At 46.1% G+C, this 144,179-nt stretch overlaps 1 protein-coding gene across 2 annotated transcripts; it reads left to right on the top strand.

The window, feature by feature from the left end:
- Nucleotides 1-74,097: 74,097 nt before the first annotated feature.
- LOC125547812 (indole-2-monooxygenase-like) lies at nucleotides 74,098-124,801 on the top strand. 2 transcript variants are annotated; one of them, XM_087516553.1, is made up of 5 exons: nucleotides 74,098-74,589; nucleotides 74,873-75,325; nucleotides 81,999-82,016; nucleotides 112,878-112,896; nucleotides 124,158-124,801. In XM_087516553.1, exons 1-5 carry the CDS (start codon nucleotides 74,098-74,100, stop codon nucleotides 124,799-124,801), a joined length of 1,626 nt encoding a protein of 541 aa, XP_087372679.1. The 2 variants fall into 2 exon arrangements, with proteins under 2 accessions (XP_087372679.1, XP_087372680.1); XM_087516554.1 differs by lacking the exons at nucleotides 81,999-82,016; nucleotides 112,878-112,896 and having other exon boundaries at nucleotides 74,873-75,301; nucleotides 124,178-124,801.
- The last annotated feature ends 19,378 nt before the right edge of the window (nucleotides 124,802-144,179 follow it).

The following is a 144,179-nucleotide window of genomic DNA, read 5'->3' as shown; positions in this document are numbered from 1 at the left end:
GATAATGGGTTCATTAACACAAATCTCATAAATGCAACTGAGGTTAAATTTCATGCCGAATATACCGAGGCCAACTTGCTACGATCGTTCGTAATAAATGAAAAGAAAGATATAATACTCTTGCCTTACAACTTCAAGTGAGTGTTACCGTCTTGTGCATATTCCGTTTCCCTTATATATTAGTCCAGGTTATAGTAATGTAATTGATGAGTTATGCATGCGTGCGCAGTTACCACTATATTCTCCTAGAGATTAAGCTTGAGCAGGGACTAGTAACCGTCTTAGACTCGAGATGAAAAGATCCCTAGGAGTATGCGGACATGACTCAAATGCTCAAGAAGTAAGTTAAATCGATCATTATCCACCATATCAGCATCAGCAACTTTGTTCATTTTCTGATGTCGAGTAATTGTTTTCTTTGTCTGACAGGGTTTGGAGAAAATTCACCAAAAAAGCTCCGGGACGACCGAAGAAGCTGCAATTTAGACACCCGAAAGTAAGTACTATAGTAGCATGTACCGCGCATCTCCTAGTGATTCAAGCGCTAGTTTCATCAATACCATTTGGCATGCTTGCTTATTAGTTTGATTGACCTCTGTTTCTTGTAAAGTGGTTGTCGCAGGATCAAGGGAATGATTTCTGTGGATACTACGTTTGCGAGTCCATCCGCCACACGACCTGTGAACGGGGGTACTCTGACGAACAATATGAAGTGCGTAAGCAATAATATCATATCATTCATCTTGTCACCGGCATGACACCATGATCTCCATCATGATGATCTCCATCATTGTGTCTCCATGAAGTTGCTCGCCAACTATTACTTCTACTACTATGGCTAACGCGTTTAGCAATAAAGTAAAGTAATTTACATGGCGTTTCTCAATGACATGCAGGTCATACAAAAATAAAGACAACTCCTATGGCTCCTGCCGGTTGTCATACTCATCGACATGCAAGTCGTGATTCCTATTACAATAGCATGAACATCTCATACATCACATATATGTCATTCATCATTCATCACAACTTTGGCCATATCATATCACAAAGCACTTGCTGCAAAAACAAGTTAGACGTCCTCTAATTGTTGTTGCAAGTTTTACGTGGCTGAAGTAGGGTTCTAGCAAGAACGTTTTCTTACCTACGTGAAAGCCACAACGCGATTTGTCAACTTCTATTTAACCTTCATAAGGACCCTTTTCATCGAATCCTCTCCAACTAAAGTCGGAGAGACAGACACCCGCCAGTCACCTTATGCAACTTGTGCATGTTAGTCGGTGGAACCGGTCTCACGTAAGCGTATGTGTAAGGTTGGTCCGGGCTGCTTCATCCCACAATACCGTTGAAGCAAGATAAGACTAGTAGCGGCAAGAAAGTTGACAACATCAACGCCCACAACAAATTGTGTTCTACTAGTGCAAGAGAACTACGCATAGACCTAGCTCATGATGCCACTGTTGGGGAACGTTGCAGAAAACAACAATTTTCCTACGGTTTCACCAAGATCCATCTAGGAGTTCATCTAGCAACGAGTGATTGGATTGCATCTACATACCTTTGTAGATCACGCGCGGAAGCGTTCAAAGAACGGGGATGAGGAAGGCGTACTCGACGTGATCCAAATCATCGGAGATCCTAGCACCGAACGGACGGCACCTCCGCGCTCAACACACGTACGGTCAGCATAACGTCTCCTTCTTCTTGATCCAACAAGGGGAAAGGAGAGGTTGAGGAAGATGGCTCCAACAGCAGCACGATGGCGTGGTGGTGATGGAGCTGCAGTACTCCGGCAGGGCTTCGCCAAGCACTATGGAGGAGGAGGAGGTGTTGGAGAGGGAGAGGGAGGCACCAAAGGCAAAAGGTAAGAAGTCCTCCATCTCCCCACTATATATAGCAGGGCCAACGGGTGGGGGGGGGGGCGCCGGCCCTAGGAGATCTAATCTCCTAGGGGGGTGCGGCCAAGGGGAGGAATCCCTCCTCCCCAAGGCACCTAGGAGGTGCCTTCCCCTCCTAGGACTCTTCCTCCCTTGAAACCCTAGGCGCATGGGCATCTTGGGGCTGGTGCCCTTGGCCCATGTAGGCCAAGGCGCACCCCCTACAGCCCATGTGGCCCCCCGGGACAGGTGGCCCCACCCGGTGGACCCCCGGGACCCCTCCGGTGGTCCCGGTACAATACCGGTGACCCCAAAACTTGTCCCGATGCCCGAAATAGCACTTCCTATATATAATTCTTTACCTCCGGACCATTCCAGAACTCCTCATGACGTCCGGGATCTCATCCGAGACTCCGAACAACATTCAGGTTACTGCATATACACATCCCTACAACCCTAGCGTCACCGAACCTTAAGTGTGTAGACCCTACGGGTTCGGGAGACATGTAGACATGAGCGGGATCGCTCTCCGGTCAATAACCAACAGCGGGATCTGGATACCCATGTTGGCTCCCACATGCTCCTCGATGATCTCATCGGATGAACCACGATGTCGAGGATTCAAGCAACCCCGTATAGAATTTCCTTTGTCAATCGGTATGTTACTTGCCCGAGATTCGATCGTCGGTATCCCAATACCTCGTTCAATCTCGTTACCGGCAAGTCACTTTACTCGTACCGTAATGCATGATCCCGTGACCAGACACTTGGTCACTTTGAGCTCATTTTGATGATGCATTACTGAGTGGGCCCAGTGATACCTCTCCGTCATACGGAGTGACAAATCCCAGTCTTGATCCGTGTCAACCCAACAGACACTTTCGGAGATACCCGTAGTATACCTTTATAGTCACCCAGTTACGTTGTGACGTTTGGCACACCCAAAGCACTCCTACGGTATCCAGGAGTTACACGATCTCATGGTCTAAGGAAAAGATACTTGACATTGGAAAACTCTAGCAAACGAACTATACGATCTTGTGCTATGTTTAGGATTGGGTCTTGTCCATCACATCATTCTCCTAATGATGTGATCTCGTTATCAATGACATCCAATGTCCATAGTCAGGAAACCATGACTATCTGTTGATCAACAAGCTAGTCAACTAGAGGCTTACTAGGGACATGTTGGTGTCTATTATTCACACATGTATTACGATTTCCGGATAACACAATTATAGCATGAATAAAGACAATTATCATGAACAAGGAAATATAATAATAATGCTTTTATTATTTCCTCTAGGGCATATTTCCAACACCGACAACCTAGTTGTTTATCCTTGGTAGCCTCTCTTATGGGGAAATTTAGTCTTGTGCTTCCATGAGCCATAGTAGTCCGCTACAGCTCAGTTCACTGGAGTCCTGCTAGCCCAGCACTACTGCTCAGGAACACTTGACTAGCCGGCATGTGATTCACTTCGTTCCTATGTCTGTCCCTTCGGGGAAGTGTCACGCGGTGACATCTGGAGACCTGCCTAGCCTGCTACAGCCCGGGTTCCCGGAGTCCTGTTAGCCCAGTGCTACAACGCGGATTCACACGCTGCTGACCGACATGCTAGCGACACTTTGGGTTCACGACTAGTCATGTCGGCCCGGGTTCTCTGTCATATGGGTTCACGACTAGTCATGTCGGCCCGGGTTCTCTGTATGCCTGTTCCCGTAAGTTAGTGCCACTTTGGGTTCACGACTAGTCATGTCGGCCCGGGTTCTCTGTCATATGGATGCTAGCGACACTATCATATACCTGAGCCAAAAGGCGCAAACGGTCCCCGGCCATGGTAAGGCGACACCCGTGGGAGTACCGTGCGTGAGGCCGCAAAGTGATATGAGGTGTTACAGGCTAGATCGGTGTGACTTAGAATCGGGGTCCTGACACATACGCAGCAAAGAAGATCGTATGCCCTCTAGGATTGGAGGTGGAGAAGATACATGCATGCCCTAATGACTGCATCCTCTACCACGGTGCATACAAGGATTTGAACGCATGCCCGGTATGCGGTGCATTGCGGTATAAGATCAGACGAGATGACCCTGGTGATGTTGATGGCGAGCCCCCCAGGAAGAGGGTTCCTGCGAAGGTGATGTGGTATGCTCCTATAATACCATGGTTGAAACGTCTGTTCAGAAACGAAGAGCATGCCAAGTTGCTGCGATGGCACAGTGAGGACCGTAAGAAAGATGGGAAGTTGAGAGCACCCGCTGACGGGTCGTAGTGGAGAAAAATCGAGATATAGTACTGGGCTGAGTTTGCAAAGGACCCAAGGAACGTATGGTTTGCTTTAACCGCGGATGCCATTAATCCTTTCGGGGAGCAGAACAGCAATCACAACACCTGGCCCGTGACTCTACGTATGTATAACCTTCCTCCTTGGATGTGCATGAAGTGGAAGTTATTATGATGCCAGTTCACATCCAAGGCCCTAAGCAACCCGGCAACGACATTGATGTGTACCTAAGGCCATTAGTTGAAGAACTTTTACAGCTGTGGAATGGAAATAGTGTACGTACGTGGGATGAGCATAGACAGGAGGAGTTTAACATAAAGGCGTTGCTGTTCGTGACCATCAATGATTGGCCCGCTCTTAGTAACCTTTCAGGACAGACAAACAAAGGATACCACGCATGCACGCACTGTTTAGATGACACTGAAAGTATATACCTCGACAAATGCAGGAAGAATGTGTACCTGGGCCATCGTCGATTTCTTCCGACCAACCATCAATGTCGAAAGAAAGGCAAGCATTTGAAAGGCGAGGCAGATCACCAGAAGAAGCCCGCCATGCGTACCGGTGATCACGTACTTGCTATGGTCAATGATTTACACGTAATATTTGGAAAGGGTCCCGGCGGACTAGCTGTTCCGAATGACGTTGAGGGACACGCACCCATATGGAAGAAGAAATCTATATTTTGGGACCTACCCTACTAGAAAGACCTAAAGGTCCGCTCTTCAATCGACGTGATGCACGTGACAAAGAACCTTTGCGTGAACCTGCTAGGCTTCTTGGGCGTGTATGGGAAGACAAAAGATACACCTGAGGCACAGGAGGACCTGCAACATTTGCACGAAAAAGATGGCATGCCTCCGAAGTAGTATAAAGGTCCTGCCAGCTATGCTCTTATGAAAGAAGAGAAAGAAATCTTCTTTGAATGCCTGCTCAGTATGAAGGTCATGACTGGCTTCTCGTCGAATATAAAGGGAATAATAAATATGCCAGATAAAAAGTTTGAGAACCTAAAGTCTCATGACTGCCACGTGATTATGGCGCAACTGCTTCCGGTTGCATTGAGGGGGCTTCTACCGGAAAACATCCGATTAGCCATTGTGAAGCTATGTGCATTCCTCAATGCAATCTCTCAGAAGGTGATCGATCCAAAAATCGTACCAAGGCTAAGGACTGATGTGGCGCAATGTCTTGTCAGTTTCGAGCTGGTGTTCCCCCCATCCTTCTTCAATATCATGACGCACGTCCTAGTTCATCTAGTCGACAAGATTGTCATCCTATGGCCCGTATTTCTACACAATATGTTCCCCTTTGAGAGGTTCATGGGAGTCCTAAAGAAATATGTCTGTAACTGCGCTAGGCCAGAAGGAAGCATCTCCATTGTCCATCAAACAAAGGATGTTATCGGGTTTTGTGTTGACTTCATTCCTGGCCTTAAGAAGATAGGTCTCCCTAAATCGCGGTATGAGGAGAGACTAAATGGAAAAGGCACTCTTGGAAGTGACTCAATAATATGCAGGGACGGATATTCTTGATCTCAAGCACACTACACAGTTCTATAGAACTCTACCTTGGTGACCCCGTATGTCGATGAACACAAGAACAGTCTGCGCTCCAAACACCCGGAGCAGTGCGACGACTGGATTACATGTGAACACATCAGGACTTTCAGCAGTTGGTTGGAAACGCATCTCAGAGGTGACAACACTGTTTGTGATGAGCTGTACTTGTTGTCCAAGGGACCATCTTTGACTGTATTGACTTACAAAGGTACGAGATAAATGGGAATACATTTTACATGATCGCCCAAGATCAAAAGAGCACCAACCAAAACAGTGGTGTCCGCTTTGATGCAGCAACCGAGAGTGGAAAGGACACGCATTATGGTTACATAGTGGACATATGGGAACTTGACTACGGACATGGTTTTAAGGTCCCTTTGTTTAAGTGCAAATGGGTCAATCTGTCAGGAGGCGGGGTACAGGTAGACCCACAATACGGAATGACAACAGTGGATCTGAAAAATCTTGGGTACACTGACGAACCGTTCGTCCTAGCCAATGATGTGGCACAGGTTATCTATGTGATGGACATGTCTACCAAACCGAGAAAAAGAAAAGAGAAGGAAGCGAATACATCATACGTTGAGCCAAAGCGCCACATAGTTCTTTCAGGAAAAAGGGATATCCTGAGAGTGCAGGGCAAGACATACATGTGTGAAGATTATGAAAAGTTTCATGAAATTCCTCCCTTCAATGTCAAGGCTGACCCAAGCATCCTGATAAACGATGAAGATTATCCATGGTTACGGCGCGATAAGCAAATGACACAAGCGGAGAAAAAATGAAGACTTTCTCCCGCAACTATTATGATGATACCATGCCAACTTTGTAACACACGAGTATGCTATGCCAACTTTTTCAGAGTTCATTTGAAAGCTATGAATTTAGGTCAAATTTTCTCAATAGGTGCATCTATGTTCATTTTTTCAGTAAAGTTAATCACAAACTTATGATTCACACAAATTTCAAAGAATTCAAATCTTAACTATTCAAATTTGAAAACCAATGGCACTAACAGAAAGTTTATAATTTTTCTAAAACTAATGGCACTAACAGAAAGTTTATAATTTTGTTGACCTAAAAGCAAAAAGAAATTAAAAATAAAGCAAAAAACAAAAGAAAATAAATAATGCAGAAAACAAAACAAAAAATCTGGAAAAAAATAAAAATAGCAACAATAAGTATTTTTTTGTAAATAGAAACAAAATAAAATAAATAAAGCAACAAAGAAAACAAAAAAACTAAAAAAGTGTTTTTAAATTTGAAAACTAATGGCACTAACAAAAGTTTATAATTTTTCTAAAACTAAAAGCAAAAAGAATTAAAAAAACAAAGCAAAAAACAAAAGAAAATAAATAATACAGAAAACAAAACAAAAAAATTGGAAAAAATAGCAACGGTAAGTATTTTGTTGTAAGTAGAAAAAAATAAAATAAATAAAGCCACAAAGAAAAAAAAACAAAAAAAAGTGTTTTCAAATTTGAAAACTAATGGCACTAACAAAAAGTTTATAATTTTTCTAAAACTAAAAGCAAAAGAATTAAAAAATAAAGCAAAAAACAAAAGAAAATAAATAATGCAGAAAACAAAAAAAAATCTGGAAAAAATAGCAACAATAAGTATTTTGTTGTAAGTAGAAACAAAATAAAATAAATAAAGCAACAAAGAAAAAAACAAAAATAGTGTTTTCAAATTTGAAAACTAATGGCACTAACAGAAACTTCATAAATTTTCTAAAACTAAAAGCAAAATAGAATTAAAAATTAAAGCAAAAAACAAAAGAAAATAAATAATGCAGAAAACAAAACAAAAAATCTGGAAAAAACTATTTTTCTAGTAAAGTTAATCACAAACTTGTGATTCACATAAATTTCAAAGAATTTAAATTTTAATTATTCAAATTTGAAAACTAATGGCACTAATAGAAAGTTTATAATTTTTCTAAAACTAAAAACAAAAAGAATAAAAAAATAAAGCAAGAATCAAAAGAAAATAAATAATACAAAAAACAAAACAAATACTGGAAAAAATAAAAATGCCACCTATTGGGCCACACGGCCTGCATACGACTAGAAACCCATCTGTACATGGGCCAGGATGCAGGCCCGCAGGCCCAATAGGCCCAACAAGGCAGTGACAAGGGTAGGCAAGTACTGCGTGCGTATTAGAGAGGAGCTCAGCACCTGAGCTGCAACACAGCTTATAAACAGGTGCTGAGCTCTCTCAGCTAGCGAGGTGGGACTAAACCTCTCACCGCACCGCGCCAGGCCTTTGGCCCCGGTTGGTGGCTCCAACCGGGCCTAAAGGGGGCCATTGGTCCCGGTTCGTGGCTCCAACCGAGACCAATGCCCCCCTTTAGTCCCGGTTGGTGCCACCAACCGGGACCAAAGGCCGCCGCTTCCCGCCCTTTGGGCTGCTGAAAAGATGCCTTTGGTCCCGGTTGATGGCACCAACCGGGACTAAAGGGGGGACATTGGTCCCAGTTTGTGCCACGAACCGGGACCAAAGCCTTTCCTATATAACCAAACACTTGGGAAATTCCCCCCCACCTGCCATTCTTCTCCAACGCCGCCAGGCTGCTGCGCTGCTCCTCGACTCTGGCCCCTGCCCCGACGTCGCCGTCGCCTCCCCTAGCCAACCGAGGTCGCCGTCGCCGCCCGCTCGCTGTCGCCGCCCGCTCGCCGTTGCCCGTGCCCTCGGCTGACGCCGTCGCAGCTCGCCGCCCTGCCCCGATGTGCGTCGCGCGCCCCGGCCTGCCCGTCGTCGTCGCCCTGCCCTGCCCTTAGCCGTCACCCCTCCCCCGCCCATCGCCGTCGCCCCGCCCCGCCCGTCGCCGTCGCCCTGCCCCTCCGTTGGTCCTGCCGGCGCCCCTCCCCTGTTTTTTTCATATATTATATGCTTGTGTATATTGTGTATATTGCTTCTTTGTGTATATTATGTATATATGTCAGTATATATATTGTGTATATTGCTTCTTTTCAGATTTTTAATCATATATATGTTTGTGTTTTGTATTTTGCTTTTTTATAAAAATGTATATGTGTTTGTATGTTCTCTGTGTATATATGTTCATATATGCAAAAGTTAGATTTAAATATTTAGAAAAGGATTATCTATATATGTTCTCTAATTTAGTACATTTTAGGTTAGTTTCATTTCTAGAAAAGTTTTATATATTTAGGAGAGGAAAAAGGAAAATAAGAAGAGGAAAAAGGAGAAGAAGAGGAGAGGAAGAAAAGGAAGAGGAGAAGAAGAGGAGAGGAAGAAAATGAAGCGGAGAAGAAGAAAGGAATAGAGGAGAAGAAGAAAAAATAGAAAAAATTTCTATTTTTTCTTCTTCTCCTCTATTCCTTTCTTCTTCTCTTTTTTTCTTCTTTTTTTTCTTCAATCTTCTCCTCTATTCCTTTCTTCTTCTCCTCTTTTTATTTCTTCTTCGTATTCTTATGTTTTATCGGGTCTATCGTCGTCGATATACCCCTCCCGATAATTTCAACACGAGGGGGGGGGGTCGATATACCCCCTCCCGATAACTTCAACACGAGGGGGGTCGATATACCCCCTCCCGATAACTTCAACACGAGGGGGGGTCGATATATATACCACCTCCCGATAACTTCAACATGAGGGGGGGTCGATATACCCTAAATAGCAAGTATCGTCAGTGTGAGATACATGTGGTCGTCGGTGTCGGACACTACATCCACGTCCCACAAGTGACGCGGGCTTTGACGCCCACGTCACTTGTGGGACATGGATGTAGTGTCCGACACCGACCACCACATGTATCTCACACCCACGATACTTGCTATTTAGGGTTTCCTCTACCGCTCGGCGACCCTCGACGACCCTCGTTCCCGATAAAAAAAAGAGGAAGAGAAGAAAAAAAAGAGGAGAAGAAAGAATAGAGGAGTAAGAAAAAAAAGAGGAGAAGAAAGAATAGAGGAGTAAGAAAAAAAAGAGGAGAAGAAAGAATAGAGGAGTAAGACTCCTCTATTCTTTCTTCTCATCTTTTTTCTTCTTCTTCCTCTTCTTTTTTTATCATTGAAGCGTTGTCGAAGCCACCCCAAACCCTAGAGAAGCAGCATCGAGGCCACCCCAAACCCTAGAGAAGCAGCATCGAGGCCACTAATTAATATTAGTTCTACGTTTGCCACTAATATATCCATCTGTCATGTTTGAATGATAATTTCCATGTTGTAAATATTTGTAGAAACTATGGACACCGCCCGAGACGAAGTACAAGAAGAGTTGTTGGGGGACATAATCGCACAAGGAAGTGATGCCGTCTGCTCGTTGTTTCTCAACGACACCGATGGTCTGGAAGCAGCTGGCTATGATTATGATGGCTCCGGTGACCTAATGCCGGTGCAAGAAGGAGACCGTGAGGATGGCTCCGATAACCCAGTGCTGGTGCAAGAAGGAGACCGTGAAGACGTCTCCGGTGACCGAACCGAGTCCGGCCAGGTATATATATTAGTTAAGCTTGTGCTGACTAGCTAATTGATGCATTCATTGTTTTGGTATGTACACATATTAATTAAGTATTTGTTCTTTTTTCTAGCCCTCTGTATCGAGCACAACTTCCGTAAAGAGATGAGGCCCAAAGAGAAAGTTGAGCTTGGATGAAAGGTTTGAGATCATAGCAATCGCGCCCGACGGCCAACCGATTGAACCCCCCCGGACAAAGAGCGCATTTGTTGCTCAGTGCGGGGTTCTGGTTAGGGACAAGATCCCGATCAGCATCCAGCAATGGTTAAAGCCGGCTATAGAAGACCCTGAGGTGTCTTATGTCAATGATATGCAGAAAAATGATCTTTGGACTGAGCTGAAGTCAAATTTCACCCTACTGGCAGAGGATGATCCGGAGAAGCCAGTTAAAGAGCAATTAATCAAGTCTTTTGCTCTTAAGAGGATGGCAGTAGTATTCAGGAGGTGGAAGAAAGAGCTGAATAAGTTTGTCGAGAACAAAGAGACACCAGAATTCAAGGGCATATATGAGAAGATCAGATATCACTAGCCCGCATTTGTGGGACACAAGACATCGTAAAAGAGTAAGAAGATGTCGGCGACAAATAAGCAAAATGCTGCGAAGAAGAAGCATCACCATCGCACGGGGTCAGGTGGCTACCTCGTAGCCCGGCCTAAGTGGGCCAAGACTGAGAATTATCTGGTTGATAAAGGGATCGAACCAGAGACAATTAACTGGCCAGACCGTTGCCGGACTTGGTTCTTCGGGGCTGGCGGAAACTTGGACCCTGTATCAGGGAAGTGCATTTGGACGGACGAGCAAATGGAAATACAAGTCAAGAGGCTTAAGCACTATATCGAAGCAGCGCAGCAAGGGACATTCGTTCCAGACAGAGAGAACGACGAGCTCACAATGGCCCTCGGGAATCCTAAGCACCCTGGATAGACACGAGGCACGCCAGGCTCCATTCCATGGAAGGCTGGGTTTCCGGACGTAGGCAGTTACAAATGCCATGAGAGGAGGAAGAAAGTGGAGCAGACCCAACTGCAGGCACTGCACGCTAGGGTACAAGCGATAGAGGAACAAGAAGCAAATCGCAGCAAACAAACTGCCGAAGCTTCCCCCGAAGCTACCCTGCCATCTCAGCAGAGAATTAGCATGGCTTCCACCGAGCTACTTCAGCCGGAGCATGTCTTGACGGCTCCTGCCAGCTATCCCATGGATGCTATCACAGAGTCTCGAAATTGCCACCTTATGAGGCAATGGATTAATATGAAGGTCAAGGCGGCTGTTGGCTTTGTTTTTCCTACTGAACCCGGCGCAACTTTTCACCGCCGGCCGATTCCAGAAGGATATGCTAGGGTGATGGTGGATGAACTAACGGAGGGATTTGAGGACCTCCAGCTTGACCACCCTACTGGTGAAGGGGAGACTCGGCTGGGTTCTCCTCTAAAGACTCCATGCCTATGGTGGAAGGAGCTCATCAACCTTCCGAAATGGACGCCTCTGCCTCCTTCTCCTCCGGCGAGTCAGGGCACTCCGCCTCCTCCACCACCTCCTCCTCCGGCGCGTGACGATCAGGGCACTCGGCCGGCTCCTTCTCCGGCACGTGGCAGCACTCCGCCTCCTTCTCCGTCTGCGCCGGCGCGCCCGAGCAGCCAGCCTCTTCCTTCTCCGCGTCGTCAGCAAGGGCGGAAGAGACCTGCCGCCGCTCCGGCTGCTCCGGCGCGTCGTAGTCCTTCTCCTCCGCCTCGTAAGCAAGTAAATAAGACAGCCGCTCTGTCTGCTCTGCCAGCGTCTAGCAGTACAGCCAGAGGCGGGAGGACATACAGATTCGGTCCTTCTCTGAAGACTCCAGAGAAGTTACCATACGAGAGGACCCCGGAGGAGAACGCCGAGATCGCCCGAGAAGAAGTGAGGAACTTCTTTGAAGTGGTGAAAGCAAAGAAACATCCACCTCCGGAGGAGAAGGTAGATCCGGTGAAAGCGAAGCGCACTTTGGCTGCCCTGACAAAACCACCCAAGTCTCCGCCGAAAGGCAACTATGAGCGCATTATTGGAAATGAATTTGCCGAAGCAGAGCGGTCGGGAAGTACTGTCAGTGATCAAACGCTGAAAGAACGACGAGCTGGGAAACAAATTGCCCAGCTCGGCGAACAAGCGGAGCAATCGTGCCCCCCGCTCAAGGTGCCTAGCGACATCATCGCTAATGATCCTAGGATGGTGCCCGGTTAGAGCAATCTTGGAGATTACCTGCCCGACGATGTACATTATGATTTCATGGAGGTGCAGATACAAAGATACGAGTACGGGAAGCCTCTCGTCAAAGATGGAAGATCTCTATCAACGATGATGCGAAGATTGCATGATTGGTACTTGAAAATCTGCAGAGAGTCTGGGGGGAGGAGTACTTTGTATGTGAGAGTTAAAAAGGAGCATGACCTCGTTGGCATTGAACTGTTGGTTGTTCCATTTGAGGAGTTCTTTCAGTTTTTCAATCAATTGGCCCTCGGTAAAGCAACGGTCACCTGCTACTGTCTGTAAGTAGTACTACTTCTGTCATTAAGTCTCTCTCTATATAGCTCAGCTCTTTCATTGCATGTATTTATAATTATCCTCACTATATTATGCAGATTGAAGATCGTCGAATTGAAGAAAAGACAAATCGTTGATATTGGGTTCATTAACACAAATCTCATAGATGCAACTCAGGTTAAATTTCATGGCGCAGATACCGAGGCCAACTTGCTACGATCGTTGGTAATAAATGAAAACAAAGATATAATACTCTTTCCTTACAACTTCAAGTGAGTGTTACTGTCTTGTGCATATTTGGTTTCCCTTATATATTAGTCAAGGTTATAGTAATGTAATTGATGAGTTATGCATGCGTGTGCAGTTTCCACTATATTCTCCTAGAGATTAAGCTTGAGCAGGGACTAGTAACCGTCTAAGACTCGAGACGAAAAGAACCCCAGGACTATGCGTACATGACTCAAATGCTCGAGAAGTAAGTTAAATCGATCATTATCAACCATATCAGCAACTTTGTTCATTTCCTAATATATCGAGTAATTGTTTTCTTTGTCTGGCAGGATTTGGAGAAAATTCAGCAAAAAAGCTCCGGGACTGCCGAAGAAGCTGCAATTTAGACACCCGAACATAAGTACTATAGTAGCATGCTCCGCGCATCTCCTAGTGATTCAAGCGCTAGTTTCATCAATACCATTTGGCATTCTTGCTTATCAGTTTGATTGACCTCTATTTCTTGTAAAGTGGTGGTGGCAGGAACAAGGGAATGATTTCTGTGGATACTACATTTGCGAGTCCATCCGCCACACGACCTGTGAGCGGGGCTACTCTGAAGAACAATATGAAGTGCGTAAATAACAACATTCACAATTTTATTTTATTACAATTATTTGTGTTGAGTTCAATTCATTCATATATATATGTATTGACCCCCTTCTTCAAATTAGATGTTTCGGAAGCGGGATGAACTCCTAGCACCAGCTCGCATGCGAGCAATTCAAGAGGAATTGGCGGCATTCTTTCTTCACCACGTGATCGCGGAAGACGGAGAATACTATGTGGACCATGCGTCTGTATGTTAGGAGATTATATTTGTAAGAGATAATTATTGTATATATGTAGCCGGTAGTGTCGGATAGATATACGAGAACTTGTTGTTCGACTATTCTCTCGGAGAAGGAGAGGTGGTCGATATCACTTCTCTCTGTATGCATATATGTTCATGACAATCTTCTGTTTCCTTCGTTTGCTTACTAGCTAGCTAGCGTGTCTAGTCCTCTCTATACGTATGTATAGTGCGTAGCGTTGACCAAGCACGGACATAAGAGAGGACACTTCTCTCTATTAATTATAGCTAGCTAACACAATATATGAAACACCTAAATTAACCCCCCAAAACCCCCAAACCCCCCCCCTTCAAAAAAAAACAAAAACCCCAGCCAAAGAAATGCTGACGCGTGGATGCCTATTGGTCCCGGTTGGTGCCACCAACCAGGACCAAAGGCCCTCCAGCTTGGGCTCCGCGCACAGGCCACGTGGAGGCCCATCTATCCCGGTTCTGGATTTAACCGGGACTAAAGGGACAGGGCATTAGTACCGACCCTTTAGTCCCGGTTCAGGAACCGGGACGAAAGGCCCTTACGAACCGGGACAATAGGCCCTTTTTCTACTAGTGCTCCCATCTAGGGAGGAGGTCAAGGAAGAAGAATAAGAAGGAGGGGGGCTCTCTCCCCCTCTCTTCCGGTGGCACCGGAGTGCCACCGGGGGCCATCATCATCACCGCGATCTACACCAACACCTCCGCCATCTTCACCAACATCTCCATCACCTTCCCCCCTCTATCTACAGCGGTCCACTCTCCCGCAACCCACTGTACACTCTACTTGAACAAGGTGCTTTATGCTTCATATTATTATCCAATGATGTGTTGCCATCCTATGATGTCTGAGTAGATTTTCATTGTCCTATCGGTGGTTGATGAATTGCTATGATTGATTTAATTTGCTTGTGGTTATGTTGCTGTCCTTTGGTGCCCATCATATGATTGCGCGCGTGGATCACACCCTAGGGTTAGTTGTATGTTGATAGGACTATGTATTGGAGGGCAAGAGTGATAGAAGCTTCAACCTAGCATAGAAATTGATGCAAACGGGATTGAAGGGGGACCAATATACCATAATGCTATGGTTGGGTTTTACCTTAATGAACATTAGTAGTTGCAAATGCTTGCTAATAGTTCCAATCATAAGTGCATAGAATTCCAAGTCAGGGATGACATACTAGCAGTGGCCTCTCCCACATAATACTTGCTATCAGTCTAGTAAAGTAGTCAATTGCTTAGGGGCAATTTCGCAACTCCTACCACCACTTTTCCACACTCGCTATATTTACTTTATTGCTTCTTTACTTACAACAGCCCCTACTTTTTATTTACTTGCTCTTTATTATCTTGCAAACCTATCCAACAACACCTACAAAGTACTTCTAGTTTCATACTTGTTCTAGGTAAAGCGAACGTCAAGCGTGCGTAGAGTTGTATTGGTGGTCGATAGCACTTGAGGGAATATTTGTTCTACCTTTAGCTCCTCGTTGGGTTCGACACTCTTACTTATCGAAAACTATTGCGATCCCCTATACTTGTGGGTTATCACCGCCTGCCGCATCTCCCCGGCCGCTATCCGCCTGGCCAGCCAGACGCCTTCACCGCCATCTTGCAATATTAAGATATCCATAATGAAGGTTTGTTGGGCAGCTCGGATCATGTGATTAAAAGGAAATTTCAAAACTAGCAATGCACAAGAAGATTAATGATTAGTCAATTACCATTCCCTTTTCTCCCACAGTCTTTGCTTAATGGGATGGCTCCATGTTTGCTTGCTCTACGCCACTCTCCATGTCGTGAAGTAGCTGACCAAGACCAACAGTACAAACAAAACCACACAAGAATGAATAGACTAAAGCGTGGTGCCATGTCTTATTGCGTAGACCAGCGACTCTGCCTGAAGCGTTCTGCTCCGGTGCTCTGCCCTGGGCTGAAAGCGAGTGGGAAAAACACAAGGACGGTCCAGATGCGTCGATGGCGGTTCGTAACGAGAGGCACGATGGTCATTTCATGTGGGTATAGAGCGCGCGTAGACCAGTCGTAGAGCACTGTATGAGCCCGCACCGCCCCGTGTATTATTGTACGCCGGGCGTGTACATGTATTATACGCTGGTGGTTGCATTTCCCCGCGGTCGTGCGCGTGCACGTGTGCGTGTATAGTTTCCAAAAAAGGCCCCTAGTATAAGAGGAGGGGAACGGGCACCGGCCGCATTGCCCACCCCATTTCCCCCAAATCGCCTCCCTCTCCCTCCTCTCTGCTCTACCTCATCGTCTCCCTCACCAGCCACCCCACCTGCTCGCTCACCACCGCCGCCTCCCTCTCTTCTCCTGCTTGCTTCTGGCTCGGATGTAGCAAGGCTGTGGCGAAGCCACCGTCGCGGACAGAGATCTGTAGAAGACGGGTGCGGAGACCGTGGCAGATGCCGTGCAGACCGTCGTCGGCGGCGCGGGTGAAGGAGGTGCTGCATCCCCACGCACTGGATCGGTCACTGCGGCGGCGGATCTGGATGAGAAGAAGGTGGCCGTGGCGGACTCAGCCGTGCCAGAGCTTGGCGTGACGGCGTCAAGCGGCCCGTCTGATGGACCCGCGGAGGCTGGTGGCGAGCACGTGGACCTGCAGGTAATCCTGGCCAGCAGTCCCCTCCATTGCTAGTTACCCCGTTAAGCAGTAGATTTAGGTGTTAGGGTTTTTTGTTGTTGCTAGTTGCTGCATCCCCTTCTGATAGTTAGGGTGTTTATATGTTTGATTGATTTATAGTGAAGGTTAAGTTTGGATTCTGTGATTGAATCATCCAATAGATCTAGATGTTAGGGTTTTTTTTAATGAGATATTAAGTTGGGGATTTTTTTATATTGGATTCAATTAAAGCCACTAATATATTGTCTCTGTGATTGAATCACATCCCGTAGATGTAGTATTAGGGTTTCTTAATTAGATGTTTAGTTAGGGTTTTTTGTATTAGATTCATTTATAGCCTCTGATATGTAGAATGTGTGATTAAATCACATCCAGTAGATGTAGTAGTTTGCGTTTTTTTAATTAGATGTTTAGTTGGGGATTTTTTGTATTGGATTCAATTAGAGCCACTGATAAGTAGAATTTGTGATTGAATCACATCCAGTAGATGTGGTAGTTATGGTTTTTTAATTAGTTAATTAGTTAAGGTTTGAATCATCCAGTAGATGTAGTAGTTAGGGTTTTTAGTTGGGGATTTTTTGTATTGGATTCATTTATAGACAGTTATATATAGAATCTGTGTTTGAATCATCCAGTAGATGTAGTAGTTAGGGTTTTTAATTAGATGTTTAGTTTGGGTTTTCTTGTATTGGATTCATTTATAGCCAGTTATATGTAGGATCTATGATGGAATCATCCAGTAGATGTAGTAGTTATGGTTTTTAAATTAGTTGATTAGTTAAGGTTTATTTGTATTATTCATTTATACAGTTATATAGAATCTGTGATTGAATGATGTAGTAGATGTACTAGTTAGTGTTTCTTAAGTAGATGTTTAGTTAGGTTTCTTTTGTATTGGATTCATTTATAGGCATAGATAAATGTAATTAAATGGTGTGACTGAATGATGCAGTAGAAGTAAGAGTTATGATATTTTAATTAGATGTATGAGTTAGTGTTATTTTTACTAGATTCATTTATGTCCAATGATATATGTAAGTAAACTTAGTGATTCAGTGTTCCAGTGGATCTAGGAGTTAGTGTTTTTTAATTAGATGCTGGAGTTAGGGTATTTTAATTAGATGTAGGAGTTAGGCTTCACCATTTCACTTATTCTGACATATGAGTGCTCATTGAGAACTGCTCTGAGCTGAATATTTATTAATATTTACAAATGAAATGAAAACCTGACATGTTTGTGAAGTTATATATAAAGGTCCTATTTGCATTGTCTGTCAAAAACTGCTATTTCATTGGTTAGTAAGAGAGGAATGATATTCATTTATACCTTCATATGCATGTTCAAAAGCAAAATCTGAATTTGTATGTCCATATGAATGAACTTGTATGTTCATAACCCTATTGTTTAGTATCTATATTGCTTCATATATAGTCTATGAATTAGTTGTTGAAATGTACATACCATGTGTAACCTCTGCACCTTTTCAATATAGTTAGGAGCTTTCCATCATTATGCAAAATCAACTTGTTTGTAATGACATTATTTGAACTGCAATTCAATTCCTTGTAAATGACTAGCTTGGTTGACAATATAGCAGAAGGAGGATCTTGTTGGCAACAAGAGGAAGTGGGATGCAACTGGGTACGTTCGAACAGTGATGAAGATGAGCCGTACGAGGTAAGGCCTAGATGAAATGTTATTTGTGCATTGAGTTAATGTTGTATGTTTATAGTATTTGAATGCATAATGTATTAATGTCAGTCATTAATGTGTGCAGTATCAATCTGGAGATGATGTGGTCGAGGGGAACGTCGAGTCCTTTGAAGAGAAGGAGGTGTTGAAAATCAGGGCCCAAGGATCTGCTATGTACTACAACTGGAGGACGGACAAGTACCGCTGCCCCTACTACAGTAGGCCCAAGCCCAGGTCTGGGATGCCGGAGCATCTGATGGAACATTATCGGGCTAATTCCATCAGCAGTCATGAGTACAAGATCTGGGATCAGCATTCTGCCCTCCACAAGGTCCTGAGAAACCCTAACATGTAGTTGCCCTAGACCCAGGTTGTCGTATGATGGAGGAAGCCCCAGTTCTTTTGGTGAACTTTATGTAGTAGTCTAATGGTGGAAACTTTTAGTGGTAATGTAGTATGAACTTTATCTAAGTGTAGTACTATGATGTGTGGTCTAAACTTATCTAATATGCTAGTGGTCTGAACTTGGAGGTGTCTGCATCAGCAAGTGTGTTGTGTGGATGCTGCTATCTATGGTAGTAATATATATTGCTATCTATATTTGTGTCCCTTAAATTTGCCATTATGGTTCCTTAGATGTATGATTTGCTTCAATTTACCTGCTGCATTGATCAGAAATGCCGCATCAGTGTTGCTTCACTGATCAGGCATGCTGCAAACACTTCCCATGTTGTGGCCATGTGGAACATGCTGTGGCAATGGTGCAATAAATTCCCAAGTTGTGGCCATGTGCAACATGCTCTGCCCATAAGCAAATCGGACCAAATGTAAAACTTTGCGTTAAGTTAATTAATGTTGTTTAGTGAACTAAGTGGAAATTGTTCATCGACACATATGACATCTTTCCATAATTTGAGTAAGCCAGTTTTTGAACAAATGTGATTTTTCCTCTAGACTAACTTAAGCCAGTTTTTGAACAAATGTGATTTTTCCCACCACCTCCAAATCACCCAAACTTTCTTGCACATGGTGACCCACATGTGCCAATCATGCCTATGAAAGAAAATTTGGAAAAAGAATATTTTATAATGCCCCCCTGAGGTATAGACCGATGTTTTGACCAGTCAGTCTAGAGGGCATTATAAATTAAAAAAATTTCAAAAAATATAAAACCTTGGAAACCTAGCTGTGTTTGTGAAAGAGATCATGTGTGCCAAAGTTGAGGTCATTTGGAGGTGGTCTAAAAAATGACCGCATTCCGAAGGGGCCATTTGGTCTAACTTAAGACAGTTTTTGAACAAATGTGATTTTTCCCACCACCTCCAAATCACCCAAACTTTCTTGCACATGTGGTATAGACCGATGTTTTGACCAGTCAGTCTAGATGGCATTATAAATTAATAAAAAATTCCAAAAAATATGAAACTTGAAAACCTAGCTTTGTTTGTGCAAGAGATCATGTGTGCCAAATTTGAGTTGGTTTGGAGGTAGTCAAAAAAATCATTGCATTCCGGAGGGCCCATTTGGTCTAACTTACGCTAGTTTTAGAACAAATGTGATTTTTCCCACCACCTCAAAATCACCCAAATTTTCTTGCACATGGTGACCCACATGTGCCAAACATGCCTCTGAAAGAAAATTTGGAAAAAGAATATTTTTACAATGCCCCCCTGAGGTATAGACCGATGTTTTGACCAGTTAGTCTAGAGGGCATTATAAATTAATAAAAAAATTAAAAAAATATAAAACCTTGGAAACCTAGCTTTGTTTGTGCAAGAGATCATGTGTGCCAAAATTGAGGTGATTTGGAGGTGATCAAAAAAATGACCGCATCCGGAGGGGTCATTTGGTCTAACTTAAGCCAGTTTTTGAACAAATGTGATTTTTCCCACCACCTCCAAATCACCCAAACTTTCTTGCACATGGTGACCCACATGTGCCAATCATGCCTATGAAAGAAAATTTGGAAAAAGCATATTTTACAATGCCCCCCTGAGGTGTAGACCGATGTTTTGACCAGTCAGTCTAGAGGGCATTATAAATTAATAAAAAATTAAAAAAATATATAAAACCTTGGAAACCTAGCTTTGTTTGTGCAAGAGATCATGTGTGCCGAAGTTGAGGTCATTTGGAGGTGATCGAAAAAATGACCGCATTCCGGAGGGGCCATTTGGTCACTTAAGCCAGTTTTTGAACAAATGTGATTTCTCCCACCACCTCCAAATCACCCAAACTTTCTTGCACATGGTGACCCACATGTGCCAATCATGCCTATGAAAGAAAATTTGGAAATAGAATATTTTACAATGCCCCCCTGAGGTATAGACCGATGTTTTGACTAGTCAGTCTAGAGGGCATTATAAATTATTAAAAAAATTAAAAAATATAAAACCTTGGAAACCTAGCTTTGTTTATGCAAGAGATCATGTGTGCGAAAGTTGAGGTCATTTAGGAGGGGCTATTTAGTCTAACTTAAGCCAGTTTTTGAACAGTGCCCCGACGTGACGCAACGTGCGTCTTGTGTCCGAATTCGTGCACACCTTGCCTGGGGGCTACATTGGCCATGCTCACGTGCTCCCAAAAAGTTGGGGTCATCTCATGCATGCCTCCACATGAACCATTTACAAGCCGGACCATTCGGGTCTGCCGGAGGGCAAGTTTGAAACAGGTTTTCCTTGCCGGACCCACCAAATGATCCCAAACTTTTTGCATACCCTACCATGACCATGTCATGCATGTGGCAGGAGAATTCATACACCACGGCCTCATTTTTGTTGAAATCCCATTAATATCCATGTGTATTACATGTAAGTGAGCATGTGTAAAATTTATTAGATGACTTGAAGGTCAAAACATTAACTTGTCATATATGCAAACAAATGTGTATTGAATGCAAGTGAGCATGTGTATAATTTAGTGTGTGTTTTGAAGATCAATACACATGGCAATATGCAAAAAAATGTGCCCACCTACCAGAGCAGGATAATTCATACTCCGCAGCCTGCATACGACTAGGAACCCTGCCGTGCATGGGCCAGGATGCAAGCCCGTGGTGCAAAATATCTCTGCTGCTAGTAGGCCCCATGGGGCAGAGGGGGCGAGAGTTAGGCAATGTACTTCCTGCAATTGAAAGGAGCTTGGGAGGGGAGTCGCAGCCGGGTATATAAACCGGTGCGGCGCTCTCTCGCTTGGCGAGGTGGGACTAAACTCCCACCACCCAACGGTTGTGCGCTGCGATGTGCCCTGCGCGGCTCCGCCTTGGGCCCAATTCGGGCGGGCTGGCCCAGGGCAGCCTTACCCGCGCGCTGCTCTGTTTGATATTTTCTTTGTTTTCCACTTCTTAACTCCAAAATTTATTTTCTTGTTTATATTTCTGATATTTAAAATCAAATTTGTTTTTTTCTATATTATTTCTAACAGTGTTTACTAAAATTTAAAAAAGATGCCAAGTTCTGTTGTGTTTTATTTCATTTGTTTGTTCTCTTTTATATATTGATAATATTTATGAAATATAAACTAAAATGGTGTGTTTTGTTTCAATTATTCATTCTAATATTTCTTATCTTTATTATTATTGTAATATTTTTAGTTTCTAAGATAAAATGTTCTGTTTTATTTCACTTCTTCATTCTAATATTTGTTCTCTTCTTTATATTTGAAATATTTTGAACATGTAAGATAATATGTTATCTTTTATTTCACTTCTTCATTCTAATAGATCTTATCTTTTTTATATTTGAATTATTTTTTAAATGTAAGATAATATGTTGTCTTTTATTGCACTTATTCATTCAAACTTTTCTTCTGTTTTCTATATTCTCCTCTTTTCTTTGTTCTGGCAGTTATAAATTTAAATAATGTATGATATAATGTTGTCTTTTATTTTACTTTTCATGTTTCTCTTTCCTAATTATAAATTTTCTTTTCTGTTTCATATTTGAAATATTATTAAATCAAATCTAGTTGGGACAATCGCATGCATGCCTCCACATGCACCATGTAATAGAAGCAGGTTTATCTTCTCAGTCTCACGAATTGAGACCAAACTGTATGCACACCCTAGGATGACCATGGCAAGCATGCATGGCAAGTATCGTTCATTTCCGTCACTCGATGCATTTTCTAAGCGTTTTCCGGCGACAAAACCCTACAACACTCCCCCCACGTGACGCAACGTGCGTTTTGTGTCCGAATTCGTGCACACCTTGCCTAGGGGACCACATTGGCCAAGTCCACATGGTCCCAAAAGTTGGGGTCATCTCATGCATGCTTCCACATGCACCATGTACAAGCAGGACCATTCGGGTCTGTCGGAGGGCAGGTCTGAAAGTGGTTTTCCTCGACGGTCCCACCAAATGATCCCAAACTTTATGCATACTGTAGGATGACCATGGCATGCGTGCATGACAAGTATCGTTCATTTCTGACACTTGATGCATTTTCTAGGGTTTCTCCGGTGACATAACCCTACAACACTGCCCCCACGTGACGTAACATGCGTTTTGTGTCCGAATTCGTGCACACCTTTCCTGGGGGACCACATTGGCCATGTCCACATGGTCCCAAAAGTTGGGGTCATATCATGCATGCCTCCACATGCACCATGTACAAGCAGGACCATTCGGGTCTTCCGGAGGGCAGGTCTGAAAGTGGTTTTCCTTGCCGGTCCCACCAATTAGGAAGTCATAAATAGGACAACATTTAATCATAGATATTAGAAATGAAATTGAAACCAATGAGAAGAAGTGATATGGAATTATGAAACATGAACAAAAAATATGAATAAGAAGGAGAAAACATAAAATAATAGGAAAACCAAATTAAAAGGGAAGGAGGAACAATACATTTGAATGTATAATATTGTAGAAATGGTAGACATACTATAAATATTGTTGAACATATACAAATATACAATAACTAATAGGTGTCACAACGAGTTTTTTTTAGGGAAGAACCAATGATATTTATTTTGAGGGAAGAAACAATGCAGGTAGGTGGGCCGGCCCAGACCACAAATAACTGTCGGATCCATATTGTTGGGGCCCAGAACGCTGTGCTTTCCATGCACGTCGATCACACGCACGCCCATCACGTGAGTAGTTGCCGTTCTATTACACAATTCTGGGATCGTGCTAATCCATATGTTCCTAATCCCTACAATTGAGGAGCACGTTCAGCCTCGCTTCAATGGAGGAAAATATAGATCGCGAGATTGGCCACAGGGAAGTTACGACGACCTAGGAGTCGACCTCGTATATAATCTCCTCCTCCTCGCACATGTCGTCGACTAGATCGCCTCCTGCCGGCAAGTCGTCGACAGCTCCGTCCGCCGCATCCCACATGCCACAAAAACCCCGAGAAGATCAAGGTCGTCCGCACGTGCAGGCCGACCTCGACGAACTACGTCGACGACGCATTGCCAACTTATTTCATCTTCGTCGACCGATCAAGTAAATTGTCCTCCTTACCCCGCACCTTCATAGCAAGCTACTTCCTCCGTCTCGTTGCTTTGATGGACTTAGGTTTAGCACATATTTTCAACTAGTGTCAACTCAACTAGATGCGTTCTGACCAGATGGCCTAGATGAAAACAATCTTTGGTTATTTCATAGCATGGTAGAATAAGATGTTGTTTCTCGAGAAGCATGATGCAAAAGATTTTTTGTCACATGATCCAATTTTATTTTTGTCACACGATCCAATTATATTGTTGTGCACACAGAACATTAAAGAGTTATTAGCATTAGATGTTGATGAACCTCAAATAGGTACCATTGCTATAGACTCTAGTTATTTACAGGTGATCAATTTGTCACCCTGTTAATAAGAACTTGATCAGATGCAAGTAAATTCAATTACCAATTGTATTTATTTTTTATAGCCTCATGTCAGCACACACTTGCCTGCATGTTGCAGTAAACATGGTGCTAGTTTTGTATTTGCATTAATGTTATTTTTGCATTAGTGTTAGCTACCGCCAAAAAGTTTAAATTTTTGCATGTCTATTGTTATTTTTGCTTTAGTGTTCGCTAATATCACGAATTTATATATTTTCTTTCAACAGGATGGACGAACTGAATGGAGAAATAGTATGCGCCGTTGAGAAATGGTGCAAGCTTGTTGCAGCTCTATCGAGCGGTCAATGTGCTAGAGTGGCTGATACAACATTGCGCAGCATGCTGCAGATACCATCTATTAAGATGCGTACCCTACTGATTAGGTATATGATTGAGAATTTTCAGGCCAGCACGGCCATATTCATTATACAAGAGCAGGTTGGGGAGGTGACTCTCGGTGTGGTCGACGTCGAGTGCATCTTTAACCTCGAGAACCAAGGACTGTCCGCTTTGGACATTCTGACTGAACAAGGCGAGGACATCAAGGAGTGGGTGCCGCCACAATTTCTCAGTAAGACATCAGAAAACATAGTGATAGATAATATCATTGAGGACATAATTAAAAGTAAAGCCAGCGACGACGATTTCCTTCGGAAAGTAGTTCTTGTCCTGTTATGAACAATTATTGCTCCCATGTCGAGCAAGATTGTGCCAAAGCAGTACTATGCTTTGGTCGATGATGTGAAATGTATTTCAAATATTAACTGGATGCCTTCACCATGCGTGTTCTCCTTGATTGCCTTCGCATAGTGAACAAAGGCAAACACCTCCGCCAATGGCCGAAAGGAAATTTGGCTCTCTCGTAGGTACACATATGAGACCTGTTGCATAATGTCAATTATCATATCATTGCAATTTTATGTGATGTATTGTACTAACTCTAAATCCTTATATATTTTTTTGTAGTACTTGTACTGGGAGAAGGTGCAACTGGTCGAAGGCGAATGCACCTATAATCCCAACTTGTCCATACAACCTCTTATGAGGAACTGGACCGAAGGTGAAGCCACTAGGAGAGATAGGTTCGACTATGACAATGGGTGCGGCCGTGGTAACGTCAGGGTATGTCATTGTGTTCATTTTTATTAAATGTTTTGTAACTTAACAATATTTATTTTTTATTCATCACATGTACTTCAATATCGCATGAAGATCGAAAATAATATCACCCAGGAGTATAGGGCTCAGGAGCCCAACATCCCAAATAATGTGCCTACCATGAAGCCAAAAACCAAGCCTGCAAATGGAAACACAAAGAAGTCGACGACAGGCCCAATGTCGGAAGATTTGATGGAGCTTCTAATGAAGCGGTGCATGGACTTCATACACTCCCAGATGAGGCAAATCCCTGATCAAGTTGCATAGGTGTCACACCCAAACTTTATAGTTTACAGTATGTTTGCTGTTTTAAACCATTCTAGCATTACTAAATTTATATTTCTATTGTAGAGGTTGTTGGAGAAGTTGAACAAATCAGGTGTCATGTATAAGCCGGCTGCTGCCGTGCCATCAGCGGACAATGATGTGGATGAAGAACTGGATTCGTTCGAGAACGGTCCATATGAAAAGAAGGAATTTGTGTACCAGGATGACATAGACTCATGCGGAGAGCCTGTCATTGACATGACGCAGCCTAATGAAGTGGTTCCCAATCATAAAACCGTACCTGAGGTACTATGTATATATATTTCCGTCTATAATTTTCTCCTTTAATTTATTTACGTGCTGAAATGTTCACATGATTTTGTTTGCCAAACAGAAAACCCCACCGAAGATGAATGGACACAAGGAAGCTTCACCTATTAGGCGTAATGATGAATATGGCGCTACACCCAAAAACCCTTGGGTCGTTGGTACTTCTACTCAAGCACCTTCATCGGGCATAGACATTTGTCCATCTTCGGTCAGCAAGTTCATGGCTAAGGCAAATGGAAAAAAGGGTGCATCAATCGATAAGGATGAGGAAGTTATGTCCGGTAAGCGCAAGAGGACCGTTCCTAAGAAATTTGAATCCCCCTACGCACTTGACAAGCCCAACAGGCGTCCCAACCGTGGTCAGAAACCCTCCGGTACTTCGACTGCTACTAGAGGTATCGTAAGTAACTTTCTTATTTTGTTATATGCTACGAATGCATATGATCTCCATTGTTGATGTTCATATTATTTCATGTAGCCCTGTTTTGTGAAAATCATGAGCTGGAGGTTGTGGCAGATGAGTTGACGTCGAAAATAATTGATGCAGCTGTTTCCTTTCTCAAGTTAGCTGCTAGCACCGAGAAGAATAAGGGGAAGAAAGTTTACTATAGGGAAGGGCGTGGCATATCTCTGATATTCTATGAAGGTAATTGATGCTTATATGGGACATTTGGAGCTGCGCGTTGGTCATGATCATTACCTCTGTCCAGCGTGGAGGTCCAAATTCCTTGTAGATCGTGCTATCGCACGAGACGATCCATTGCCGTCGAGCTGCAACATGGATAGTGCTCTGTCCAAAGCTGGAGCAGTTAATAGAGTCACGAAAGAGTATACTGTGCCTGATAAGGTATGTTATGTTTGTAATTCTTCACTACATGACATTTCATCAATTATTTCGTTTGATCCACAATGATTTTTTGCATTGTAGACGTATATCAGGTTGAATATCAACAATGCCCACTAGATGACCGTGGTCATGCACTTGATCAAGCAAGAATTCCAAGTTCTCAATTCGCTCTATCCTCTGGACCTGACAGAAAAGACCATGAAAGCACTGGTAATATAACCAACATTTGTACCATTGGTCTTACACGTTATTTATGGTTATTCTTTAACACTATCCTCTTTATAGTGAATGGCTATAGCACACGATATGCACCAAGCAAATCTTATTACACCAGGGAAATATCCGGATGTAAGTAAGTGGCCTATCAAGGAGTATGACATGCCCCAGCAAGAGGATGGGTGAGTTAATATGACATCATGCACATTCAAACAACAACACACATGTTTTTATTACCCACCGCTAATGTTTGCATATGTACCAGGAACTCTTGTGGCCTTTTTGTCACATAATGTCTAGAACATTGGGATGGGGACCGAATGACCCGCGATTTTTCACAGATATGCTGTTATTTACGTTTGTAGATCTACTACTATGGTCGTGTAGCAACTTTGGTTCATGTAACCTTTATGTCATTTTTTGCAGGCCACCGTTGACGCAAGGAGAAGACGTTTCGTCGCGGAGTTGATTATGTCACGTTTGAACACGATGGAGTGTGTGAAGAACAAAATTCACGAAATTGCAAGAAAAAGGCGCGCCTGAATAATTCATGCGGCATGCAAGATTGAATGTTTAGTGGTTTGGATTTACTCCGGTCGAAGGTTTCGTCGGCATTATTATCTTAGGGGTTCTACCATTTTTATGTAATAAAGAGGGCATCTCGAATATTGTGACACATACATGTGTATGCATTTGTTAGACAATTCGCTCGTATCAGATAATTCGGTCATACAATTCGCTCGGAGAAGACAATTTGGTCGTACCAATAAAGTTTTGGCTTCACTTATCAATTGTTCTTGCTTAATATTATTCTTGTGCTCCAATTTTTTATAATTGTATTTTTCACGGCTTCACTTATCAAGTGTTCTTGCTTAATATTTTTCTCGTTCTCCAATTTTTTATAATAGTCTATTTTTCTCTTCAACTGCTCTTGTAAGTTTCATATTAAAATTTTCACAATCTTTACTTTTTAGAAGTCTACCAAGCTTAGCCTTCTGCCTTAGCTATCTGCATGTCATCATCTTGTATAATCTCCTGGTAATTCCCCCTCATCACATGATTATGAAAAGTAGTCATGGTAGATAAGTAAATATATCGAGCCAAAATGTAATATTACACTGATCAAAATTAATCATGTCAGCTCGTTGGCTCTATCGCGTGTTATCAGGCATCATTTTTTTCTATTTTGTTTTACAAACCCGTAGTTTTTTATTATATGTATAATTAACTTTTTCTGAACTCACCATGATGCCAGACACGGCCCATCTAACCACATGAGGGGCCCCATAGGCGGGCTATCGTGCCGGCAGCGCTATACCAGCCCATTTTGCCAGGTTCACTTCTATCTTTCCCCTTTTCTCGTTTCCCTTTCCAAATCCCTAGCCCTCTCACTCCATTTGCGCCTCCAAATCTCGACTACGCAAGCATGACAACGAGCTAGGCGTCGGGCAGTGGCGGCTGTGGTGAGAAGAGCGGTGGCGACCGCAAGTTAGGTCGAACCCTGTGTCCTACAAGCAGGTGTGGCGGATTCAGTGCCACAGGAGGCAGCGGCGGCAGATCGAGTGGAATAGGGGACGGGGGTTTCGTGGGCGGCTGCGGGCTGGGAGAACCCACGGCCAGGGTTTCTTCAGTGCTACACTTTGGTGGCAAAAAGGTAAGTTCTTTACCGTTGTTCTTTACATCCCAGCATTATCGCCCACAATTCATCACCTGTGGCCATGACAAGTTCCAACTATGTGGTCATCAGGAAACTCCTGGTGGCCTTGTCTACATAAATGCAGACAATTTTGGCAGCGCACTCGGGGGATGTGTGTTTGAGGTTAGTCTACTAAGCATGATCTTCAAACTAGTACTGCTATTGTGGTCAAGCTGCAAAAATGTCTAGTGTTTAACAGTTGCAATGACAAGTTCATTTATAAAATGACTTGAATTGCTCATGATTTATTTAGGATGATATCACTTCTGAGTATGTTGAATGGGTTGATGGGGAGTGGGATAGCAAAGCAAAGGCAGTCATTAAGTATCTTGCCATGAAGAACAAGAAACTGGAGACTAAGATTACAGAATATGAAGCTGGAATTAAAAGGAATGAGAAAGAAAAGAGGGCAATGGTTAAGATGCACAAGGAAATATTGCTCTATAGGGACAGGATTTTAGGATTTGGATGTCTTCTGTATCTTGGCCTGCTTGCCATTATGATTGTTTTCATAGTTAGCAAGTAGATTGTTCATAAAGTTATTGACATCATTGTAATTGACATGATGAAATGCTGGTGAATTATTTGCTATTCAGTTTATGGGCAAAGTGTAACAGAGATTGCTGCATAAATAACATGGGGCCATCATGATTGGTAGACAATGCACTTTTGGCATGTTCTATATTTGGCAGACAATGCACTTTTGGCATGTTCTATATTTGGCAGACAATGCACTTTTGGCATGTTCTATATTTGGCAGACAATGCACTTTTGGCATGTTCTATATTTGGTAAGTGATGCACATGGGGACATCACCTAGCAACACTACTAATTTATGCAGCAGCCCAGTTCATTGTGTTGTTGCAACATGTAGCAGCACCTACACCTTTGATGCAACACTGAAGCAAAGCAACAATACATATTCAAAATTCTGTAATTAAACTAAACTTGAAACTTAGGGTGAGCAGTAGATATTCAGTTCTTCAGCCATAAAGAACCCGACCAAACCATACCGATTGCATAACTTATATGCTTACATATAAAAGCATACCTAACCAACATCAAACCCAAAATAATGTTAACTTATATGATGAAACATATAACAACATAACTAACATAAGATAACCAGCAGCTTCCTCCACCTTCAGCAACTATGCCCATCTTCACTTCTTCAGAAATTTGAGGCGGGGTGAGTGGTGCACCACACACGGAGAAGCCTTCTTCTTGACCACCGTCCTGTTCGACAGCTGCGCCACCTGATCCTAAGCCACCTCCTCTTCTTCAACCTTCACTATGTCAGGGAGGAGGGGTAGGAGCTCGACATCGATGGGCATTGTCTTGCCACCCTCGACGCCGACCGGCGCTACCATCTGCACGGCGTCCTCCTCGCCCTCATCATGGTCATTAGGGATGATCAGTACCTCCTCCACGTCGTCAGAGCCCAACGGCAGGACTGGATTCGGCACGTGGCAGACCTGGTAGTCCGGGCTGATGGGCGCAGGGAGAGCGTGCTAGAACTGGCCGCAGCGTCATGGTGGTGGAGCGGTACATCCACAACCTTGCGTGCTGAACAGGGGAGTCGCTCAGCGTGGCCTCTCGCATTGCCCACACGAGGAGGAGAGCCGGTGGGACGCCACGGCCGTAGGGGAAGGCGCACTTCTTCTCGGCGTCGGTGAGGACTTTGACGAGGCCACGCGCGTGGTTGACCAACATCTCCGTGCTGGGGAACCAGCCACGCACCTCCGTCAACTGCGCGCGCCACCCCTCATCATCGCCGGCGAGCTCCACCATAGCTCTCTGCCAGCCGAGGCTTCTCTCCATGGAGGCGGCTGCAGCGGTCGCCGGCGAGGGTTTTCTCGATCTACTTTAGGTGGGGATAAGAGGGGAGTTCGAACCGACGCCCGTGGGAGGTGGTTGAGTGCATGGTGGGGAGGAGAGTGGTACAGTTACTTATATAATGGCATTTAGGACGTGGCGAGGGGAAATGTACAATATTCTTTCTACCTCCCGCCCCGGTCATAATACAGTAAAGAATCTTTTTGATTTTTGTTTTGAGGGAAACATCTTACTTTATTTAAACAAAGTCTGGGATCTCGTCTACTAATACACTAAGGATACAATCAGGGGGCGAAAGCCTCCAAACCAAAGAAACAGAATCCCCTACAGCTACCTTAGCATGAGCCGCCCAATTAACACAGTAAATAATTGAAGCAAGTGTTCTAGTCTTCTTCCTTCTCCACTTTTCTGCACATGATAAAAGACAAGGTAAGTTAATGAATGATAAAAAAATTAATATTCCACAATGCATACAAACACTTACTTCTGATTTAGTTTGCATTTCTTGCTACGTCTAGTCTGTCCTAGCAATTTGCAAGCGCCGCACCGGGTTTTCAACTCATCAAAAGAGAGCGGTCTACCATTTTTCGAGACAGGGCGGCTTTCATCTACCTTTGTTGCACCTTTGCTTGACACTTTCATAGGATCTTTAACCGCAATCATGTTTCCTTCACCATTGTCCACATATTCAACTGCACACTTACTGATGTCATTTGTTTGCTTGATCAAATTTTCCTATAGCAGATCATACTCATGACTCTTAGCTATCACACCCTTCAAACTCTCCTGTAACTGATCCCACAAAGAAGGGTGTTTGCATGCCGCATGCATAGCTTCTGACGCTAACACACTGACCTGGCTATATTTCATTCTTTCCCCGGCCCCAGTGCAACCAAATCCCAACAGATCGCTTGTGGGCCTTGCGGGCGGTCCCAACCTTGCTTCTTTCGTGAATCGAACAAGAACTAAACACTTCGGTATTTCAGATATGTTCAAGTGCTTCAGTACATGGAATATGTACTTGCAAGGTAGACCCTTTCGAATCATTCTTCTACAACTGGAACTTATAGTTTCTGCAGAATTTTCTGGTGTATACTACACCCAAAAACGGCGCTTCCGGTTATTCTTCTAGGACACGATGTACTGCTGTGATCCGTCTCCCAGCTTAATTTCTACAATATCCATGCCAGGACACATAGAAGTTTGCTGGAGTGAAGATGTGAGAAGCAGCTATCTCAAGTTCCCTTGAGCTAGTAACTGGAACCGGTAAACTCTGTGAGGCCGTGCAGTCATCTCGCGCCTCGTTTTCATGGATACGCACAACGGCCTTCTCATAGTGCAAAATCATATCCACCAGGGTCATTTCACCGTCTAGGTGGAGGTGAAGGCATGTGTTCATGCATTCACTCCGCTGGTTGCTTTTCATGCCAAGCCAAAACCCCTCTCTTAATAAGCCGCGGCCCACAGTATCCTCTTCTTATACATCCGTCTCAACCATGTTACAGTTTTTTCCAACTGGCATCTTTTGGAAAATGCGTGCCATCTCTCCTCAAACATGGTCGTGGACGTGTTGTAGTACAGAAGAGTTCGGAACTCCTTCAAGGACTTGTGACTGAGGTGAATCTTCATATTTTTCTCTATGTGACACATACATATACGGTGCCGCACGTCTGGCAAGACTACGTGAATTGCCTTGATCATCGCAATGTCGGCGTCTGTGATAACACTCTTAGGCATCTTTTGACACATGCACCTCAAAAAAGTCTGCAGAAGCCACACGTATGTCTCCTCGGTCTCGTCCGAAACTATGGCATAACCAAAAACAGTGGTCTTCTGGTGATTCTTAAGACCAACAAAAGGTATGAATGGCATACCATAGCGGTTCATCTTGTACGTGCTGTCAAATACAAGCACGTCGCCGAAGTCCTCATAGTCATGACGAGACTGGGAGTCGCACCAGAACATCCTATTCAAATGTCCTTCCTTATCTAGCTTGTACTCGAAAAAGAAGCTAGGATCCCTCTGTTTCGTACTGGCCATGATGCCTATGGTTGTGGCAGCATCACCTTTTGAAAGCAGCTTCCTCTTCTCCTTGGCGCAAAGGTTGTATATTTCACGCCTGGTAAAACCAACACCGTCGTACCATACATGTTTGCTGATGAAGCAATCCATCATGTCATGAATTCTAACCCCTGCAGCTCCCATGGACATTATCTCATGCTTCTAGTACTCTTTGATTTTTTCTGTGTGACCATGGAAAAGGTACCTCGTCCGGTCCTGCCAACATATGGCTATGCTTGTACTCAAAACTTTCAACATACCAAACCCCACGCTTTTGTTCAAGCTTGATGGTCAGGTGCGCTTTGAAAAAGCAGCGTGTCTCGGCTCTGAGCCTACGGCCGTGTCCTTCCTCGGTTCGCAACTTGCTGTCACATTTCCCTTGTGTGGAACAAACAAACCACCTATAACGCATATGACATGACTCTGTTTTGCTATACCTGACCTTATTCTTTCTAATGCTGAAACCATTATGTCTAGCATAGCTGTTGTAGAAATCATATGCAGCATCGTGAGACGTAAAGGTCATTTCTATTATCTGCATGAACATATCCCTCTTATCATCTGCACTGGCAGTATCTTGGACATTTTTTGCCCCATCATCTTGTGTCACCTACACAATCAAACCATAGCCATGAAAATAGTTTTCTTTGGTTTAACATTACTTACTTACATAGAGTATTGATTACACACATACCTCACTTATGATGACCAACGACTAGGACTCCCTAGAATCAGGTGCATCTAATGATTCGTCGTTAAGGCCTGTCTCCGCGTCGGATTCACCATAATAATCGTACACATTATGACATTCGGAAATGAATTGAAAAAACAACACAAATACAAAATTACTTATCATATAATATTCCAGAACAAATTCAATTTGCATGCCAATTTTTTTTTTCACTTACGTACCTGACTAATGTAATCTTCATTCGAGAGCTCCGAGTTGTTATCCTGATCATCATCAAGCTTATCGATCTATAAATTGTCAACACAAAGATTTAATGTTGTCGGATGCCACCAAAAAATTACAACAAGACAATGCGACTCACATTAAAATCGTCCCATTCATTCCCATTCTCTGGCCGATCTTCACGATCTGAATTTTCATCATCTGACCAATCTTCTATCCAGTCTTTCATCAGTTCTCCAAACTCCATGTCTACCATGATATCAGTTAACTCCTCGTCCGCCATTTCCTACAACCAATAATATGTATCATCACATGTGCAAACATTATCAATGATGAAATATATAACACATAGCACATGATCACGGATGTTATGTAAACAACCGCAACCGAGGTCGTTCGGATCAGCCAAACTTAGTAAGGAAGATGGCCACGGCACCCGTCGTGATCACTTTCAATCGCGAGGAACTGCACGATCTCGAAACCTAGCTTGATCTGTGATTACCTCTACCGTCGGATACCTAGGTTAGCCGCCACATCAAATAACGATACTGATGGTGCGCACAGCCGATGGCAACCGACGCTACGTGAACCCAGATCACGAGGAGCTGCACTACCGAAAAAAGATCCACGATCGCATGCGCCGCCGGGTAGCTCGGTTACCCGCCCCGCTAGGTTAACCACTACCACTGGCGGCGGCAGTTCGTTCGATGTTGCCGCAAGCGAGACTAGAGGGGGGACGCGGGATGCGGTACCTGTGCGAGCCCTGCTCCGGTGCTCGACGTTGTCGCGCCCACTGTCCGACGAGATAGCCGCCGCTGGAGATCTACTACGTGACTTATGGAGCTATGTCAATGCTCGCGAGATTGATGGAGTTGCATGAATGATTGGATTCGGCAGGTCTTACGTGGACGTGGGGTCGTGTGATGTTTTTTTCGGACCAGGGTACTGTACGTATACGGTCTGGGTTATACAGGGCTAGACAGGGCTTGGATCTGGGCTACGGCGGGCCAGGAAAAAATCAAACTCGCGGGGACAAAAATACCCCTCCGAAATTAGATTAGGGGGAAGCACCGGAGCAGGGCTCCTGCCTGAATCGGCCTAACTCTGCCTTCCGTGTGTGGGTGCAGCGCGGCCTGTGGTAGTGTAGTGCGTGGCGATCCACACCGCTAGCTACTTCAGTTATTGCCCACCCTGCTGCCTGGTGCATGGCATGCCGTCGGCAAAGGGTGTGTGAATCAAGGTCGTGATAAGGAAGCCACACATTTAGCAACTTGCACATCAACTATGAGAGTACAAATCTAGTTAGCTACAACCATAGTCCTTCAAGTGAAAATATGAAAATACACATCAAACCATTGCAATCCCAACTCCTGTCTCTGAGCATAAGGGCAAGAACTGTAAGAAGGGACCAATTTTCGGTCACTCATGTGAGGCCTTATCCCCATTAGAAGCTAAAGCATGCTCGAAAAAGGTAACCATGGTCAGATATAGGTAAGAAACAAAATTCATGCCAAGTTTTTATGATAAGCAGGATGTGGCCTTTTTTATTTTGTTCCTAGGGGGCTCCCAGTTCTGTGTCGCGGCACCCAGCAACCATGAATCATGTTTGCACGAAAAATTCCATCATGCTCACTTGTAAACAGAGTAACAAGAGCACAACTGAAGCAAAGAAGATCAAAAGATGTAACAATAGATCAGCATTATAAACAAAAAATAAGGATGAATGAATAAAAGAACTCTTTCCCCTAAATCTAACATAGCAGAGTATGTAGGTCTAGCTACTAAAATTACTACACATGTAATGTAGTTTGTTTAAGATCCAATAAGCTAATAACCATGTTTAACACAATTTCTTACAAACCCAACTAGGATTTATATTGTAATACTAAGAGAGAACGCCCAAAGAGCTACATACTGTATAGATTTACGTGAATGTCTTCCATAAATGATTAGGTTTAGTACAAAACCAACATAAGGCAAACTGCCATTGTTCTATCCTTACCAATTGTGGTGAATTAGTAAGAAAACTGAAATATATTTTGGCATCCCCAAAGAAGTTGTTTTTTTCAAAGAACGAATTATCTGGAACGAATTCTTTTGTCATCCACAAGGAGGATGCTCTGCTCACAAAAACAAACAAAAAGAAATGAAACACCGCAATAATTAACCAAACAAAGTAGAAAGAAAGTTAGAAAGTGGAGATGATTTTACCCAAACAGGGGATCAAAATATTCAGATACATCAACCTGGCAAGACATAGGAAACGGCATGATCCTGCATTTTTACTGGCATTAACAAGCAATAATTCATGGTAAACTAATAATGTTGTGAGGGCCAGGTCATCGTAGTCCTCCTCCCCACCCATCAAGCTGTCAGTTTCATACCTCGGCCGGGAAAATCAAGATGTTCAAGTAAATGCATTGAACATCATTCAGCAAGCATACAGTTCTTACTGTGTTGAATTCCATCTGAAAAGTAATTTAAATAGGATAGAGCTTGAACACTGAACTTAGTAATGCTAAAGTGACAACATGCTCGAATTTTTAAATCTTATCACTGTCGAAAAGAAGCCAACCAAGAAAACTAAATAAACATCAAGTGTTGAAGGAAAATGGTGGAGTAGCCAAGCAATCTAGAGTAGCAGGAATCCAATAACAAGACCTTACCTTCATAAAAAGAATAAGGGAAGAACACTTCCATCACAACCTTCCTACAAGTACAGAACATACTCAATTAGCATTGTTTCAGTCTCATTGTTTTGCAAATAAAGTGTAATAATTACCACCTCTTTCTTTTGCCACTAATAATTACCATATCTGACTGACCTCCGGTAGTAGATTCAGGAAAAATAAACTCATCACTTACAATATAATAGCTGCACGCTCCAAGTCAAAGTAGAACAGATCACAAGGATCCTATGACAACCAGCCATGGTCAGATCAGTTGGCTTTCAATTTCGTTCCATCTCATAATCCATTGCCCGCTCTCTCTCAATGGAATGAAACTTACAAATGTCACAAGTTTTCATTGTTGTTAACATTCAAAAAATTAAATCAAAGGAAATCTATAATCAATTCCAATGATTGCATTAAGCTGTAAGTACATGATCTGTAAATGCTGCAAATGCAGAAGTACCACACAGCTATGACACAGCCCTAAGAAATATTGTTGTGTTATCCTTCTTCAAACTCCTGAAGAATGTATATATACTATCCCCAATTTCACTCACGTGTATTCACGAGGTATGATAAGCACGAATAATAAAGTATGGCAGTAACAAAAAATGACAGCAAATACATAAACACTAGTAGAAAAAGGGTCAAACGTGAAGCACATTAGTGCCGGTTTGAATTTGAGCCGGCACTAATGTGTGCATTAGTGCCGGTTCCAACGGCTAGCTGGCCGCTCTCATTAGTACCGGTTCGTGGCGAACCTTTAGCACCAGTTCGTGCCACCAACCGGTACTAAAGTGAGTGGTGGCAGGATGTTGTCAGTCAGGGGCCCCTCCAGCACCTTTAGTACCGGGTCGTATCACGAACCAGTACTAAAGGTTGTCCTACATAGACCCTTCGTCCACCGGAGCTCGCTCTGTTCTTGCCCTTTCTCCTCTCCTCTTTGTTCTTTTCCCTCTTCCTCTCAAGCTCATCACACATTTTGCCCAAAATTTGTCAAGATTTGAAGGCCCCCATCCATTCAAATGATCACAAAGGTTAGCAACTTTGTCCTTTCATCTCTCATTGCTAGATTAGCTCATGCAATGCTTTATATAGTGATTGATTTTTGAGTTTAGTAATTTGGGAGGAATTATATATATGTGCTGGTATTTGATTTATATGCAATTTGAGGTCAAAAATAACACTTAGTTTGCATATGTAGGTGTGCTTTACTTATTACCTTCTAAATCTCTGTCGTAACCACCGTCGATCGCTCGCAACGTCCCGTCGCCGGCACCACCTTGTGGTGAGCCTCTTGTTCATGAAGTTTTATATAAAAAATTGATGTTTGTGTGATTAGGATATATAGTTACTCGTATAATTATCTTACCCATACGTTGTTTGTTATACATAGTGCCATGGTTTTGATATCCGTCCCCATGGGCCCTCGTCCGGGTTATGATTCGGATGTGGTATATTTTCTTTTAAAACTATTCATTGCATTTCGTGTTTATGACAAATTATGCCCATCAAGTTGACATAGATATTTGTATGTAGGAGGTAGTTGAACCGGAAATTCAAACCGACCCTATTGTCGAGAGGTTAAATTTAGTTGAAAGAGAAAATGAGGATTTGAAGGAAAAATTGAAAAGAATTGTGGGGGAGAAGATGGAATTGGAGTTGCATGTTGCCGATGTCGTCCATGATCACAAGATTAAGATGGAGAAAATGCGCTTGAATATTAGAAAGATTAGAAAATATGCCATTCATAGTGAGGCTTGGTATCATTATGCTATTGGATCAATTGTTACCTTAGTTGCGATCTTGATCGCATTTGTTGTTGCATTTAAATTCTTTATCTAGAGAGTTATTTGTTTGTTGCATTTAAGTGTTGTATGATCTTTATGTATGAACTTTATGTATTGTATTAATTTGGTGTTTTCGGTGCTGTGTATTGAAGATGAGCCGGAAATGGATGTACGATGACCGATTATGTCCCGAGTTCATTAATGGCGTGCGTACTTTTCTGCTTGCGGCTGAGGCAAACAAGCGGGCGGATGGTTTTATGCCTTGTCCATGTGCTGGTTGTAAGAATGGTCACAATTACTCTACGTCAAGAACCATTCACGTCCACCTGTTTGAGTCCGGTTTCATGCCCCACTATAATGTTTGGACCAAGCATGGAGAAAGAGGGGTTATGATGGAAGACAATGAAGAAGAAGAGGACAATGACAGCTATCCTGGCCATGGGTTCCCTGAATACGATGATACAACAATGAGGGAAGAAGCTGAGCCGGTAATGCGGGAAGAAGCTGAGCCGGCAATGCTGGAAGAAGTTGAAGAAGAGGCATCGGATGAGCCCGTTGATGATCTAGGTCGGGCCATTGCCGATGCAAAGAGAAACTACGCAAGTGATTTGGAGAAGAAGAAGTTGCAGCGCATGTTAGAGGATCACAAAAAATTGTTGTACCCGAATTGCGTAGGTGACAAGAAAGAGCTGGGCACCACACTGAATTGCTACAATGGAAGGCAGAGAATGATGTATCTGACAAGGGATTTGGAAAGTTGCTGGTAATGATAAAGAATATGCTTCCAAAGGAGAACGAATTGCTCGAGAGTACGTACGAAGGAAAGAAGGCTGTCTGCCCTCTAGGGTTAGAGGTGCAGAAGATACATGCATGCCCTAATGATTGCATCCTCTACCGTGGTGAGTACGAGGATTTGAACGCTTGCCCAGTATGCGGTGCATTGTGCTATAAGATCAGCCGCGATGACCCTGGTGATGTCAAGGGCGAGCGCCCCAGGAAGAAGATTCCTGCCAAGGTGATGTGGTATGCTCTTATAATACCACGATTGGAATGTTTGTTCCAAAACAAAGAGAAGGAAATCTTCTTTGAATGCCTGCTCAGTATTAAGGTACCGTCTGGCTTCTCGTCGAATATAAAGGGAATAATAAACATGGCAGAGAAGAAGTTCCAGAACCTAAAGTCTCATGACTGCCACGTGATTATGACGCAACTACTTCCGGTTGCATTGAGGGGGCTTCTACCAGAAAACGTTCGATTAGCTATTGTGAAGCTATGTGCATTCCTCAATGCAATCTCTCAGAAGGTAATCGATCCAGAAATCATACCAAGTTAGAGAATGATTTGGTGCAATGTCTTGTCAGTTTCGAGTTGGTGTTCCCACCATCCTTCTTCAACATCATGACGCACGTCCTAGTTCACCTATGTGAAGAGATTAACATTTTGGGTCATGTATTTCTACACAATATGTTCCCCTTTGAGAGGTTCATGGGAGTCTTCAAGAAATATGTTCATAACCGTGCTAGGCTAGAAGGAAGCATCTCCAAGGGCCATGAAAATGAGGAGGTCATTGAGTTTTGTATTGAATTTATTCCTGACCTTAAGCTGATTGGTGTTCCTGAATCGCGGCATAAGGGCAGACTGGATGGAAAAGGCACGCTAGGAGGGGAACAAATAATATGTATGGACGGACATTCTCTCACTGAAGCACACTACATAGTTCTACAGAATTCCGCCTTGGTGGCTCCGTATATGGATGAGCACAATAATTTGCTACGCTCGAAACACCCGTAGCGGTCTGATGACTGGATTACACGTGAACAAACCAGGAGTTTCGCCAGCTGGTTGCAGACATGTACCATGCATGACGCCTCTATTGAAGATGACCTGTACTTGCTGTCCCAGTTACCATCTTCGAATATAATGACTTTCAAAGGGTACGAGATAAATGGTAATACATTTTACACGATCACCCAAGATAAGAAGAGCACCAACCAAAACAGTGGTGTCCACTTTGATGCAGAAACCAAGACGGGAAAGGAAACATATTATGGTTATATACAGGACATATGGGAACTTGACTATCGACGTGGTTTGAAGGTCCCTTTGTTTCGGTGCAAATGGGTCAATCTGACACGAGGCGGGGTAACGGAAGACCCGTAGTACGGAATGACAACAGTGGATCTCAACAATCTTGCGTATGCAGACGAACCGTTCATCCTAGCCAATGATGTGGCACAGGTTTTCTATGTGAAGGACATGTCTACCAAGCCGAGAAAAAGAAAAGATAAGGAAGCGAATGCATCGTATGATGAGCCAAAGCGGCACATAGTTCTTTCTGGGAAGAGAAACATCATGGGAGTGGATGACAAGACAGACATGTCAGGAGATTATGAAAAGTTTGGTGAAATTGCTCCATTCACAGTGAATATTGACCTGAGCATCCAGTTAAATGATGAAGATTTTCCATGGCTACGGCGCAAAGGGACACACGCGAAGAAAAAGTTTCACACCCAAAGATCTGGGATGTGATCGGCTTCACTATCATCACTTTCTTCTGTGTTTCACACCCAGGAGGGAATCTCTGTAATAGTTAGGGTAGCTAGTTATGTGTTTTGGCATTTGAAACGCGAAGAAATTTTATGTGCAAGCAAATTCTTTCATGCATTTACTGATTTTTTCAGCTAAATGACCCTAAAATTGAAAAGCATTTCAAAATGAAATCAGAAAAGGTTGAAGGTTGGCATGGTATCATAATTTCACCCACATAGCATGTGCAAAAAGTAGAGAGGGTTACCGCAAAAACTGGATGCACTTCGTGTACAAAATAGACAATCTCTTTCGAAGTATCAGGGTTTCGGACGAAAACTCATCCGTTACATAGGCATTTCATTTTTTAAATAACCTAAGCATTACCAAATTGAATATAATGATAAAACACACTAATATTAAACATAATAAAAAAGAATCACTAAAAAATCTATTTTCAAAGTTAAGTTATTCACAAACTAGTGATTCACACAAATTACAAATAATTCAAAATTTAAACTATTCAAATTTGTAAACTACCGGTACTAACAGAAAGTTTGTCATTTTTTGTACCTAAAGCAAAAATATTCACAAACAAACTCTAAATACAGCAAAAAACAACTCTAAAATAAATAAAACAAAAATAAATAAAGCAAAAAAATAAGAAAAAAAAGCCCACCTACTGGGCCACAACGGCCTGCATACGACTAGAAACCCAAATTCTAATTGGGCCAGGATGCAGGCCCGCTAGCCCAGTAGGCCCAACAGGGCATCGCAGAAGAGGTCGGCCCAGAAGGCCTGCTTAAGAGAGGAGCTCGAGACAGCAGCGATGGCGGGGCTTATAAGCAGGTGCGAGTGCCCCTCGGCTAGCGAGGTGGGACTAAACTTTTGCGCCCCTTGCCTGGCAGCGCACACCCTTTAGTACCGGATCGTGGCTCCAACCGGTACTAAAGGGGGGGGTCTTTAGTACCGGTTGGAGCCACCACCCGGTACTAAAGGGGTACCGTTCCCACCGCTTGGCCTGGCCAAAACGGACCTTCTGGGCCTACCGTCGAGGTTGTTCTATATAAGAAAACACTTCAAAAAAAGTCAGTTTCTCATCTCTCCCTCCTTCTTTCTCCTCTGCCCCATCGCCGCCGCCCCTCGTCGCCGCCCCCGTCGCCGTTGCCGTCCCCGTCCCCGTCGCCGCGCCGCGCCCCGTCGCCACGCCCCGCCCCGTCCTCCCGTCGTCCCCGCCCGGCCCATCCTCCCGTACGTCGTCCCCGCCCGGCCTGTCCCCGTCCCCGTCGTCGCCGCCCCGTCCCCGTCGTCGCCGCCCCGTCTCCATCTCCGTCCCCGTCCCCGTCGCGCCCACCGTCGTCGCGCCTTGCCGGTGAGCTATGCCCCGGCCGCCAACCACACACACACACATACACATTGTTATAGAATTGTTAGCAATCTTTCTGTTTTTTAGTTATAGAATTATTAGAAATGTTAGTTTTAGTTATAGAAATGTTAGTTATATAGAAATGTTAGTTATATAGAAATATTAGAAATGTTTTTTAGTTATAGAAATATTAGAAATGTTAGTTTTAGTTATAGAAATATTGGAAATGTTAGTTTTAGTTATAAAATTTAGAATTTGCATATATGAAATCACAATCCATCATTTAAAAAAAATGTTACTTTACTTTTGCGGCATATAGTATTAGTTGTCGACGATGCCGGGCCCGCATCCTCGCCGTCGACCCGTTCGCGACGACGTCCTGCTTCAGAGGACCCATGTCCGGGACTGGGCTCCGCCGGACTGGCACTGGGAGGTGCTACCTTCAGGGGCGCGATGCTTGGTGACGAACCCGGCCCCGGGTCCCATCGTCGACCCTCATCTCCTTTGGTGGCGTTCGCGTGGGCCACTTTTGGTGCGGAGGGAGCCGGCCCCGCCGGAGGTGGTACGTCGCCGTGTCAGGGAGGAGGACGAGCATGTCCATCGCTACATGGCTGCTATGGACGTCAAGTTCTCCAATACCTGGCAGGTTCTTTTGGGAGATCACCCGAGCTATGATCCAGTGATGGTTCCTTCTCTTTGGGTGTCCACCGCCCGCTCCTCAGGAACCGCGAGTGCCCTAGATTACTCTATAGTATTCGATCTTTATTAGCTTGCTAGCTAGCTAGCTAGTGATGTATTCAATATTATATCTATTATTCGAGACGATGTATTTGAGATTATATCTATTATTCGAGACGATGTATTCGAGATTATATTAGATGATGCTTATTATGTACTATGATTGATTCAGTTTTTCCTTATTAATTGATTGCATTCATGCATTGTAATTTGAATACATTTCTTTTGGATTAGTTAAACAAAACCTATGGCGGACAATACCAGCAGAGAGGGAGAAGAGGCCATGTTCAATATCATACGCAATCCTCGCGGGACAGATGATGATCTGAATGAAGAAGATTATGACGGCTCCGAATATCTAAACAACACCGGGGAGGGTGATATGATATTCGATCGCAACGACCGAATTGATGAAGTCATGAACTATGAACATGACGAAGAAAATGTTGATCTTGAAACAACAAAGACCGGTGAGGTATATATATTTATATAAGAAGGCATCTGGTGATCATCACATGTTTTAAATGACTTGAAGATATATTAACGAATCAATCTTTCTTCTTTCAGCCATCCGGATCGAGCAAATCTTCAGGCAACAGGAAACGTGGCCCGAACAAAAAGTTGAAGGAGGGCGTAAAGTACAATATCGAGGCCATCATACCTAATGTCGAATCATTAGCGACTAAGAAGATTGCGGACAAGTTCATTCGTCAGTGCAGAGTTCTTGTGAAGGACCAACTCCCGATCTCCCTTCAAAAATGGAGAGAGCCAGCAAAGCCATGTCCAGGAGTTACTTTTGTGGACGACAGACAAAAACTTCTGCTTTGGGAAAAGCTCATGGAACATTTCACCCTACTATATCATTTCACAGATGCAGATGTGGAGAAAGTCAAGGACGCTGCTCTTAGGAAGATGGCGGTTGCATTCAAGAACCACAAGATTCGTGAATGGGCCAAGTACGTCAACGGAGGAAGGAAGACTCCAGTATTCGAGGGAACACTAGAGAAGCAAAGTGCTCACTGGGACGATTTCATAAAATTCAAGGATTTGGAATTATCTAAGGAACGGTCGAGAATAAACAAGGCCTATGCCGCAAAAAAGGATAAGTTCCATAAGCTGGGGCCAGGTGGCTATTCGGTGGGAATGCCTAAGTGGGATAAGTCTGAGAAAGACATGCTGGATGCAGGTGTCACTCCAGAAACATTGAGCTCGCCCCCCAGGTGCAGAACTTGGTTCTATGCGCATGGGGGGGAGTTGGACCCGAAGACAGGCAAAGTTTCGAAGAAGGCATGTCTGGACGGAGCCGAAGATAAGGTACTTGTTGCAATAGAAGAGGCTCGATCGGGATTGTTCGAGCCCAACAGAGAGAACGACGAGCTTACGCGTGCCCTGGGATATCCTGGACACCCGGGAAGAACACGAGGCATGGGTGCTATTCCGTGGTATGAGGGGTTTTCGGACTGGAACGCCGACTACAGAACCCGTGCGAGAAAGAAGATTGCGGAGGAGAAGAAGACGAAGATGGAGGAGGAGCAGAGGAAGCTAGACTATGAACGCCTTCAAGGCCTAGAATCAGCGCACGCGGACTTGGCAGTCAAATTCCAGCGGCAGCAGGAGCAGATCGACTCACTTAGCCAGCAAAGGGGGTCTCAGCAGCTAGCGGATGATCCACCATTGGATAGCACCGTCCCATCCATGCCGAGAAGCAGCGTGGGTTCCGCCCCGGGCGACGCATTGCTGGATAGCTACCCAGTGGATGACATCATGGAGAACACTAACTGCGAGCTACACTTCAAAATGAAGAACATATCCATGAAGGTGGCGGACGCCCTTGCTTTTACAAATCCCCCCGAGGCAACCTTCCATTGCAACCCGATTCTAGCGGGCTATGCTCGTGTCTTGGTTGATGAGGTGGTGGACCAATATTCAGGGCTAGAGCTTGACATTCCTAGAGGTGACGATGAGCACACACTAGGAGAGGCCAACCATCGTATCATCCTATGGAGAAAGGATTGCATCATCTTTAGAAGGCCACTGACACCGCGTCATCCGACTCCTCGTCGCAGTCCGTCACCGAGTCAGCAGACTCCCGCTCCTCCAAGTCCACCAACGCGTCAGGCCACTCCTCCTCCAAGTCCGGCACAGCTTCAGGCCACTCCTCCTCCTCCAATTCCGGCAAAGCGTCAGGCCACTCCTCCTCCAAGTCCGGCACAGCTTCAGGCCACTCCTCCTCCTCCAACTCAGCCACGTCAGCCGTCTTCGCCGCCTCAGCAATCACGGAACAGAGCCGGCTCATCTATGGTGCGTAGCGGTACAAGTCGAGGTAGTACTGGAGGTACAGGCGGAGGCAAGGGATTTCAATATGGTCCAAGCCTCGCGCCTCTTCCGCAGAGGCCTTACAACAAGTCCGAGGAGGAAAACATAGCCATATCGAAGGCCGAGGTGGAAGCCCATTTTGCACCGAAACCGCCACTGCCGCCAAGGGAGAAAGTGCCTGTGGAAAAGATTGACCACTTCATTCGTATGGCTAGAGCACCAGCTACCAAGCCTGTTGACACAGACTATGAGCACCACATCAAGAAGTTAAATCGAGCACGTCTACAGAAAGAGGCGAGCTTGAGCTCGAGCAAATCAGCTGGCAAAAGGAGCGGTAAAACCGTTCCCTAGCTGGGAGAACAGGCGGCGCAATCAATCCCCCCGCTTGTTGTGCCAACAACACATGAGAGTAGGCGCGCCCAATGTTATTGTGGGCAAACCGTTAACGTTCCCGGGGTGGGCGATGTGGTAATAACCGAGGAGCATATTGCGTAGGCTGAATCGATCGGGATCACTGTTGGACAACTCCTCGATATCGAGCCCATGTCTCCGACTAGAGAGGAGGAAATAAAACGGAAATATGCCCGGGGCCAACCTTTGGTTGAGCCAGAGGAGGTCCATAAGCTCCCAACGAGAATGTATGAATTGCATCAATGGTACATGGACATTACCAAGATTTCCAATCGAGAGTCCCTCATGGTGAATGTCAACAAGGATCATTACTACCATGAGAAAGCTGTGACCGTTGAGTATTCAAAACTATTTCAGCTATACAATCAAGACGCACTCGACAAATCTATCGTCAGTTGCTATTGTCTGTAAGTGATTTCTTTCTGTAATTTAAGTCTCAAGCTAGTGTAGTGATCATTTTGATCAATCATTACCTGTAATTATCCTCACTATATTTTTTTCTGTGGTATTATGCAGGATGAAGATTTATGAAATGAAAAAAGGTGGACGCTATGGCATTGGGTTCATTGACCCAAATACCATTAATGAATACACATGGAAAATAGATCCATATCATGAAAAAAGTGTAGAGGAAAGCATGCTACAGTTCTTCAAGGAACTCAAATACAATGAAGATATACTACTTCTTAACAACTTCCAGTGAGTCACACTGTCTTGTACTACAAATTCTGTTTTCCCTACTAACTAGCTACATGTTTTTGCTTACATATGCCTACTTAATTAAGACATGCAAATGTGTGTGCATGCAGATTTCACTGGATCTTGTTAATCATTAAAGTTGATGAAGGAACTGTTGAAGTACTAGACTCACTACTTAAGAAAGCAAGTGACTACACCATCGTGAAGGGGATAGTCAACAGGTAATTTCAATCATTATTAACTATATCTCGGCCTATTTAATTAGTTCATCATTTCCTGATAACAACTATTTAATAACCCATTTATTCATTTTCTTTGTCGGCGGGCAGGGCTTGGGCAAAGTTCATCAGGGCCACTCCAGGCCCATGGAAACAAAATCTGAAATGGTATCGACCCAAGGTAAGTAATTAAGTAGTACTAGCTAGCTGCCATATCTTTAATTATCATGCTTGATTAATTATTATCTGATCAAATTCCATTCTTGTAAAGGCCCTGAAGCAGGCGCCGGGGAATGATCTATGTGCATACTACGTTTGCGAGAACATTCGCATGATGGCATCCGAAAGGAGCAAATCTCAAAGACAGGAGTGGGTACGATATCGATTGTCAGAACACTATTCACAATTTTTACACCATTATCGATATCTAGTCACACAACTAATACACATGCATATTGATTTCCTTCTTAACAGTTCAAAGAGGTGTGGGACAAGCTCCTAGCACAGGACCGCATAGAAGCAATTCAAGAGGAAATAGCGGGATTTTTTCTCGACCAGGTCATAGATCCCAAAGGAGAATACTATTACCCGCTACCGCCCCTATGAACCACTTCCAATTGTTATCATGCTCTGAAGGCACCAATTAGCTAGGCTAATGCCACTGGCTCCGAAGGCACCAATTTGGAGAAATTGTATATATGTGTGAATTAATTAATGGTGGTTGTGAGACATTCGATGATATATATATATATATATATATATATATATATATATATTATGATCGGTTCTACTAGAAATTCTATTTATATATATGCATAACGTGTACAATATGTAGTATCGTAAAATACCAGCAAACGAAAAATAATTAAATGGAAAACACAAAATTAAATGAAAAAGTAATCATAAACCCAAAACCCCCCAACCTTTTAATACCGGTTGGTGACACTAACCGGTACTAAAGGGCTCCCTGCCCCCGAAGCTGGCTCGTGCCACGTTGTTGCCCTTTAGCACCGGTTCGTGCTGAACCGGTACTAAAGGGGGGGCTTTAGTGCCTACATTTTAGCACCGGTTACCAAACCGGCACTAAAGGGCCTTACGAACCAGTGCTATTGCCCGGTTCTGCACTAGTGAAAGTTTCAGAGCCCCCAAACTGAAAGCGTATCATAAATTAGTGAAGAATCCAAATCACCGCCATGACTCCAGAACGGACTAATTAAAGTTTTGACATACCAGTCATAAAGTGTTTCTTTCTCTTATACAAAAATTAAAATATATCTACAAATGATGTCAGAATCTGAACAATGGAAACTTGTTAGGAAATCAGTGACTAGAACATATCTCATTAGTGGCATGATTTCATAATGAAATGATCAATTTCATATGCATTATCAATATTTTAGATCATGTTCTTCATATACATAACAGTAGACTTGGAACAAAATACAGTAACCTTTTAAAATACTTCGAGTATCAATCCTAAAATTCAATAGTACTACGTAATATCCTGAACTTGTATTCAGAAGTGATATAAAAGTGTAGGAAGTAGTACCTAATAAATTCGAAGTAGTATACAAATTCAGCCTCTGTGCTAAGATTTTTTTCACCACATCGCTCCCGTTCACTTTCAGTTACACTCCAATGCTTAGGCCACCATCAACCGGCAACACCCGCATCTGCAGAATTAAACAAGTTGGTAGTCATTTCCGGTGAACCTGAAAGAATCTTCAGGACATAGTCCCTAAACTACCATATAATTTGCATCCACTTCACCATATAATTAGTATGTAAATTTCCTATGGGCTGAGACAACTCTCAAATGTGTCCATAGTAAGCTAGCAAGCAGGAACCAGAAGACGATCTTACCAAATTTTTGCAGTTTCGATGGGCTTGAACCTGAGATTTCTGCGGGAGACACCGTGGCAAATGCGTTCCTGTGCAACCACCTATCGACTTTCACATTGTTCAAATTATCACTATCCACCCTGATAAAGCCAATCTGGTCCGTAGTTAGTGCAGAAAGATTAGTAGCAAATCAACCACAGGGCCGAGGAGATCGACAGGGTGGCTGCACGGTTGGCGGAGTCGAAGAAGAAGGGGCTCAAGCAGATTAACGCGGAGGTCCCGCCGTTGATGAGGGGCCTTCCGGGCATCCTCGCTACTTGACACTCCATGCCATGGCCTAGCACATACAGAACAACACAGGAATCTCCTCCAGCGCGTGCCACGAACTTCCCACCATCCTCGCCCTGCTATAACCGCAACGGAAATCATTGAGTGACATTATGTTAAGTTGCAGTTTTTGCTAGAACTTAGTGTCATTATCCAAATGTAGTAGGATAGGAAGAAGCGGGTCAGGCGAACCTGCAGAAAACTATCCATCTTGAGCGGGGCGAGGTTCTGGCACTTAAGTGACACGAGCAAGTTGACAAGGCCTGCAGCTTGCAATGCAACCCAGAGCTCCCTCGGTGGCAGCATGGTTTATCTATGCAGCTAGAGGTCATGAAAACAGAGCGAAATTTCAGTTCTAGTAATAATGACAAAATTTAAGAAAGAAAACTTTTCACCTAAATTCAGAACATGGGATCCATACCAGAACATGAAAACTTTTCATTTAGTACAAGTGCTAGTATGAACTTGTCTATAGAATCAAGAAACTGTAGTACCGAAGATTACATGTGCAAATTCCAGCAGTGAACAATAGATGCTAATAAAACAGAGTCAGTCAAACTGGAATCCCAAGATTCTTTGTTAGGAAGTTGGTGCGCAAATCTGAATTCAACTCCTGCATTTGGCGTGAGCAACACTAAAATCTACTTGTGTCCAAGTCACGATTGTTACTTGTTCATTACTGTGCATCTATACAGAACCAGAACCAGAATTATAAAAGCATTTGAGAAATCTCCCTAAGGGGGTCACGGGTGATTCAGGCCAATCAACCCAGTGTCCCATAATTCTTCAGATCAATTGTTTATCTCAGATAGACGAGGTGTAACCAAGATCCAATAAAGTACCAAAATAAATTAAGAAAACAACTCTTGGTCATGATCAGGAGTTAGATTTCAGATCGATTAGGACTGGTGGGTGCTGGTTAGGTAGATAGGTATGCAGGTGTGTCTGAGGGAAAGGCGGGTGGAACAACGATGGTAGGTAACTGATGGTCAGGGCGGCGACAGTGGCTACAGAGCTATCGAGGTCGGGCTAGCTAGGGATTGACAAAGGGAGTCCACCAGTTCTGTCGCAATGGTAAAACCAGCGGACGGGAGGTGGGAGAGGGGACGAAAAAACCCAGCAAAAAACGGATGAAAATGGTGGGACGAAAATAAACCGTACTGTTTAACCAACTCAGACATTAGAAGTAGAGATTAGCATTGTGGAGATCTTTCCGTGCCGTGGATGGTCAAAACATGCAGAGACGTACGTGGTGTGGAGGTTGGACGTCTACTTCTCCCGCATGATTCAATTCCATGATCGGTGGGACGAGAATGCTGTTATGGCCTATTCATCGGTAGCTGTACGACTGAGCCAGTGACAACGTTAGCACACGTATGCTAATTGAACACGAAGAGCTCATCCATCTAGAAGATTATGTTAGAGTTATATTAGTGACGCCTTTTGACCTTTTGCATTTAGTCTTTTGGCATACTCCTATAGCCTTTTGGCATCCTCATGTATGTGTATATATGTTGGCTTTGGCCTCCTAATAATACAAGTTGTTGTTCCTAACATGGTATTAGAGCACTAGGTTTTTTTCCAGCACGCGCAACTCGTGCGTCCTCCGATCCATCTCACGTCCGCCGGTACTCCTGGCCGTCGCAGTCTTCTTCCCTGCCGGCAGCCACTGCTCCTTTCCCGTGGCTGTCCGTTGCTGCTTCACCGCACCCGCCCGCTGGACCTCTGCTACCCACACGCCTCCAGCCGATCCGCTCGCTGGATCTCCTCTTGTTAGAGTTGTGTCGAATATAGTGTACAAGGTAGGTTAAAGTTGGACTCTGAGTAGTATTGTGTTTAGATAGGATATGGAGTCGTGTCCTAGTAGGGCACTTGTATCCTAGGCCTTTTATATATAGCGGGGCTAGACACACGATGTAACCTATACCAACATAATAGCACCGGAACGCAGGGGAAGCCGGCGGCATGTACCGGTGTCTAGGGCGACCGGGTGCGGTATTGTGACGGTGTCAATGCGGAGGAGCGCCCATAGTCAGGCCCCGGAGATGTAGCCATATCGGTGAACCTCGTTAACAAATCTTGGTGTCGTGCTTGTGTGATTGCTTGACCTTGGATGATCAACAGTATGCCTCAAATTTATTCTAACAAGTGGTATCAGAGCAAGGTTTGAGATCCAAGGCCGGTCATGTTGATCTAGAGGAAGGTTTGATGTGTTGATCGGCATCATTTACGCGATTGAGATCGATTGTACAATACGTCAGGCGAAGGCAATTCGACGATTTGTGAAGATCGGATTCTGAGTTCGCAGCAGATGCAGGCGGCAACCAGGCGGCGTGGGCGCGCGTGGCTCTGAAGTCGAGCGGTGTAAGCTGGCCTATGGGGCTAGCTGGTGCACCTGTTCTGTTCGCGGACCAGGCATCGCGGACCAGGCGTGGAAAGTGGCGGCTAGGTGCTGCGTGTAAGGCTGCGGTGCAGATCTGATTGATACTTCACGAGGGATTTGTTTTTGGACAAAAAGAAGAGTACCGAGTCCTTGTATGATGCGAATAGAGGCGGTAGATCACCGGTAGAAAAAGGGCCTTTAGTCCCGGTTCTGGAACGGGGACTAAAGGGTCGGTACTAAAGCCTTCCCCTTTAGTCCCGGTTCTTACTGGAACCGGGACTAAAGGCCCTCCACGTGGCCGCTGCCTGGAGGTCCACCTTTAGTCCCGGTTGGTAACTCCAACCGGTACTAAAGGAAATTTTATGATTTTTTTTTTGAATTTCAAATTTCTGAATTATTTTAACCTCTAATCTCTAATCACCCCTCATCACTGCTCAATTTAACCTTTAATCTCTAATCACCCTCATCATTCCAAATCATCTAACTTCTTGAACGGTCACCCATCCTCTCACTACTCCAGCCTGAGCACGCTTAACTTCCGGGTTCTATTCTCCCTCGTTTCCAAGTCCGCACTTGTTGTTTTCCTGACAATAGTAAGATGTCAATCCTATTGACCCTCAGGAATTTAACTTGAGCATGAAGTCACACATTTCACTGTTTGAGTTTGAAACTATTGTTCTAAAAATCAATAATTATTTAGTAACGCTAATATTTCTTGAATAAGTAGTTTGACCACAGTTTGACCCTAGTTTGACCACAGTTTGACCACAATTTGACCATAGTTTGACCAGATTTAACCAAAAATTCAAAAAACTGAAATAATTATTTAGTAACACTAATATTTCTTGAATAAGTAGTTTGACCATTGTTTGACCACAGTTTGACCATAGTTTACCAAAATTCAAAAAAACTGAAATAATTATTTAGTAACACTAATATTCTTGAATAATTATTTAGTAAACACTAATACTTCTTGAATAAGTAGTTTGACCAGATTTAACAAAAATTCAAAAAAAAACTAAAACTTGAGCATAACTTTTTTTCCTTTTAGAATTTGAGGATTCTAAAAATTCAAAAGTTATAGTCGTTTCACATTTTCCCTACATTTTTTGCAAAACATGTCCAAATTTAAGTTTTTAAATTTTCCTAACTAGTAGATGTAGTAATATAACAACCTCTCGAAGGATTTTATTTTTTGAAGTTTTTATCATTTTCTTTTGATTTTTTCGAAACAAAAAAGGCGATCCACGGGGGGGGGGGGGGGGGGGGGTAGAGTTTGAAAATGGGACCGCACAAACCGCGACTAAAGGGCATTGCACCCTTTAGTCCCGGTTTGTGTCTAAAACCGGAACTAAAGGTCTAATCTTTAGTCCCGGTTTGAGACACAAACCGGGACTAAAGGGCATTGCACCCTTTAGTCCCGGTTCGTGACTCAAACCGGGACTAAAGGGCTCAGGTGAACTGGGACTAATGGCTTAGCCGCACGAACCGGGACCAATGCTTACATTAATCCCGGTTCGTGACTGAACCGGGACTAATGGGCTGACCCGGCCTGGACCTTTGCCCCATTTTCTACTAGTGGATCGATTTGGCCGAAGGAAATAAACCCATTGATTGATGTGCGTCCATTGGAAGGCAGAGGCAGGACAAAGCAAAAACTACTAATTAGCACTAGTAAGCATGTACGTGCAACGGACGTCTCCACCAATACACAGAAAATTTATGTGATTATAAATTTTAAATTTGTATTGTGAAGATTCCAAAAATAAGGCATAACCATGAAAAAAATCGATGTATACATTAAATCAAACATAAGAGGCAGAAACTGAAGTGTTGCAATACAGCCGAAGGAAGACCAAATATATTTTTTGCCCAATATATTTAAGAAGTTCTCACACAAAATAGGTTGATTTTTTAAGATTGCTCTCTTTAAACTTTGATAAGTATATCGAATACCAGCATAAATGGAAAACAAAATCGCTAAGTTTCTAGAACTGAGGGTGTGTGTGTGTTTTTAACCAATTCTGAAAACATAGTCATGGGTAAATATATAGACAAAACATGTGTCTGTCCGGCGAGCACATCATTCATCGTATTCAAGTCCATACTCTTACACCAAGTCACCAACTTAGTGCTTACTTCATCTGCATGTTCTTGGCTTGTTTTGCGTGTTGTCTGGCTTGGTTGTCGAGTGGGCCATAGTCGTAGCTGGCTGCATCGAGTCTTCTCGTTTGACAGGCCAGGGTGTTGTAGGAATGGACAATGTAGGGGCAGTTGGTCTCCTTGCTGAACTGAACCTTGGCACTGCTGTTGCCTAATTGCTTGATCAAAAAGCAATTGTTCTGTTATTCTTCTTTAGATTACACCAGGAAATTAGTAGCGCTATTTCACAATTAATTTCCATCTAGTTTCTTGGTATTTAGTTTTGTAAATGATATGTATTTTCAAATTTTAGAAAAGATATTTATTATACCATATCAAAACATAACTATATCTACTTAGGAAAGAAAAAACAGGGTTTCACCCTACCATGATAAACTGCAAACACCATGGCTACTTAGTGTCAGGTTTTCATGGGCGAAATATTTCCTTCTACAAAATTCTCAGAAGGCATTGTAAGTGTAGTTCTGCTTGAGAGCTCAACTAATTGTGCCTATGATATAATGTGAAACATATACTGATACAAAGAGAAAATTGAGAAACATTATGTCCTTCTCTTTCTTTGCACACAACTCCATAGTTCTTGTTTAGATCATAACTCCATAGGATTTTTAGATCATAGCTCCATAGTTCTCATAAAATCAGAAATACAGTTCTCATGCATAGTAGGCAGTTGAGTATTAAGATAGTAAGACTACCACTCGGTTTACCGCCAAGTCTACAGAAGGAAGCTCGAGCTGAAATAAAAAAAATACTTGGGAGTGAGACATGGGTTAGCAAAGTAGTAAATGGTTTCTGGTTGCAACAATCAACATATCTTGACATACAAATGCATGTATATTCTTCAAATTTGCGCACTGAAAGACCGAAAATAGCTTCTGTAGAAAACCTCTTCCTTGGTATTAGAAATACATAAATGGATAAAAAAATTAACCGGCACTGAAAGACAGAAAATAGCTTTTGTGAAAAAAAGACATTTGCAAGATTGTGAATGATATGATAGATTACTCTTGATTTTTCAGAAGAAGAAACAACATGGAGCAAGAAACATTAACTAACACAACTACCATATGTCAGTAGCAAACATTGATATGAAATAGATGTCTAGCACCCAAGATTGGTATATTATCAATTGATCCAAGTTCTCCATTGGCACAACAGTTTTTTCGTCATTGCAGCAACAAAAACAGAAGAATTTTAGTAAGCGGACTGAAGATGTTTTGACTACCTAGACCTAGATAACAAAATATTGGACATAATTCATATCAACTGGTTGTGTACGAAATACGTGCTGCCTAGTTAATAAAGATTGGGTATACAACAATCAATGGGTGAAGAGAATAGTACAAGGATAAAACAGTACAAGTATTGTACTTATTACCCACACACAGAAAACTCGAACTCAGTTGTAGAAACTTGGGGCCAACCATCCGTTGTGCTAAGTCATTGCGTCTGTCACCTCCATGATTTCCTACTCTGCTCCCGCCGAACTGGAGAAGAAATCGAGATAACAAAATTTTGGAGGATTTCACATGAACTCATTGTACTACCAAATACATGGTGCCTAGCCCTAGATAATAAAGATTGAGGCATTTACTAACAAGGAATACACAACAAAAAATGGTTGAAAAAAAAACAGAACAAGCTAGGATAGAACAGTACACCGTCTGTACTTAGTAGACACAGGGGCAGACGCACCAGGTAAATTTCGTGCTTATACATAGTACAGATTTTTGGGCTGGGCACCCGTAATTAATGGATCTGGACACCGGCCAGCACACCGTGCATCCACGCCTGCCTAGCAGCTATTGGTTCGATCGATTAATCGATCCCTTTTCCATGTACGTGCGCCTGTTAAAAAAACGATCGATCCATTAATCGATCACCTGTGTGGATGTACCTGCGCCTGTCCGGTTGCTCGTCCGCTCGGTTTCTCCGCCTCATTCCCTCATCTCGTCACGGCGTCCCCCACCCTTTTCCGTTGCCCCGCCAGTTGCCGGTCCGCCCAATCGCCTTGTTGGGTATGGAGAAGGGAAGGAGAGGAAGAAGGATTCCGTGGGTCGCAGGATTCGACAGTTCCTACGCCGCCCTCCATGATCTACGCAAATCCCTAGCGCTGTTGCGCGTTTGGGGAAGAGAGAGAGAGACCAGAGGTGAAACCGGGAGGGAGAGAGAGGAATTCTCGGTGTGGCAGTGGCACAATTAGCGGAGATTCGGTGGAGGTGATCAAGGTTTGGCCATCGGGCAGGACATACGGGTAGTCTGCCGGCAGAACATTCAATTTGGCGCATTGGTTTATAAGGCAGACCTCTTGATGTAATTTGGATTGTTAGATGTGATTTAGGTGGGTTGATCGGACGTTCCTGGTAATCCCGTGTACATTTATTGGTGTGGCTATGGGGTAACTTAAGTTTGCTTTTTTAGTAGTAGTGGAGATTGGGAGTTGAGCCTTGGAGCTACACCACGTGAAGCCAAAACTGTTTGGTTAAATTTCTTTCCGCACCGGAAGGTGACAACGGTTTGCTTCATGTACTATTGCATCGTGAAAAGTTCAGTTGATACAACAAGGATGCTTGAAGGTATTGCAGGAAGTCATATCAGCTAAGATGAAATTATCATGTGATGAATAGAAATTGAAGGAAGATGATTTGGGAGCCTTGAAGCGTGTCGTTGCAGTCAAACAAGTTCGGCTGGGTCGGACTGGACAGTCTGACGGATCGACACAAGTCGGTTGGTACAGAAGACGGTGGTGAGATCGGCGAAGCCTCCATAGGAGCGTGATGGTGATGGTAACCGACTTCTGGGCGTGGAAACACGTGATGCAGGCCCCGAGGGTTTGTGTGGCTTCGACAAGACTATGGCGCTGGATTGATTTAAGGTGGTGTATACATGGAGCTTGAAGTCGATGAGGCGCAGGGATGGACTGATCATCTACCATGGAGTCATGTTGAAGGTGGAGTTGAAGTCTGACGGAAGACTTCACTCTGTGTTGATTGAGGGGCTACGGCGTAAGTGCACGAGAGTCGAAGCCTATTCAGTGGCGGGAAAAGGGAGTGACACGTAGTTTGGACTAGAGCCCAGTGTTCTGATGGAAGCATGAAACTCGTCATCGGTCGGTGATGATCGGTGGTACTCTGCAGTGGGGGTTGAGTGGTGTGGGTTCGTGATCCTTGAGACTACTGGGACAACGGAGGCTTGACGCATTAATAGCGGTGAGGCGTGCGGTACGCACGAGGCAGGGAGACGGGACAGGGCTCTGGTGGTCATACATGTGGTGAGACAACTGCGAATTTTACTCGGGATGACTACAAGTAACGGTGAAATTTCTTCAAGTTTCAGACAGGCGGTCAGGAAAGGAGCGGTGATGTTGAGTTCAGGTAACTCTTACGTGTGACACCCAATATGTGAGTTATTCACTTTCGCGCGGGTCAGTGATCAGTTTGTGATGACGTTGGACTGATGCTCTGGAAGTTGGGAGCACAAACTAGAGTAATGAGGAACTTAATTTTGCTTGAGCGTTGACTGTGGTCAACAAAAGAAGGGACTACAAGTTGCAGGTGGAGTCATATGGAGTCTTTGGAGTAGCAGCGTTACTCACGATATAAGCTCAAGTCCAATGTACATGGAAGTTTGACACATGGACAAATTTAGGGTGGTGGAGAATATTCGACAAGGTGGAGTTTGTTAGAGTTGTGTCGAATATAGTGTACAACGTAGGTTACAGTTGGACTCTGAGTAGTATTGTGTTCAGATAAGATATGGAGTCGTGTCCTAGTAGGACACTTGTATCCTATGCCTCTTATATATATCAGGGGTGGACACACGATGTAACCTATGCCAACATAATAGCACCGGAGCGCAGGGGAAGCCGGCGGCATGTGCCGGTGTCCAGGGCGACCGGGTGCGGTATTGTGACGGTGTCAATGGGGAGGAGCGCCCATAGTCAGGCCTCGGAGATGTAGCCATATCGGTGAACCTCGTTAACAAATCTAGGTGTCATTCTTGTGTGATTGCTTGACCTTGGATGATCAACGGTATGCCTCGAATTTATTCTAACACCTCTGCCGCCTTCTAAGGAGCGGCTCGAGCCGCCGCCGTTCTCCTTCTCTAGATTGAGTCTGCCTTGGTCGCACGTCTGCCGGCCGCCGCCTCCTCCCAGCTCGCGGCCTCGGACTTCTCAGCCGGCCGCCGCCTCCTCGCGGCCGCGGCCCTGCGACTTCTCCACCCGCCGCCGCCATCGAACCTTTCCTCTGGATGGAGAGAAGACGAGGGGAACTGGACCCGGTCCGACGTCCAGTTCGGGACGCCCATCTCCCGATTCGGCGCTCTCGATCGGGGCGCTCTTCGTGCTCGTCCTCTAGATCGAGCGCCATTTCCGCCGCTGCTTCTTCTGGTTTCGGGCGCTGGTGCTTGCCTCGCGTGTGAGTGCCTTTTGGACTGATTGCACGCTGGGTGCACGTCTGCCTTTTGGGCTGATTCTGTTGGTTGTCCCATAGTGCAAAAAAAGAGAGAAAAACAAACAAACTGTTATGGCGTTTACGACACGCCTGCATTTCTGTCGCTGCCTACAGACTCCCGACGGTGTTCCATATATTGATCTTGTCTCGCACTTGCACCGTTGTTCGGTGCTTGGTGCTCGTCCGTGTGTGATGCTGTCCTCTATGGTATCTTCAGCAGGCTGTGATGGTCTTTACTCATCGACTCTTCTCGCTGATTTCGCCCACGAGGTTGGTGCCTGCTCTACACCGACTCCTCTCACGGTTTTCGCGCGCGGCGGTGATCACTCTATGCCGACTCCTCTCGTGGCTTCCGCGCACGCACTGCGACCGATCTACGTTGACTCCCCATGTGGCTTCCACATGTGGCTCTACGTTGACTCGCTACTCTCGGTTAACTCTACATCCGGCTTCCATGGGTGGTGGCGACTGCTCATCTTCGTCAGATGTTTGAAGTCCATCTCTTCTACCGAAGCTTCTGTCGTGTCCCTGTCTGCGCATGAGATTGCACAGTTGCGATGCCTGCTTGATGCTTGGGACTCTTCACCGACAGTTTCTGCAGGTTCTGTGACTAACTCTTCTGGCATTCAGGTATATCCCCATGGATTCTTGATACTGGAGCATCTTTTCATATGACGTATGATTCTTCCACTTTGACCTCTATTCGACCTGTCGAGTCTCCTGTTCGTGTTCTTACGGCTGATGGCACTCCCCTCCCTGTAGCTAGTCGAGGCACTCTTTGCACTTCTTCATTTCATGTTCCCTCTATCTCTCATGTTCCTCGACTTACCATGCAACTCATATCTGGTGGTCAGATTGTTGACTTTAGTTGTAGGGTCATTCTCGACTTTGATTCGTGTTCTGTTCAAGATCGCCGCACGGGTGCTCTTCTTGGTGCTGGCCCTCGACGCTCTGATGGTCTATGGGAGCTTGACTGGCTTCGTCTTCCTTCCGTTGCCAGTGCCGCCAGTCTCGCAGCCCTGTAGCTGCACCTACCAGCTCTTTTCAGCAATGGCATCATCGTCTTGGCCATTTATGTGGTTCTCGTCTCTCGTGTTTGGTTCATCGCGGTGTTCTGGGGTCTATCTCCGGTAATGCTTCGTTGGATTGTTTGGGTTGTAGACTTGGTAATCAGATTCAGCTGCCCTACCCTCATAGTGAGTTAGTGTCCGAGCGTCCTTTTGATATCATTCACTCTGATGTTTGGGGTCCGGCTCTCTTCTCTTCGAAAGGGGGTCATTGCTACTATATTATTGTGACACCCGGGTAATTAAGCTACAGTAAACCCTTGCTAATCATGCCAGGTCATCATAATTAAACTTTTGATCAACCTCACTTGTTTCAAACTGAGATCAAATTCATATTCAAATAACAAGTCAAATTATAATTTCATAAAACAATGAATTAAAAATGTTCAAAAGGTTGTAAGTATTCACTAACCAATTAACAAACATCAAGCAACATTATTGGGAATATTAATATGCCTCTACGATATTTAAAATAGGAGCAAACAACATTTAAATTAACCATTTAAAAATAAACAAATATTTATCCTTTTCAAAATGTTTTGAAACTTTGCGTGTAGCTCCATTATATGACCCAATATTTATGTGGCAAGTTTTGTATTCAAAAAAATTTATTTGATAGCTGGGACTAAATAGAAAACAGAAAGTTAAATAAATGAAAAAGAAAATACAAAACCGAAAACAAAGAAAAGTAAAAGGCAAACCCCCTCACTGGGCTTCGGCCCAGCAGGCCACCTGCCCAACTGGGCCATGACCCACCTGGCCGGCCCACCCGCAATCCTTAACCCCCACTCCCCTCCCAGTCAACCACCGACACCCCCCACTCCCACCAAAATATCTTCCCCCCTCTCCCCCGATTGGATCGGGATCGAGGGAGGAGACCGTCAACGCCGCCGCCCGGATCGCCCGTCGCCGTCCATCATCGCCGGACCTCCTCGCCGGCCTGCCTCCCCTACGCTCGGCGTCTCCGTCCTCCTCCACGACCCCCACTGCCCCGCCCCTACAACACCCCGTGAGCCCCCCTCCTTCTTTCCCCGTGTACACCGACGCGACACTCTTCGCCTTGCCTCGCTGCAACAGCTGCGGCTGCTGCCCATGGACACTGTCGAAGCCACTCGCCGTTGCTCCCATCGTGGCCACGGCCTCGCCCTACTGCTGCTCGCGCTGCCTCGCGCTCCCTTGCACGCCCCCGCACGCGCCCGTGCCGCGCCGTACGCCGTGCTTGCTGCCGCTCCTCTCCTACTCCGCTCTGCTGCTCTGCCGTGTTGCGCGCTGCCGTCACCACCGTCGCCTCGCCCGCTGCCTGCCCGCGCGCATCCGCTCCTGCTGCTGCCGTGGCCACCCCGAACCTACCCGTCCACGCCACTGGCCGCCATTGCTCCGACCAGTCAGCGCCTATTCCGGCCACGGCCAGCGCGCCGCCCAGTTCCCCATGTCGCCCGCTCGCGACCACCACCGCCCCGCGCCGTCCCGCTGCAGTTCGCTGGACCTGTCGCTTGCCTCTGCCTCGCTTCCAGTTGCCCGCTGCGGCTCCTCGCGCGCGCACGTCGCCCCGCTCACCGAATCTACTCGAGACCGCCCGCGGCGACCCCGCCGGCCACCGCGGCCATCTGCGCCGGCCTCCCGCTCCAGTTCCACACCTTCGCCGCTTCCCCTGGCCGGCGTCATGGGCGCCGACGGCCATGCCAATGGCCTCGCCCGAACCAACGCTTGGGCCTATGTCACGAGGCCCCCACGCCCCAGAATGTTTAAAAAAAAGGAGAATGTAAAAAAAAAAATTAATTAGTTAATTAAATAATTAATTAACTTAATTAATCAATTAAAGAATTAATTAAACTAATTAATCCTGATTAGATTAACCTAATCAATTAACTAAAGCCTAATTAACCTAACAGAGTATGACAGGTGGGTCCCATTGGACCCACGCGCCAGTTTGACCGAGTCAACCCTTGTTGACTGCTGACGTCAGCATGACATCATGCTGATGTCATAAATCCTATTTCGAATTAAATTAAATAATTAATTAAATTCCAGAAATTAATAAAAGCTTTAGAAAATCATATCTTTTAATCCGTAACTCGGATTAAATTATTTTCAACATGAAAGTTGCTCAGAACGACGAGACGAATCCGGATACGCAGACCATTCGTCCGCCATGCATCCCTAGCATAGCAAACACGCAACTTTCCCCCTCCGGTTTATTTATCCGAAAACGCAAAACACCGGGAATACTTTCCCGGATGTTTCCCCCCTTCACCGGTACCACCTCGTACCGCGTTAGGGCACACCTAGCATCACGCTTTGTCATGTCATGCATCGTCATGCTTTTGTTTGCATTATATTTATTGTTTCTTCCCCCTCTTCTCTCGCTAGACACCGAGACCGACGCCACTGCTACCCAGTACGACTACGGTGTTGACGACCCCTCTCTCTTGCCAGAGCAACCAGGCAAGCCCCCCCCCCTTGATCACCAGATATTGCCTACTCTTCTCTATACTGCTTGCATTAGAGTAGTGTAGCATGTTACTGCTTTCTGTTTATCCTATCCTAATGCATAGCCTGTCCTTGCTACTACTGTTGTTACCTTTACCTGCAATCCTAATGCTTAGTATAGGATGCTACTTTATCATTAGTGGCCCTACCTAGTTTTTCATCTGCCATGCTATACTATCGGGTCCTGATCACTCGGGAGGTGATCACGGGTATATACTATATACTTTATACATGATACATGTGGTGACTAAAGTCGGGTCGGCTCGTGGAGCACCCGCGAGTGATTCACGGATTGGGGGCTGAAAGGACCTTTGTCCCAACGGCCCTCTGTGTGGATCTTTGTGGCGAAGCGACAGGGCAGGTTGAGACCACCTAGGAGAGAGGTGGGCCTGGCCCTGGTCGGCATTCGCGGTTATTTCAAGATAACAGGTTTAACGAGATCTTGGTATTTGATCTGAGTCTGGCCACTGGCCTATACGCACTAACCATCTACGCGGGGACAGTTATGGGCACTTGACGTCATGGTATCAGCTGAAGCCTTCCTGACGTCAGCCACTGAGCGGCGCGCGCCGGGTTGGACCGCGTAACGCAACTTCCTTTGTAATGGAGGTTGCTAGGTCTACTCTCCGGCCGCCCACGTAACATGCAGGTGTGCAATGGGCAATGGGCCCAGACCCCTGCGCGCATAGGATTTAGACCGGCATGCTGACCCCTCTGTTGTGCCTAGGTAGGGCTGCGACGTGTTGATCTTCCAAGGCCGGGCATAACCCAGAAAAGTGTGTCCGGACAAAGGGGATCGAGCGTGTTGGGAAATGTGGTGCACCGCTGGATGGAAGTTTATCTATTCAAATAGCCGTGATCTTCGGTAACAGGACGACTTGGAGTTGTACCTTGACCTTATGACAACCAAAACCGGATACTTAATAAAACAGACCCTTCCAAGTGCCAGATACAACCGGTGATCGCTCTCTCATAGGGCGACGAGGAGAGGATCATCAGTTAGGTTTATGCTATGCGATGCTACTCGGTGAACTTACCATCTACTCTCTTCTGCTACTGCAAGATGGAGGTTACCAGAAGCGTAGTCTTCAACAGGATTAGCTATCCCCCTCTTATTCCGGTTTTCTGCAGTTCAGTCCACATATGATACCCTTATTCCATTTGATACCAATGCATACTTTTGTAGGGTAGCTCCTTGCTTGCGAGTACTTTGGATGAGTACTCACTGTTGCTTTGCTCCCTCTTTTCCCCCTTTCTATACTCGATTGCTGCGACCAGACGTTGGAGCCCAGGAGCCAGACGCCACCGTCAACGACGACTACTACTACTCGGGAGGTGCCTACTACTACGTGCAGCCCGCTGACGATGACCAGGAGTAGTTTAGGAGGATCTCAGGCAGGAGGCCTGCGCCTCTTTCGATCTGTATCCCAGTTTGTGCTAGCCTTCTTAAGGCAAACTTGTTTAACTTATGTCTGTACTTAGATAATGTTGCTTCCGCTGACTTGTCTATGATCGAGCTATTGTATTCGAGCCCTCGAGGCCCTTGGCTTGTAATATGATGCTTGTATGACTTATTTTATTTGTAGAGTTGTGTTGTGCTATCTTCCCGTGAGTCCCTGATCTTGATCGTACACGTGTGCGGGTATGATTAGTGTACGATTGAATCGGGGGCGTCACAATTATCTTTATAGATGATTTTTCTCGGTACACTTGGATCTATTTCATGGATTCTCGTAGTGAGGTCTTATCTATATACAAAAAATTTGCTGCCATGGTTCACACCCTGTTTTCCACTCCTATTCGTATTTTTCGCACAGATTCAGCTGGTGAGTATATCTCTCATGCACTACGAGGATTTCTTGCTGAGCAGGGTACTCTTACTCAGTTCTCTTGCCCTGGTGCTCATGCTTAGAATGGTGTGGCTGAGCGCAAGCATCGTCACCTTCTTGAGACGGCGCGTGCGATGATGATCGCTGCCTCTTTTCCTCCTCACTTTTGGGCTGAGGCTGTTACCACTTCCACCTATCTGATCAACATTCAGCCTTCTACAGCTCTACAAGGTGGTATTCCTCTCGAGTGTCTTTCTGGTCATCCTCCTGATACGGCGTGTACGTTTGTTTGGTTGCGTTTGCTATGTTTTGCTTGCCCCTCATGAACGCACCAAACTGACCGCTCAGTCTGTTTAGTGTGCCTTTCTAGGATATAGTGATGAGCATAAGGGCTATCGGTGTAGGGATCCTGTCGGTCGCCGGATGCGTATTTTCCGAGATGTGACTTTTGATGAGTCTCGCCCCTTCTACCCATGTCCATCCTCCTCAAGTTTTTCAGCGGAGGACATCTCTTTTCTTATGTTTCCAGATACACCTCCCTCTGTGCCCAGTATTCCTATTCCTCGTCCTGCTATTGCAGATCAAACGCCGTCCTCTCCTACGGTGTCTTCTCCTCCCTCATCGCATGACTCTCCACCTTCATCACCGATACCTTCCCCTTCTCCATCTTAATCACCGATACCTTCCACTTCTCCACCTTCATCACCGACACATTCTCGGTCTCCACCTCTAGTGATTCCTGTTGGGGAACGTTGCAGAAAACAAAAATTTTCCTACTCGTTTCACCAAGATCCATCTAGGAGTTCATCTAGCAACGAGTCATCAGATGCATCTACATACCTTTGTAGATCGCGTGCGGAAGCGTTCAAAGAACGGTGATGATGTAGTCGAACACGACGTGATCCAAATCACCGATGACCAAGCGCCGAACGGACGGCACCTCCGCGTTCAACACACGTACGGGACGGGAGACGTCTCCTCCTTCTTGATCCAGCAAGGGGGATGGAGAGGTTGATGAAGATCCAGCAGCACGACGGCGTGGTGGTGGATGCAGGGTGTCACAGTAGCAGGGCTTCGCCTATACTACGAGAGAGAGACGTAACGGGAAGAGAGGGAGGCGCCAAGGCTCAGGTATGAAGTCCTCCCCTCTCCTCAACTATATATAGGGGTGCCAAGGGGGGTGGCCGGCCCTAGGAGATGGGATCTCCTAGGGGGGCGGCGGCCAAGGGGTGGGGGGCTTGCCCCCCAAGCAAGGGGGCGCCCCCCTTAGGGTTCCCCCCCAACCCTAGGCGCATGGGCCCTTGGGGGGTTGGCGCCCCAGCCCACTTTGGGCTGGGTTCCCTCCCACTTCAGCCCATGGGGCCCCACGGGATAGGTGGCCCCACCCGGTGGACCCCCGGGACCCTTTCGGTGGTCCCGGTACAATACCGGTGACCCCGAAACTTGTCCCGATGGCCGAAACAGCACTTCCTATACATAATTCTTTACCTCCGGACCATTCCGGAACTCCTCGTGACGTCCGGGATCTCATCCGGGACTCCGAACAATATTTGGGTTACTGCATATACATATCTTCACAACCCTAGCGTCACCGAACCTTAAGTGTGTAGACCCTACGGGTTCGGGAGACAAACAGACATGACCGAGACGACTCTCCGGTCAATAACCAACAGCGGGATCTGGATACCCATGTTGGCTCCCACATGCTCCACGATGATCTCATCGGATGAACCACGATGTCGAGGATTCAATCAACCCCGTATACAATTCCCTTTGTCAATCGATATGTTACTTGCCCGAGATTCGATCGTCGGTATCCCAATACCTCGTTCAATCTCGTTACCGGCAAGTCACTTTACTCGTACCGTAATGCATGATCCCGTGACCAGACACTTGGTCACTTTGAGCTCATTATGATGATGCATTACCGAGTGGGCCCAGTGATACCTCTCTGTCATACGGAGTGACAAATCCCAGTCTTGATCCATGTCAACCCAACAGACAGTTTCGGAGATACCCGTAGTATACCTTTATAGTCACCCAGTTACGTTGTGACGTTTGGTACACCCAAAGCGCTCCTACGGTATCCGGGAGTTACACGATCTCATGGTCTAAGGAAAAGATACTTTGACATTGGAAAACTCTAGCAAACGAACTATACGATCTTGTGCTATGTTTAGGATTGGGTCTTGTCCATCACATCATTCTCCTAATGATGTGATCTCGTTATCAATGACATCCAATGTCCATAGTCAGGAAACCATGACTATCTGTTGATCAACGAGCTAGTCAACTAGAGGCTTACTAGGGACATGTTGGTGTCTGTTATTCACACATGTAATACGATTTCCGGATAACACAATTATAGCATGAATAAAGACAATTATCATGAATAAGGAAATATAATAATAATGCTTTTATTATTGCCTCTAGGGCATATTTCCAACAGTCTCCCACTTGCACTAGAGTCAATAATCTAGTTACATTGTGATGAATCGAACACCCATGGAATTCTGGTGTTGATCATGTTTTGCTCTAGGGAGAGGTTTAGTCAACGGATCTGCTACATTCAGGTCCGTATGTACTTTACAAATATCTATGTCTCCATCTTGAACATTTTCACGAATGGAGTTGAAGCGACGCTTGATGTGCCTTGTCTTCTTGTGAAACCTGGGCTCCTTGGCAAGTGCAATAGCTCTAGTCTTGTCACAGAAGAGTTTGATTGGCCCCGACGCATTGGGTATGACTCCTAGGTCGGTGATGAACTCCTTCACCCATATTGCTTCATGTGCTGCCTCCGAGGCTGCCATGTACTCCGCTTCACATGTAGATCCCGCCACGACGCTCTGCTTGCAACTGCACCAGCTTACTGCCCCACCATTCAAAATATACATGTATCCGGTTTGTGACTTAGAGTCATCCAGATCTGTGTCGAAGCTAGCGTCGACGTAACCCTTTACGACGAGCTCTTCGTCACCTCCATAAACGAGAAACATTTCCTTAGTCCTTTTCAGGTACTTCAGGATATTCTTGACCGCTGTCCAGTGTTCCTTGCCGGGATTACTTTGGTACCTTCCTACCAAACTTACGGCAAGGTTCACATCAGGTCTGGTACACAGCATGGCATACATAATAGAACCTATGGCTGATGCACAGGGGATGACGCTCATCTCTTCTATATCTTCTGCCGTGGTCGGACATTGAGCTGAGCTCAATTTCATACCTTGTAACACAGGCAAGAACCCCTTCTTAGATTGTTCCATATTGAACTTCTTCAATATCTTATCAAGGTATGTGCTTTGTGAAAGACCTATGAGGCGTCTCGATCTATCTCTATAGATTTTGATGCCTAATATATAAGCAGCTTCTCCAAGGTCCTTCATTGAAAAACTCTTATTCAAGTAGGCCTTGATGCTGTCCAAGAGTTCTATATCATTTCCCATCAATAGTATATCATCTACATATAATATGAGAAATGCTACAGAGCTCCCACTCACTTTCTTGTAAACGCAGGCTTCTCCATAAGTCTGCGTAAACCCAAACGCTTTGATCATCTCATCAAAGCGAATGGTCCAACTCCGAGATGCTTGCACCAGCCCATAAATCGAGCGTTGGAGCTTGCACACCTTGTCAGCATTCTTAGGATCGACAAAACCTTCCGGCTGCATCATATACAATTCTTCCTTAAGGAAACCATTAAGGAATGCCGTTTTGACGTCCATTTGCCATATTTCATAATCGTAGAACGCGGCAATTGCTAACATGATTCGGACGGACTTTAGCTTCGCTACCGGTGAGAAAGTCTCATCGTAGTCAACCCCTTGAACTTGTCGATAACCCTTAGCGACAAGTCGAGCTTTATAGATGGTTACATTACCATCCACGTCTGTCTTCTTCTTAAAGATCCATTTATTTTCTATGGCTCGCCGTTCAATGGGCAAGTCAGTCAAAGTCCATACTTCATTTTCATACATGGATCCTATCTCGGATTTCATGGCTTCTAGCCATTTGTCGGAATCCGGGCCCGCCATCGCTTCTTCATAGTTCGAAGGTTCACCGTTGTCTAACAACATGATTTCCAAGACAGGGTTGCCGTACCACTCTGGTGCGGAACGTGTCCTTGTGGACCTTCGAATTTCAGTAGGAGCTTGATCAGAAGTATCTTGATCATTATCATTAAGTTCCTCTCTAGTCGGTGCAGGCACCTCAGGAACATTTTCTTGAGTTGCGCCATTTTCCGGTTCAAGAGATAATACTTCATCAAGCTCTACTTTCCTCCCACTTACTTCTTTCGAGAGAAACTCTTTCTCTAGAAAGGACCCATTCTTGGCAACAAAGATCTTGCCTTCTGATCTGAGGTAGAAGGTGTACCCAATAGTTTCTTTTGGGTATCCTATGAAGATGCATTTTTCCGACTTGGGTTCGAGCTTTTCAGGTTGAAGTTTCTTGACATAAGCATCGCATCCCCAAACTTTTAGAAACGACAGCTTAGGTTTCTTCCCAAACCATAATTCATACGGTGTCGTCTCAACGGATTTCGACGGAGCCCTATTTAAAGTGAATGCGGCAGTCTCTAAAGCATAGCCCCAAAAAGATAGCGGTAAATCGGTAAGAGACATCATAGATCACACCATATCTAATAGAGTGCGATTACGACGTTCGGACACACCGTTACGCTGAGGTGTTCCAGGCGGCGTGAGTTGTGAAACTATTCCACATTTTCTTAAGTGTGTGCCAAATTCGTGACTCAAGTACTCTCCTCCACGATCTGATCGTAGAAACATGATTTTCCTGTCACGTTGATTTTCAACCTCACTCTGAAATTCCTTGAACTTTTCAAAGGTTTCAGACTTGTGTTTCATTAAGTAGATATACCCATATCTACTCAAGTCATCTGTGAGGGTGAGAACATAACGATAGCCACCGCGAGCCTCAACACTCATTGGACCGCATACATCAGTATGTATGATTTCCAATAAGTTGGTTGCTCGCTCCATTGTTCCTGAGAACGGAGTCTTGGTCATCTTACCCATGAGTCATGGTTCGCACGTGTCAAATGATTCATAATCAAGGGACTCTAAAAGTCCATCTGCATGGAGCTTCTTCATGCGTTTGACACCTATGTGACCAAGGCGGCAGTGCCACAAGTATGTGGGACTATCATTATCAACCTTACATCTTTTGGTACTCACATTATGAATATGTGTAGTATCACGTTCGAGATTCATAAAGAATAAACCATTCACCATAGGAGCATGACCATAAAACATATCTCTCATATAAATGGAACAACCATTATTCTCGGATTTAAATGAGTAGCCATCTCGAATTAAATGAGATCCCGATACAATGTTCATGCTCAAAGCTGGCACTAAATAACAATTATTAAGGTTTAAAACTAATCCCGAAGGTATATATAGAGGTAGCGTGCCGACGGTGATCACATTGACCTTGGAACCATTCCCGATGCGCATCGTCACCTCGTCCTTTGCCAGTTTCCGCTTATTCCGCAGCCCCTGCTTTGAGTTACAAATGTGAGCAACTGCACCGGTATCAAATACCCAGGAGCTACTACGGACAATAGTAAGGTACACATCAATTACATGTATATCACATATACCTTTTGTTTTGCCGGCCTTCTTGTCTGCTAAGTATTTAGGGCAGTTCCGCTTCCAGTGACCGCTTCCCTTGCAATAAAAGCACTCAGTCTCGGGCTTGGGTCCATTCTTTGGCTTCTTCCCGGCAGCTTGCTTGCCGGGCGCGGCAACCTCCTTGCCGTCCTTCTTGAAGTTCTTTTTACCCTTGCCTTTCTTGAACTTAGTGGTTTTATTGACCATCAACACTTGATGTTCCTTCTTGACTTCTACCTCCGCTGATTTCAGCATTGAGAACAACTCAGGAATGGTCTTTTGCATCCCCTGCATGTTGAAGTTCATCACAAAGATCTTGTAGCTTGGTGGAAGTGACTGGAGGATTCTGTCAATGACCGCATCATCCGGGAGATTAACTCCCAGCTGAGACAAGCGGTTATGCAACCCAGACATAGTGAGTATGTGCTCACTGACAGAACTATTTTCCTCCATCTTACATCTGAAGAACTTATCGGAGACTTCATATCTCTCGATCCGGGCATGAGCTTGGAAAACCATTTTCAGCTCTTCGAACATCTCATATGCTCCATGTCTCTCAAAACGTTTTTGGAGCCCCGGCTCTAAGCTGTAAAGCATGCCGCACTGAACGAGGGAGTAGTCGTCAACACGTGTTTGCCAAGCGTTCATAACGTCTTGGTTCTGTGGGACGGGAGCTTCACCTAGCGGTGCTTGTAGAACATAATCTTTCTTGGCAGCTATGAGGATGATCCTCAGGTTCCGGACCCAGTCCGTATAGTTGCTGCCATCGTCTTTCAGCTTGGTTTTCTCTAGGAACGCGTTGAAGTTGAGGACTACATGGGCCATTTGATCTACAAGACATATTGTAAAATATTTTAGACTAAGTTCATGATAATTAAGTTCATCTAATCAAATTATTAATGAACTCCCACTTAGATTAGACATCCCTCTAGTCATCTAAGTATTACATGATCCGAGTTAACTAGGCCATGTCCGATCATCACGTGAGACGGACTAGTCAACATCGGTGAACATCTTCATGTTGATCGTATCTTCTATACGACTCATGCTCGACCTTTCAGTCTTCTGTGTTCCGAGGCCATGTCTGTACATGCTAGGCTCGTCAAGTCAACCTAAGTGTTTGCATGTGTAAATCTGTCTTACACCCGTTGTATGTGAATGTCTGAATAAAACACCCGATCATCACGTGGTGTTTTGAAACAGCGAACTGTCGCAACGGTGCACAGTTAGGGGGAACACTTCTTGAAATTAGTATGAGGGATCATCTTATTTACTACCGTCGTTCTAAGTAAACAAGATGCAAAACATGATAAACATCACATGCAATCAAATAATAAACGTGACATGATATGGCCAATATCACATAGCTCCTTTGATCTCCATCTTGGGGCTCCATGATCATCTTGTCACCGGCTTGACACCATGATCTCCATCATCATGATCTCCATCATCGTGTCTCCATGAAGTTGCTCGCCAACTATTACTTCTACTACTATGGCTAACGCGTTTAGCAATAAAGTAAAGTAATTTACATGGTGTTTCTCAATGACACGCAGGTCATACAAAAAATAAAGACAACTCCTATGGCTCCTGCCGGTTGTCATACTCATCGACATGCAAGTCGTGATTCCTATTACAATAGCATGAACATCTCATACATCACATATAGATCATTCATCATTCATCACAACTTTGGCCATATCATATCACAAACCACTTGCTGCAAAAACAAGTTAGACGTCCTCTAATTGTTGTTGCAAGTTTTATGTGGCTGAAATAGGGTTCTAGCAAGAACTTCTTCTTACCTACGTTAAAGCCACAACGTGATTTGTCAACTTCTATTTACCCTTCATAAGGACCCTGTTCATCGAATCCGCTCCAACTAAAGTGGGAGAGACAGACACCCGCCAGCCACCTTATGCAACTAGTGCATGTTAGTCGGTGGAACCGGTCTCACGTAAGTGTACGTGTAAGGTTGGTCCGGGCCGCTTCATCCCATAATACCGCTGAAGCAAGAAAAGACTAGTAGCGGCAAGAAAGTTGACAAATCTACGCCCACAACAAATTGTGTTCTACTCGCGCAAGAAGAACTACGCATAAACCTGGCTCTGAAACCACTATTGGGGAACGTTGCAGAAAAAAAAAATTTCCTACTCGTTTCACCAAGATCCATCTAGGAGTTCATCTAGCAACGAGTCATCAGATGCATCTACATACCTTTGTAGATCGCATGCGGAAGCGTTCAAAGAACGGTGATGATGTAGTCGAACACGACGTGATCCAAATCACCGATGACCAAGCGCCGAACGGACGGCACCTCCGCGTTCAACACACGTACGGGACGGGAGACGTCTCCTCCTTCTTGATCCAGCAAGGGGGAAGGAGAGGTTGATGAAGATCCAGCAGCACGACGGCATGGTGGTGGATGCAGGGCGTCACAGTAGCAGGGCTTCGCCTATACTACGAGAGAGAGACGTAACGGGGAGAGAGGGAGGCACCAAGGCTCAGGTATGAAGTCCTCCCCTCTCCTCAACTATATATAGGGGTGCCAAGGGGGGTGGCCGGCCCTAGGATATGGGATCTCCTAGGGGGGCCGGCGGCCAAGGGGTGGGGGGCTTGCCCCCCAAGCAAGGGGGCGCCCCCCTTAGGGTTCCCCCCCAACCCTAGGCGCATGGGCCCTTGGGGGTTGGCTCCCCCGCCCACTTTGGGCTGGGTTCCCTCCCACTTCAGCCCATGGGGCCGCCTGGGATAGGTGGCCCCACCCGGTGGACCCCCGGGACCCTTCCGGTGGTCCCGGTACAATACCGGTGACCCCGAAACTTGTCCTGATGGCCGAAACAGCACTTCCTATATATAATTCTTTACCTCCGGACCATTCCGGAACTCCTCGTGACGTCCGGGATCTCATCCGGAACTCCGAACAATATTCGGGTTACTGCATATACATATCTTCACAACCCTAGCGTCACCGAACCTTAAGTGTGTAGACCCTACGGGTTCGGGAGACAAACAGACATGACCGAGACGACTCTCCGGTCAATAACCAACAGCGGGATCTGGATACCCATGTTGGCTCCCACATGCTCCACGATGATCTCATCGGATGAACCACGATGTCGAGGATTCGATCAACCCCGTATACAATTCCCTTTGTCAATCGATATGTTACTTGCCCGAGATTCGATCGTCGGTATCCCAATACCTCCTTCAATCTCGTTACCGGCAAGTCACTTTACTCGTACCATAATGCATGATCCCGTGACCAGACACTTGGTCACTTTGAGCTCATTATGATGATGCATTACCGAGTGGGCCCAGTGATACCTCTCCGTCATACGGAGTGACAAATCCCAGTCTTGATCCATGTCAATCCAACAGACACTTTCGGAGATACCCGTAGTATACCTTTATAGTCACCCAGTTACGTTGTGACGTTTGGTACACCCAAAGCGCTCCTACGGTATCCGGGAGTTACACGATCTCATGGTCTAAGGAAAAGATACTTTGACATTGGAAAACTCTAGCAAACGAACTATACGATCTTGTGCTATGTTTAGGATTGGGTCTTGTCCATCACATCATTCTCCTAATGATGTGATCTCGTTATCAATGACATCCAATGTCCATAGTCAGGAAACCATGACTATCTGTTGATCAACGAGCTAGTCAACTAGAGGCTTACTAGGGACATGTTGGTGTCTGTTATTCACACATGTAATACGATTTCCGGATAACACAATTATAGCATGAATAAAGACAATTATCATGAATAAGGAAATATAATAATAATGCTTTTATTATTGCCTCTAGGGCATATTTCCAACAATTCCACCTCTTCCCTCCTTTCCTTTCCATTATACTCGTCGTCAACGTGTTGTGGATAAATCCACTAACGTGCCATCTACTTCTGGTGCGTCGTCCTCCTCATCCTAACTGACTTATGGTCTCCGAGCTCGGCCTCGCCCTCCCCCTGACCACTATTCTCCTAGTCGATATGGTCTTTCGGCTGTACTTGAGCCTACCTCTTGTTGCCATGCTATTGTTCATCCTGAATGGCAGTTTGCGATGGCAGAGGAGCTTGCTGCTCTTGAGTGCACCGGCATGTGGGATCTTGTTTCTCTTCCTTCCCGTGTTCGTCCCATCACTTGTAAGTGGGTCTACAAAGTTAAGACTCTCTCCGATGGTTCTCTTGAGCGTTACAAAGCTCGTCTTGTGGCTCGTGGCTTTCAGCAGGAGCATGGTCGTGATTACGATGAGACTTTTGCTCCCGTGGCCCATATGACCACTATCCGCACACTTCTTGTTGTGGCCTCTATTCGCCATTGTTCTGTTTCTCAGCTTGATGTTAAGGATGCCTTTCTTAATGGTGAGTTGCGTGAGGAGGTTTATATGCAGCCACCACCCGGGTATTTTGTCCCTGATGGCATGGTATGTCGTCTTCGTCGCTGCCTTTATGGCCTTAAGCAAGCCCCTCGCGCTTGGTTTGAGCGTTTTGCCTCTGTGGTGACCGCCGCTGGTTTTTCAGCGAGTGCTCATGATCCGGCGTTGTTTGTCCACCTTTCAGCTCATGGTCGGACTCTTCTTCTTCTATATGTTGATGACATGATCATCACTGGTGATGACCCTGAGTACATTGCCTTTGTCAAGGCCCGTCTCAGTGAGCAGTTTCTTATGTCTGATCTTGGTCCTCTTCGTTACTTTCTTGGGATTGAGGTTTCCTCCACCTCTGATGGCTTTTTTATTTCCCAAGAAAAGTATATCCAGGATCTTCTTACTCGTGCGGCTCTTAGTGATGAGCGCACTGTTGAGACACCTATGGAGCTCAATCTTCACCTCCGCGCTTCTGATGGATGAGCCCTTGTCTGATCCGACATGTTATTGTCATCTTGTTGGGAGTCTTGTCTATCTCGCCGTCACTCGTCCGGATATCTCCTATCCTGTCCACATCTTGAGTGAGTTTGTTTCTTCTCCCACTTCGGTACACTATAGTCACCTTCATCGTGTTCTACGATATCTTCGTGTCACGATCTCTCATCGTCTATTTTTTCCCCGCTCCATCTCGTTACAGCTCCAGGCTTATTCAGATGCTACGTGGGCTAGTGATCCTACGGATCTCCGTTCAATTTCTGCTTATTGTGTTTTTCTTGGTGGTTCTCTCATTACCTGGAAGACGAAGAAACAGACTGCAGTTTCCCGTTTGAGTGCAGAGGCTGAGTTGCGAGCTATGTCTCTTCTGACGGCAGAGGTGACTTGGTTACGATGGTTACTGGAGGATTTTGGTGTTTCTGTTACAACACATACCACCCTCTTGTCAGACAGTACAGGTGCTATCAGTATTGCACGGGATCCCGTGAAGCATGAGCTTACCAAGCATATTGGCGTTGATGCTTTTTATGTGCGCGCTGCTGTGCAGCATCATGTTGTTGCTCTTCAGTATGTGCCTTCTGAGTTACAGCTAGCAGACTTCTTCACAAAGGTCCAGACTAGAGCGCAACATGGATTTCACCTTTCCAGACTCAGTGTTGTGGATCCACCATGAGTTTGAGGGTGATGTTAGAGTTATATTAGTGATGCCTTTTGACCTTTTGCATTCAGTCTTTTGGCATACTCCTATAGCCTTTTCGCATCCTCGTGTATGTGTATATATGTTGGCTTTGGCCTCCTAATAATACAAGTTGCTGTTCCTAACAGACTAGACCTGATTTGGACACACAAGCACTAATATTGCTCAATTTCAGTGCATTGCAGATATGAGTCGATGTATGCATATGCTTTTTCACCTTTCTACCCGGCCTGAATGCTTATAAAGCAACAGAGCTTGTGATGAAAAACCTGATAGAGCAACTGAGCTCAGCATGGCAAACCTCGTGCAGGAGCTCATGCTAGAGTCGCCCCCGCCGGCATGGTTTCTGTTCCTGCTCCCCCTCCTCCTCTTGTCTCTGCATCACTGGTTCACCAGAAAGACAGGATCGACAGGGCAGCTCCTCCCTCCTTCGCCGCCGGCGCTTCCCATCATCGGGCACCTACACCTCGTCGGTGCCCTCCCACACGTCTCCCTCCGTGACCTCGCCAGGAAGCATGGTCCGGACGTGTTGCACCTCCGGCTGGGCGCACTGCCGACCCACGTAGTGTCGTCGCCACGCGCCGCCGAGGAAGTGCTGCGCACGAAGGTCCACATCCTGGCGTCGTGGCCCCCTTCCGTCGTCCCCGACATCATCATGTATGGCTCATCTGACATCGCCTTCGCGCCGTACGGCGAGTACTGGCGGCAGGCGAGGAAGCTCGTCACCACACACATGCTCAGCGTTAAGAAGATGCAGTATTTCCGCATCGCCGCCATAGAGGAGGTACTGATTTTTAATGATGTTGCAATTTTCTCCGCTCTGACAGACTTTTCTTTCAATGACGTTGCAATCATTATTGTCACACTCATTTGGAAGACACTAGTACATCAGACAAGAAACAAAGGAAAACAAAGACTTCCATGTCTCTCGTCAAAAAGGGACTTCCATGTGTTCCATGCCTCTTGCAAAAGAAAAAAATGACTTCAATGTTTCCATCTGATAATTAACAATTACATATATGACTGTTAGCTTCTCGTAGTTTAAGACGCATGCTATCATCTCATAGGTCAGCATGGCAATGGCCAAGATCAACGAGGCAGCCACAGCTGGTAGTACAGTCGACATTAGCGAGCTGCTCAACTCATACTCGAATGACATGGCGTGCCGTATCGTGTCGGGCAAGTTCTTCCTAGAAGATGGGCGAAGCAAGTTGTTCCGGGAACTCGTCAAGGACTCCTCACGGCTTCTAGGTGGGTTCAACTTGGAGGAGTACTTCCCAGCATTGTGTAGGGTCGGAGTGCTTAAGAGGGCGGTTTGTGCCAAGGCGGAAAGAGTGAGGAACAGATGGGCCAATCTGCTGGACAAAGTGATCGATGATCGTGTGAGCAAGCGCAAATCAGCGTCTGATCACAAGAATGGTGATTTCGTAGATATTCTGTTGTCTGTTCAGCAGGAGTACAATCTCACAAGAGAGCACATGAAAGCTCTCCTCACAGTAAGTCCAGATGATACCTTTCAAATTATATACCCGTATGTCTTTCGGTATCCCATAACTGCTAGACCGTATATACGTAGCCTCTGTACATATATATTGTAACATTGTATTGTACCCCTTGGGTACATCTATATAATGATAGAGCCACACCCCGTTTAGGGTGTCATGCGGTTCCCAACATATTACGTTTTACATGGTATCAGTTTAGTTTAAGATGGCTTCCGCTGCCTCCACCGCTGCCGCCGCCGTCGTTGCGCCGACTTCTGTTGCCGCCCCTGCCGTCGCTGCGCCGGCCCTTGGGTCGCCGTTCCTGGCCTCGCCCCCCCCCCCCCCCCCCCTTGCGATGGCCCATGGCGCCCCTCCATCTCCTGGCCCCTAGATCGGATGGGGCCCTCCTGGCGATCACATCGCCCCGCCCAACATCACGGCGGGCAATCTCCTCCCGTGCGGTGCTCCTGCAACGGCCCCTGGCAGGCCGCCACCGCCGTCGCCCTGGATGGAGCCGCCGTCCGGTGCGCCTCCAGCCCCGCACTACTACGGCGTCCAGTCGCCCCATCCCTACGACTCATGGTGCTGTCGCTGTGCAACCCTACTCGCGGCCCCCGACGGATATCTACCCAGCGCCGCCCCACACCTACCCGGCTCCGTCACCGCCGCCCCATGTGGCTGCGGCTGCCTTGTAGTACGGGCCACCAACTGCGGCGTCCTACGGTGCCCCGACGGCTGGCCCTATCGGAACCTATCCGTCCTACTCGGGTCCGGCTGCACATCCGTCGATCGGTTTTTATGCACCGCCGCATGCTCACGGTGATCAGGCCGCAGCGCCGTCGCCGTTTTACTTCTCACACCTGCTACCGATGAAACTCACGCCAGACAATTACTTGTCCCCGCATGCCCAGGTGTTGCCTCTTCTGCCGAGTCGCTACCTGGAGGGCTACGTCGACGGATCCATCCCGTGTCCGCCCCATCAGCACCCTGCGTATCATGCATGGGTGGCCCAGGATCAAGCCATCCTCTCCGCCATCCAGTCCTCGCTCGCCCTGAGCGTCTCGTCACTGGTCATCTTCACCGCTACGTCACGAGAGGCGTGGGCGGCCCTTCACACCAGCTTCGCCTCTCAGTCTCAGGCGCGTGCCCACTCTATCCGCACTGAGCTAGGTGAGACCAAGCTTGGTGACCTCACCATTACAGACTACTTCAACAAGATGAGGGGCCTCGCCGACACACTGGCTTCGATTGGCCAGTCTCTGCAGGACGAGGAGTTCACCACCTTCGTGCCTAATGGGCTTGATGATGATTATGACAATCTCGTTGAGAACGTTCATGGCCGTGATGATCCACTTCCACCTCCCGAGCTTTATGCCCGACTCCTTGGCCGCGAACGGTGCATCAAGGCGCGTCGTGTCTCACCAGGCTTCACCTCCGCCAATGCCGCCACTCGTGGCAAACCTCCACGGTCATCATCTTCAGGTGGCAAGCCTGCACCATCTCCACAACCGGCCTCGCGTGGCAGTGCGCCATCCATCACGGGTGGCAACCGTCCGGTTGCTTGCTACTCCTCCTGCGGTGCCCCGCATGCCTGCCAGTTGTGTGGCCTTGAGCGCCACATCGCCTCTCGCTATCATCGTCGCTACAAGCAAGTTTTTCTGGGCCTCGGCAACAATGGTAAAGGGAACGACAAGCAGGCCGCCGCCGCCGTGATGAGTCATGATCATGGTCGCACTTCATCCTACTCCATTGATCCGACATGGTATATGGACACCAGAGCTACTAACCACCTCACCGGTGAGATGGGCAAGCTCTGTACTCAGGAGCCATATCGTGGTCATGAACAGGTTCACACTGCCAGTGGAGCAGGTATGCGCATCTCTCATGTTGGTCAGGCTTCTCTCCTTGCACACAATTTTCGCAAACTTCATCTTTCCAATGTCCTTTGTGTTCCCTCTGCTACGCGTAGTTTGTTGTCTATTCCTCAACTTACACGTGATAATAATGTCCTTACTGAGTTTCACACTTTTCGTTTCTTTATCAAGGATCGAGACACGAGGGCCGTTCTGCTTAGCGGTCGTCTTCGCCATGGCTTGTACGCACTTGATGCGCCGCGCACACCCTCCATCCAGTCTTCTCCTCAGGCGTTCAGTGGTGTCCGTGTGTCGCCCACTCACTGGAATGTGCACCTTGGTCATCCTGCAGCTCCCATAGTTCGTCATGTGTTGCATCGTTATGAGATACTAGTTGTGTCCAATAAAACTGATGAAACTGTCTGTGATGCCTGTCAGCAGGGCAAGAGTCACCAACTTCCGTTTTCAGAGTCTAGTCGTGTTGTGAAACATCCTCTTGAGCTTGTGTTCTCTGATGTCTGTGGTCATGCCCAGACATCCGTTAGTGGTCACAATTATTATGTCAGTTTTATTGATGCTTATAGTCGGTTTACTTGGCTATGTCTTATTAAACGCAAGTCTGATGTGTTTGATGTTTTTCTTTAGTTTCAAGCACACGTTGAGCGTCTGCTTAAACAGAAAATCATCCATGTTCAATCCGACTGGGGTGGTGAATACCACAACCTCAACTAGTTTTTTTTAACAAACTTGGGATTTCGTGTCGCGTGTCATGTCCTCATACACATCAGCAGAATGGGACTGCCGAACGTAAGCATCATCACCTTGTTGAAACTGGCCTAACCTTAGTACCTCATGCATCCGTTCCGTTTTGGTTCTGGAGTGATGCTTTCTCCACAGCTTGTTTTCTTATTAATAGACTTCCCTCACGACTTCTGAAAATGCGAACCCCGCTTGAACTCTTGCTCAATGAAATCCCAGACTACACGTTCTTCAAAGTGTTTGGGTGTGCATGCTGGCCTCATCTCCGTCCATATAACAAGCGTAAGCTCGAGTTTCGGTCTAAGAAGTGTGTTTTTCTCGAGTATTGTTGGGGACGTAGCTATCAGTTATGACCCGCCCAGGAGGGGCCGGGTCAGCCCCAATGGCGGGTTACACAAGAAGCCCAGTAAACATTCCAGACGATAGTTTATCAAATCTTATAGAAGGCCCAAAGGCCTGGAGGCGGCTTAAGGCCTGGTATTTTGGACCACCGTATGTAAGGAAAGACTTGTAAAGAAAGGCATGTAAAGGAAGTCACCGAGCCGGACACGATTATGAGCCGGCCGGGACTCTATAGGCCACCAGGCGTCAACCCGTGTATATAAGGGGACGACCCGGTGGCGGCTTAGGGCAAGAAACAAGAGATCGATAACCAAGCTGGCAAATTAAGCCTCTTGGTGATCGAAACCCCAGCAATACCAACACAACTAGACGTAGGCTTTTACCTTCATCGTAAGGGGCCGAACTAGTATAAAACCTCTCGTGTCCCTTGTCCCGATTAACCCCTTTACGCTTCCTAGTTGCGATGGCCGTAGGACTAAGTCCTTTCACTAGGACATCTGCCAGGACAATTCCACGACAGTTGGCGCCCACCGTGGGGCCAGCGCACGGTGGATTTGAGTTCTTGAAGGGCAACTTCAAAGGGCTCAAGGGATACGCTGTGGGTCGGATGACCAAGAGTCGTCGCGGAAAGCTCTACATCGACGACGAAGGCTGGGGCCCCGAGGTCGGCTCAGTTGAGTACGGGTACTGGGTCCCCTTCGGCGGAATTCACGTCTTCATCGGCCGGATCGGCGAGTCAGGCCCTGAGCCGGACGTCCACACCAACCTCATCGAAACGGCTCGGCATGCGAGGACCACCCGCGTTCAATCTGTCGTGAAGCATGCCTTCGTAGGCTGCGTCCACGATGGTGAATACTCTGAAGGATCGGTGGAGGGCGGTGAGACGGCCGTCTATTCTGACACTGCATCATCAACGGGCGAGACAGACTCTTTATACCAGCTGCAGGATGGCATGCTCGGGGGCTGTTCCGATGATAGTAGTATTCCGGACCCCCTTGAGCCGCCGAATTGGACCGGAGTCTTCATGGCAGGGACACAACCCGGGCAGAACTCCACAGCAGCAGCGGCAACAGCTACCGGGTCGGCCGCGGCCTGGTCAGGAGACCCCGCGCGCCCCTCGGCTCAGAATCTAATGGACCTCATGGATAAACTGATGACTCTGTTGACTGCCGTGGTAGTGCCGGCGGATAAAGCCCAGCATGACGCAGAGGTGGCATGTGTACGTGAAGAGATGGTGCAAGCTAAGGAAAGTCTGACCGCAGAGGAAGTCAGGATGGCAGCAGAGCAGGCGGCTTTGGACGTTCGTGCTCAATAGCTTCAAGCAGAGACCTTCCGGCTCTCGGTGGATCTGAACGTGTCAAATGAGGTCATGAGAAGAAGGCATAAGAAAACTCAGTCACGTCTACCTCTGACGCTTGATCCTAGGAACCTATACCATACACCCGGAGCTAGGGGAAGCGACCCGCTAGAGGCACGCCGGATCACGACACCTGGCGCACCGGTTCAGCCGCGTGCCATGGAACCACCTCGTATAATTACCGCTCCACCTCATTACGTACCAACACTGCCGGGTCACTTCTCCAACCCCTTGGAAAACGTCATTGCAGCGTCGGCTCATTTGCCGGCTCTCCTGATGGAAGGTGACTCACCGGCGGAGGGTAAGAGAACTTCTTTAGATAGCTCTGGCACAACAGGATGCGTACTCCTACAGTCGAGATAGGATCCATTCAAGTCCTCGCCCAAGCCGGAGCCCGAGCTACAATAGGCACATGGAATCCGCAGACATGTCAAGCAATGCTCAACGATGCAACCGGCCACACAGGCATGAGCCGGTGGAGGCTGCAGCCTTTAACTTTGCGGATTAGGAGAGGATTCGACAAGAGGCGGAACGAGCAGTTCAAATGGCAGCAGATCAGGCGGCTCATCAAACTTTTCCGGCTTATCCAGCAACCTCGGCCGAGGCAGGAGTGGCCACAAGAACCGGAGGCATCCCTTGCTTGGTGCCGTCCATATGTAATGAGCGTTTGCCAAAGGACTTTAAGGGGCCTCGTAAGGTGCCTAATTACACGGCTGACTTACAGCCCAAGGCTTGGATTGAGAGTTATGAGATGTCTATGGAGTTGTTGGAGGACAGCGGCGTAGCAATGGCCAAGTATTTCACTATGACGTTAGATGGAACAGCTCGTACTTGGTTGAATGGGTTGCCACCCAATTCTATCGGCTCATGGGCGGAGTTGAAGGCCCGGTTCATCCTGAACTTTAGACACGTGTAAGGAGCCTATGTCGATTGTGGACCTAACTAATTGTAAGCAAGAGGACGGTGAGTCTACAATCCATTGGGTGCGCTGGGTCAAGGAGATAATACATTCGTCTGATAAGATGGATGCCGGCTCAGCAGTCTTGATGTTGGAGAAAAATTGCCGTTTTGAACCTCTGAAGCAGAAGTTGGGGCAGCTCAAGCGTGACCGTAATGACATGGGCCAGTTGATGGCGGCTCTCGTCAAGTATGTTGATTCTGATAGTACCAAAGACCCGGTGTTTTTCAAAGAAAAGACAGCCAAGGGAAAGAAGAATGGCAACGGCGAGGGTCACCAGCATAACCCGGCAAATCAAGGAGGTAATAAGCGTAAGGCTGATGAGATTGTCGCTCACACTAATGCACAGGGCGGAAACCAATGGCGCAAGGGCAGGCAACCCCCTCGGTCGGGCGGGTTAGGTCCCACCCTTGAGCAATTATTGAATGAACCTTGTCCAAAGCACGACACCCGAGAGATGCCAGCCACCCACCTATGGAAAGATTGTACAATCATGAAGGCGCTTAAAAATTCAAACGCGTTTGATGGAGGTCACGGCCTAGGTGGCGGTTCAGGTGGATGCGGTTTCCATGGCCCGGGCGCTGGCTTGGGTGGAGGAGGATTTCATGGTCCGGGCCATCCTGGTAACCAAGGAGGATATAATCCACAACCCGGCCAAGGTAATCAGCAGCAACAGTCCGGGTATCAGAGCACCCTGAAACAACTGAATAGTGGGCAATACCATGTGTTCACAACTAGTTTATGTAAGAGGGACCAGAAGCTTCACAAGAGGGTCGTTAATGTCGTTGGGCCGGTGATTCCACGTTATTTACGTTGGTCAGAGCAGCCTATTGTGTGGAGCAGAGAGGATCACCCACCCCGGGTTGATAATCCGGGTCACTTTGCCTTGGTAGTGGCGCCTCAGGTTGGTGGATAAAAATTCACTAAGGTACTCATGGATGGAGGCAGCAGCATCAACATCCTCTACTATGAGACGTTCCGCCGGATGAGGTTGACTGATAAGGGTCTTAAACAATCCAACACTATTTTTCACGGTGTGGTACCTGGCAAGTCGGCATACCCAGTTGGTAAGATTGAACTGGAAGTAGCCATTGGAGATGAGTATGACTCCAGAGCAGAAAAATTAACCTTTGAGGTGGTTAAGATCAAAATCCCATATCATGCTATGTTTGGACGGCCGGCTTATACCAAGTTCATGGCTCGGCCGTGCTATGTATATTTGCAGCTCAAGATGCCGGGTTATAAGGGCACCATTACAGTACATGGGAGCTGGAAAATAGCTTTAGAGTGTGAAGAAGGTGATGCTGCCTATGCTGAATCTGTTTGTGCAACAGAGGAGTTAAAGTTTACAAGGATCACGTTGACCCGGCAGACATGACGTCGTTAAAGAAACCAACAACAGAGCATGAGCCGGTGTTGAAGTTCAAATCAGCTGATGACACCAAGATGGTTGACTTTGTGCCTGGCGACTCATCCAAGCAGTTCATCATCAGTGCAAACTTGGATCCAAAATAGGAAAGCGTGCTCATCCAGTTCATTCGTGAGAACCGGGACATCTTTGCATGGAAACCTTCCGACATGCCGGGTGTCCCGAGGGAACTCGCTGAGCACACTCTCAATATTGATCCAAAGTTTAAACCTGTTAGACAGTTTCTTCGATGGTTTAGTGAAGAAAGGCACAAGGCCATTGGAGAAGAGGTGGCCTGGCTCTTGGTGGCCGGGTTCATTGTAGAAGTCTTTCACCCAGAGTGGTTAGCCAACCCGGTGCTTGTACTCAAAAAGAATGGCACCTGGCGTATGTGTGTGGATTACACTGATTTAAACAAGGCTTGTCCGACTGACCCTTTTGCCCTCCCCCGTATTGATCAGATCATCGATGCTACGGCCAGTTGCACATATTTGAGTTTCTTGGATACTTATTCAGGTTATCATCAGATCAAGATGGCAGTCAGAGATCAAGAGAAGACGGCTTTTATCACTCCTTTTGGAGCTTTCTGCTATGTCTCTATGCCTTTTGGGCTTAAGAGTGCCGAGGCGACTTACCAACGGTGTGTGCAAAATTGTCTTCACAATCAAATTGGGCGTAATGTTCATGCTTATGTGGATGATATAGTGGTAAAATCCAGGAAAGAGGAAACCTTGGTCGCAGATCTGAAAGAGACCTTCGATAATCTCCGGGTCTACAAAATGATGCTTAACCCGGCCAAGTGTGTTTTTGGAGTCCCAGCCGGCAAGCTCTTGGGTTTTTTGGTGTCCAACCGAGGTATTGAAGCTAACCCGGAGAAAATCAAGGCAATTACATCCCTGGCCAAGCCAATATGCATCAATGATGTTCAATGGCTAGCGGGTCGTGTTGCTGCTTTAAGCCGGTTCATAGGCCAGTTAGGGGAGAAGGCGATGCATTTATATCAGATGATGAAGAAAACAGATGATTTTGTTCAGAGCAAGGCTGCAAACTCTGCTTTTGAAGATTTGAAGACACAGCTTGCTGAGCCGCCGGTCCTTGCTGCTCCAGTCGAGAAAGAGCCGTTGTTGTTATACGTAGCCGCCAACTCACGAGCTGTTAGTGTGGCGATTGTGGTGGAGCGCAAGGAGGTTGGCAAGGAGCATCTGGTTCAATGGCCGGTTTACTATGTCAGTGAGGTGTTAATTGAATCCAAACAGCGGTACCCACATTGGCAGAAGCTCGTATATGGGGTGTTCATGGCAAGCCGGAAGCTTAAACATTATTTTCAGGGTCACCCAATCACTATGGTTAGCTCTGCTCCTTTGGGAGACATCATTCAAAACAGAGGAGCCACTGGACGAGTCGCCAAGTGGGCCATTGAGCTTGGGTCTCATGGGTTGAAGTATGTACCACGTACTATGATCAAATCTCAAGCACTGGTTGAACTCATTAATGATTGGACAGAGATGCAGATGCAAGAAGAGAAACCAGACAACACATAGTGGACTATTCATTTTGATGGGTCGAGACAGTTGGAAGGCTCGGGGGCTGGAGTTGTTTTAACCTCCCCTCGAGGTGAAAATTTTTATTATGTGTTATGGCTGATGTTTCCTTGCACTAACAACGCAGCAGAGTATGAAGCCTTGCTCCATGGTCTTCGAGTGGCCAAAGAGATGAGTCTAAGCCGGGTCAGATGTCTTGGCGACTCAGATTTAGTGGCTCAACAAGTCTCAGATAAGTGGGATTCCACAGATCCTCACATGGCGGCTTATCGCCAGGAAGTTGATGTTGTTGCAGGGCATTTTAAAGGTTATCAGGTGGAGCACATTGACCGTAGGAAGAACGAAGCGGCTGATGCATTAAGCCGGTTGGGGTCTCGGTGTAAGCCGGTGCCACCTAATACCTTTTTGGATGTTTTGCATAACCCGTCTGTCAAGTTACCCACGGAAGAAGATCTAGCCATTCTTGACCCAGAGGCACAGTTGGTGGCGGCTCTTCATGTCATCCCAGATTGGACAGTGCCGTTCTTGGCTTACATGACCCGGGGAGAATTGCCAGTGGATGAGACCCTGGCTCGACAGATAACCCGGCGGTCTAAGTCAATGACGATTTTTGATGGAGAACTATACCATCGCAGCGTCTCTGGAGCGTTTCAATGGTGTGTTTCCCCTGAAGAAGGCCAAGAAATACTTCGTGAGATCCATGAAGGTGATTGTGGTCATCACGCCAGGTCAAAATCTCTGGTGGCCAAAGCTTTTCATCACGGTTTTTACTGGTTGACGGCTCATGCTGATGCAGAGGATCTGGACAGCAGATGTGATGGATGTCAAAAGTTCGCACGACGAGCACATGTTCCGGCTCAAGAGCTCCGGATGATTCCAATCACTTGGCCATTTGTGGTCTGGGGGCTTGACATGGTGGGGCCTTTCAAAAGTTCTAAGGATAAAAAGACACATCTTTTAGTGGCAGTTGAGAAATTCACAAAGTGGGTTGAGGCAGAGCCAGTGAGTAAGTGTGATGCGGCCACAGCGGTTCAGTTCATGAAAAAGGTGATCTTCCATTTTGGTTTTCCACACAACATTATCACTGACAATGGCACTAATATATCTCAAGGGGCTATGGAGGAGTTTTGTTAGCGTGACCATATCCGGCTTGATGTTTCTTCTGTAGCTCATCGTCAATCCAATGGTCAAGCTGAGAGAGAAAATCAGGAAATTTTAAAAGGCCTCAAACCCCGGCTTATGGTTCCCTTGCAGCGAACGCCGAGTTGTTGGGTAGAGGAATTACCCTCGGTGCTCTGGAGTATCAATACCACACATAACAGGTCTACAGGTTATACACCTTTCTTCATGGTGTATGGAGCAGAAGCAGTGTTGCCTAGTGACATCCGTCATGACTCGCCCCGTGTGGCAGCTTATGTTGAAGCTAATAATGAACAAGCCAGACAGGATGCAGTCGACTTGTTAGATGAAGAAAGAGACTTAGCAGCGGCTCGATCAGCAATTTATCAACAGGACCTGCGCCGTTATCACAGCCGCCGGGTTAAGTCCAGGACTTTTCAGGAAGGCGACCTGGTGCTCCGGCTCATCCAGGATCTGTCAGATGCACACAAGTTATCCCCACCTTGGAAAGGACCCTTTGTGGTCAGCAAGAACTTAAACAACGGGTCTTATTACCTCATTGATGTTTGAGAGCACAAAGACTCACGTAAGTTGGAGGAGGAGACCCGCCGGCCGTGGAACATTGCTCAACTTCGGCCATACTACACCTGAGCCACCGACTCTCATAATGTACATACTTTAACATTGTATATACCATGATAAGTAATAAAGCAGGACCATCGGTCTCTTTTCTTTTCAAAGATTACGCATCTTTGTTATTTCTTATTTTCAAAAGACTATTAAGGAGCTGATCATATTTGAATCAAGTCTAACCTTTTTTGGTCCGGCTTATGATCGTAATCGAATCTAGCTGCAATTATTATGGTCACATGGGGGCTTCCTGTCCAAACATAGGTCGTATTCGAACCAAAGAGAACATTGCTGTCGTAACCCTCTTGATCGGCTCAAGGCCAAACTCACTAGGGGGCTTCTTGATCGTATCCGAATCATAGCTTCACCCCTTTTGGGTCCGACTTGGATTGTATTCGAATCAGGGACGTTAAAAACCTCTCAAGGTCGTTTGGGGGCTTACTGTTCAAACATAGGTCGTATTCAGACCAAAGAGAACATAGCTGTCGGTACCCTCTTGATCGGCGCAACGCCAAAGCCACTGGGGGCTATATGGTCGTATTCGAACCTTAGCTTAACCCCTTTGGTCCGGTTTACTGATCATATTTGAATCAGAAGCCACCAACCTTTAAATATAAGGTTAAATCATACTTGTTACCTGTTATTTGTCTTCTAGTTTTTTGTTGTCTCAATTTCACAAATAATTAGCATGATCTTCTTCGCCGGCTGGACTATTTGACAACAAGGCCACCAAGGTATGATGATCATTAAGTACTCAGAAGCAATGACTTCTTAGAAAGATTGATTTATCAACTTCAATACCCGGGTTACTCAAGCCTGTGGTCTATGGATCAAAGGTACAAATATGGCTATTATTTATATGCAATTGCCTGCTGCATTAACCAAACGGTTAGTTTCAGCCTTGTCCTTTATTTATATCTGTTTCTGTTTTCTATTATGGTAAACATATTGGCTATAAGCCGGGTGTTTTAACCCGTTCGGTTCTAAGCCACCAAGCCAGTCTTTTCTCTTGTATCTACAGGAACAGAGCTAAAGTGTTGCAGAAACAATCATCAAATTTGATGCATATATTGCCATCAGGAAATACGGAGTCACACATAGTGTTTTATACATGATGGCATAGGCAAGGAATTCAGTGTTTTCACAGCTAAACTATTACAAGGCTTTTATAAGCCCATGAAGATGGTTATTGCTCCTCCCTCGCCGGTTCACCACCCCCTGTTGACTGGAAGCTAGGTTTTGACTAGTCAAAACCATTCACAGCGACAAATTCTTCTTCCTCGTCAATCAGGACGGCCGGATCAACTTCCGGGGCAAATGTGTTTTCACGAACAGGAGGGATTAAATCTGTCACTTTGTACGAGGGAGTTGCCATCTTCTTATTTTCAATATCAAAACCCGGCTGATACTTGTCGATGATGGTTTCATCTCCAAGGATAGTCGCCTGAGGTCGGACTCCGCGCACGCAAGCCATGAAGTCATCCTGCTCAAAAGGAGATCTGTCTTCCTTCACGGTGGGATATCCTCTGGCCACGTCTGACGGGTCTAGATCTGGCACCCAAGCCTTGGAGCGGCTCAGGGCAGTCAAAGCTCCGGCTCTCGCACAGGAGCGCTTCACTTCTTGAAACCTGGCGGGTAGGATTGACAGTTTCTTCAAGACGTCGCTGAGCCGGTTGGGTGCTTGATTGGTAGGTGAGATGGACGCAAGTGCCCGTTGTGTGCCAATATACAGTTGCTCCACTAAGGTCTACTCGGCCTTCAGTTTAATCACATGATCTTGGCTCAGATTCTTGCTTCGTGGGCCTTCATATATTTTATAAACGAAGTCCGCTGGCGGCTTATATTCTGGATCAGCAAAAAGTATACAAGGTCAAAGACAGACGACTTACCAAAGATGGCGGCCACCTTTCGAGACACCCGGCCCTTTAAACCATTCAGCTCTGTTGAAACCTCTTCAAGGGCTGCTTCGGCTTTCTCGGCGCGTTGTGTTAGAAGCGTTTTTTCCCTCTGCCCAGGTTTTCTTCTTGATAGTGAGGCCGGTCTTTAAATTTTCCGTCTCGGAGAGACTTATTTGCAATTTGGAGTTAGCAGACTTAATTTCTGCCTCCTGACTCGCTAACCGGGTCTTCGCATCAGTCAATTGCGAGCTCAGTTCAGATAAGGCATGCTGCAAAAATGTACCCAGAGGAGTTCAGATTTCGCTTAAGGTCCAAAAAACAAGATTCAAGTCTCAAGTACTTTACGAAAACTACTTGACACTTGGGGGCTAATGTATGCCAAAACAATTTCTATGATTCTGAAGACATACTTTAAGTCGCAAGTACTTTACAAAGTAACGGCACTTGGCACTTGGGGGTTAATGTATGCTATTCAGCAAGTTTCTTAAGGTTAAGCCGGATTATGATGTTTTTTTGAATACGGTACAAGACAATTTAAAGTACCGGCTCATTTTTAAAAATGAACCGGCCCTTGGGGACTACAGGTGAAGCTTTGCTCTATTTTATTGAACTTAAGAAAAGTTTCAAAAGTAAAAAGTCTTGGCCTAATTATAAAGTCTATAGATCATTCCAGTTCTCTCATAATCTGAAGACTTGGGGGCTGGCGGGATATAGATAAACTGGAAGAACATACCTCATATTTCAGCTGGAACTGTTTGACCATTTCGATTTCTGAGTCGCGACTGGAGTGCACATGGCTGAGATAGATGGAGAAAATATCATTGGCATTTAGATGATCATAATGTGCAACATCAAAATGCACTTTCTGCCTCTCCAATGCTTCTTGTTTGGCCGTGTGGCGAGCCAGCACGGTTGGATTCCCTAGTTCAACAAATCGGCTCCCGGTGATCAAAACATCTTGTGCAGACGGTGATGGCGGGTAGGCCGAGCTTAATGGACTAGTTGTGGAAGGGTTGACGGTGGTATCATCAACTGACGGCTCAGGCGGATTTGCTTCCGCATTGACAGGCGGGTCTTCTGGAGTTTCAATTGCTGGAGGAGAAGGTGGCCTCGCTGGTTCAGGTGCAAGGATTAGCGGGTATTCCACCGGCTTAATCACCTTGGCCTTCTTAGACTTAGCTTGGCCACTAAGTGAAATATTATTGACTGTCAGTATAAAGAGACAATTTGAGAAACACGGAAGACAAAGGATTTTCCTTACCCAGGGGCAGTCTTGAAGGCAGGAAATTGGGTCTGAGACGAGTCGCCAGACGAGCGAGACACCTCCTGCAAAGATAAAACAAAGTAAGTAATGCAAGGAAGGGGATCCATTAACAGAAATCAAAGAAAAAGAAATAAACCTCATTCTGGCATTTCTGAGGAGTTTGTTGAAGAACAACAGCCGGTTCGTCTTCGGTCCAAGCTTGACGGCGGCTCTCATGTTTCTTCTTTTTTAAAAGAAAGTGAGGGTCCAGATAAGCCAAAGGGTGTGAAAACCATACTTTCTGGGTTACGACTCGAAGTTTCTGTCTTGGCAAATGGGCTGAGTCAGAGGAAATAGAAACCTCTTCTTCCACGGCCTGACTGGCCCCAGTGTCATCCTGGTAATGATCAGTGTTAATAATAAGATTATAAAAAAATTGGCCAAGGGAGAGTCAAGGGCTACCTCCAACTCAGAAGAATCGTCAAGCTTCATCCAATCTTCGGCAGTGTTCTTCTTCTTCTTTTTTGACCTCCGGGTCGTTTTCTTGGCGTTTATGGCTGCGGCTCTTGCTTTCTTTGCAGCCTCGTGGTCATATTTAACTTTCCAAAAGTCAGAGTTGGCCTGTAGATAGGTAAAAACAAGATGAAAATTCAGGCAAGTATTAAACAATACGGCTTGGTAAAATACAAAGGAGAGAGATCAATATATCCTTACTTCTGGCACCGTGTTAAGCTTGCAGAAGGGGTTTCACCCGACAATACTGCAATCTTTGTATTTCCCGTTCACCAAAAGGGTTGACATTGAAACAATATCTTCTTCTGTTAATTGAACGGGGTTGTGACGAAGAGAGTCATCCGGGCCTCCACCATACTCATACATCAGCTTTGACCAACGGCTTAGAGGGATGACCCGCCATGAGATCCAGCAGCGGGTCAGATCAACTCCAGTTAACCCATTCCCTAACAGACACTACAAAAAAATACACTTCCGTGATGATACGTGTTTGTCACAGTAGGTCGCGTTTTTTGTCATGCATGTTCATCCATGACAAATTTATGACAGAATCAAGATAGTCATACATGTGCTCTCGTAGAAGTGTTCCATGACATTACCAAAATTATCATCACGGAAGTGTCCACTTCCATGACGATAAATCGCGCGTCACAGAAGTGATTTCATCAAGGGTGACCGACACGTGGCATCCACCGTAATGGAACGCCGTTAAGCTATAGGGTCGGGTTTTGGATCTAATAACCCGTTAACAGCCCCGACCAATGGGAAATTTCCACGTGTAAAATTCTTATTGGCGGACGAAACACGTGTCAGCTTGTCAGTGGGTCAGATAGGCGCCTATGATACGTTGACACGTGGCACGGCCCAAAATAGGCCCATTCCTTTGAAAGGGTCGGCCCGTTTGACTTGGTCAAAAGGTGGCGGGCCGGCCCATGTAAAGCCTGTTAATGACCTGTTCGCATATAGCCCATTTACAGCCCGCTAATCCAAGGCCCGTTACGCCCTATCCGAATTAGGCCCAGTAGCGTCATCTGGGCCATCCAATATGATTCCAGCCCGTTTTCACTTCTGGCCCATGTATGGCCCATGATGTCTTTCGGCCCATATGAGGCCCTATGTAACTCTTGGCCTATTAACGGCCCGTGGCGAAACTGGCCCGTAATGAACAGTGTATCACTTTACACCCATTAACGGCCCGTGGTGAAACTGGCCCGTAATGAATAGTGTATCACTTTATACCCATTAACGGCTTGTTATTCCGTTGGGCCGATTCCAGCCCATGTTATCTTTCGGCCTTCTCAGAGCCCATTTATTATTGGTCTCATTTCCAGCATTCGTTTACTTACGGCCTGTTACTGTCATTTTCTGCTTGTGGGCCGAATTCAGCCCGTGGTTACAGTCGGCCCGTTTGTGGTCCGTTAATACGTTGGGCCGTTTTCATAGCGTCAAAAAATACGGCCTATTAACGATGGCCCGTTACGGTCGGCCCGTGAATGGACGATTCCAACTCTAGCCCGTTTATGGCCATAATGCGGCCTGTTATTGACCCATGTTTGGCCAATCGATCATACAGCCCGTATAAGGCCTATTGATGATACGACCCATAGAAGGCCTACTGTTTCTACGGCCCGTAGAAGGCCCACTGTTTATACGGCCCGTAGGAGGCCCAGTGTCACTACAGTAAATATTAGCCCATAGTTATTGTGGCCTAGTTTTAAAAAATAGGTTATTGCAGCCACTAGTTAACCCCGGAAAAAGAACTGCAATGACTACAAGCAAACAAATAAACAAGACAACAAGGAAATAAATAAGCAAGCAACTAACGCTAGCCTATCACGGCTATTACACATATTACATCCACTGGGCATCAAAGTACGCCACTAGTGCAAATATAGGGAACAAAGCAGCATATCATATACACTGGCCGTCAAAATTGGCCACCAGTGCAAATAAACGTGGCAGCAAAACAAGAGCATAACTGAAACAACTTTAGAAGAGCTCAAGAAACGTTATCCTGGGTATCCACCATGCGGCAATAAGCTTAGCAAGCTGATTAGCTTTGTCCTGTTTGGCGCTAAAATCCTCCAACGCTTGTTGTTGCACCAGAAAGTATGCATCTGAATGCTCCAGGGACTTCCGCAGTCCTTCCGCTTCTTGTCGCAGCACAGTTGATCGATGTCTTTCAGCTTGTAGTTGAGACTCAAGAAACCGAACTTATTCAGACAGTGAGTTTGAATAGCTTGTGCAGGCGGTAGTGGCCAGTAACTCCAACACTAAACCATGACAGGATGTGTCACTATCCTAAACCGTATCTTCATTACTTACTTTACCGTTTCTTAATAAGGCACTCTTCCCCAATATTCTGTCAGCATTCTAAAAGAAGAAACAAGTAGACACATAACAAGTTTAGCATGTACTAGTATATGAAACTCATTTCGGTGAACCAGTTCATTAGTAAGGTGGACAGGATTAAACTACCAAGTCTTCTATTGCCAAGTACTAGTACATAATAAAAGCATCAAACAAACATATATCTATGTCCTATGGTAGCAATGGAATCTTAAATTAGAACAGTTGTTCTTCAGGTTTAGGCACTTGTTCTAGATGAACAGAGTATAGTAAGACACAAGAATATACTCCCTCCGTTCCTTTATATAAGGTGTATTACTTTTGACACGATGACCAAGCCACAAAATTATAGACATGTTAGGACAAAATTACCCTTGGCAAATTTATTTGTTCGTGGCAAGTAAATCATTTAGTCGAGGAAAGTATGAGCTATATGTAATCGACAGAGAGATAGTTTCCTTTTTTGGCTACAAGGAGAGATATAAACAATCATGAGAGAGATACTTTCCCTTTTTCTGAAGGGCTAACATGGGAATTATGAGGAATTAGAAGAAATGCACCTTACATTCTAAAATTTTATCAAAAAACAAATACACCTTATATAAAGGAATGGAGGGAGTAATACTTAAAAATAGAAAATGAGCTCATAGACCTTACCACATTCTTGGTTCGGGACCAGTACAGAACAAGGCGTTCCCAGTCATCGTCCAGTAAATGTGTCTTAGGAGAACGTAAGGTAATTTGATGAGTTTCTTTGCCGGTGAAGTACGTTTTCTTCAGGTAATTCCGATACTGCCACCAAGCATTCTTGAAGATAGCAGAGGTATTAGCACAGGTTACCTCATCCTGAGTTTCCAAGTCGGTCCTTCTCTATAGGCAAAAATGGGAAAATTTCCTGTATTATAACCATCATGGAGGTAGGATGTATGGGACGAAGCAAAGTAATTGCCATGAATAACATTACTTACACATAACTCCTGGACAAACACCTGCAACTGGTATTTTCCTTCATCTTTAGTATAATATTTCCAAGATGGGAAGATACGCACATACGATTTAACAACATCAAATGCGATAGATGCTAAACTACGACTAGCTGGTTGTGCTTCCTCCACAGGATTAGGCGTACTAACTGCTGGAGTTGGGGTTCACCGTGATAGTACTGGCCCTTTGGGCACTGGAACTGCCTTACTAACTGCTCTTGTTTGGGAGCTCTATGGTGGAGATGGTGATGTGTCAACAGGAACTGGGTTACTATCGGCTGGGGTTGGGTTAGATTGGGTGAAGCTGGTCCTCTGTCCATCGTAGTAGCGGTACAATCTGTGAGAGTTTGGGTTATGTGTGGTAGGGCTAGTTCTTGTGCATGTACAACCGGGGTGTTATCTCCACCAAGAGGTAGCACTGTTTTATTTGAAGACCGTGTTTTTAGTCTGCTAGATATTGGCATCACCCGCTCCAATTCAAATGGCTGACAAACAGGAAACATAGTTGAATGTACAACCATTGTATGAGAGACAGATGCAATAGATAGTGTGGAAAAAGGAGGGCATGAAATAGTTGACATGTATATTGTTTAACTAAAACGGATATCATGACATAATTTCACATATATGATGTCTATCTAAACTTGATAGCATAGCATAACATAATTCAAAGATATGATGAATAACTAAACAGGATCGCATGACATAATTCACCTACATGTTATCTAAGTAATCAGGATCGCATCATTTAATTCACATATGTGATTTATATGCTAAACAGAGGGCATTTGATATGATGTATGAACTAAGAACATGGTGTTGAATATTGTGTATATGATGACTAAACTATGCAATGCAAGACACCATATGCATGATATGAGCAGTATAATCGTGCCAAGTTAGAGTATACACCTCAGTGGGGGAATATGACTGGTCATCTGTCTCTGAACCCATCTCTGAGGAGCTATCAGGACCCAACAAGAGATCTGCTTCGACAGGTAGCACTGTCTACTCTGAAGGCCTTGTTTTCACTCCAGATTTTTCTATCTCCCAGCCAAATGGCTGATTCACAGGAAGAGTAGTTTAATGTACAAACATTGTCGACAAATGGAAATGAAATGATGAAAAGGATGGGCAAGATATCATTCAAATATATGATGCCTGGTTAAACAGGATGGCATTGCACATTTCACATATATTATGGCTGGCTAAAAGACATGAGACTGCATAATTCCCATATATGATATAGAAACTAAACATGTTGCATTACAGAACATGTCTAAACTAAGCAGATGACATATATGATGTCAAAAGTAGGCACTACAAGGCAACATATGCATGATATGACTAACATCATCATGCCAAGGTAGATCAAACACCTTGGGGGGTAAATAGGAGTGGTCAGCGGCGTCCGAATCCGCCTCAGAACAGATATCTTCCTCTGGATTACAATCTGGAGCGGGGTGGGGAGGGTTTGCCATTGAACCCACCATGGAGCGATGTCTGCATGACATTGTATTGCCGCGCAAAACTCTTCTCTTTTTCTCTACATGTTCAGCATGACTGTGTACAATATCTGACATGTATAAAAAAATATGGTGAGATTATGTAAGGAGAGCATGCAGAAATTTAGAGTGATGGTAACAACCAGTGGATCGATGTTTTTCCGTTGAACCAAAATAGCCCTAATGGATCGACGTGAATGTATAGTAATAAGTGATGCAACAAGTGTACACCCTCTTTGCCGTAGCCGTGTCGACCTCAGCATCATTGGGTTGGTCGCTGAAGCAGTTGAGGCAAAGGTGGCTGTCGGAGGTGTGGAGGAAGATCTGAGGAATCTTTAGATGGCGTCCAGGGCACTGCTCTGTTGTGATGGATCGTTCTGTCATTGGAGCAGCTCCGGTGAGCCGTAAGACGTCAAGGCTGAAGCAGCACAAGACAAGCATCGTCAATCTCAAGTGGGATTCTAATAGCATCTCCAATAGATGATGTAAAATGGATGTAAAATTAACAACACCAAAAACCACCGGACTACAACAGATGAGGTAAAAAATGTTGACTCTGAACTTAACAATCGAAACTGAAATTTACTGTGGAATCTGAATGATACTGTCGAAACTGAACGCAATGGTAGCAGAGAGGCACTTGACATGTAGTTTAGGGAGGGCCTGCAGTTCATCTTCAACCTACACCCCCCTGAGCCGCCAGCCACCACCGGCCGAACCGCCAGACCCAGCGCTGCCTCGCCGCCCCAAAACAACTCGCCACCGCTGCCCCGGCTAGCCCTCTAGGCCCCCCGCCCCCCTACCCTGAACCCTAAGATAGATAGTGGGGTACCTCTCCAGCGATCCCTCATCCCTGCTGCGCGTGGTTCTTCCTTAACTCCAGCGAGCCCCCCAACCCCTGAAAATCGACTGACCCAAAAGTCGATTCAGTCGACTGAAGTGTGGCGTAATCGGAGCAGAGCAGCAGCACGAGCAAGGGGGAGAGCAGCAGCAGCAGATGGGCGAGCGAGCGATCGAGCGAGAGCCGGAGCAGCAGCAGCAGATCCGGCTGGTATGGACGCCACCGCCGAAGGGGCCTCGCACTGGGGGAGAGCTGTCGTGGAGATGTCGCCCGCGGCGCCGGCTTCAAGGTAGCCGCTCCATGGGGGTGCGGAATGGAGCACCGTCGGCGCCGGGATGGAGCAGATCCGGCTGGTATGGACGCCACCGCCGAAGGGGCCTCGCACTGGGGGAGAGCCGTCGTGGAGATGTCGCCCGCGGCGCCGGCTTCAAGGTAGCCGCTCCATGGGGGTGCGGGATGGAGCACCGTCGGCGCCGGGAGGTCGAGTTAAGGAGAAGGTGTGATGCGATGAGTGTAGAACCTCTTTGGTGGCGCCGAGTAGGCCTCGGCTTCGTCCAAGGAGTCGGTGAGGATGATGCGGTTCCGGTGGAGCAGGTTAAGGCGGCGCTGTGGGGATGGAGCAGACGTGATAGACGAGGCGATCGTCGGAGCAGCTCCTTGGAGGTGGAGGACGGGGCGGCTGAACCGGCGGGACGGCGAGATGGACAACGGATCCTCATCCGGGGAGGTGGACGAGGGACGTTGAGCTGTTGTGGTGGACGACGTCGTCGGGGAAGAGGCTCCGGCTGGGCAGCGGTGACGTGGCGGACGGAGGAGGGTGGGGTTTCGCGGCTGGAGCAGACAGGTTATGGCGGCCTGGGATTTCGAATGGCGAAAAGGGGGCGATGCGAGGGGTGAAGCATGACTTAGGAACGCGCTTGTCCAAAATGTAGGGTGTGTTACAAAAGTACCCCCCACCGATTTGAACTAGCGACCCTTTCGGCTCAGGGTTAGAAGGGGGATTTCGCGTGTCGGGATTTGGCAGCTGGAGGGAGTTTTCGCGCGCGTTGTAATTTCGGGATAGCAAGACGCGGGTTGTGAAGGCGCCAGTTTTGGGACCACGATATCTGAATTTTCGGGATATAACAAGACGCGGGTTGAATTTTAGGGACAAGCCTAACGTGTAGTAATATTGTACTTGTACGTACCAAATCAATTCACACTTCCCTCAACCAAAAAGAAAATGAAAAAAATAAAACTATTCACACCACACAAAGAGAGAGTCTTGCCCCGTTTTACTATACAAATGCTATTCAAAGCTACTCCCTCCTTCCATCTATATAGGGCCTAATGCGTTTTTCGATGCTAACTTTGACCAAATATTAGAGCAATGATATATGACATGCAACATATACAAAGCACACTGTTAAATTCATCTGTGAAAGGTTCTTTCAATGATATAATTTTCACGTTGTGCATGTCATGTACTATTAATCTTGTCAATAGTCAAAGGCCGTCTTAAAAATCTCATTACGCCCTATATAGATGGAAGGAGGGAGTATGAATCCATGTTATGTCCGATTAAAATTTTTTGCTTGCTATATAATGCATGTAACCTACTCATACCAACATTTTAGTGCATTCCAAATGTCTATACTACCGCTGCAATTCGAACTAAATTTGAATTCGTTTCTCTATTTTAATAAGAATCTACAATCATGATTGTTGCCAACTTCAACCATCATAGTTTCCTTGCTATCCGCCAGATATAAATTAGACGGCCTATAATGCAGGATGGCAGGCACACCATCATCAGCAACTCCGTTTTTTATAAGAGTAGAGATAAAATATATTAAATGTAGTATACCATGTTCATAACCACACCATGTGTATCACCGTTATATATATTCACACATACGTCGGTTTGAAACACTATGATAAATTCTTCAAATATCCGAATTCACTTTTTATAATGAAGTATATATGATCTCCATCGAGGAACTACTCTATTCGTCTTTTACACCCACACAACCCTCTTATCTTTGTAGCTAGAGCTAACTTTCTCTTGTGCATGCACACGCCCGCATCGCTCTCTCACCCTCCCTCAGCATTCTCTAGCTCCATCGCGCAAATTCGTCTTTTCACTTTAGGTCGTTCACCCACGGTGTGTGTAGGCCCGCAGCTCCTTCTTTACTGCACACATTGATCGATATGCTTCTCTAGCCAAGTGTGCCTAGCACAAACACAAGCTTCCCCTCTTCTCTTGTCACCGTCCATGCCTCACTCCCACCACTCTTTTCATCGTTCTCGTACTCGCACACTCCTGCCCCTCGATATACTATGCCTCTCGTACTACCTCCTACATGCATCCCTCTCTCTCTATCCTTCTCCTCGTGCCTCATCTGCTTCTAACACACTCATGCATGTATACCGATCGATCTCCCAACATATACCTAGATCGACTTTAACTACTCCCCCATCGATCGACGTACCTCACAAGTTATGTCTCTCCTTTCTCTTACAAAGGGCGATTGATCTTCCTATGTAGTTACGTCTGCTTACCACAGCCACATCATCCCCCCTCATCATTCGTGCATGCCTCCTGACCCGTCTCTCACACGCATGTGCACAGACAACAAGCATCCATCTCCTCTCTTGTTGATATTCCGGGCGTGCCCTCCGTTTGTCTAGCAAGCCTATCCCACCATTTGTTAGAAGCAACTCCACTACCACCCCCTCCAACACTCTAGCTCTGTCTTACTCCCAACCTTATTCATCTCCTGCACATATGCATGGATGCCGATCGATCTCCCGAATACATGAGGTAGATCGATCTCCTTAATACATGAGGTAGGCCTCTCTCCTCCTCCACACATATACCAGCCATTGTACCTCTATAGTTAATTGGGCCTCCCTCTTCCCCCACCACACACCGATAGACGAGCGTTGCAGGTAGGTATCCATGCCACAGAGACAAACTGCACATGTCCCATCTCACGTTCCAGTAGGCCAGCCACTCTATATCTTTGACGTGGGCACACACAAATTCGATGGCACTCTTTATCGATCGCGCGCGCACACGCACACACACACATCATCCCTCTCTTCGATTCTATGGACACCTCAAGCCGATGATACCTCCACTCTCTGCTCGTGGATCGCCCCCTCTATATATATGTTATATCCAGGACTCTATTTCACACACATTGCAAATGTTAAATTTTTTGATTGACCCCCCCCCCCACACACACACAAAAAAAACTCTAAAGAACCCACACACTATATCTCTCTAGGTTTTGTTGGGGAACGTAGTAATTTCAAAAAAAATCCTACGCACACGCAAGATCATGTGACGCATAGCAACGAGCGGGGGGGAGTGTGATCTACATACCTAGTAGATCGACAACGGAAGCGTTTGGTTGATGTAGTCGTACGTCTTCACGATCCGACCGATCAAGCACCGAAACTACGGCACCTCCGAGTTCTAGCACACGTTCAGCTCGATGATGATCCCCGGACTCCGATCCAGCAAAGTGTCGGGGAAGAGATCCGTCAGCACGACGGCGTGGTGACGATCTTGATGTACTATTGCAGCAGGGCTTCGCCTAAACTCCGCTACAATATTATTGAGGACTATGGTGGCTCGGGCGCCGCACACGGCTAAGGAAAAGATCACGTGGATCAACTTGTGTCTCTCTAGGGTGCCCCTGCCTCCGTATATAAAGGACTAGAGGGGGGGAGGCGGCCGGCCAAGGAGGGCGCGCCAGGAGAGTCCTACTCCCTCTGGGAGTAGGATTCCCCCCCAATCCTAGTTGGAATAGGATTCGCGGAGGGGGGAAAAGAGAGAGAGGGGCCGGCCCCCTCTCCTTGTCCTATTCGGACCAAGGGAGGGGAGGGGCGCGCGGCCCATGTAGGGCTGCCTATTCTCTTTTCCACTAAGGCCCATCATGGCCCATTTAGCTCCCGGGGGGTTCCGGTAACCTCCCGGTACTCCGGTAAAATCCCGATTTCACCCAGAACACTTCCGGTATCCAAACATATCAATCTTTATGTCTCGACCATTTCGAGACTCCTCTTCATGTCCGTGATCACATCCGGGACTCCGAACAAACTTCAGTACATCAAAATGCATAAACTCATAATATAACTGTCATCGTAACCTTAAGCGTGCGGACCCTACGGGTTCGAGAACAATGTAGACATGACCGAGACATGTCTCCGGTCAATAACCAATAGCGGGACCTGGATGCCCATATTGGCTCCTACATATTCTACGAAGATCTTTATCGGTCAGACCGCATAACAACATACGTCGTTCCCTTTGTCATCGGTATGTTACTTGCCCGAGATTTGATCGTCGGTATTCCAATACCTAGTTCAATCTCGTTGACGGTAAGTTTCTTTACTCGTTCTGTAATACATCATCCCGCAACTAACTCATTTAGTTGCAATGCTTGCAAGGCTTAAGTGATGTGCATTACCGAGAGGGCCCAGAGATACCTCTCCGACAATCGGAGTGACAAAACCTAATCTCGAAATACACCAACCCAACATGTACCTTTGGAGACACCTGTAGTACTCCTTTATAATCACCCAGTTACGTTGTGACATTTGGTAGTACCCAAAGTGTTCCTCCGGTAAATGGGAGTTGCATAATCTCATAGTTATAGGAACATGTATAAGTCATGAAGAAAGCAATAGCAACATACTAAACGATCGGGTGCTAAGCTAATGGAATGGGTCATGTCAATCAGATCATTCTCTTAATGATGTGATCCCATTAATCAAATAACAACTAATTGTTCATGGTTAGGAAACATAACCATCTTTGATTAACGAGCTAGTCAAGTAGAGGCATACTAGTGACACTTTGTTTGTCTATGTATTCACACGTGTATTATGTTTCCGGTTAATACAATTCTAGCATGAATAATAAACATTTATCATGATTATAAGGAAATAAATAATAACTTTATTATTGCCTCTAGGGCATATTTCCTTCAGTCTCCCACTTGCACTAGAGTCAATAATCTAGATTATACAGTAATGATTCTAACACCCATGGAGCCTTGGTGCTGATCATGTTTTGCTCGTGAAAGAGGTTTAGTCAATGGGTCTGCAATATTCAGATCCGTATGTATCTTGCAAATCTCTATGTCTCCCACCTGGACTAGATCCCGGATGGAATTGAAGTGTCTCTTGATGTGCTTGGTTCTCTTGTGAAATCTGGATTCCTTTGCCAAGGCAATTGCACCAGTATTGTCACAAAAGATTTTCATTGGACCCGATGCACTAGGTATGACACCTAGATCGGATATGAACTCCTTCATCCAGACTCCTTCATTTGCTGCTTCCGAAGCAGCTATGTACTCCGCTTCACATGTAGATCCCGCTACAACGCTTTGTTTAGAACTGCACCAACTTACAGCCCCACCGTTTAATGTAAACACGTATCCGGTTTGCGATTTAGAATCGTCCGGATCAGTGTCAAAGCTTGTATCAACCTAACCTTTTACGATGAGCTCTTTGTCACCTCCATATACGAGAAGCATATCCTTAGTCCTTTTCAGGTATTTCAGGATGTTCTTAACCGCTGTCCAGTGATCCACTCCTAGATTACTTTGGTACCTCCCTGCTAGACTTATAGCAAGGCACACATCAGGTCTGGTATACATGATAGATCCTATGGCTGATGCATAGGGAACATCTTTCATATTCTCTCTATCTTCTGCAGTGGTCGGGCATTGAGTCTTACTCAACTTCACACCTTGTAACACAGGCAAGAACCCTTTCTTTGCTTGATCCATTTTGAACTTTTTCAAAACTTTGTCAAGGTATGTGGTTTGTGAAAGTCCAATTAAGCGTCTTGATCTATCTCTATAGATCTTAATGCCTAATATGTAAGCAGCTTCACCAAGGTCTTTCATTGAAAAAATCTTATTCAAGTATCCCTTTATGCTATCTAGAAATTCTACATCATTTCCAATTAGTAATATGTCATCCACACATAATTTCAGAAATGCTACAGAGCTCCCACTCACTTTCTTGTAAATACAGGCTTCTCCAAAAGTCTGCATAAAACCAAATGCTTTGATCACACTATCAAAACGTTTATTCCAACTCTGAGAGGCTTGCACCAGTCTATAAATGGATCGCTGGAGCTTGCACACTTTGTTAGCTCCCTTTGTATCGACAAAACCTTCTGGTTGCATCATATACAACTCTTCTTCCAGAAATCCATTCAGGAATGCAGTTTTGACATCCATCTGCCAAATTTCATAATCATAAAATGCGGCAATTGCTAACATGATTCGGACAGACTTAAGCATCGCTACGGGTGAGAAGGTCTCATCGTAGTCAATCCCTTGAACTTGCCGAAAACCTTTTGCGACAAGTGGAGCTTTGTAGACAGTAATATTACCGTCAGCGTGAGTCTTCTTCTTGAAGATCCATTTATTCTCAATTGCTTGCCGATCATCGGGCAAGTCAACCAAAGTCCATACTTTGTTCTCATACATGGATCCCATCTCAGATTTCATAGCTTCAAGCCACTTTGCGGAATCTGGGCTCATCATCGCTTCTTCATAGTTCGTAGGTTCATCATGATCTAGTAGCATGACTTCCAGAACAGGATTACCGTACCACTCTGGCGCGGATCTTACTCTGGTTGATCAACGAGGTTCAGTAGTATCTTGTTCGGAAGTTTCATGATCATTATCATTAACTTCCTCACTAATTGGAGTAGGTGTCGCAGAAACAGTTTTCTGTGGTGTACTACTTTCCAATAAGGGAGCAGGTACAGTTACCTCGTCAAGTTCTACTTTCCTCCCACTCACTTCTTTCGAGAGAAACTCCTTCTCTAGAAAGTTTCCGAATTTAGCAACAAAAGTCTTGCCTTCAGATCTGTGATAGAAGGTGTATCCAATAGTCTCCTTTGGATATCCTATGAAGACACATTTCTCCGATTTGGGTTCGAGCTTATCAGGTTGAAGGTTTTTCACATAAGCATCGCAGCCCCAAACTTTTAGAAACGACAACTTTGGTTTCTTGCCAAACCACAGTTCATAAGGCGTCGTCTCAACGGATTTTGATGGTGCCCTATTTAACGTGAATGCGGCCGTCTCTAGAGCGTATCCCCAAAACGATAGCGGTAAATCAGTAAGAGACATCATAGATCGCACCATATCTAGTAAAGTACGATTACAACGTTCGGACACACCATTACGTTGTGGTGTTCCGGGTGGCGTGAGTTGCGAAACTATTCCACAATTTTTCAAATGTACACCAAACTCGTAACTCAAATATTCTCCTCCACGATCAGATCGTAGAAACTTTATTTTCTTGTTACGATGATTTTCATCTTCACTCTGAAATTCTTTGAACTTTTCAAATGTTTCAGACTTATGTTTCATTAAGTAGATATACCCATATCTGCTCAAATCATCTGTGAAGGTGAGAAAATAACGATATCCGCCACGAGCCTCAATATTCATCGGACCACATACATCTATATGTATGATTTCCAACAAATCTGTTGCTCTCTCCATAGTACCGGAGAACGGCGTTTTTGTCAGCTTGCCCATGAGGCACGGTTCGCAAGTACCAAGTGATTCATAATCAAGTGGTTCTAAAAGTCCATCAGTATGGAGTTTCTTCATGCGCTTTACACCGATATGACCTAAACGGCAGTGCCACAAATAAGTTGCACTATCATTATCAACTCTGCATCTTTTGGCTTCAACATTATGAATATGTGTGTTACTACTATCGAGATTCAACAAGAATAGACCACTCTTCAAGGGTGCATGACCATAAAAGATATTACTCATATAAATAGAACAACCATTATTCTCTGATTTAAATGAATAATTGTCTCGCATCAAACAAGATCCAGATATAATGTTCATGCTTAACGCTGGCACCAAATAACAATTATTTAGGTCTAATATTAATCCCGAAGGTAGATGTAGAGGTAGCGTGCCGACCGCGATCACATCGACTTTGGAACCGTTTCCCACGCGCATCGTCACCTCATCCTTAGCCAATCTTCGCTTAATCCGTAGCCCCTGTTTCGAGTTGCAAATATTAGCAACAGAACCAGTATCAAATACCCAGGTGCTACTGCGAGTATTAGTAAGGTACACATCAATAACATGTATATCACATATACCTTTGTTCACTTTGCCATCCTTCTTATCCGCCAAATACTTGGGGCAGTTCCGCTTCCAGTGACCAGTCTGCTTGCAGTAGAAGCACTCAGTTTCAGGCTTAGGTCCAGACTTGGGTTTCTTCTCTTGAGCAACAACTGGCTTGCTGTTCTTCTTGAAGTTCCCCTTCTTCTTTCCTTTGCCCTTTTTCTTGAAACTAGTGGTCTTGTTGACCATCAACACTTGATGCTCCTTCTTGATTTCTACCTCCGCAGCTTTCAGCAGTGCGAAGAGCTCGGGAATAGTCTTATTCATCCCTTGCATATTATAGTTCATCACGAAGCTCTTGTAGCTTGGTGGCAGTGATTGGAGAATTCTGTCAATGACGCAATCATCTGGAAAATTAACTCCCAATTGAATCAAGTGATTATTATACCCAGACATTTTAAGTATATGCTCACTGACAGAACTGTTCTCCTCCATCTTGCAACTATAGAACTTATTAGAGACTTCATATCTCTCAATCCGGGCATTTGCTTGAAATATTAACTTCAACTCCTGGAACATCTCATATGCTCCATGACGTTCAAAACGTCGTTGAAGTCCCGATTCTAAGCCGTAAAGCATGGCACACTGAACTATCGAGTAGTCATTAGCTTTTCTCTGCCAGACGTTCATAACATCCGGCGTTGCTCCTGCAGCAGGCCTGGCACCCAGCGGTGCTTCCAGGACGTAATTCTTCTGTGCAGCAATGAGGATAATCCTCAAGTTACGGACCCAGTCCGTGTAATTGCTACCTTCATCTTTCAACTTTGCTTTCTCAAGGAACGCATTAAAATTCAACGGAACAACAACACGAGCCATCTATCTACAAACAAGCATAAACAAGCAAGATACTAATCAGGTACTAAGTTTCATGATAAATTTAAGTTCAGTTAATCTACTTAAAGAACTCCCACTTAGATAGACATCCCTCTTAATCCTCTAAGTGATTACGTTATCCAAATCAACTAAACCATGTCCGATCATCACGTGAGATGGAGTAGTTTCATTGGTGAACATCATTATGTTGATCATATCTACTATATGATTCACGCTCGACCTTTCAGTCTCCGTGTTCCGAGGCCATATCTGTATATGCTTGGCTCGTCAAGTATAACCTGAGTATTCCGCGTGTACAACTGTTTTGCACCCGTTGTATTTGAACGTAGAACCTATCACACCCGATCATCACGTGGTGTTTCAGCACGAAGAACTTTCGCAACGGTGCATACTCAGGGAGAACACTTCTTGATAATTAGTGAGAGATCATCTTATAATGCTACCGTCAATCAAAGCAAGATAAGATGCATAAAAGATAAACATCACGTGCAATCAATATAAGTGATATGATATGGCCATCATCATATTGTGCTTGTGATCTCCATCTTCGAAGCACCGTCGTGATCACCATCGTCACTGGCGTGCCACCTTGATCTCCATCGTAGCATCGTTGTCGCCTCGCCAAGCTTGTGCTTCCACGACTATCGCTACCATTTAGTGATAAAGTAAAGCATTACATCACGATTTCATTGCATACAATAAAGCGACAACCATATGGCTCCTGCCAGTTGCCGATAACTCGATTACAAAACATGATCGTCTCATACAATAAAATTCAGCATCATGTCGTGACCATATCACATCACAACATGCCCTGCAAAAACAAGTTAGACGTCCTCTACTTTGTTGTTGCAAGTTTTACGTGGCTGCTACGGGCTTAAGCAAGAACCAATCGTACCTACGCATCAAAACCACAACGATAGTTTGTCAAGTTGGTGCTGTTTTAACCTTCGCAAGGACCGGGCGTAGCCACACTCAGTTCAACTAAAGTTGGAGAAACTGTCACCCACAAGCCACCTCTGTGCAAAGCACGTCGGGAGAACCGTTCTCGCGTAAGCGTACGCGTAATGTCGATCTGGGCCGCTTCATCCAACAATACCGTCGAACCAAAGTATGACATGCTGGTAAGCAGTATGACTTATATCGCCCACAACTCACTTGTGTTCTACTCGTGCATAAAACATCAACATTTAAAACCTAGGCTCGGATGCCACTGTTGGGGAACGTAGTAATTTCAAAAAATTTCCTACACACACGCCAGATCACGTGACGCATAGCAACGAGCGAGGGGGAGTGTGATCTACATACCTAGTAGATCGACAATGGAAGCGTTTGGTTGATGTAGTCGTACGTCTTCACGATCCGACCGATCAAGCACCGAAACTATGGCACCTCCAAGTTCTAGCACACGTTCAGCTCGATGACGATCCCCGGACTCCGATCCAGCAAAGTGTCAGGGAAGAGTTCCGTCAGCACGACAGCGTGATGACGATCTTGATGTACTATTGCAGCAGGGCTTCGCCTAAACTCCGCTACAATATTATCGAGGACTATGGTGGCTGGGGCGCCGCACACGGCTAAGGAAAAGATCACGTGGATCAACTTGTGTCTCTCTGGGGTGCCCCTGCCTTCGTATATAAAGGACTAGAGGGGGGGAGGCGGCAGGCTAAGAAGGGCGTGCCAGGGGAGTCCTACTCCCTCTAGGAGTAGGATTCCCCCCCCCCCCCGCCCCCCAATCCTAGTTGGAATAGGATTCACGGAGGGGGGAAAAGAGAGAGAGGGGCCGGCCCCCTCTCCTTGTCCTATTCGGACCAAGGGAGGGGAGGGGCGCGCGGCCCATGTAGGGCTGCCTCTTCTCTTTTCCACTAAGGCCCATCATGGCCCATTTAGGTCCCGGGGGGTTCCGGTAACCTCCCGGTACTCCGGTAAAATCCCGATTTCACCCGGAACACTTCCAGTATCCAAACATAGGCTTCCAAAATATCAATCTTTATGTCTCGACCATTTCGATACTCCTCGTCATGTCCGTGATCACATCCGGGACTCCGAACAAACTTCGGTACATCAAAATGCATAAACTCATAATATAACTGTCATCGTAACCTTAAGCGTGCGGACCCTACGGGTTCGAGAACAATGTAGACATGACAGAGACATGTCTCCGGTCAATAACCAATAGTGGGACCTGGATTCCCATATTGGCTCCTACATATTCTGCGAAGATCTTTATCGGTCAGACCGCATAACAACATACGTCGTTCCCTTTGTCATCGGTATGTTACTTGCCCGAGATTTGATCGTCGGTATTCCAATACCTAGTTCAATCTCGTTGCCGGTAAGTCTCTTTACTCGTTCTGTAATACATCATCCCGCAACTAACTCATTTAGTTGCAATGCTTGCAAGGCTTAAGTGATGTGCATTACCGAGAGGGCCCAGAGATACCTCTCCGACAATCGGAGTGACAAAACCTAATCTCGAAATACGCCAACCCAACATGTACCTTTGGAGACACCTGTAGTACTCCTTTATAATCACCCAGTTACGTTGTGACGTTTGGTAGTACCCAAAGTGTTCCTCCGGTAAATGGGAGTTGCATAATCTCATAGTTATAGGAACATGTATAATCATGAAGAAAGCAATAGCAACATACTAAACGATCGGGTGCTAAGCTAATGGAATGGGTCATGTCAATCAGATCATTCTCTTAATGATGCGATCCCGTTAATCAAATAACAACTCATTGTTCATGGTTAGGAAACTTAACCATCTTTGATTAACGAGCTAGCCAAGTAGAGGCATACTAGTGACACTTTGTTTGTCTATGTATTCACACGTGTATTATGTTTCCGGTTAATACAATTCTAGCATGAATAATAAACATTTATCATGATTATAAGGAAATAAATAATAACTTTATTATTGCCTCTAGGGCATATTTCCTTCAGGTTTGTATCTCTCTCACACAACCCCACGTAGGTGGTGTACGTATACAAGAAGAGAATAGGTGCACCGTGCATGTAGTCACGCTTCGTGCCCAGCCACACCCGCGCGGGTACACGGTGGAGCTCATTTCTCCGCAGAAGCTGAATTTGTTTTTGAAACATCAAGTGGCCAGAGACTCGAAAACGTATTTGCCCATTAGTGACTTGTCAGGGCGGTGGATTTTAGTTTGTACGATAATGCTGCATCCACCTAAAGTAACGAAAGTTCTTACGTAAACTTCCTAGTAATTCCGTCTTCGTAGGTGCAGCATTACTCCTAACATTTGTAATATTAGTTTGAAACTTGTAATATTGCCGTGTCCTATTCATGCGTTTTCAAAATCCTATGAATCAAACAGGTCCTGAGTTGGTGATGATGTTGTGCCTCCCATCTTTCACCAGTAGCCATCGGATCTAGATCTGACGCATACAAACCAAGCTACTCCATTTTTGCAAAAAGATGCCCGCACTTGTTCCCTATTTACAAACAACTCCTTGTCTGTAACAATCAGCCTGATCTCCTCTCCACCACATCTAGGACTAGAAGGCCGTGGAAAAATATGGCGCGATGGCCGCTGCCGGAGCCGTCCACCCCCAATCTTGGTGTTCCGTGCAATGCACGGGCATCTACACACGGGAAATTATGTCGAACAGGGCTAGTTGTAAGCAGGCTAGCTCTACAGCCATGATGACAGTGACTCCAGACGGTGAGGCTGACTATGGTATGCCGAACAAGGCGCCTATACTCAGGTATCATCTCCGGCGCAGGGTCTTGTCACTTCACTGTGAGGAGCAGCACGTAATAATTTGACCAACGGATAGTACAGTGCTAGTACTCCTCTTACTACTCCTACATTGGTAGTACTACTACTAGTACTAGTAGCACCACTGTCTGGATTTAGGAGTACTACCACGTCCATCTGGATTTTAGTATTTAACTAGCAATATCTAGTAATGCATGTCACCAAAAATGTACTACTCCCTCTGTAAATAAATACATGGTGTTTTATTCCTATCGACGAGAGAACTTAATGTTTTTTTGCTACTCCTAACTAGAGTACTAATAGGATAACATGCAATGAACTAAACACTGCATGTCATGTTTGGTAGTCTCAAGTCATTGAAAGCATGCAGGGCCCACATCTCTCATTGGTTGATATGTCATGAAATATGAAACAAGGAGGGATTTACTGCACCGTGCCTAAGTATTCTGGGATTATTTGGTTTTCATAAGCTGACTTACACAACATTTTTGTTAACATGCATTAGCATTTTATTAGTTAAATCAAAGGTCAAAACTTGGCGCAAAATGCAAAGGGGACCAATAAACCAGTAAACATCAAACTTCTCTCATTTGGCCCCAACTAGAGGTCCGGTAAGATGACTATACTGCACCGGCACGGAGGGGCACGTAGCTTCATTGAATTACGGCAACTGCCTTTGGGTGAATGACACGTGGCCCTAGGGGGTGGCTTGCCGACCTATCATACAGCCAAAGGCAGGTGCAGTAGAGGGCCGAGGAGTAGTACGAATTCCTACGCACGTACGCACGCTAACCAAGGGCTGAGTGATCACTTGAATTGCAAGATCAGTTGACTAGAAGCTACGCTAGACCCATGGAGGCGATGAGCGCGAGCATCAGCCGGCTGTGCCAGAAAGTCCACGACACCGGCCTGCGGCCCGGAACCGGGGAACGTCTCTAGGTAGTATTGCTTGAGGGCGCCAGGGCGAGGGGCCGCTTGGACGACAGCTTCGTCTCCTTCTTCGACGAGGTCCTCGTCGGTTTCCTCGACAAGTTCACCGTCGTCAAGAAGCTTGCGGACGACTTTGACATAAGCCTCCAGCCGACGCGCCCAGGCTCTGTGATGCCCGTCACCCTCAACGGCCACTATGGTAACAACTTCTTCGACGCACTGGTGGCCCTGCGACTGCCCGCCGTCGCGCCAGAGAATGTCCACCTCGAGGTCGCGCTCACCGCACAGCGCCTGGCGCAGCAAGACACCATCGACATAATCACCCACGTCTACGCGCAAATCGTCCACAAGGACTACTACATGCAAGAGGAGGACGATAGGACGCTGGCCTTCTTGGAGCGCAGGGCAACCTTGGACGGCACTGTTCAGAAGCACGTTGAGCTTGCCGCCAACGCCGCTGCTCCTCACACGTCGGTTGATGACCCGGTGCACTAGGGCGTGAGGATGTCATTGAACGTTGATGGATCCGTATGTATTTTTACCTTTCGCATCAACTTCATAATTTTCGTACGTACTCCATGCATGAACGGTGCCAGAACCAAACTTCTCATTACTCTAGGCAAAATCGTTATTTTCTATCTATCGGTCGCGCCATGGAGCATAACCAAATTTTACAAATTACGAGTTCAAAAGTAAAAGCCTGCCGTTTTTGCATCACACCCCCACACGGTTGGTCCGGCACGCCGCTCAAGCAGGAATGCGTGCGGTATTGCATTTTCACTTACAGGTGGGACCGCAGTTGAGCAAACCGACTATCGGCAAACCCCCACCCTGCCCAACGCGCGATGGCTGAGAAAACAGGAGGGAGAAGAGATGGTTGTAGCACGGACTCCAAGAAAATCGGTGTCGGATGGGACTCGTGTGGGTGGCGTGTGCCGTACTGCTAGACGTGAATGCTAGTTATGGCCCATGCCACCCCACTATATCGAGGTACGTAGAACAAATTTCCTGTAGTCCGTGCTCAGCCCTCCTCTATCTCTCTTCTTAGCCAGCCAGCGGACGCGCGGAGCCCATTGTCTGTTTGATCACATGCGGCCCCACATGTCAGTGAAAACGCAAGAGGACCCACTGAACCTGCACATCTTTCACCTCGACGTGCTGGTGATGAAAAACAAATCCAATAAAGATCTTCGGTGGCCGCTTTTGGAGTTACTCAAGAGTAGTAAGATTCTATTTACAGTTTAACCCAAGATGCACATCTCGTGGCTTCAACTACCACTCTATTTTCTTTCATGACACAACCTGGATGCTGGATGTCCCACGTGTCGGCAAAAGGAGGAAGAACCCGACCAAATCTTCGGTTCTGCTCTCGCATGAGAGCAGTGCACTTGTTGATACTCCTACTAGAATAGAGGCTAGACTTGAGACTAGATGCGAGGAAGCAATGTCTACTTCTTTACACTCGAAGAAGAAAGAAGCACGCAAGATCGAGCCTCCGCAGATCAACAATGAATGCATCGAGAAGGCACTAATCCAACTTACAGGAGAAGTAAAATGTATTCTTGTGGTTCTTGTTTTCTTTGGTCTTGCTTTTCTAGTCAAAACTATCGTTGGAGTTCGTGCAAAACGGAGGTCCGTTTGGGGTCGTGCGTTGGAGTTGCCTTACAAGTGGGACCACAGTTAAGGAAACCGACTATCGGCAAACCCCCACCTCGCCCGCCGCTGGATGGCTGAAGTTAGAGAAATGACGAGGTTGAAGAGATTCCTCTAGCATGGACTCCAACAGATAATATGGTGTCAGATGGATGTCGTGGTGGTGGCGTGTGCCATACTCCTGGACGTGAATGCTTGTTCTGGCCCATGCCACCCTACTACTCCTACTACTTACTCCTACTATATAGTACTAGTATCGAGGATTCGAGGTGCTGGTTAAGTATATCGAACACATTAACATATGGCTACAGTAAAATCACCCGCCCGACACGCGAAGCATGTGAAGCTAGTACAAATAGTGTACTACTATAGTTGATTGGCCTCATCCGATAACCTGTTGCAATGCACGTACAATTATGTATTTGGAAATTATTTTTTTGCCTCGTCGCACCACTCACTCAGATAAGCGACTCGAAAGCCATTCATAAATTTAGTAAGTTTATCACAGGCATATCATTTTATTACATACAACAGGTCATCAACCCACATCGACAACGAGGATACATTATAAATACTAAAGTTTTCACCACACAACTAATAACAAGCCATGAAATGAACTTCAACTCAACCATTCCGCGGCGTTGGAAACGCTTGCTTTGAACCACAAGTGATTCTCTGGGACGGGCCATCCGTTGTCGATCTGGAGACCAACGCAGGACTGATCATCCAGGCTGAAGCGGCCTACTATATCAGTACCAGGATAGGGAACCACCCAAATGTCCGAGGTATAGACACAGTTGCTTCTCATAAATGTGTCAACAGCAGTTGGATCGCCTTTCACCATCATCGGATAGTTTTGTCCGAGGAAGAGCGAGTTTTCTCCAAGACTATCAATTCTGTGCCACGGAGAAGGAGTTGGCGCTAGCACACTAGTATCCATCCCGAGTACCATGCAACGGGTGTTGGAATATGTCCGGAGAGTGCGACCATGGGAGACAACTGCTTCCTTAGCAGTAACATCATCAGTGGGCTGTATACACACAAGAAGAGGTGATCCATCGGAATTAGTTGCCTGGTGCCACAGAGTATATGGGCGCTGCTCGTGATAATCACCATCGGCATCTCCCCCTTGGTTATAAATTTTTTCAAGTATAGGTGCTGGGATGTTCACAGGACCTTGGAAACACAAGAAGAAGGTTAATTAGTAAAGGCAAACTTGCTAACCCGCATGCATGTCGATGAAACAATTATAATTACGGTGGAAGACAAACGTACGGAAACTACGAGGATACCATGCAAAAAGAGTGCCATGAGTGGTGGCAGCAAACACAAGGCCCTCGTATTGAATTGCATCTCGGTACTCATTCGTGCACAGAAACTGATTTTTGAGCAATGTCCATCGAGTCAAACCACTAAGGATGGCAACAAGCTTGTCGAAGATAGCAACAACTTCATAGTTGTTGTAATTCCAAGAGTGGTTGTGGACTCGACAAATTGCTATCTTCTATAGAAGATAGTCACTATGATCGCATTTGAACGCGCGTACATTACCGGTGTGCTCAACCTCTGGGCAGTGTGCTGAGATTTTTGGAAGTGGAACCCGGTCACGAGTGTACACATTCACAAGTTCCCACTCGCAGTTGGACCCAATGTAAAAAACCCAATCTCCATTTGCGCCCGCCCAAGCCTTGCCCTCAAGCGATGGCATCTTAACATCATATGTATCATTATCAAGCGGCATCAACTTGCACAGGGCAAGGCCTCCGTCGTGCCGGCGCCAGTCATCAGGGTCACGGCGAAGAAGATAGGGGAGATCAAACCGCTCCTTGACTCTTGGGTTCTTTGTAATGATGTTATTAGTTGTGTCGAGAATGGGCTTGAACGAACCTGCCATGCTAGCCGAGGTAATGACGTCGCATGGATCAATGAGTTCCTCCACCACGTCATCTTTCAGATCGGGGCAAGAATAATAGGGTCGTTTCCGGCCTGTTCCCTCCATGGAGAAGATGATCGAACAATGGCAGAAGAAAGGGTGAAGGGCTGAAGGAAAGTGGAGGAGGGAGAGGAAGAGCGTGCGACAACAGTTCCAAATCGAGAGGGAAAGGCAAAGAGTCGGTGGACGGTTGCGAGTTTGCCACGGTTCACGAAGAGGCACCCCGGCCTACACGTCCGTTCGGAAATACTCCTACTACTCGCCGTCGTCTCACTGATATGTTGGAACGGGACCACATGTCAACGAAACATGGTGTGTAATTTCTCGTGCAAAATGCGATCTGGCCGCCTTGGCCCGAGGTGCCGCATTAGTTATCGACCTTTATTTTTTTAATGGCGTGCCGATCAGTTTTGAAGCACGACTAACTGGTACTATACGTGGAGAGGATGATAGCAGGGTCCCGCCAAGGTCATGGCAGTATGCAAGCAAGTGCCTCCTTATTTCAAGCCAATAAAAAATGGCTCCTCCTAGTGGATTTCTGACATCTGGGTGCCATGCCATTGTCAACGTAGTCAATAAACGAGAGAATTGCACAACGAGCGGCTGACACTAGGGACCCAGCAGCTCGCCCAGTTATTTTTGTTTTGGGTTAATTTGATAAATGCCACTCCAAATCTGGTGTATCCGAGAAATGCCACTGTAATTTCCAAACTTTGAAAAACGCCATTTCTAGTGGCATTTTTCGAAGTCTGGAGTGGCGTTTTTCAAAGTTTGCAAACTGCAGTGGCGTTTTTCAAAGTTTGCAAAAATTGCAGTGGCATTTTTCAAAGTTTGGAAATTGCAGTGGCATTTTTATGAATAGCCATAGTTGGAGTGGCATTTATCTAATTTGTTTTTGAGACGGAAGCAGGGTGTCAACTAGGCTGTGCGGGACACTCTAGCCTGTCTAGACAGCCTTTTCTTTTATGTTTACCACAGACCAGCACAGTAGTTTTTTTTTTCTTTATGAAAATGGCTAGCACATTTCTTTTATGATTTGTCATGTAAGTCGCTTTATCAGGCCTGTTGGACTGCAAATCTTTCAAGAAGAGGAGAGCTTCATTCCGCTGGCCGAGAAAATGACCTATCAGTAATGAGAAATGGCTTGTACATTTTTAATACACATCAATTATTTTCAAATATCTTTTTTTTCATTTTGAGATTTTAAATTGCATTGATTTTTATGCGTGGACAATTTATTGGATTTTATATTGATATACATTTATTTTTAAAATCAGTCTAAATGTGACTCGAAATTTCGGGATTAAAAACAGTTCAGACCGCACCGACATATGCAAAATTTCGTATAATTTTTTAACCGTGGCCACAATATGGGCTGTAATGCTAACATAAAGAATATGGGCTCCAAAAAAACCCGTAAGAATTAGCAAATGGGCTGTAAATTATTTGAAATAATGGCAGATGGGATGTATGCTGTTTTCCACAGATTTGAGGCTTTCCACAGATGGCATGTATACTGTTGGATGTCCATCCAATGACCGTTGTGCTTCTTCAATCTCTGCTCTTCCTGCTCCAGCCGCTCAAACAAGCACCGGCGGGACTGCCTGCTCCCGGCTCCCCGCGGCCGGCTGTGCTGCCGCGCAGGCCTCACCACCCCACCGTACTCCCATCGCAGGCCTAGCCATCCCTCTACTCACCCACACCTACTGTTATTCTCCGGCGACGGTAGACGAACCAGTAAACCCTCGTACAGTCGTACTCCCCTTCGCGTGGGAAACAAAAACAATGGCCGAGTCTTCCCTGCCACCGTGTCGTTCCCTTCCTAGGCCTCGCCGTCGTTCACCTCCCTGGTGCTCTCGGCGTGGCGTGGTCAGCGTGGTCAACGACCGACATGCATTTCAAGTGGACTGTACGTGGAGAGGCTGACAGCTGGGTCCACGGCCGCACGCAAGGAAATTCCTCCTTATTACGCACAAAATAATGATTTCCTCCACCTGACATCTGGGACCCACCGAAGCGGCCCCTGTATTTCGCGAAAAAAACGTTACCGCCGCTCACAGCTCGGACCCACCAGCTATATCTTCGCACGCAAGGAAGTGCCTCCTTATTATGCACAAAAAAATGAATACTCCCCCTGCTAGCTGGGACCCAGTATAGTGGGCCTATTAAGTTGACGGGGATGAAGGGCTTTGTCAACTTAGTCAATATGCACGATTCTAGCTCGACTGACCGTACGATGTCCATCCAACGGCCGTAGTGCTTCTTCAACCTCTGGTCTTCTTGCTCCAGCCGCCCAAAGCAGCGCCAGTGGTGCCGCCTGCTCCTGCCTCCCGTGGCTGGCTGTGCTGCCGCGGAGGCCTCACCGCCCCCACACTACTCCCACCGTTGGCCAGGCCATCCCTCCACTCCACTCACCCACACCCCCTGTTATTCGGCGGCGACGGCAGCGCAGCCGAACCAGTGAACCCTCGTACTCCTCTCCACGTGGGCATCCACTGCCACATCTTCCCCGGCTCCGCGTCGTCCCCTTCCTAGGCCTCGCCGTCGTCCACCGCCGTGGTGATGTCGGCGCGCCATGGTCAATGTGGTCAACGACCGAATTCTATCAGAAGAATACTGTACGTGGAGAGGCTGACAGCTGGGTCCACGACAGCCGCAAGGAAGTGCCTCCTTATTACGCGGAAAATAATTATTCCTCCACCTCACAGCAAGGACCCACCGGACGCCCACCAGTATATCACGAAAAAACGTTTGCCCCTGACTGCTGGGACCCACCCGACGGACCATCGTATTTCGCGAAAAAACGTTCCCCCTGCTGTCAGCTCGGACCCACCTGAAGTGCCTCCTTATTATGCACAAAAAAATGAATACCCCCTGCTAGCTGGGACCCACCTTAGTGGCAGGTTGACTTCAGGGCCTACTAAGTTGACGGGGACGGAGGGCTTTGACAACTTAGTCAATATGCACGATTCTAGCTCCAATGACCATACGATGTCCATCCAACGGCCGTAGTGCTTCTTCAACCTCTGGTCTTCTTGCTCCAGCCGCCCAAACCAGCGCCGGTCGTGCCTCGTGCTCCTGCCTCCCATGGACGGCTGCGATGCGGCGGAGGCCTCACCGCCCCTACTACTCCCACCGCTGGCCACGCCATCCCTCTACTCACCCACACCCCCTGTTATTCTGTGGCGACGGCAGCCTCACACCGCAGCGAACCAGTGAACCCTCGTACTCCTCTACGCGTGGGCATCCACTGCCGCGTCTTCCCCGGCTCCACGTCCTCCCCTTCCTAGGCCTCGCCGTCGTCCACCACCCTGGTGTTCTCGACGCAGCGTGGTCAACGTGGTCAAGGAACAGCTTCCATCGGACGTGGACTGTACATGGAGAGGCTGACAGCTGGGTCCACGGCCGCAGCAAGGAAGTGCCTCCTTATTACGTGCAAAATAATTATTCCTCCACCTAACAACGAGGACCCACTGGACGGGCCACCAATATTTTGCGAAAAAAATCGTTTCCCCCTGACTGCTGGGACCCACTGGATGGGCCACCGTATTTCGCGAAAAAAACGTCCCCCCCGCAGTCAGCTCGGACCCACCGGAAGTGCCTCCTTATTACGCACAAAAAAATGAATACTCCCCCGGCTAGCTGGGACCCACCTTGCTGGGAGGCTGACTTGTGGGCCTACTAAGTTGACAGGGACGAAGGGCTTTGTCAACTTAGTCAATATGAACGATTCTAGCTCCAGTGACCGTACAATGTCCATCCAACGGCCGTAGTGCTTCTTCAACCTCTGGTCTTCTTGCTCCAGCCGCCCAAAGCAGCGCCAGTCGTGCCGCATGCTCCTGCCTCCCGTGGCTGGCCGTGCTGCCGCAGACACCTCACCGCCCCCTACTATTCCCACCGCTGGCCAGGCCCTGCGGCGACGGCAGCCTCACACTGCAGCCGAACCAGTGAACCTTCATAGTCCTCTCCGCGCGGGCTTCCACTGCCGCGTCATCCCCTTCCTAGGCCTCGCCGTCGTCCACCGCCGTGGTTCTCTCCGCGTGGCGTGGTCAACGTGGTCAAGGAACGACTTCAATCGGAAGAGTACTGTACGTGGAGAGGCTGACAGCTGGGTCCATGGCCACATCCCAGTTTTTTTGTGATTTGCCAAGTAAGTCGCTTTGTCAGGCCTGTTGGGCTGCAAATCTTTCAAGACGAGGAGAGCTTTCATTTGGTTGACCGAGAAAATGGCCCATCAGTAATGAAAAATGGGTTCTACATTTTAAAAACACATCAAACCGGCAATTAGTTTCAAATATCTTTTTTTAATTTCAAGATTTTAAATTACATTAATTTTTATGCGTGGAGAATTTGTTGGATTTTATATTGATATACATTTATTTTTTAAATCAGTTTGAATGTTAGTCGAAATTTTGGGATTAAAAATAGTTCGGACCACACCGAAATATGCAAAATTTGATATAATTTTTTAACCGTTGCGACAATATGGGCTGTAATGCTAACAAAAAGAATATGGGCTTCAAAAAAAACCTTAAGAATTAGCAAATGGGTTGTAAATTATTAAAAATAATGGCAGATGGGCTGTATGCTGTTTTCCATAGATTTGAGGCTTTCGTAAAAAGAGGTTGACGCACAAGCACTGACTGTTCAATGTCCATCCAACGGCCGTCGTGCTTCTTCAATCTCTGCTCTTCCTGCTCTAGCCGCTAAAACAAGCGCCGGCGGGACTGCCTGCTCCCTCCTCCTCGTGGCCGGCTGTGGTGCCGCGCAGGCCTCACCGCCCGACCGTACACCCATCGCTGGCCTAACCATCCCTCTACTCACCCACACCTGCTGTTATTCTCCGGCGACGGCAGACGAACCAGTAAACCCTCGTACAATTGTACTCCCCTCCACGTGGGAAACAACTGTCGAGTCTTCCCTGCCTCCGTGTCGTCCCCTCCCTAGGCCTCGCCGTCGTCCACCGCCCTGGTGCTGCCGGCGCGGCGTGGTCAACGTGGTCAAGGAACGACTTCCATCGGACGTGGACTGTACGTGGAGAGGCTGACAGCTGGGTCCATGGCGGCAGCAAGGAAGTGCCTCCTTATTACGCGGAAAATAATGATTCCTCCACCTGACAGCTGGGACCCACCGGACAGGCCACTGTATTTCGCAAAAAAACGTTTCCCCCTGACTGCTGGGACCCACCAGCTACATCTTCGCACGCAAGGAAGTGCATCCGGGCAAAAAAAACGATTCGCCCCCTGACTGCTGGGACCCACCAGCTACATCTTCGCAGGCAAGGAAGTGCCTGACAGTCGGGACCCACCTGGTCGAAGCGTACGTAGCATTGTCATTCTGGTCACGAACGTGTACGTACATACTGGTCGATGTAGAGGCGCGCACGTGTCGTAGTAGAGGCGTGCACGTGTCATAGTAGAGGCGCACACGTAGCATGTACATGTACGTACAGCGGCCATGGTGCAAGAAAGAAAATACGGCCACGTATGTGTACATACGGGCGGGGTCTCGAACGCCTACTCGCGCATACGTACGGCCAGGGCTCGTGTACATGGCTGGGTTGGAACGAAGAAACAGCGTCGTCGTCGTGTTCATGGGGAGGCAAGGGAATGCGTCGTGTTCATGTGGAGGCAACGGAATGCGTCGTGTTCATGGGGAGGCAACGAAATGCGTTGTGTTCATTGGGAGGCAACGGAACGCGTGGGAGCCAACCGGCTAGGTCGGAATGGAAATCGTGGTCGTGTTCATCGGAAGGGCTTGGACGGAACATGCGATGGAAACAAGGCCTGGCGTACCGCACAACGGAGGAAACGGACCTCCTACGTTCGGAACGGGGTCCTTTTGATCGGGAGGGGTCTGGCGTACCGCAAAATGGAGGAAACGGACCTCCTACGATCAAAACGGGGGTCCTATTCATCGGGAGGGGTGTGGTGTACCGCAAAACGGAGGAAACGGACTTGTGTTGGAGCGCTACGGTTGAAACGGGGGTCCTGTTCATCGGGAGGGGTGTGGCGTACCACAGAACGGGACTCCACGAGATACTGTTCATCTCCACCGTCGACCCCCTCCAGCCTCCATGAGCTACTGTTCATCCACCGTCGACCTCCTCCATCCTCAACCTGCGACTGTTCATCCATGGGCTCCTGTTCATCCAGCCTCCACCGCGCGCTACTCCACCGACTACTGTTCAACCAACACTCTCCACCTGCGACTGTTCATCCACGGGCTCCTGTTCATCCAGCCTCCACCACGCGCTACTCCACCGACTACTGTTCAACCAGCCCTCTCCACGGGCTCCTGTTCAACCACCCCTCCACGGGCTACTGTTCATCCTGCCCTCCACCGTCTACTGTTCATCCTGCCCTCCACAGGGTGGTCCTATTCGTCCAGCCCTCCACGGGGTCCTGTTCATCCAGCCCCAACCGGCTCGATCGATCGGGGTCCTGTTCATCCAGAGGCAACACCATGGGGTCCTGTCCCGCTCGATCGGGTTCAGTTAACAGCCATCGATCGATCGCTCGGGTTCAGTAACGCGTAGCCTGCAGTGCAATCGCTCGGGTTCAGTTAGAGCCAACGCCTCGCACACATGCGCGTACGTGTACGAGAGAAGCGCGCATCGCTCGGCCCCGACCTCCCACCGTAACCGGGAACGCCCCGAAATTATCCTCGCCCTCGCTTCTACCATGGTTTTTTCCGTCATGGACGGCCGAAAGAATGTCATGCAGCTGCGTCTCCGGCCCGCCCAGGACGAAAAGCCCATTTTTTGTCATGATTTTTTGTCATAGAAGTAGGAGCCCACCACATCTATGATGATACCGGGTTTTGTAACAATTATCGTCATAGAAGTGTCATATGTATGATAGAAAAAAATTTGTTCGGCCCAAAATGTCACGGATGTGTATTTTTTTGTAGTGAGAGCATTAATCCTTTTGATGGATGGTATTAGCTTCTTGCGTTCAGCGGCAGTGAGTTTGCCAGGGAGCACGAACTTGGAGTCAGGACGTTCGGGGCGATAACCCGGCAGTGGCCTCTCGTTTGCCGGTGAAATGTCTTGGCAGTAGAACCAAGTCCGATTCCAGTCTTTGTGATGACTCGGCAAGACTATGAGGGGGAAGACAGCGCCCTGCCGGCGCTGAATTGAGATGCCTCCAAGTTCTAAGCTTTGGTGCACTCGTTCTGCCGGTTCAGATAAAAGTATTCTCTAAACAGCTCCACGGTCGGCTCTTGTTGAAGATATACCTCACAGAGCACTTGGAAGTTACAGATGTTAGATATGGAATTGGACCCAATATCTTGAGGGTGGAGTTTGAAAAAGTGGAGGACCTCTCTGAAGAACTTTGAGCCGGGCGGTGAGAAGCCATGGTTCATATGGTCAGTAAAAACAATCACTTCACCAGCCCTTGGATTGGGCCGTTCTTCGTCCGGGTTAGGGGCACGGTAAGACATGACGTCTTTTCGTGGCAGAAATCCTATGGTGAAGAATTCCTTCAAACGTTCCTCGGTTACGGTTGAGGGAACCCAGTTACAGATGGTTTGTGCTTTGGACGGCATGATGTTCAAAGATGAACTGAAAAGAAAGGCAACATGTCGGTTCAATTCAATGGTGAAGCTAACAGTTAAATGATCATAATACAGGGAAGTAATGGCGGCTTAGTTAAGGGCTAATGTCATATAAGGAAAAGTAAGCCGGCACAGTAAGCCGCCATGACTACAGATATTTGAAGAAAGTAAATTCAGCTAAGTGTTGAGACAAACAAGTTTCCTAATTGCTTGGTATTATTCCCGATCAAATGGCTATTCAAAATCTAAAAAAATTCTAGACCTAAAAAAGATTGGCGCAGAGGAGTCTGTAAGTTCTAATGAGGTCTTTGAACCAGATAAAGGGATCTATGGGTATCAAGAGTAGGCACAAAACCACTACCGCACAAGCATACATATTTTTTTGGATAAAGAAGAACTGCGGTGGAAGAACTACGAAGAACTCCGATGAACCATGAAGAACACACAGGAGCCTGGAAACCCTAATGCAGATCCGTGAAACGAAAGGAAGAACACTTACAGTCGCAGGTCTTCTGCGGAGGTCGCCGCCATTTCTCTGGACCAATTCGGGTTGATACAGTGGCCAAGGTCGACGGAGACAAAGGAGAAGCGTGACGGCTGTGAGGTTTGAGTGGCAGGAGGGTTGCGAGAGGAAGAAGACGGAGAGAGAGAGAAGAATGAGGAAGGCCGAAGCGTGCCTATTGCTACCTCTTTTAGCACTGTGTTGGTTTCCCCAAAGAGGAAGGGATGATGCAGCCATGTAGCGTAAGTATTTCTCTCAGTTTTTGAGAACCAAGGTATCAATGCAGTAGGAGGCTACGCGCGAGTCCTTCATACCTGCACAAAACAAATAAATCCCCGCAACCAACGCAAATAGGGGTTGTCAATCCCTATAAGGCCACTTACGAGAGTGAGATCTGATAGATATGATAAGGTAATATTTTTGGTATTTTTATGATAAAGATGCAAAGTAAAATAAAGGCAACGTAAATAGCAAAGTAAACAACTATGTAGTAGGAGATTAATATGATAAAGATAGAACCGGGGGCCATAGGTTTCACTAGTGGCTTCTCTTGAGAGCATAAGTATTCTACGGTGGGTGAACAAATTATTGTTGAGCAATTGACAGAATTGAGCATAGTTATGAGAATATCTAGGTATGATCATGTATATAGGCATCACGTCCGAGACAAGTAGACCGACTCCTGCCTGCATCTACTACTATTACTCCACTCATCGACCGCTATCCAGCATGCGTCTAGAGTATTAAGTTAAAAAACAGAGTAACGCCTTAAGCAAGATGACATGATGTAGAGGGATAGACTCATGCAATATGAAGAAAACCCCATCTTGTTATCCTCTATGGTAACAATACAATACGTGCCTTGCTGCCCTTACTGTCACCGGGAAACGACACCGCAAGATTTAACCCAAAGCTAAGCACTTCTCCCATTGCAAGAAAGATCAATCTAGTAGGCCAAACCAAACTGATAATTCGAAGAGACATGCAAAGATAACCAATCATACATAAAAGAATTCAGAGAAGATTCAAATATTATTCATAGATAGACTTGATCATAAACCCACAATTCATCGGTCTCAACAAACACACCGCATAAAGAAGATTACATCGAGTAGATCTCCACAAGAGAGGGGGAGAACATTGTATTGAGATCCAAAAAGAGAGAAGAAGCCATCTAGCTACTAACTATGGACCCGTAGGTCTGAAGTAAACTACTCACACTTCATCGGAGAGGCTATGGTGTTGATGTAGAAGCCCTCTGTGATCGATGCCCCCTCCGGCGGAGCTCCGGAACAGGCCCCAAGATAGGATCTCATGGATACCGAAAGTTACGGCGGTGGAATTAGGGTTTTGGCCTCCTGTTCTGGTCGTTTGGGGGTACGTGGATATATATTGGAGGAAGAAGTACGTCGGTGGAGCAACAGGGGGCCCACGAGGGTGGAGGGCGCGCCTGGGGGGGGGGGGGCAGGCACGCCCCCCTACCTCGTGGCCCCCTCTTAGTTGGCTTGACGTAGGGTCCAAGTCTCCTGAGTTTTATTCGGTGAGAAAATCACGTTACCGAAGGTTTCATTCCGTTTGGACTTCGTTTGATATTCCTTTTCTTCGAAACCCTAAAACAGGCAAAAAACAGCAATTCTGGGCTGGGCCTCCGGTTAATAGGTTAGTCCCAATAATAATATAACAGTGGATAATAAAGCCCAATAATGTCCAAAACATTAGATAATATACCATGGAGCAATCAAAAATTATATTTACGTTGGAGACGTATCACCTATTTATAAGGAAAATGTGAACAGACGGGCGCAAAAATCGAGGGATAGCCGAATAATGGTTATCCAACTACACAGATGCCTCGATTCTCGGGAGACATTAAAGATGAAGATCCGTTGGGAGATGACGTCATAAAAGTTTTTTGCATTTTCAAAAGATGACGTCACGGCGGGTTACAAAAACTTCTGTGAGGATAAGAAGATGGATTTTTGTCTAAGTATTGAAGATTCACAAAGAACGAAGTTCAATGTCAACCTGGGGCCTAATGTTGGGGATGTAGCTTTCAGTTATGACCCGCCCAGGAGGGGCCGGGTCAGCCCCAATGGCGGGTTACACAAGAAGCCCAGTAAACATTTCAGATGATAGTTTATTAGATCTTATAGAAGGCCCAAAGGCCTGGAGGCGGCTTAAGGCCCGGTATTGTGAACCGTCGTATGTAAGGAAAGACTTGTAAAGAAAGGCATGTAAAGGAGGTCACCGAACCGGACCCGACTATGAGCTGGCCGGGACTCTGTAGGCCACTAGGCGTCAACCCGTGTATATAAGGGGACAACCCGGTGGCGGCTTAGGGAAAGAAACAAGAGATCAATAACCAAGCCGGCGAGTTAAGCCTCTTGGTGATCGAAACCCCAGCAATACCAACACAACTAGACGTAGCCTTTTACCTTCATCGTAAGGGGCCGAACTAGTATAAAACCTCTCGTGGCCCTTGTCCCGATTAACCCCTTTAAGCTTCCTAGTTGCGATGGCCCTATGACTAAGTCCTTTCGGTAGGACATCTGCCATGACAATTCCACGACAGTTGGCGCCCACCGTGGGGCCAGCGCATGGTGGATTTGAGTTTTTGAAGGGCAACTTCGAAGGGCTCAAGGGATACGCTGTGGGCCGGATGACCAAGAGTCGTCGCGGTAAGCTCTACATCGACGACAAAGGCTGGGGCCCCGTGGCCGACTCAGTTGAGTACGGGTATCAAGTCCCCTTCGGCGGAATTCACGTCTTCGTTGGCCGGATCGGCGAGTCAGGCCCTGAGCCGGACGTCCACACCAACCTCATCGAAACGGCTCGGCGCGCGAGGACCACCCGTGTTCAATCTGTCGTGAAGCATGCCTTCATAGGCTGCGTCCACGGCAGTGAATACTCTGAAGGATCGGTGGAGAGCTGTGAGATGACCGTCTGTTCTGACACTGCATAATCAACGGGCGAGACGGACTCTTTGTACCAGCTGCAGGATGGCATGCTCGGGGGCTATTCCGATGACAGCAGTATTCCGGACCCCCTTGAGTCGCCAAATTGAACCGGAGTCTTCATGGCAGGGACACAACCTGGGCAGAACTCCACAGCAGCAGCGGCAACAGCTACCGGGTCGGCCGCGGCCGGGTCAGGAGACCCCGCGCGCCCCCCGGCTCAGATTCTAATGGACCTCATGGATAAACTGACGACTCTGTTGACTGTCGTGGTAGAGCCGGCGGATAAAGCCCAGCATGACGCAGAGGTAGCACACGTACGTGAAGAGATGGTGCAAGCTAAGGAAAGTCTGGCCGCAGAGGAAGTCAGGATGGCAGCAGAGCGGGCGGCTTTTGACGTTCGTGCTCAACAGCTTCAAGCAGAGACCTTCCGGCTCTCGGTGGATCTGAACGCGTCAAAAGAGGTCATGAGAAGAAGGCATAAGAAAACTCATTCACGTCTACCTCTGACACTTGATCCTAGGAACCTATTCCATACACACGGAGCTGGGGGAAGCAACCCGCCAGAGGCACGCCGGATCACGACACCCGGCGCACCGGTTCAGCCGCGTGCCATAGAACCACCTCGTATAATTACCGCTCCGCCTCATTACGTACCAACACCGCCGGGTCACTTCTCCAACCCCTTGGAAAACCTCATCACAGCATCGGCTCGTTTGGCGGCTCTCCCGATGGAAAGTGACTCACCGGCGGCGGTCGAAACGCGGAGGGTATGAGAACTTCTTCAGACAGCTTTGGCACAGTAGGATGCGGACTCCTACAGTCGAGACATGATCCATTCAACTCCTCGCCCAAGCCGGAGCCCGAGCTATAGTAGGCACATGGAATCCGCGGACATGTCAAGCAATGCTCAATGCCGCAACCGGCCACACAGGCATGAGCCGGTGCAGGCTGGAGCCCTTAACTTGGCGGATCAGGAGAGGATTCGACAAGAGGCGGAACGAGCAGTTCAAATGGCAGCAGATCAAGCAGCTCATCAAACTTTTCCGGCTTATCCAGCAACCTCGATCGAGGTAGGAGTGGCCACAAGAACCGGAGGCGTCCGATGATCGTGTGAGCAAGCGCAAATCAGCGTCTGATCACAAGGATGGTGATTTCGTAGATATTCTGTTGTCTGTTCAGCAGGAGTATAATCTCACAAGAGAGCACATGAAAGCTCTCCTCACAGTAAGTACAAATAATACCTTTCAAATTATATACCTCGTATGTCTTTCGGTATCCCATAACTAATTGTTATCTACAGGATGTATTTCTCGGTGCAACAAACACGTCAGCTAATGTCCTCGAATTCACCTTGGCTGAGCTCATGAGGAGGCCACACTTCATGGGAAAGCTACAAGATGAAGTGAGGAGTATCGTACCCCGGGGACAAGAAATTGTGAGTGCAACTGAATTGAACAACATGGTGTACCTGAGAGCAGTAATAAAAGAGTCTCTCAGGTTGTATCCTATTGCACCTCTCCTTGCTCCGCACCTTGCCATGGCTGACTGTACCATCGACGGATACATGGTTCCCGCAGGGACGCGTGTCGTCGTCAATGCATGGGCCATTGGGAGGGATTCAAGCTCCTGGGAGGATGCTGAAGAGTTCATACCTGAAAGATTTACAGATGAAGGCAATGCTAGGAATGTCAACTTTAAGGGAAATGATTTTCATTTCTTGCCATTCGGGGCAGGACGAAGGATATGCCCTGGTATAAACCTCGGAATCACCAATGTTGAGCTTATGTTGGCAAACATCGTGAACCATTTTGACTGGGAACTTCCGATTGGGGTTGAGAGAAAAGATATCGATATGACAGAGGTGTTTGGGATAAGCATTCGTAGGAAGGAGAAACTATTGTTGATTCCAAAGTCACGCATGTAAAATCGAGCTAAGCTAAATACTTTGTGTTTATCAGTATAACTGTTTTCTTGGGAAGAAGGTGTTACAAGGGAAAATGGTGCCAATAAATAATGGCCAATTCTTGCTTGTATAGATACAAATATTGTTGTTTAGAACGTTGACAATCGTCAATGCACATGTTTGACCACTACTTTTATCATTACATAAATATGAAATAAAAGAGAAAAGACATAATGTCGAAGTACTTTTAAAGTAAACTAGCATGGTTGCCAGCACAAATGCACGTGCAACATGCTAGTCGTCTATTACTTTTGTGATTCACATTTCTTATTGTTATCTTATATACAGCATAACATCCATTGGGACAATACAAAATGAAAACTCACATGCTTCGTAGACCGTAAAAATCACATGCTTAGTAGAACTCTAAATCATACAGATACCAAGGACAATGAATCTCTACACTTGCAAACAGCTCTGGAAAACAAACCAGCACATATATCGTACACGCATCTACCATGACACGTATTTTCAGATTTAAAGTTGATTCACAGCTCGGGAAACAAAGACTAATGATCATGGTTTTGGGTACCGCCCGGAAAATTCGGATACCGGGCGGTATCCGCGTTTCTCGCCGCCCCACGAGAATTACCAATCCCGGGCAAAAAATTCCATCTTTTTTGAATATTTTGGATTTCAATGGTCAAACATGGGTAAATTACGGTAGCATCCTTATTCTAACAAAATTCAATTATAAATTTCGTCCGAAATATGTTCGGAATTTCTCGGTAACCGTGGTAACCGTGAATATCGCCTCCCCACGAGAAAATTTGTCCATTCGGAATCCAAAACCTTGCTAATGATATACAATTATACAAATAAGTAGAACAAGCATCTACGATGGCACAAATTTACAGATCTAAATTTGATCCGCAGGACCCTATGGAACAAGTTTAGATCTAAATTTGATCATCTTTATCCTCAACTTCGAGTACGTTCTCTACTTCCTCAATATCACAATGCCTAGAGACTCCGAAACCTAGAAGAAGATTGCCGAGGATGCAGTTACCGCCGTCGCGGCTTTGGCTTGGCCAACTGGTGGGTATTACGGACTTATGGTTCGCCTGCGCCTGTACTGGGCTGCCTGTTAGTTGGGCCTCTGTCACCGAAGAGGTATGTTGCCAGGTCCGACTCCATCTCCAATACTCCATCGCTATTATTCCTATTCCTATAAAAAAATAAATCTCCATCGCTATTTGCTGATCTCCTTCCTTGCTACTCCATATCACGATCACGCTGCGCTGTCGGGACAGTCCCGATCTCTTTCCTATTTGATCAAGTCCTTCCTCTTTTGATCCAGAAACATCGTCTTTCGTCCAATCCTTCCTGCTCCCATCGCCTTCTCCCACACGAAGTATCGTGGAGCACGCACAACCATGACGAGATCGGCAGGGACTCCTTTGGCCTTCCACAGGTCGATGCATAGGCACATAAAAAGGCTTCTTGACTCCCTAGATCGAAGCACCAAGTCAATTCAGCGATGTGGGGTGCGCCCCGCGTCATCGTCTTTGGTGGTGTTTTACCGTGGCGGGCATGAAACCCTAAAGCTGCCAACAGCTTTGACGAAGACGGGAGCAACATCGGCGCCGTGTTGATCGAAGTTGAAGCAATGGCGGCGACGGGAACAAGCTGCACGGCTGCGGCGGCAGCAGCCACATCAGCGACATGAACAATCTAACGGGAGCAGGCTACCTTCACATGTGGGGTGCGGGCGTGCGGCACTGCGTCGTCGTCGTTGGTCGTGTTCTAACTGTGGCGGGCGCCGTATCATTCTTCTTGCCGCCAGTGTTGCGACGAGTCTCCTTGGTGCATGTGTTGCAGGCCGCCGTCGTGGACTTGAATAACTGGAGCTTTTGCGGAAGGAGTGGGACGTTGGCCGCTCGAGGCGGCCGTGATCAGGGTTGACCGCTCGAGGCCGTGATCGGGGAAGACAACGAGGAGGAGGTTGCGGAGGATAGGGCGGAGGGAAAGACACCGAGAGGCCGTGATCCGTCGCAGAGATTGTGCGGCACGTCGGGTAGGCACCGTTCCTGGTGCAGCTGGAGGTTGTTACTTTGCGGCGGCGTGACCACGCGAGCCCGCGTCTAACTCTCTTCCGCGTCTAATAGTGCTAGTGGTCGTCGTCAATACCATACTTGAGGAATAACGAGAGGAAAGGCGATCAGGTCGGTTGCAATGTCATGCTACGATTAACTTTACATTGGTGATTATGGTCGTGACTTGCTCGATTACTAACATGGTGTCCAAGTTCCTCCAAAGATTCCATTACCTAGGAGGCTAGGACGGCCAAAGCGCTAGACAGATGCGGCCCAAATCATGAGCCTTAATAAACTCCTAATGCTTCTCCTAGGGCATGCAGGCAGTGTTGTATGTACTTCTGATTTATCTGGATGATGTCCTCCTACATACAACTAGAGATCAGATATGTTATTTCCTAGCATGGCCTGAAGGGCGCTGCTTGCAGCAGTGGTGCCAAAAATTTCTGCCCATATGTACTCATGAGTCTTCCTGGTGCGTACTTAGTCTCACCATGTTTTATTTGATATATGTTGGTAATTTTCTCAGTTGATTTCGAAATAGTAGAGAGCGTACAGATTAGGATCATTGTCAGGCCACCTCAAGGTTGCCGGCACCAGCTACCAGTGTCCAAAAAAAAACTCTAGGTATCCTCGTGTGCCGCTTATTAGTGTTAACAATTAATGTTTTCCAACTGAGTATTTGTGTTCTAAATTATTATTCTTACTCATGATAGACTGACATGAAGTTCCACTTTCAGGACATGCATGCGGCCGGGTGTGCCTTAATGCATAGTTAAAACAAGATATATATATATATATATATATATATATATATATATATATTCCCTTTTTTTTTGAGCATCAGTATAGACAAAAGCGCTCATATACACGCGCATACACTCACCCCTATGAACGCATACATGCACACCCTACCCCTATGAGCACCTCCGAGAGACTGAGCCGGCATATCATCTTGAGATTTACGAAGTCACCGTTCTTTTTATAGAGTATTGATAGACCCTTCTTTACATTAAGTTGTCATTTGGTTTCACAAGTTTTTTTTACACTAATTCAGTTTCATTGTTTATGTTTTCCAAAAACATGTTGTCCTGCTCCTCCCATCCATAAGTATAACTCAAGGGTATCATGTTCGTTTTTCTAATTATCAAATTAATATTGTCTAGACTCTCTCAAAGCTATATTTTTCTGTCGCAGGGTTGTTTCCGTTGGTATTTGTTCCAATGATTTTTTTTTGCTTGGGAGTCTGTTGTAATTGTCAGTCGATCAATATTGCAAGTGATTACAGTTTCTTAATCGTATTTTTCAATTTTCATGATTATTTACGTTCTTGGTATGCTTATGATTTCCTTCATGCATGCATCAAGATTAACATGGTTCCAAGTGGTAGTTGATTGAAAGGTTTCTAATACACAATATTCACTAGCAAGTTCATCGATGGAATGTCCACCTAAGCTATATAGCAAGGGGGTTGAGTAATTCATGCCATATTTGCATTCCTACTCTCCCTCTCTCGACCTTAACCCAATCTGAATCACAAGTTCTCGTGCACGACATTGCTCCACCCAAAGCATCTAATATCGTCGTTTCGACTTCGCCAGAACTTTGTCTGTCTATGCTCCACCCAATGTATGATGTTTATGTGCCTTCAAGTGTTGAATGACATAACCCATTCATTCATTACGTTGGCTTGGTTTATTTCTTTCTTTCTTAATTGCACTATCACTCTTTATGCATTCATTTTTGTGTGGTGTGTGTGCGGGATTGGGGGGGGGGGGGGGCGACACATGCAAATTCCGAGAGTGTGCATGGAGGGCCCGTCACCAGCGAGGAGGAGCACCAAGACAAATGAGATTACAAGTCAATGCAGGGTAGGGTTGATCACATTCATCGTGACCATGGGTGATGTGGTGAAGAGAAGTGGCAAGAAAGGATGAGTTTCTTGAGGCGTGCGAGGATCTGTTTCTCCCGTTGCAACGCACGGGCATATGTGCTAGTATGAATTAAATCGTCGGAAAATTGCTAATCTATCCAACAACCACCACCGCTGCCTCTCTGTGTCTGCATGCAAGATCTTGGACACCGTTGACAATAGGCGAGGGTATCCTCGCGCTAAGATATAGTGGATGGGTGGGGAGAAGGAAGGCTGCAATGAGCCCCAACGGCCGTACGAGCAGAAGGAGGTACGCTCGTCAGGATCGCCATCAGAAGTCGCCTCTCTAGACTCCTGTTTATTCTCTCTTATCTGTCCCATTATGGGTGGATGGTGTATCCCTGTTATCCATTTACGGTAGAAAAATGATGTAGCGCATGAGTTAGCTACCTTTTCTTTGCGCAACTCATGAGTTAGCTACCTTGGATGATGATAGAATATCTCCTCCTAATACATGGCTAGATTCGGCCCGGTGGCTGTAATTCCTATGCTTATAAAGGATTAAGGATGCAACCATTCTGATAAATGAATAAAGAAGGTTTGAAGTGTCAAAAAAATATAAACCGACGATGAATATGTGTGTGGACGGTGTATCTCTGTATATCCATGTGCGGTAGAAAAATCACTCTCGGACAAAAATCGAGCCTATCAAAACACACCGTGCTCCACTTGTCTTTCTCATCACATGCACGGTCCTTTTCTACGGTGGGTAAATTTCCGGTGCCGTGGATGGTCAAAACTTGAGTGCCGTGGTGCGCTTGGGCTTCTACTTCTCCCGCGTGATTGATTGAATTCCACAACCTCCCGGCCGGAGAAGCTTTGCTATGGCCTGTAAATGCCTACGGAGTAGGCGCTGGCTGGACGTACGAACGACTGACAGCTTATACTGATTGAGACCGATTGTACGACGTGTTAGTCCATGTTCATCTGGAAGACTATAAAACGTGGACACTACATCAATCTGGATATTGCTCCAAGTTCAGTGCACCACAGATATGTATCTAAGCAACTGAGCTTGTGGTGCTCAGTCCTCTCCTCACCGAAGCTGTCCTGCTTTTCCCGCGTGACTGAATTCCACAACCGGCACAAAGGACGACCCGCTGGCTAGACGAGTGAGTGGCAGCGTACGTTAACAAACGTATGCTGATTGAGTACAAAGCTAGAGCTTATCCATCTGGAATACTAGACTTGCCTCGGAGTCTTGACACACCACCACCAATATATCGCTACAAATTCATTGCACCAAAGATATTAGTACTAACTAGTAACTACTCCCTCCGTCCCATGCATAATGTAGGACGTTTCTTTACGCTAGTGTCAAAAAATATCCTATATACACTGGTAGAAAAAGAGCCTGTTGTCCCGGTTCGTAAGGGCCTTTTGTCCCGGTTCTGGAAGGGTCGGTACTAATGCCCTGTCCCTTTAGTCCCAGTTCAATCCAGAACCGGGACAGATGGGCCTCCACGTGGCCTGTGCGCGGAGCCCAGGCAGGAGACCCTTTGATCCCGGTTGGTGGCACCAACCGGGATCAATAGGCATCCACGCGTCAGCATTTCTATGGTTGGGGTTTTTGTTTTTTTTAAAGGGGGGTTGGGGGTTTTGGGGGGTTAATTTAGGTGTTTCATATATTGTGTTAGCTAGCTATAATTAATAGAGAGAAGTGTCCTCTCTTATGTCCGTGCTTGGTCAACGCTACGTACTATACATACGTATAGAGAGGACTAGACACGCTAGCTAGCTAGTAAGCAAACGAAGGAAACAGAAGATCGTCATGAACATATATGCATACAGAGAGAAGTGATATCGACCACCTCTCCTTCTCCGAGAGATTGGTCGAACAACAAGTTCTCGTATATCTATCCGACACTACCGGCTACATATATACAATAATTATCTCTTACAAATATAATCATACCGACTCAGGGTCCACATAGTATTCTCCGTCTTCAGGGATCACGTGGTCAAGAAAGAATGCCGCCAATTCCTCTTGAATTGCTCGCATGCGAGCTGGTGCTAGGAGTTCATCCCGCTTCCGAAACATCTAATTTAAAGAAAGGGGTCAATACATATATATATATGAATGAATGAAACTCAACACAAATGATGGTAATAAAATAAAATTGTGAATGTTGTTATTTATGTACTTCATATTGTTCATCAGTGTAGCCCCGCTCACAGGTCGTGTGGCGGATGGACTCGCAAACTTAGTATCCACAGAAATCATTCCCTTATTCTTGCCACAACCACTTTACAAGAAATAGATGTCAATCAAACTGATAAGCAAGAATGTCAAATGGTATTGATGAAACTAGCGCTTGAATGACTAGTAGATGCGCGGAACATGCTACTATAGTACTTACTTTCGGGTGTCTCAATTGCAGCTCCTTCGGCAGTCCCTGAGCTTTTCTGGTGAATTTTTTCCAAACTCTGCCGGACAAAGAAAACAATTACTTGATATATCAGGAAATGAACAAAGTTGTTGATATGGTGGATAATGATCGATTTAACTTACTTCTCGAGTACTTGAGTCATGCCGCCTAACAGATTGACCTATTTGCACTTAAACAAAGGGACCTTAAAATCAGGTCCGTAGTCAAGTTCCCATATGTCCACTATGTAACCATAATATGTGTCCTTTCCGCTCTCGGTTGCTGCATCAAAGCGGACACCGCTGTTTTGGTTGGTGCTCTTTTGATCTTGGGCGATCGTGTAAAATGTATTCTCATTTATCTCGTATCCTTTGTAAGTCAATACAGTCAAAGATGGTCCCCTGGACAACAAGTACAACTCATCACAAACAGTGTTGTCACCTCTGAGACGTGTTTTCAACCAACTGCTGAAAGTCCTGATGTGTTCACATGTAATCCAGTCGTCGCACTGCTCCGGGTGTTTGGAGCGCAGACTGTTCTTGTGTTCATCGACATACGGGGTCACCAAGGTAGAGTTCTGTAGAACTGTGTAGTTTGCTTGAGACCAAGAATATCCGTCCCTGCATATTATTGAGTCTCTTCCAAGAGTGCCTTTTCCAGTCAGTCTCCCCTCATACCGCGATTTAGGGAGACCTATCTTCTTAAGGCCAGGAATGAAGTCAACACAAAACCCGATAACATCCTCTGTTTGATGGCCCATGGAGATGCTTCCTTCTGGCCTAGCGCGGTTACGGACATATTTCTTTAGGATTTCCATGAACCTCTCAAAGGGGAACATATTGTGTAGAAATACGGGCCCCAGGATGACAATCTCGTCGACTAGATGAACTAGGACGTGCGTCATGATATTGAAGAAGGATGGTGGGAACACCAGCTCGAAACTGACAAGACATTGCGCCAAATCACTCCTTAGCCTTGGTATGATTTCTGGATCGATCACCTTCTGAGAGATTGCATTGAGGAATGCACATAGCTTCACAATGGCTAATCGGACGTTTTCCGGTAGAAGCCCCCTCAATGCAACCGGAAGCAGTTGCGTCATAATCACGTGACAGTCATGAGACTTTAGGTTCTGAAACTTTTTCTTTGGCATATTTATTATTCCCTTTATATTCGACGAGAAGCCAGTCGTGACCTTCATACTGAGCAGGCATTCCAAGAAGCAGTGGCGAATGCAGAAATAATTTTCAGGTGTGGCCGAGCTTATGAAGGAGAAAAGCATGTAAAATGCAACTGACCAAAAACTGCCTAGAATATTAGATATATAAATACTTTGTGTTTCGCAAATACAACTAAAATCCAAATTTAAGTACCATATTCTATTATCCTGCGTGTACTCGTGCTCTGTTCGGCGGAGTTTTACATCATCCCCACCAGCTACGTACTTGTAGTACCAGGTCCATGTCCAGCACGTAGGTGTACTGGTACCTTTGGTTGAAATTTAGGTGTGGCAGCTGCCAGGCCTTGCCAGATAGCTGGCTCCGCCACTGCAAAGAAGATTTCTTTCTCTTCTTTCGTAAGAGCATAGCTGGTAGGACCTTTATACTGCTTCGGAGGCATGCCGTCTTTTTCGTGCAAACATTGCAGGTCCTCCCGTGCCTCAGGTGTATCTTTTGTCTTCCCATACACGCCCAAGAAGCCTACCAGGCTCACGCAAAGGTTCTTCGTCACGTGCATCACGTCGATTGAGGAGCGGACCTCTAGGTCTTTCCAGTAGGGTAGGTCCCAAAATATAGATTTCTTCTTCCACATGGGTGCGTGTCCCTCAGCGTCATTCAGAATAGCTAGTCCACCGGGACCCTTTCCAAAGATTACGTAGTGTAAATCATAGACCATAGCAAGCACGTGATCACCGGTGCGCATGGCGGGCTTTTTCCGGTGATCTGCCTCGCCTTTGAAATGCTTGCCTTTCTTTCGACATTGATGGTTGGTCGGAAGAAATCGACGATGGCCCAGGTACACATTCTTCCTACATTTGTCCAGGTATATACTTTCAGTGTCATCTAAACAGTGTGTGCATGCATGGTATCCTTTGTTTGTCTGTCCTGAAAGGTTACTGAGAGCGGGCCAATCGTTGATGGTCACGAACAGCAACGCCTTAAGGTTAAATTCCTCCTATCTGTGCTCATCCCATGTACGTACACCGTTTCCATTCCACAGCTATAAAAGTTCTTCAACTAATGGCCTTAGGTACACATCAATTTCGTTGCCGGGTTGCTTAGGGCCTTTGATGAGAACTGGCATCATAATGAACTTCCGCTTCATGCACATCCAAGGAGGAAGGTTATACATACATAGAGTCACAGGCCAGGTGCTGTGATTGCTGCTCTGCTCCCCGAAAGGATTAATGCCATCCGCGCTTAAAGCAAACCATACATTCCTTGGGTCCTTTGCAAACTCATCCCAGTACTTTCCCTCGATTTTTCCCCACTGCAACCTGTCAGCGGGTGCTCTCAACTTCCCATCTTTCTTTCGGTTCTCACTGTGCCATCGCATCAACTTAGCATGCTCTTCGTTTCTGAACAGACATTTCAACCGTCGTATTATAGGAGCATACCACATCACCTTCGCAGGAACCCTCTTCCAGGGGGGCTCGCCGTCAACATCACCAGGGTCATCTCGTCTGATCTTATACCGCAATGCACCGCATACCGGGCATGCGTTCAGATCATTGTATGCACCGCGGTAGAGGATGCAGTCATTAGGGCATGCATGTATCTTCTCCACCTCCAATCCTAGAGGGCATACGACCTTCTTTGCTGCGTATGTACTATCGGGCAATTCATTATCCTTTGGAAGCTTCTTCTTCAATATTTTCAGTAGCTTCTCAAATGCTTTGTCAGCCACAGCATTCTCTGCCTTCCACTGCAACAATTCCAGTACGGTACCGAGCTTTGTGTTGCCATCTTCGAAATTGGGTTATAACCCTTTTTTGTGATCCTCTAACATGCGATCGAACTTCAGCTTCTCCTTTTGACTTTCGCATTCCATCCTTGCATCGACAATGACCCGGCGGAGATCATCATCATCGGGCACATCGTCTGGTTCCTCTTGATCTTCAGCAGCTTCACCCGTTGCAGCATCATTGGGCACATCGTCTGGTTCCTCTTGATCTTCACCAGCTCCTCCCATTGCAGCATCACCGTATTCAGGGGGCACATAGTTGTCATCGTACTCTTCTTCTTCGCCGTATTCCATCATAACCCCTATTTCTCCGTGCCTCGTCCAAACATTATAGTGTGGCATGAAACCCTTGTAAAGCAGGTGGGAGTGAAGGATTCTCCGGTTAGAGTAAAACCTCGTATTCCCACATTCAGTGCATGGACAACACATAAAACCATTCTGCTTGTTTGCCTCAGCCACATCGAGAAACTCACGCACGCCCTTAATGTACTCGCGGGTGTGTCTGTCACCGTACATCCATTGCCGGTTCATCTGCGTGCATTATATATAATTAAGTGTCCAAATTAATAGAAGTTCATCATCACATTAAAACCAAAGTGCATAAATAGTTCTCATCTAACAACATATAGCTCTCCAGAGCATCTAATTAATTAAACCATACATTGAAACTATGTAAAACATTTCAATGCAAAAACAAATGCGATCATAATCGCAACCAAGGTAACAATTGATCCAACGGCATAATGATACCAAGCCTCGGTATGATTGGCATATTTTCTAATCTTTCTAATCTTCAAGCGCATTGCATCCATCTTGATCTTGTGATCATCGACAACATCCGCAACATGCAACTCCAATATCATCTTCTCCTCCTCAATTTTTTTTATTTTTTCCTTCAACAAATTGTTTTCTTCTTCAACTAAATTTAACCTCTCGACAATAGGATCGGTTGGCATTTCCGATTCACATACATCCTACATAAATAAAATCTATGTCACGTTGGTCGGCATAATTTTCATAAACAATAAATGAACCAATAGTTATAAAGATAATATATATACCACATCCGAATCATAGACAGGACGAGGGCCGACGGGGGCGGATACCAAAACCATCGCACTATATAAGATGCAATAATAAAAGTAAGAAAATAATACAAGTATCTATGTAAACATACAAGTAAGAATATTTTTCCCTTCAGAAAGAAGATAAGAACAAGAGGCTCACCACTGTGGTGCCGGCAATGAGCTCGGCGTGGGTGATCGACGGCGGTGAAGACGGGGACGGGGCGTGACGGACCGCTAAACCTAGACAAATATTATGGAAAATGGAGCTTGGAGGTCGAGCTTGGAGATGGGAAAGCTTAAGTAGTGTAGCTCGGGCATTCCATCGAACACCTTGTGTGCATAGGAGGTGAGCTAGAGCACCACCAAGCCCTCTCCCCCTCGGCCAGAAAAAAACAGAGCACTGGGGTGCTCTGCTCGCGAGCGAGGGGTTTATATAGGCACCTCATTGGTCCCGGTTGGTGACATGAGCCGGGACTAAAGGGGAGCCTTTGGTCCCGGTTCAAGCCACCAACCGGGACTAATGGTGGTGGGCCAGGAGTGAGGCCCATTGGTCCCGGTTCATCCCACCAACCAGGACCAAAAGGTCCATATGAACCGGGACCAATGGCCCACGTGGCCCGGCCGGCCCCCTGGGCTCACGAACCGGGACCAATGCCCACATTGGTCCCGATTCTGGACAGAACCGGGACTAATGGGCTGACCCGGTCTGGTACGAGAACTTGTTGTTCGACCAATCTCTCGGAGAAGGAGAGGTGGTCGATATCACTTCTCTCTGTATGCATATATGTTCATGACGATCTTCTGTTTCCTTCGTTTGCTTACTAGCTAGCTAGCGTGTCTAGTCCTCTCTATACGTATGTATAGTACGTAGCGTTGACCAAGCACGGACATAAGAGAGGACACTTCTCTCTATTAATTATAGCTAGCTAACACAATATATGAAACACCTAAATTAACCCCCCAAAACCCCCAACCCCCCTTTAAAAAAAACAAAAACCCCAACCATAGAAATGCTGACGCGTGGATGCCTATTGATCCCGGTTGGTGCCACCAACCGGGATCAAAGGGTCTCCTGCCTGGGCTCCGCGCACAGGCCACGTGGAGGCCCATCTGTCCCGGTTCTGGATTGAACTGGGACTAAAGGGACAGGGCATTAGTACCGACCCTTTAGTACCGACCCTTTAGTACTAAGGGACACGCACCCATGTGGAAGAAAAAATCTATATTTTGTGACCTACCCTACAGGAAAGACCTAGAGGTCCGCTCCTCAATCGACGTGATGCACATGACGAAGAACCTTTGCGTGAACCTGCTAGGCTTCTTGGGCGTGTATGGGAAGACAAAAGATACACCTGAGGCACGGGAGGACCTGCAACGTTTGCACGAAAAAGACGGCATGCCACCGAAGCAGTATAAAGGTCCTGCCAGCTACGCTATTACGAAAGAAGAGAAAGAAATCTTCTTTGAATGCCTGCTCAGTATGAAGGTCACGACTAGCTTCTCGTCGATAATAAAGGGAATAATAAATATGCCAGAGAAAAAGTTTCAGAACCTAAAGTCTCATGACTGCCACGTGATTATGACGCAACTACTTCCGGTTGCATTGAGGGGGCTTCTACTGAAAAACGTTCGATTAGCCATTGTGAAGCTATGTGCATTCCTCAATGCAATCTCTCATAAGGTGATCGATCCAGAAATCGTACCAAGGCTAAGTAGTGATGTGGCGCAATGTCTTGTCAGTTTCGAGCTGGTGTTCCCACCATCCTTCTTCAATATCATGACGCACGTCCTAGTTCATCTAGTTGACGAGATTGTCATCCTGGGGCCCGTATTTCTACACAATATGTTCCCCTTTGAGAGGTTCATGGGAGTCCTAAAGAAATATGTCCGTAACCGCGCTAGGCCAGAAGGAAGCATCTCCATGGGCCATCAAACAGAGGATGTTATCGGGTTTTGTGTTGACTTCATTCCTGGCCTTAAGAAGATAGGTCTCCCTAACTCGCGGTATGAGGGGAGACTGACTAGAAAAGGCACTCTTGGAAGAGACTCAATAATATACAGGGACGGATATTCTTGGTCTCAAGCAAACTACATAGTTCTACAGAACTCTACCTTGGTGACCCCGTATCTCGATGAACACAAGAACAGTCTGCGCTCCAAACACCCGGAGCAGTTCGACGACTGGATTACATGTGAACACATCAGGACTTTCAGCAGTTGGTTGGAAACACGTCTCAGAGGTGACAACACTGTTTGTGATGAGTTGTACTTGTTGTCCAGGGGACCATCTTTGACTATATTGACTTACAAAGGATACGAGATAAATGGGAATACATTTTACACGATCGCCCAGGATCAAAAGAGCACCAACCAAAACAGCGGTGTCCGCTTTGATGCAGCAACCGAGAGCGGAAAGGACACATATTATGGTTACATAGTGGACATATTGGAACTTGACTACGGACCTGATTTTAAGGTCCCTTTGTTTAAGTGCAAATGGGTCAATCTGTTAGGCGGCGGGGTACAGGTAGACCCACAGTACGGAATGACAACAATGGATCTGAAAAATCTTGGGTACACTGATGAACCGTTCGTCCTAGCCAATGATGTGGCACAGGTTATCTATGTGAAGGACATGTCTACCAACCCTAGAAAAAGATAAGATAAGGAAGCGAATACATCATACGATGAGCCAAAGCGCCACATAGTTCTTTCAGGAAAAAGGGACATCCTGGGAGTGGACAGCAAGACAGACATGTCTGAAGATTATGAAAAGTTTCATGAAATTCCTCCCTTCAATGTCAAGGCTGACCCAAGCATCCTGATAAACAATGAAGATTATCCATGGTTACGGCGCAATAATCAAATGACACAAGCGAAGAAAAAGTGAAGACTTTCTCCCGCAACTATTATGATGATACCATGCAAACTTTGTAACACACGAACATGCTATGTGGGTGAAATTATGATACCAACCCAACTTTCAACTTTTTCAGAGTTCATTTGAAATGCTTTCATGTCTTATGATTCGGCCCTCGTAATACTATGACCATTAGTCCCTGGCCCATGCCAACTTTCAACTTTTAACTTTCTAAAACTAATGGCACTAACAGAAAGTTTATAATTTTGCTCCTCGCCCCTGGCCCATGACCATTAGTCCCGGTTTGTGCCACAAACCGGGACTAAAGGGTTGGTCCTCGTTGATGGCAGAGTTTAGTCCCACCTCACCAACCGAAGGGGGCTCACACCGGTTTATAAGCCCTTCCCTCTTTGCCTTGTTGAGATCCTCTCAAAGTGAAAATAGATGCCCTAATAGAGAAAAGTTTAACCTAAATTCATAGTGAATTTCTCTGAAATTCATAGAAATTTACTAGGAATTTAGGTTGAATTTTCTCTATAAGCGCATCTATTCTCAGTTTTTTAGTAAGTTAATCACAAACTTGTGATTCAAACAATTTTCAAAGAATTCAAATTTTAACTATTCAAATTTGAAAACTAATGGCACTAACAGAAAGTTTGTAATTTTTTCTAAAACTAATGGCACTAACAGAAAGTTTATAATTTTGCTAACCTAAAAGCAAACAGAATTAAAAATTAAAGCAAAAAACAAAAGAAAATAAATAATGCAAAAAACAAATAAAAAAACAGGAAAAAAACTATTTTTATAGTAAAATTAATCACAAAATAAAATAAATAAAGCAACAAAGAAAACAAAAAAACTAAAAAAGTGTTTTCAAATTTGAAAACTAATGGCACTAACAGAAAGTTTATAATTTTTCTAAAACTAAAAGCAAAAAGAATAAAAAAATAAAGCAAAAAACAAAAGAAAATAAATAATGCAGAAAACAAAACAAAAAAACTGGAAAAAAATAGCAACACTAAGTATTTTGTTGTAAGTAGAAACAAAATAAAATAAATAAAGCAACAGAAAGTTTATAATTTTGCTGACGTAAAAGCAAAAAGGATTAAAAAATAAAGAAAAAAACAAAAGAAAATAAATAATACATAAAACAAAACAAAAAAAATGAAAATAAAAATAAAAATAGCAACAATAAGTATTTTGTTGTAAGTAGAAACAAAATAAAATAAATAAAGCAACAAAGAAAAAAAAACAAAAAAACAAAAAAAGTGCCACCTACTGGGCACCCACGGGCTGAATAACGACTAGAAACCCTACCATGGGCCAGGATTCAGGCCCGCGGGAGGCCCAGTAGGCCCACAGGCACACATTGCACGGTTAGGCCCGAAAGCCTACTTTAGAGAGGAGCCCGAGAGGGAAGGCGCACCGCACCTTATAAACAGGTGTGGCTCCCTCTCAACTAGCGAGATGGGACTAAACATTTGCACGCGGGGCAGCACAAGGCCTTTGGTCCCGGTTGGTGGCACCAATCGGGACTAAAGGGGGCATTGGTCACGGTTGGTGACACCAACCGTGACCAATGCCCCCCTTTAGTCCCGGTTGGTGCCAGCAACTGGGACCAAAGGCCGCCGCTTCCCGCCCTTTGGGCTGCTGAAAAGAGGCCTTTGGTCCCGGTTTGTAGCACCAACCGGGACTAAAGGGGGGCATTGGTCATGGTTTGTGACATGAACCGTGACCAATGCCTTAGCTATATAAGCAACACTTAGTAAATTTTCACCATTTCCCTCGCCAGTTGCCCCGACGACGCCGAGCTCATCGACGTCGCTAGGCTGCCCCGACGCCGTCCGCCGCCCCTGCCGTCGCCCGTTCCTCGCCGTTGCGTCTCTGTCACCGTCGCCGAGCCCGCGCGCCCCTGCCCTCGCCCCCGAGCGGGCCTCCGCCGTCCCAGAGCCTAGCTTCTTCCTCATCGCCGACGCTACCTCGCGGTCAGCGCCGCCCCATTCCCCTGCTCCTCCCCCTGTACTGGTTGTCGTCGCCGCCGCGCGCTGCCATCGCGCCGCCGCCCCTGCCCTTCGCTGCCGCCGCGTGCCGTCCTGCCTTGCGCGGCTGCCGCGCACCGCCCCTGCCCTTCGCTGCCGCTGCGCGCCGCCCCTGCCTTGCGCGGCCGCCGCGCGCCGCCCCTGCCCTGCCGTGCCGCCGCCCCTGCCCTTCATTTTTTGAAGTTTAATTTTTTTGTTCATATATATATATAATGTATATGTGTATGTACGTATGTGGCTATGTGTATGTATATGTTCATAGAAAATTTTGTATAATGTATATGTGTATGTATAATGTATATGTGTATGTATATGTGTATGTATAATGTTCATATACAATGTATAATGTATAAATAAGAGGAGAAGAAGAAAGGAATAGTGGAGAAGAAGAGAAAATAGAATATTCTATTTTCTCTTCTTCTCCACTATTCCTTTCTTCTTCTCCTCTTTTTTTTCTTCTTTTTTTCTTCGATCTTCTCCTCTAGCTATTCCTTTCTTCTTCTCCTCTTTTTTCTTCTTCTTCTTAATTTTTATCGGGAACGAGGGTGTCGAGGATCGCCGAGGGGTCGAGGGTCGGGAACTAGGGTAGAGGGTCGAGGGTCGTTAAGGAGTCAAGGGTCGAGGGTTTCAGGGTCGAGGGTTCGAGGGTTCTATAGGGTCGAGGGATCGAGGGTCGAGGGTTCCAGGGTCATCTAGGGGTCGAGGGTTCCAGGGTCGTCGAGGGTTCGAGGGGTCGAGGATCGCCGAGGGGTCGAGAGAGGTTTCCTAGTGTCAAAGTACTGAAGAAATCCATGAATTCATCATTAGCCGGAAGTAACCAGAGCATGACAAAGTCCTCCAAAGTTATTTTGGAATGGTGTCCCGGATAGGATAATTTGCCTTTTTGTATGAATTTCAGCAAAGGCCTTCCAAATAACGATATTTGGAAGGTTCTTGCTAAACTTTGTACCAAAAAGTGAATTATCCTATCTAGGACTCCGTTCCAAAATAACTTTGGAGAGCTTCGTACCATCATGCACCTGTTACTTTCGCCTAATGATGAAGACATGGTTTTGTTGAATCCTTTGTCACTAGGCAACCTCCCGACCCCTCGGCGATCCTCTCGAACATGAGAGGAAGAAGAGGATCGCCGAGGGGTCGAGGGTTCCAGGGTCGTCGAGGGTTCGAGGGGTCGAGGATCGCCGAGGGGTCGAGAGAGGTTTCCTAGTGTCAAAGTATTGAAGAAATCCATGGCTTCATCATTAGCCGGAAGTAACCAGGGCATGACGAAGTCCTCCAAAGTTATTTTGGAATGGTGTCCCGGATAGGATAATTTACCTTTTTCTATGAATTTCAGCAAAGGCCTTCCAAATAACGATATTTGGAAGGTTCTTGCTGAACTTTGTACCAAAAAGCGAATTATCCTATCTAGGACTCCGTTCCAAAATAACTTTGGAGAGCTTGGTACCATCATGCACTTGTTACTTTCGCCTAATGATGAAGACATGGTTTTGTTGAATCCTTTGACACTAGGCAACCTCCCGACCCCTTGGCGATCCTCTCAAACATGAGAGGAAGAAGAGGATAAAAAAAGAAGAGGAAGAAGAAAAAAAGAGGAGAAGAAAGAATAGAGGATTCTTCTCCTCTATTCTTTCTTCTCCTCTTTTTTTCTTCTTCTTCCTCTTTTTTTTATCGGGAACGAGGGTCGTCGAGGGACATAGATGTAGTGTCGTCGTTGTCGATATACCCCCTCCCGATAGCTTCAACACGTGGGGGGGGGGTCGATATTACCCCCTCCTTGAAGCGTTCTCGAGGCCACCCCAAACCCTTGAAGCGTTGTCGAGGCCACCCCAAACCCTAGAGAAGCAGTGTCGAGGCCACTAATTAATATATATGATTCCTTACTATGATTAGGTAGCTAGTTCTACGTTTGCCACTAATATATCCATCTGTCATGTTTGAATAATAATTTCCATGTTGTAAATATTTGTAGAAACTATGGACACCGCCCGAGACGAAGCAAAAGAAGCGTTGTTGAGGGACATAATCGCAGAAGGAAGTGATGCCGTCTCGTTGTTTCTCAATGACACTGATGGTCTGGAAGGAGAGGGTGAAGAAGCTGGCTACGGTGACCTAATGCCGGTGCAAGAAGAAGGACATGAGGACGGCTCCGGTGACCCAATGCCGGTGAAAGAAGGAGACCGTGATGACGGCTCCGGTGACCGAACCGAGTCCGGCCAGGTATATATATTAGTTAAGCCTGTGCTGACTAGCTAATCGATGCATTCATTGTTTTGGTATGTACACATATTAATTAAGTCATTGTTCTTTTTTCTAGCCCTCCGGATCGAGCACAACTTCGGTAAAGAGACGAGGTCGAAGAAAAAGTTGAGCTCGGATGAAAGGTTTGAGATCATAGCAATTGCGCCCGACGGCCAACCGATTGAACCCATCCGAACAAAGAACACATTTGTTGCTCAGTGCGGGGTTCTGGTTAGGGACAAGATTCCGATCAGCATCCAGCAATGGTTTAAGCCAGCTACAGAAGACCCTGAGGTGTCTTATGTCAATGATATGCAGAAAAATGATCTTTGGACTGAGCTGAAGTCAAATTTCACCCTACCGCGAGAGGATAATCCAGAGAACCCAGTTAAAGAGCAATTAATCAAGTCTTTTGCTCTTAAGAGGATGGCAGAACTATTCAGGAGGTGGAAGAAAGAGCTGAATAAGTTTGTCGAAAATAATGAGACACCAGAATTCAAGGGCAGATATGAGAAGATCGGAGATCACTGGCCCGCATTTGTGGCCCACAAGACATCGGAAAAGAGTAAGAAAATGTCGGCGACAAACAAGCAAAATGCTGCGAAGAAGAAGAATCACCATCGCACGGGGTCAGGTGGCTACCTCGTAGCCCAGCCTAAGTGGGCCAAGACTGAGAATGATCTGGTTGATAAAGGGATCGAACCAGAGACAATTAACTGGCCAGACCGTTGCCAGACTTGGTTCTTCGGGGCTGGCGGAACCTTGGACCCTGTAACAGGGAAGTGCACTTGGACGAACGATCAAGTGGACATACCAGTCATGAAGCTTCAGCAGTATATCGAAGTAGCGCAGCAAGGGACGTTCTTTCCAGACAGAGAGAACGACGAGTTCACAATAGCCCTCGGGAATCCTGAGCACCCTGGACAGACACAAGGCACGCCAGGCTCCGTTCCGTGGAAGGTTGGGTTTCCGAACGCAGGCAGTTACAAATCCCATGAGAGGAGGAAAAAAGTGCAGCAGACCCAAATGCAGGCGCTGCAAGCAAGGGTACAAGCGATAGAGGAACAAGAAGCAAATCACAGCAAACGTACTGCCGAAGCTTCCCCCGAAGCTACCCCGCCACCTCAGCGGAGAAGCAGCGTGGCTTCCACCGAGCTGCTTCAGCCGGAGCATGGCTTGACGGCTCCTGCCAGCTATCCCGTGGATGCTATCATGGAGTCTCCAAATTGCCACCTTATGACGCAATGGATGAATTTGAGGGTCAAGGCGGCTGTTGGCTCTGTTTATCCTACTGAACCCGGCGCAACTTTTCACTGCCGGCCGATTCCAGAAGGATATGCTAGGGTGATGGTGGATGAAATAACAGAGGGATTTGAGGACCTCCAGCTTGACCACCCTACTGGTGAAGGGGAGACTAGGCTTGGGTCTGCTCTGAAGACTCCATGCCTATGGCGGAAGGATCTCATCAACCTTCCGAACTGGACGCCTCCGCCTCCTCCTCCTCCTCCGGCAAGTCAGGGCACTCCGCCTCCTCCACCGCCTCCTCCTCCGGCGAGTCAGGGCACTCCGCCTCCTCCGCCGCCTCCTCCTCCGGCGAGTGACGATCAGGGCACTCGACCGGCTCCTTCTCCAGCGCGTGGCGGCACTCCGCCTCCTTCTCCGCCTGCGCCGACGCGCCCGAGCAGCTAGCCTCCTCCTTCTCCACCTCATCAGCAAGGGCGGAAGAGACCTGCCGCCGCTCCGGCTGCTCCGGCGCATCGTAGTCCTTCTCCTCCGCCTCGTAAGCAAGTAAAGAAGACAACCGCTCCGTCTACTCAGCCAGCGTCTAGC

Source organism: Triticum urartu, chromosome 3A (assembly GCF_056163025.1).
Source record: "Triticum urartu cultivar PI428250 chromosome 3A, HENAU_Tu73, whole genome shotgun sequence".
NCBI lineage: Eukaryota > Viridiplantae > Streptophyta > Magnoliopsida > Poales > Poaceae > Triticum > Triticum urartu.
Note: the sequence above shows the minus strand (reverse complement) of the source record. Positions and strands in the feature narration are given on the sequence as shown.

Coding starts and splice junctions, on each gene's coding strand:
- LOC125547812 (XM_087516553.1), top strand. CDS start 74,098: ATGGCAAACCTCGTGCAGGAGCTCATGCTAGAGTCGCCCCCGCCGGCA. Junction 74,590..74,872: donor GCATCGCCGCCATAGAGGAG/GTACTGATTTTT, acceptor ATCATCTCATAG/GTCAGCATGGCAATGGCCAA.